The 144,179-nt window shown below is 39.4% G+C and overlaps 2 protein-coding genes and 2 long non-coding RNA genes across 18 annotated transcripts in view; 1 reads left to right on the forward strand and 3 right to left on the reverse strand.

Annotated features, from left to right (window-relative positions):
* Nucleotides 1-3,383: 3,383 nt before the first annotated feature.
* On the reverse strand, nucleotides 3,384-43,989 carry LOC144313593 (uncharacterized). Its single transcript, XR_013379192.1, has 3 exons — nucleotides 43,853-43,989; nucleotides 43,143-43,357; nucleotides 3,384-4,074 (listed from the first exon to the last, which is right to left on the reverse strand). It is a non-coding gene; the product is annotated as an uncharacterized LOC144313593 (long non-coding RNA).
* LOC144314977 (MAM and LDL-receptor class A domain-containing protein 1-like) lies at nucleotides 13,368-63,106 on the forward strand. The gene is made up of 4 exons (XM_077899682.1): nucleotides 13,368-13,494; nucleotides 22,033-22,446; nucleotides 26,095-26,506; nucleotides 62,982-63,106. Exons 1-3 carry the CDS (start codon nucleotides 13,368-13,370, stop codon nucleotides 26,466-26,468), a joined length of 915 nt encoding a protein of 304 aa, XP_077755808.1. The 3' UTR covers nucleotides 26,469-26,506; nucleotides 62,982-63,106.
* A 254-nt stretch (nucleotides 63,107-63,360) lies between these two features.
* LOC144313592 (uncharacterized) lies at nucleotides 63,361-66,075 on the reverse strand. 3 transcript variants are annotated; one of them, XR_013379191.1, is made up of 4 exons: nucleotides 65,533-65,892; nucleotides 64,968-65,116; nucleotides 64,267-64,481; nucleotides 63,361-63,637 (listed from the first exon to the last, which is right to left on the reverse strand). It is a non-coding gene; the product is annotated as an uncharacterized LOC144313592 (long non-coding RNA). The 3 variants fall into 3 exon arrangements; XR_013379189.1 differs by lacking the exon at nucleotides 63,361-63,637 and having other exon boundaries at nucleotides 65,533-66,075; XR_013379190.1 differs by lacking the exon at nucleotides 63,361-63,637 and having other exon boundaries at nucleotides 65,669-66,073.
* A 21,482-nt stretch (nucleotides 66,076-87,557) lies between these two features.
* Nucleotides 87,558-144,179, reverse strand: part of LOC144313594 (ankyrin repeat domain-containing protein 26-like) — a 149,958-nt gene continuing 93,336 nt past the window's right edge. For 3 of the 13 annotated variants that reach the window (XM_077896530.1, XM_077896519.1, XM_077896518.1), the window contains exons 20-24: nucleotides 143,043-143,175; nucleotides 132,821-133,114; nucleotides 131,336-131,550; nucleotides 129,218-129,446; nucleotides 87,558-88,187 (exon numbers count right to left, since the gene is read on the reverse strand). In XM_077896530.1, the coding sequence (XP_077752656.1) occupies nucleotides 88,005-88,187; nucleotides 129,218-129,446; nucleotides 131,336-131,550; nucleotides 132,821-133,114; nucleotides 143,043-143,175 (1,054 nt within the window). In that variant the 3' untranslated portion in view covers nucleotides 87,558-88,004. Of the gene's footprint in view, nucleotides 88,188-101,561; nucleotides 101,679-112,174; nucleotides 112,419-113,596; nucleotides 113,643-123,426; nucleotides 124,918-129,217; nucleotides 129,447-131,335; nucleotides 131,551-132,820; nucleotides 133,115-143,042; nucleotides 143,176-144,179 lie in introns of those variants that run through there. The other 10 variants (XM_077896525.1, XM_077896524.1, XM_077896527.1 and 7 more) reach the window with 8 other exon arrangements.

Below are 144,179 nucleotides of genomic sequence, written 5' to 3' on the forward strand. Positions count from 1 at the left end.
GAGCATGAGTAGGGGTAGAGGGAGAGGGAGAAGCAAATTCCCTGCTGTGGACCCTGGGGATCATGACCTGAGCCCAAAGCATACACTTAATTAACCGAGCCACCCAGGTGCCTCTCTTTTTTATGATTTTAAAGCCTCTTGGTTTGATATAAATGCAGCTATTCCTGCTTTTTTTTCTCATTACCATTTTCTTGAAATATCTCTTCCTTTCCCTTTAGTTGCAGTCTATGTGTGTCTTTGAGGCTAAAATATTAGGTCTTTCTTTCTTTCTCTTTTAAATTCATTTAGCTATTCTGTCTGTCTTGGTTGGAGAAGTATTTACATTTAAAGTAGCTATTGATAGATCAGGACTTATTTTTGCCCTTTAAAAACTTGCTTTTGGGATGCTGGGTGGTCTGTGGTTGAGCATATGTCTTTGGCTCAGGGCGTGACCCTAGGGTCCTGTGATCGAGTCTTGCATCTGGCTCCCCATGGGGAGCCTCCTTTTCCCTCTGCCCATGTCTCTCCTTCTCTCTCCATGTCTAAATGTTTTCTAGTTGCTTTGGAGATGTATTGTTCCATGTTTTCTTTTTTGTTTTAATGTATTTTGGTACTAGTATCCTTTGCCTTCTTTGTCCTGTTCTTTTGTGTGATTGCTACAGTTTTTTCCTTTGTGGTTTTCATGGGCTTACATAAAACATCTTAAAATCACAAACCCTATTTTAAGCTGATAACAACTTTACTTCCTGAAATTCCTAAAGTTGATACTTCTACTTCTTCTCCCCCTCATATTTTAGGTAATTTCTTATAAAATTTACATATTTTTGTATTTGTAACTAATAACAATTACTGTAGTTATTGTATTTTTACTACATTTATTTTAACTTTTAAACTAGAGTTGTAAGTGAATGATGTACCACCATAACCATATTACAGAATCTAACCTTAACTGTTTACTATTACCAGTGAGTTTTATACTTTCTTTTTTTAAACTTTATTTATTTATTCATGAGAGACACACACAGATAGAGGCAGAAACATAGACAGAGAGGTAGGCTCCATGCAGGGAGCCTGATGTGGGACTTGATCCCTGGACTCCAGGATCATGCCCTGAACCACAAAGGCAGACGCTCAACCACTGAGCCACCCAGGCATCCCTATACTTTCTTTTTATATTTTTATAAGGCTTATGTTTTACTTTTACTCAGAATTCCCTTAATTCCCTTAGTGTTTCTTAGAAGGCAGGTGTAGTGGTAATGAACTCCCTCATCTTTTGTTTGGGAAAAGTCTTTATTTCTCCATTGCTAAAGGACAGCTCTGCTGGGTATAGAATTCTTAATTATTCTTCAATATTTTGAATATGTCATCCCATTTTGTCCTGCCCTAAAAAGTCTTTGTTGAGAAATCTGCTTATAGTCATAGAAGTTCCCGTGTATGTACTTTTCTCTTTTTTCCTTAATGCTTTTAAAATGGTTTCTTTGGCTTTGACAATTTAATTGATCCTTTTTGGTACAGCTTTTCTCAAAGTCAGCCTATTTCAGGTACAGCCTTTTTCAAAGTCAGCCTATTTCAAGTCTTTTGAGCCTTATGGTTCTGTATGTTCATTTCTCTTCCCAGGTTTGGGAAATGTTTAACCACTATTGCTTTCAGTTTGCTTCTGCCCTTTCTCATTCTCTTTTCCTGGAATTCCCATTGTATTTATGAGTCCCTTAGGATTTTTTCACTCTTTCTCATTTTATCTTTTTGTTTCTCTGACTGGATAATTTTTCTATGTCTTATATTTTTAGGTCACTAATTCTTTCCTTCTGCATGGCTAAGTGTACTTTTGAAATTCTACTAACTAATTCAGCTCAATTACTATTTTTTTTTACTCTAGGATTTCTCTTTATTTCTGGGTTTGTTGTTTTTTTTTCTGGTTGCTATTTCTTTGTCAAACTTCTTGTTGTTTTCATGGATTATTTTCCTAATTTCATTTAATTGTCTGTATGTTATTGTAGTTACCTAAAGTTAAGAAAATTATTATAAATCTGATAGTTCCTAGATCTTCATTTTTTTAGGGTCAGTTTTTAGAACTTTATTAGATTCCTTTTTTTTAAGATTTTATTTATTTATTCATGAGAGAGAGAGAGAGAGAGAGAAAGATGCAGAGACACAAGCAGACTGCATGCAAGGAGCCTGATGCGGGACTTGAACCTGGGAATCCAGGATCACACCCTGAGCCAAAGGCAGGTGCCCAACCACTGAGCCACACAGGCGTCCCTATTAGTTTCCTTTGATGGTCTCATATTTACTTGGATTTTGTTATCTTTGATTTCTTACATTGGTATCTGCACACTTGAATAATTTGGCTCCTCTTCTAGACTCTATAGATTTGCTTTGGCAGAGATAGATCTTCAATAGTCACCTCAGTTTAAGTCACTGGGCAGGTGGTACCTGCTATTATGGTCTAGTTTTTGGCAAGGCAACTTTCCAAGCTCTAAGTTTGGGTATAGGGAAAGAGGTGGAAATCTGTAGGATGCCCCCCCCCCCCCAGTTGCATGAATTTTCCATCTGGCTTACTAGATGGTCTGAACTGGGTACTATATTTAGTAGACAGGGCTGTAAATTCATTTCCCTTCACTAGCAGGGGAGGACCCAGTGTCCGCATGGCTCATTTGAGGGTACCTGAATCAACACAAGAGTGTGCACTGAATTTCTTGGTCATCTGCTCTGCAGATGTAGAAAGCCATGGGCTGTTCTCTCTTTTCAAGTGCAGCTAGAAGCAGAGCTTTTGGATGGCCTGTACAGCAGCTCCCCATGTGGTCTTGTTAAGTTCCCAGGTCACAAAAGCTGAAGGCTATATTAATATAATTGGGGCCATGAATTAGTTTCTCTGCCCAGGAGCAGTGGGAGGGGCACCTTTAAAGGCAATAAAGCTCTTTGTGTGTTATCTTATCCTGACCTGTGTCCCAAGTTCCCTGGCCAAATATGAGCCACTGGCTTTGTTCTGCTCACTGTTGTATATGCCTGTCTGTCTCTTGGCTACAGTATTGCTGGCTTTTTGTAGCTCCCTTTTTTCACCAGCCCTTCTGGTCAGGTGGGGCTGGGAGATGCTATCCTCAGTGGTGGGGCTGTTTTAGTTCCCTTTTCTGAATGGGATGGAGAGGTGCTGCTCCAGGCTTCTCTGCTTTTCTGTCTTTTGACTCAGTAAGAGCCAGAAGCTACTCTCTACCTTGGCTATGAGTTAATTCCTCTGCCTAGGTACAGCAGGCCACCCCTCGACACCTGGTACTGGCTTTGCTCTAGACAGTTAGCTCTGCCTTTCTGCTTATTGGCTTACACATTGTTGGTTACAGAGCTTCCAGATATCCTTGCCAGCCCTTCTGGTCAGATGGGGCCTGGGAGCCACAGTGGGTGTGGCTGTGTTTCAGGTTACTTGCTTGGGTGGGGTTGGGAGGGGTGCCTCCTGGCCTTGCTCACATGTTCCCCAAACGAGTTTTTCTTATGGGTGAGGCCATGATGCACCCTCAGCCTTCACTGTGAATTAATTCCCCTGCCTGGGTGCAGCAGGGGAATTTTTCATACCCTGTACTGGCTTTGCCTCGGGGACTGTCCGAACCACCCACACACCTCTTGGTTGGAGTATTGCTGAGCTATACAGCTTTTAGGTTTTCTTGTCAGTGCCCTCTGGCAAGATGGACCAGAAGACAGTTTCCCCAGCAAATGGAGCTACAACTTCTTGCTTGGATATAGTTTCTAGAGTCAGCAAAACTTGTATGAGAACCCAAATCAAGCAGATATGTACTCCAGTGAGTTCTCTGATCACAGTTTGTCCCACACTTGGTTCTGGTGATGAGCAAAGCTGCTGGTTGGGGCCACTACTTGGATTACTAATCACTTAGGGAGTTGTAGTCATGAATTGCATCTGCCAAGATCTGTGTGTTGGTTATTGCAAGCCTCACAGTTTCCCCTGCAATTCTCATGGCACGAGACCAGAGTAGGGGCTCTCATGAAGTAATCTGCAGTGGTGGTGGTGCTGATTGTCCCCTTGAGTTCGCTTCTTTTGGGGGGAACTGGAGGTTCAGGGAAGACCTTTCCATGTGGTGTTGCTCCTGTCTGGGAGAAAGACAAAGTAGTCAGAAAGGAGTTGCTTCTCTTACGCTTCTAATACAGTCTATCTTGGTCTCTGTGATGCAGGGGATGTTTCAGTATCATCTCTATTCTAGGATTTTCTCAGCTGTGTCTTGTTCATCAGTAGTTGTTTTTCTGAAGGGGAATAAAGCAGAAATGACCTATGTCAGCATCTTGGTGATGCCACTGTCTCTTAAATTTTCAGAGTTAGCAAGAATCTAAATTTATCTTCTTTGGGATACACACATACATACACTATATATTTTGGGCTATATATACACATACATAAATTGTGATATATGTATACACATATTTCCATATATGTATATATGGAAATATAAATTAACTCAGGCTCATCAGGATCTCATAATTATATTTGGATTGTGAAATTTCATTAATGAGTACATGTTAATAATGGTAGTCATGACTATATTTGATTAGGTTAGTTTAAACAGATAGCTTCATATCTTAAGATCAACTGATTAGTAGCCTTAGTTACATTGGCAAAACTCCTTTGCCATGTAACATAACTTAATAATGTTATAACAGCAGGGGTTGGAGAGCATGAGGGCTATGTTACAAATCTGCTTACTGTAATTTAATCGCTGGTCCCTGTGATTCCTCTCATATACAAAATGCATTCAACTTTTCCCATGATTTCCAAGGACCTCACTCCATTATAGCCACAATAAAAAGCCCAAATCTTCAATTAAATCTAGTCTCTCTGTAAGTCTAGAAATCATCACGCAAATTATCAGGTAAATGTAGTATATCTCCTAGACACAATTCCTTCCATCTGTTGACCTGTGAAATTAACTATAGAAGTTATCTGCTTCCAAAATTCTTAACATATAATCATAAGATTGACATCAGGATAACACCTGACATTTTAGTTAAAAAGGAGAGGGAGAATGGAAGGTAGAAAAAGAAGTCATTGGTTCAAAGCAGTTTTGAAATGTAGCTGGGAAAACTTGAGCTGGAGTTCTTTAATTTGGTTGTTAGATATGGGTTCTTACTTCTGTTGTCTGGACTCTTGGTTCCACCTTCTGAGTCATTCTCCCTTTTGCATGAAAAGTAGTATGTGTTTTCTTAGCAGTAACTAGAACCCCTAATCTGCAACCATCTTCCTTTTTTAGCTACTTCCTACCATTTTTAGCTCTCTTCCTGTGTTTCTACCATTCCATCAATATACCAGTGTTACCAGTACCTACAATCTGCTGATCATACCAACACTTCAGTGTCTCTCATCCTTTCATATCTGACTTCCTTTCTTAGGCAGTTTAAATTCCATTGCTTCATATTGGAATGACTGCCTTACGTCGACCTTCAACTTCCTTGTTGTCCTTTGATAGTCACTAAAGCACTAACAGATTTTCATAAAAAGGTTTATTTATTCATTCATGAGAGACACAAAGGGACAGAGAGAGAGGGAGAGACAGGCTCCCTGCAGGGAGCCTGATGTGGGACTCGATCCTGGGTCTCCAGGATCACACTCTGGGCTGAAGGCAGTGCTAAACTGCTGAGCCACCTGAGCTGCCCAGCACTAACAGATTAACTGTGCCTCTCAGCCCCCTCAGCTGCCCAGCTGAATGTGGCTGGGGAAGAAAACAAAGCAGTGTTGTCTGTCCTCACTGTATATGGATGATCACTGCCTTAATTTTGTCCTTGTACTTCCGAGGAATCATTGTATTTCTCTACTCCATTCACTCACCCATTTACCTCAGGGTATAGCACATTTTTCTCCTGTCTTTAATATCCATCTTCAGCGTTCATGTCCCTAGCCTCAGCTGATGATCTTATATCTTATTTCACTGAGAAAATAGGAACAATCAGAAAGATTTTAGTAAGCTCCAACAAGCCTTCAACCTATCTACAAACTCTCTTTTCTCCTTTATCCTGGATAAACTGTCCATGCTCCCAGCAATTGTCACCCCTTTCTCCTGTAAGTAGAACCCATGCCTGCCTGACATGACTCCAGAGACTTTTCTATTGGCCTAAAGACAGTTTTTGTATCTCACATCTTTAAAAAAATGTTTTTCTCTCCATCCTAATTCTTCCTCAGCTATCACATCATTTTCCCCTTTTCTTTACAAAATATATACCTAAAAATAATTATATATATTGCCTTTAGCTTTTATCTTTAGAATTTCTTTTTAATTCACTTTAGTGAGGGCTTTGCTGTTACCATCAAGCAGACACTGTTCTCATCAAAGTCACCAGTGATTTAGATCCAGGGGTCTCTTCTCAACCTTCATCAAACCTATCACCAGCTTTTGACATTGATAGTTTAATAGCTACTTGACTTGATGTCCTTGACATTAGGAATCACTCTTAATCTTTCTCTTATTTTTGTGCCTTATTCTTGCCACTTTGATTATTTTCTGATTTATATCTCCAGCCTGAAATTTTCACCTGAGGTACAGACTGATTAATATATCTACGTCTCTGCTAGACATGATTACTTGAATACCTAACAGGATCTTAAATATAGCATGTCCAAAACATAGGTCCTGTTTCCAACTCACCGAAAACCTACTTCTTCACAGTCTTCTCCATTTCATAAATGGTGTTTCCATTGTTTCATTTTTTAAAAATATTTTTAATTGAAGTTTGATTTGCTAACATATAACTCCCAGTGCTCATCCTGTCAAGTGCTCCCCTCAGTGTCCATCACCCAGTCACCCCATCCCCCGACCTGTCTCCCCTTCCACTACCCCTCATTCATTTCCAATACTTGAGTCTCTCATGTTCTGTCTCCCTCTCTGATATTTCCCACTCATTTTCCCTCCTTTCCCCTATAATCCCTTTCACTATTTCTTATATTCCCTGAATGAATGAAACCATATAATGTTTGTCCTCCTCTGATTGACTTTCCTCACTCAGCATAACACCATCCCATTCCATCCACGTTGAAGCAAATGATATTCATCCTTTCTAATGGCTGAGTAATATTCCATCGTATACATAGACCACATCTTCTTTATCCATTCATCTTTTGATGGACACCAAAGTTCCTTCCACAGTCTGGCTATTGTGGACATTGCTGCTAGAAACATCGGGGTGCAAGTGTCTCGGTTTTTCACTGCATCTGTGTCTTTGGGGTAAATCTCCAGCAGTGCAATTGCTGGGTCATAGGACAGTTCTATTTTTAACTCTTTGAGGAACCCACACACAGTTTTCCAGAGTGGCTGCACCAGTTCACATTCCACCAACAATGCAAGAGGGTTCCCCTTTCTCCACATCCTCTCGAACATTTGTTGTTTCCTGCCTTGTTAATTTTCACCATTCTCACTGCTTTGAGGTGGTATCTCATTGTGGTTTTGAATTGTATTTCCCTGATGGCAAGTGATGCAGAGCATTTTCTCATGTGCTTGTGGGCCATGTCTTTGTCTTCTTTGGTGAGATTTCTGTTCATGTCTTTTGCCCATTTCATGATTGGATTGTTTGGTTTTTTGCTGTTGAGCTTAATAAGTTCTTTATATATTTTGGATACTAGCCCTTTATCTGATATGTCATTTGCAAATACCTTCTCCCATTCTGTAGGTTGTCATTTAGTTTTGTTGACTGTTTCTTTTGCTGTGCAAATGCTTTTTATCTTGATGAAGTCCCAGTAATTCATTTTTGCTTTTGTTTCCCTTCCCTTCATAGATGTATCTTGCAAGAAGTTGCTGTGGCCAAGTTCAAAAAGGGTGTTGCCTGTGTTCTCCTCTAGGATTTTGATGGAATCTTGTCTCACATTTAGATCTTTCATCCATTTTGAGTTTATCTTTGTGTCTGGTGCAAGAGAGTGGTCTAGTTTCATTCTTCTGCATGTGGTTGTCCAATTTTCCCAGCACCATTTATTGAAGAGAATTTAATGAAGACCTTCATTTTTCCAGTGGATAATCTTTCCTGCTTTGGTAATTATTAGTTGACCATAGAGTTGAGGGCCCATTTCTGGGTTCTCTGTTCTGTTCCATTGATCTATGTGTCTGTTTTTGTGCCAGTACCACACTGTCTTGATGACCACAGGTTTGTAGTACAAGCTGAAATCTGGCATTGTGTTGCCCCTGGCTTTGGTTTTCTTTTTCAATATTCCCCTGGCTATTCAGAATCTTTTCTGATTCCACACAAGCCTTAAGATGAATTGTTCCAACACAGTGAAGAAAGTCCATGGCATTTTTTTTATTCATAGAGATGCAGAGAGAGAGAGAGAGAGGCAGAGACACAGGCAGAGGGAGAAGCAGGCTCCATGCAGAGAGCCTGGGGTGGGACTCGATCCAGGGTCTCCAGATCAGGCCCCGGGCCACAGGCGGCACTAAACTCCTGTGCCAGTGGGGCTGCCCAGTCCATGGTATTTTGATAGGGATTGCATTGAACATGTAAATTGCCCTGGGTAGCATAGACATTTTCACAATATTAATTCTTCCAATCCATGAGCACGGAGTATTTTTCCATCTCTTTGTGTCTTCCTCAATATCTTTCAGAAATACTTTGTAGTTTTTAGGGTATAGATCCTTTACTTCTTTAGTTAGGTTTATTCCTAGTATCTTATGCTTTTGGGTGCAATTGTAAGGGTTTGATTCCTTAATTTCACTTTTTTCAGTCTCATTGTTAGTGTATAGAAATGCCACTGACTTCTGGGCATTGATTTTGATCCTGCCACACTGCCAAATTGCTGTATGAGTTCTAGAAATCTTGGGGTGGAGGCTTTTGGGTTTTCTATGTACAGTATCATGTCATCTGCAAAGACGGAGAGTTTGGCTTCTTTTTGCCAATTTGAAAGCCTTTTATTTCTTTCTGTCATCTGATTGCTAAGGCTAGGACTTCTAACAATATGTTGAGTAGCAGTGGTGAGAGTGGACATCCCTGTCTTGTTCCTGATCTTACGGGAAAGGCTCTCAGTGTTTCCCCATTGAGAATAATATTTGCTGTGGGCTTTTGTAGAGGACTTTTAAGATGCTGAGGAATGTTCCCCCTATCCCTGCACTCTGAAGGGTTTTGTTCAGGAATGGATGCTGTATTTTGTCAAATGATTTCTCTGCATCTATTGAGAGGATCATATTGTTCTTGTTTTTTCTCTTGTTGATATGATCTATCACATTGATTGCTTTACGAGTGTTGAACGTCCTACATCCGGGGGATAAATCCCACTTGGTCATAGCGAATAATCTTCTTAATGTATTGTTGGATCCTATTGGCTAGTATCTTGTCGAGAATTTTTGCATCTGAGTTCATCAGTGATATTGGTGTATAATTCTCCTTTTTGGTGGGCTCTTTTGTTTTGGAATTAAGGTGATGCTGGCCTCATAGAATGATTTTGGAAGTATTCCATCCCTTTCTATCTTTTGGAACAGCTTTAGTAGAATAGGTATTGTTTCTTCTTAAACATTTGATAGAATTCCCATGGGAAGCCATCTGGCCCTGGACTTTTGTGTCTTGGGAGGTTTTTGATGACTGCTTCAATTTCCTCTCTGGTTATTGGCCTGTTCAGGTTTTCTATTTCTTCCTGTTCCAGTTTTGGTAACTTGTGGTGTTCTAGAAATGCGTCCATTTCTTCTAGATTGCCTAATTTATTGGCATATAGCTGCTCATAATACGTTTTTAAAATTGTATGTATTTCATTGGTATTGATTGTGATTTCTCCCCTTTCATTCATGATTTTATAATTGGAATATTTTCTAATTTCTTTTGAATGAGGCTGACTAATGGTTTATCTATCTTATGAATTCTTTCAAAGAACCGACTCCTGGTTTTTTTGATCTGTTCTACAGCTCTTCTGGTCTCTATTTCGTTGAGTTCTACTCAGATCTTTATTAACTCTCTTCTTCTGCTGGGTGTAGGTTTTATTTGCTGTTCTTTCTCCAGTTCCTTTAGGTGCAAGATTAGCATGTGTATTTGAATTTTTTCCAATTTCTTGAGGGAGGCTTGTATTGTGATGTAGTTCCCTCTTAGGACTGCTTTTGCTGTATCCCAAAGATTTTGAAAGGTTGTGTCTTCGTTTTCATTAGTTTCATGAATCTTTTAATTCTTCTCTAATTTCCTGGTTGACCCTTTCATCTTTTGGCACGGTACTCTTTAACCTCCATGTGTTTGAGTTTCTTCCAAATATCTCCTTGTGATTGAGTTCTAGTTTCAAAGCATTGTGGTCTGAAAGTATGCAGGGGACAATCTCAATCTTTTGGTATTGGCTGAGACCCGATTTGTGACCCCGTATGTGGTTTATTCTGGAGAAAGTTTCACATGCACTTAAGGAGAATGTGTATTCAGTTGCATTTGGATGCAAAATTCTGTATATATAGGTGAAATTTGGTCCAGTGTATCATTTAAGGCCCTTGTTTCTTTGGTGATGTTGTGCTTAGAAGATCTGTCATTTGCAGAAAGTGCCATGTTAAAGCCTCCCACTATTAGTGTATTATCTAAGTGTGTCTTTATTTCGGTTATTAATTGACTGATATACTTGGCAGCTCCCACATTAGGGGCATAAATATTCATGATTGATAGGTATTCTTGTTTGATAGACACTTTAAGTATGATACAGTGTCCCTCTTCATCTCTTGTTACAGTCTTTCGGATAAACTTTAATTTATCTGATGTGAGGATTGCTACCCCTGCTTTCTTTTGAGGACCATTTGAATGGTAACTTGTTCTCCACCCTTTCATTTTCAGACTGGATGTGTCCTTAGCTCTCAAATGAGTCTCCTGTAGACAGCAAATAGATGGGTTTTTTAATTTTATTTTTTTTCCAGGCCGAAGCCCTGTGTCTTTTGATGGAATCATTTAGCCCATTCATGTTCAGAGAAACTATTGAAAGATATGAATATAGTGTCATCGTAATACCTATTCAGTCTCTGTTTTTAGGGATTATTTATTTGGGTGTCCTCTTCTTTTTACAGTGTTCCCCTTAATATTTCTTGCAGAGCTGGTTTTGTGGTCACATACTCTTTCAGTTTTTGCCTATCTTGGAAGCTCTTTATCTCTCCTCCTGTTTGGAATGGCAGCCTTGCTGAATAAATATTTTTGGCTGCATGTTCCTCTCATTTAGTACCATGAATATATTCTGTCAGCCCTTTCTGGCCTGCCAGGTCTCTGTGGAGAGGTCTGCTGTTAATCTGATATTTCTCCCCATATAAGTTAAGAATCTCTTGTCTCTGGCTGCTTTAAGGATTTTCTGTTTATTTTTGGAATTTGCAAGTTTCGCTATTAAATGTCAAGGTGTTGAACAGTTTTTATTGATTTTGGGGGGTGACCTCTCTATTTCCTGGCTCTAAATGCCTGTTTCCCTCCCCAAATTAGGGAAGTTCTCAGCTATTATTTGTTTAAATATACTTTCTGGTTCTCTCTCCCTCTTGGCGTCTTCTGGAACCCCAGTTGTTTCCTGAGGCTGTCATTTATTTCCCTTAACCTTTCCCCATGGTTTTTAAATTGTTTTTCTCTTTTTTCCTCAGCTTTCTTCCTTGCTATCACCTTGTCTTCTATGTTACTCACTCTCCCCCCCTCATTAACCCTAGCTGTTAGGACATCAGTTTGGCTAGCATCTCATTTAATTTATTTTTAATTCCAACCTGATTAGAGCTAAATTCTGTAGTAACAAAGTCTCTAGAGTCCTTTATGCTTTTTTTCCCCAGAGCCACCAGGAGCTTTATAATTGGGCTTCTGAATTGGCTTTCTGATATCAAATTGTAACCCATTTTCTGTAACTCTGTTACAGAGAGTACTGTTTCGCTTCTTTCTTTTGTGGTTAATTCTTCTAGTCATTTTGTTCAGTGCACAGTGGCTGTGTGAACGGGCTGAGTCAGGAATATCAGTCACGACCTAAGTAAATTTCACCGTAGATGATTCTGATGAGGTCAGAGACCAGAAAATGAAAACGAAGATGAGAACAAAATTAAAGGAAAGGGCCACTAAAGTGAAAAATAAATTTTTAAACAAAGCAATAAAAGATAAAAGGCCAAAAATACCATAGAAGAAGGAAAAAGTAAAAAAATAAAATAAAATAAAACAAAACAAAAAACAAAAGAGGAAAAAGAGAAAAAAGAAAAGAAAAAAGGGAGATGGTGGTGGTGACGAAGTTGTAGTGGAGGGAGAACGTAGTCTACCTGAGGGGTCCTCTTGGTTGATCCTCTTGGTTGAGGATGATCCTCTTGGTTCTGAGTATATTAAGTTCTGTATGTTGATTGGTTGATCCTCTTGGTTCTGAGTATATTAAGTTCTGTATGTTAGAAGATGCTCAGTTCTAAATTTATATAAACCAGAAATACATGTAGAGAGCCCCACCAATGACCACCAAAACATAAATGAAATAAAAGAGGGGGGCAGAATGGGAATGCAGAGAGAGTATAATCTCACAGAATGAACCAGCACGGTATACCACTTGGTTCTGGGTGCATGCTGGCATGGTTTAGAAGGTATGAACTTGTGCCATTGTAGAACAAAATGAGGCAGAGAGAAAACACAAAACAAAACAAAAACCATATCTTGTATATATCCCAAAATTGAGTATGTTGTAGGGAATCTAGAAGTGGAAAGTATATCTAGGACGTGTCATTGTAGAAATTTGAAAGTCAAAAAGGAAGCATCTTAAAAATGAAGAGTTGGTAAAATATTGTAGTAAGGTGGGAAAGAGGAAAAAAAAGAAAATTTACAGTCTGATATAAAAACAAGTTGTAGTGGAATAGGCAGGAAAAAAATAGGAGGGGTACCCTCTGGTTCTATATCGTGTAAATCCCTGGACTTGCCCTGGAGCTTTCCAGTGCTGCTCGGTGAACTTGCTCTTGCCCTGACCTTCCAGCTGGTCTTCGGGGGAGGGGCTGCTGTGCTGACTCGCAGGTGTGTGCACCTGGGCGCTGCCCCGCCCCCCTGCCGGGTGTAGGGCTCAGGGGGAGCTGTTGCCCCGGTGAGGCCCCTGTCCCCTGGCAGCCCCGCCTCTCCCAGGCACAGGGTGACACCAGGAGGGACAACCCCACAGGCGGCGGCCAGGTCTCCCCAGCCCTGGAGTCCGCTCCCGCCGTGACCACCGCGGCTCCCAGTCCGCAGGGGCCTGGGTGCTCCCGGGGCGGGGGCGCCGATCTGCACAGGTCGGGGCGCCGGAGCAGGAGCCTCCTCGCTGTCCTGGGCCCTCCCCGCCTCGGCCCGTCCCGGGGCAGCGCAGGATCCCGGCTGTGTCCCCCGGAGGCCTGGGGTCCGGGGCCTGCGCCGCTGGAGTCGCGCTCCCGGGGAGCCCCCTCCGCCCGGAGCCCCGCCCGACCCTCCGGCTGCGCCCCCAGGCCCCGCGGGGCGCGCTCCGGCCCTTTACGGAGATGGGCGGCTGTGGGGCGCGCTCTCCCCGGCGCCCCGGGATCCCGCCCGGGTCCCTGCTGAGCGCCTTTCCGTCCGGGAAGAGTCGTGGGGATTGTCAACGTGCCCGCTTCCCGGGCGGGGCGCCCTGTCCCGAGGCTCTCCCCGGCCTCGGCGGCTCCTCGCGGCCCTCCCCCACCGGATTCTTTTTTATTTTATTGTTTTCCGCCTTCCTGCCTTGTCAGAAGCGAAAAGCCTTCTCTCTGTAGCGTTCTTTACATCTCAGTTCGAATTTGAGGTGTTCAGGATGGTTTGAAAGTTATCTAGGGGTGTTGGTGGGGCCGGTGTGTGGAGGACCCCACTCCTTTGCATCCTGGCCCGCCCCCGTTGCCATTGTTTCAGATGCTCAGGTCAAAGACTTCAAAATCATATGGATTCATCTTTTTTTTACATTTTGTAACTGATGCCAGTTATTTCTATCATGTCTGCCTTTAAAATATAACCAGAATGCCTCGTTTTTATCTCCTCATTACCTCCCTGGTCCAGACCATTATCATTCCTTATCGGAATTTTTGAAATCTCCTTTTCTTGCTGATGTCACCTTATTTTTATCTTTTCTCAGTACAGTAGCCATGGGGATGGGATTAAGTCAGAATTTGTTAAAGCATCCCTAATTGTTTCCAATACCTCAAAATTAAGGCCAAAAAATTAAAGTGATTGCTCTGAGTTTACCTAGTTGTCAGGTTTTCTAGGACACCTCCCTTGATCACCATCTGTGAATTTTCAACCCTACTCTGTCATGCTCTATTCCTTTCTCTTTTTTTTTTTTGCCTTATTATCATTAAATGAATTATATATGTCTTACCTATTTCTTTTGTTTTTCAATATCTCACCTAGTATCCCTACCTTTCTCACTCACATTATTTAAATGCCATGAAGACAGAGATTTTTTTCTGTTTTCTTTTCCCCATTTTACTTTTCTGTCTTCTTAGAAGACTCTATACCTGTGCCAAACATATAGTGTGTACGCAGTACATCTTTGTCAAGTGAATGAAGAGTGAATGAATGAGTACTTGTTATTCTGTTGTCATAATTTCCTGTTTATAAATTTCCCATGCTAGATTTTAGGCTCCCTATTGGTGAGCACTATATATATATATATATATATATATATATATATATATATATATATATGTATTTTATATGTATATACATAATATTTAATGTAGGATGTGTTGAGAAATGTGAAGAGTCTGAAACTTTACTTATAAGCTAGCAAGTTAGCCTGTGTAGTTCTATGGATGCTGCCAAAATAGGTGAGACTTCTGGTTCAGAGACTAAAGGATTTATTATTAATGGTGTAACACCCAGCATAAATGTCCTGTTTGCCTTAGTTCCTCTTGCTCCCTGAGTCCCAGGAGCAGCTCAGAGGGGCCCAGGCTGATATGCATGAGAAATAGGTTATGCATCACAGCTAAGAAAGCCTGTGTTTATGGAACCCAAATCTTATAGTGGGATTCAAGCAAATGTGTCTGACCTATGTTTAAGAGGAGTACATTTTCCTTATTATATTATACAAGACAATAATTTGCCCTCTCTTATAGATGGAGTCACTACCTCTATTTTTCATGAGCATTTACTATTTTAATATCCTTAAAAGGATGGTCTGGAACAAAGGGGCAGTTAATGGCTCAGCTTATAGGACATGCAGAAACATGAGAGACCCTGGAGAATTATGTCCCAATAGTACCTCTGCTGGTCAGATTACAGGAGATCCTTAAAACCATGTGTAGAATAATGTAATTAATAATTGCTACTTCAAATGCAATAATTTTGAATGTAAAGTGTTACTGTTTGTGCATTGGTGTTCCTTTAAAAGATTTCATCTATTTATTCATATAGCAGTCTTTTTGATTTCATGGTACTTTTACAAATATTTGACTATTTTATGCTTTAAATAACTAATGAATATTAACTTTTGATGAAGACTACAGTTATTTTAACATTACAACTCCAAAATTATTATAACTCCTTTTGAATGCGTGAAAAAGCCTGAAGCTCAAAGAAATACGATGAGTAGAGAACATATTCTAAAATAGTATGCATAGTTTTAATGTATTTAAAGCTTATAATAACCTCTGCTTAATCAAATCAAATAAAGTAGAACCTCAATGTACTAGAACACTCAAATAACTTTTGTCCTCCTTCATGTAACTTTCAAGGAGGGTCATGAAATCTAGCAAGAAAGAGAGATAAACAGGGAGAGTTAACCTAGTGGACTTACAGTTATCATAGCTACGCCTCAGAGATATTGTGGTTTTTGTTCCAGACCACTGCAGCTAAGCAAGTAGTTATCATAGCTACGCCTCAGAGATATTGTGGTTTTTGTTCCAGACCACTGCAGCTAAGCAAGTATCACAATAAAATGAATTCTTTGCTTTTCCAGTGCATATAAAAATTATGTTTGCACTATACCTTAGCCTGTTAAGTGTGCAGTAGTATTATGTCTAAAGAAACAATGTACATACCTTAATTAAAAAGTACTTTATTGTTAGAAAATTCTATCATACAAATTTTCAAGGAGTCATAATTGTTTGTTGGTGGAAGGTCCTGCTTCTACGTTGATTGCTGCTGCCTGGTCTGGGTGGTAGTCACTGAAGGTTGGAGTAGCTGTGCCAATTTGCTAAAATCAGACAGCAATGAAATTTGCTACATCAATTGGCTCTTCCTTTCATGAACAGTTCTCTGTAGGATATGGTGCTATTTGATAGCATCTTACCCGCAGTACAACCTCTTTCAAAATTGGAGTCAGTCTTCTCAAACCTTGCTGCTGCTTTATCAACTAAGTTTATGTAATATTCTGAATCCCTTATTGCCATTTCAACAATCTTTACAGATTCTTTCCCAGGAGTAGGAATAGGTTACGTCTCAAGAAATTATATTCTTTTTTCATCCATAAGAAGCAACTCCTAATCTGTTCAAGTTTTTCCCCCCACTTTTAAAGCCTTCATTTTTGGCATTAGTACTTTTTTAAAAATTTTAAGTTTTTGCTTAGATTCTAGTTGGTTAGCATGTGGTTCAATATTGGTTTCAGAAGTAGAGTACAGTGATTCATTACTAATGTATAAAATCATGTGCTCATCACAAGTGCAACCAATAATACTCATCACCCAATTCACCCATCTCCCCTCCAGCAGCCCTCAGTTTGTTCTCTGTAGCTAAGAGTCTCCTGTGGTTTGCTTCTTTTTTTGTTTTCCCTTCCCCTATGTTCATCTGTCTTATTTCTTAAATTCCACATATAAGAGAGATGATATGGTATTGATCTTTTTCTAACTGACTTATTTCATCCAAGTTTTATTATGAGATTGCAGCAGTTCAGTCACAACTTCAGGTTCTACCTCTAATTCTAGTTCTCCTGCTGTTTCCACCCCATTTGCAGTTATTTCCTCCACTGAAGTCTTGAGCCCCTCAAAGTCATCCCTGGGGTTTAGAGTCAACTTCTTCCAAATTCCTATTTCTGTTGATATTTTGAATGCTTCTCACGAATCACAAATGTTCTTAATAGCATTTAGCGTGGTCAGTCCTTTCCAGAAGGCTTTCAATGGACTTTTCCCACATCCATCAGAGAAATCAGTATCTATGGCATCTATAGCTGTATGAAATGTGTTTCTTAAATATTAAGCCTTGAAAGTTGAAAATGACCACTTGATCCATGGGCTGCAGAATGGATGTTGTATTAGAGGTAGAAAAACAGCATTAATCTCACTGTACCTCTCTGTCAAAGCCCTTGGGTGCCCAGGTGCGTTGTTAGTGAGCAGTCATATTTTGAAACGAATCTTTTTTTTTTTCTGAGCAGTCAGTTCAACAGTGGACTTAAAACATTCAAGAAATCATGTCATAAATAGATGTACGGTCATCTAGGCTTTGCAGTTCCATTTATAGAGCACAGATAGAAGGGATTTAGCATAATTCTGAAGGGCCCTAGGAATTTCATAACAGTAAATGAGCATTGGCTTTGGCTTAAAGTCATCAGCTACATTAGCCCCTAACTTAGAGAGTCAGCCTGTCTTTTGATGCTTTAAGGCCAGACATTGACTTCTCTCTAGCTATGAAAGTCCTAACGTCCACTATGAGGCTGTTTAATCTACATTGAAAATCTGCGGTTCAGTGTGGCTGCCTTCATTAATTCTCTTTGCTACAACTTCTGGATACCTTGCTGCAGCTTCTGCATCAGCATTTGTTGCTTCACCTTGCACTTTTATGTCATAGAGATGGCTTCTTTCCTTAAACTTCATGAAATAACCTCTGCTAGCTCAGACTTTTCTTCAGCAGCTCAACTAATTAATTATTAGGACTTTTTTTTTTCAGAACAGTTTTCAAGTCACAGAAAAGTTGAGGAAAAAGTAGAGATTTCCCACATACCTCTCCTGCCCTAACACACACACACACACACACACACACACACGAGAGAGAGAGAGAGAGAGAGAGAGAGCATCTCCTACATCAGATTTCCCAGCGGGCAGGGGAGGGGGGCATTTGTCACAACTGATGATTCGACACTGATACATCATAATTATTCAAAGCCCAGTATGGTCCACTCTTGGTGTGATACATTCTGTGGGTTTGGAAGAATGTGTGGTAAAATCTATTTGTCAATATGGTATCATACAAAGTATTTTCATGACATTGCTCTTGTATTGAAAATACTCTTGTGAATCACCTCATCAGCCTTCCCCCCACCTCTAAATTCTGGCAACCACTCCTCCTTTTACTCATTTCATATTTTTGCCTTTTCCAGATGTTAAATAGTTGAAAGCCTACAGTATGGAGCCTTTTCAGCCTGGTTTCTTTCACTTAGTAACATGCATTTAAGTTTCCTCCATGGCTTTTCATGGATTGATAGCTCATTTATTTTTAGTGCTGAACAACACTCCACTGTCTGGGTATAGTACAGTTTGTCCATTCACCTATTGAGGGACTTTTTTTTTTTTTTTTTTTTTTTTGCTTCCATGTTTTGGCAGTTAGGAATTGCCATGTACAGGTTTCTGTGTGGATGTGTTTTGGGCTCCTTTGGGTATATATCAAAGAGTACCCTTCTTTAAATTTTTAAGTCTTTGCATGAGACCCAAATTATCAGCTCCAGTGCTTTGCTCATTTCATGTTTATTTCTTATACATGATTCTCTGTAGGAATCATCTCAAACCATCAAAGAAGTTCTAACAGTGAGTCTGATATAAAACCATCTGATTCTGTATCCATCACCCTGCCAAGGTTCCTTGGCTCCTACATAAATTTAATTTCTTCTCTCCTAGTGAAAAGCTCTCAACGTGACAGTGATAGTGTAGGAGCCTGTGTGTCTTTCTACCAAATATCCCCTAACATCCTTTCTTTGGGGGTAGCTACTATAATTATATTTATATAACTAATAGTGGCAACAAGAGTAATTTTACTGAAAATAATTAAAAGCTGCTATAGAGTCACTAGGTTTTTTACTCATATCCATAGAAATAGAAATAGACAAATAAGTTTTAGAAACTTTATGTCAGGGACACCTGGGTGGGTCAGTGGTTGAGCGTCCACCTCTGGCTCAGGGCATGATCCTGGGGTCTGGGATCGAGTCCTGCATCAGGCTCCTGTGGGAATCTTGCTTCTCCCTCTGCCTATGTCTCTGCCTCTCTCTGTCTCTCTCATGAATAAATAAATAATATCTTAAAAAATTAAAAAAGAAACTATGTCAACAGATATCCTATGATGAGCATAACAGCTTCTAGCACAAAGCTTGGTATACAATAAACCCTGAAGTAGTGATAACTATGGTTCTTGCAAATTATGCTGTTTCTGATAATGATGATAATTAAGAAAGTCAATAGTGAGGCTCCAGAAAAGTGAACAATCTTTGAACCTCAATTGTTAAAATTTACCCAGAATATTATATCTCTAAGTCAGAAAAGACTGTTTTTTTAAGATTATTTATTCATTTATTTATGAACAACACTGAGAGAGAGACAGAGACTTAGGCAGAGGAAGAAGCAGGCTCCTTGCAGGGAACCCAATGTGGGACTCAATCCTGGACCCTGGGATCACGACCTGAACTGATGGCAGTTGCTCAACTGATGAGCCACCCAGGCGTCCCGACATACAGAATTTTTAATAGCTGTTCTTATGAAGTGTATATTTGGTTAACAGCTAGCTAAATTAATTTCAGCTGGTTTATTACATCTCTGAACAGCTGAGGTGAGTTTTTAAAATGTGTATAGAAATCTAAATATTTGGGAACACAGTATATTAGATAGGCATATTTAAATTTTAGCAGCAAAGCATCTGTTAAAAATTGCTGTCTTTGATGGATCTTATCTAATAAAACTAGAAAATTGCCACAGTGGTTTCTGAAATTTTACCACCATTAGTATATTCATTTATTTCTACATTGGTATCTCCTTGGATAGCAGACAATAGACAATAAGGCTCCCTTTCCAGGGAACTATGTGTGATAGCTATTCCATAGTAGCAATAACTTGTTTTCTTTCTGTATTTTCGTAAAAGAACTCCTGGATCCTTTTTTTTTAAGATTTTATTTATTCATGAGAGACAGAGAGGCAGAGACATAGGCAGAGGGAGAAGCAGGCTCCCCGCAGGAACCTGATGTGGGACTTGATCCCTGGACCTGAGATCATGCCCTGCACCGAAGGCAGATGCTCAACCACTGAGCCACTCAGGTGTCCCCCTTTGTTTTTTTTTAATTGTCTGAAAAAGGAATCAAAAGCATTACTTTCTCAGGGATTGAAATGGCAACTACATACTTTGAAACCACTGAAATCTAGGTATATTTATGAGTTATTTATATATTATGTATTTATAAACAGAGATGGCCTATAAAAATGTAGTTTTAAATATTCTTAGTATTTTTCCCCTAACCTGTCATAATTATCATTGAAGTGAAAAATCTTTGGATTTCAATCCATTTACATAGTTTCCTAACTCTATGACCTTAGTTAGATTAATAACTTCCCTGAACTTTCCTTTCTTCCTTGGGCTATTGTGAAAGTTGGATCTATATAAAGTGTTTAGTACAGGGTCTATGACATAGGTATCTATTAAATATTAGCTATAATTCATACTATTATTATAACTTCTCAGTCCTGTCTTTCTCTTCCTCTTTTCTAATGGCTTTGTGGAAATTAACTATTTCTTACCTATTTCCTGAAAAGTGGGTCAAATTATTCTGCCCTATAAATATTATGCAATGCATATAATACTTTGGGAAATATTAAGCTCTACAAAATTGGTGGTGAACGTAATATTAATTATAATAATCTTGGTTTTTCAAATTTTAATCTTTTTGAAGTAGCTACTTTTCATATTTTAGTATAAAATAATCTGTAGGAACAATGAAGTCTTCCAAATAATGTCATAGTGGCAGAGAAATAACATGAGTATCGAATAAATTAGGTAGACCTTGGCAATTCTATACTCAATATAGCTGAATAATGCTGTTTCTTTGAAAAATTATTTGGTAAAAATGTAATTTCTTAAATTGATAATTCTGCTTTATTAATTTTTCAGTATGGAAAGCACAACTCTGGTTTTTATTTCTTTCAGATCAGATAGGATCCATTTTTTCCTCAAATGTATCCTTTAATGTACTTAGAGAAGTATAACAAGGTATTTCAGTTGAGCTTTACGATTCTAAAGTATATGAATACTCCGGAGAGCCATCCTAGGAGTCACATCCTAGGGATCATACTCCCAACACAACTGAAGGTAATAAGCAAGGAGAGGCTTTTGTTCACCCTTGGTCAGGCCTCTTAAGAGAAAGATAAGCATTTAAAGCTCTATGTTACTGCAACAAATAGTGTGACAAATAGCTAAATAGTGTCAATTACGTTTATGTTGTTAGTGTGAAATGACTCCTTTAAGGGTGGTGGGGAGGGAGTATAGATATGCTTTTGGCTGAATTCACTTAAATTATTAACTTTTTGCATGATTTTCAACCTGGAGGTAGATACTAGTTTAGTTTTCATAAGAGCAAATTTGACTCATCATATTTATTGATTTTTGATTGTATAGTCTTAATTTTAGTCAGACACAGAGCTTAGTACAAGGTTAAGAGGCAGGTGCCTCAACTCAGTCGGCTAACTTACAATTTGTATTTGTATCTCAATAGGGCATTTTATGTTCATTCTGAAGAAAGCAGAAGCTTGTCACAAGTTGCCAAACTCCAGAGCCCAACGTTTAGCCAGGCAGGACCTGGATGCATACTTTCCTTCTGGTAAATACTAGAAACTGTGGTCAGCTACCCCAGCAACCCGGTGGTTGCAGGCGTACTTCTGCACTTGTTAGACTTTATGATTTGCCCTTGGTTTGCCTTTAAAAATAGGTACTGTTATATTTATACAATTAGCATTTTACTTAGAAGCACATTATCAGTATTTGTTGTGTTCTTTCTTTAGATGAAAGAGACTCTTTCCCTCCAACAGTGGATTATAATTTAATTAACTCTGCCTCCTCTGTTCTAGATGGGACTCCTTGAGAAAGGCTCCCAGGGTCCTGGAGCCAGAGTATGCACCTCAGCAGATAAGCTCTCGCATATGAGCAGCAATGATTACTGCAAGAAATAAAGGCGTCCATTGTAGCTAATTATTAATCAACGGTTGACTGAGTGGAAGAGCCTATAAGTTAAATATTTAGTCTATGCAATAAATCATTTCCATTCCTTGTGTTTGTTCTTTTTCAGGTTTTATGACCATGGTCTGTCAGTGGGAGCAGCTGAGCTACAGCTACATGTGGAAGATTCCAACGACTCTACAGTACTCTGGAGAGTATTGTGTAACCAGGGCAACCAGTGGTCACAGGCCACTATTCAGCTTGGACGCCTTACTCAGCCCTTCCATTTGTCACTAGATAAAGTCAGTCTTGGCATTTATGATGGAGTCTCAGCTATTGATGACATCAGATTTGAAAATTGTACCCTTTCTCTTCCTGCAGAGAGCTGTGAAGAGCCGGACTTTTTCTGCTGTCGACGCAGCAAGGCTTGCATAGAAAAACTTCTGTTATGTGATTTGGTAGATGATTGTGGTGATCATACTGATGAGGTTGACTGTGGTAAGTGCTTTGTTGTTGTTGTTGTTATTATTATTAATTATTATTATTATTTTGGTCCATCGTATTTTTACAGTGGAGATCTTGATTTGTTCACTGTTTTCTAGCCAATCAAGGCAAAGACAGGAAACATTGTTCCAGAGTTGACGACCGTGATGAGTGGTTGATTAATCAGGTTACCGATATTTGTTATGTGGACTTATTAACTAGATACTATAGATAAAGTGCTAACCACAATGACTGAGTTTCAGATCTCATGGAATTTACAGTCTAATTGAGAAGTAGATATTATTCAAATATTGTTTTAAAAATACAAACTGGAAGCTTTGATGGGAGATACGGAGAGGAGTGCGGTGACTTTATAATAATGGTATTAAACTTTCTAAAGGAGATGACTTAGCTGAGATCTGAAAATAAAAAAGTCAAAGCATATATATGCAAAAGCCCTGATATGTGACCGTGTAGCAGATGGAGGCCAGCCAGTGCGGTAGGAGCGAGGAGGTGAAGGAGAGATAGGGTGCAGTATAAGGACAGAAATGTGAAGGAGGCCAGATTTGCAGATATTTATAGTCTATATTAGGAAAGTTTTTCTTCATTTGAGGGTTTTTAAGAAGGAAAGTGGTATAATAAAATTGGCATATTAAAACATGTCAGTGTAGATACAGAGTGATAAGTGGATTGGAGGAGAGTGGATTTGGGAGACCCATCAGGAGGCCATTGCGATAATCCACTGAGGAGGGGTGGGCAGCCTGTATCACAGCGGCAGTGATGGAGATGGAGGGACTGATGTTTGGGGAAATAGTTAGGAGGGACATTTGATGATGTTTTGGCTATAGGGAGCAGGGAGTGCTGTGTCAAAGGTAAGTCTTGAGTTTCTGGTTTAAATTACCAGAAAGTTTATGGTATCTGATGATTGTATACATTTTATAATTTAATAAACCTAGCACCAGGTAGTGCCCATTGCACTTGCTCCTGAAAATGAATCAGAAGCTTATAGCTGTTTTTTACTTCAATTACAAAATCAATCAGAAAAAGAATTTGCATCTTTCTTTGTCCAGAAATAGCAACAATTCTTAAAATTCAAGCTATATGCCTATTACATTGAGAGGCTAATTATAAACCAAAGTGAAGCCATAAAATGCTTGGTGCATCATAGGAAACACTGCATTAAGAAACTTCCATATAAATTATTGTACAGCATGCTGCATATATGTGATCTTTGATACAGTCAGGTGGATTGAAGTCAGAATTACCATGCATCTCATTACACAACTAATTCTTTGAGTGGATATAAATAAAGTTGATAATTTAGACAATGGCTAACATAAGAAGTGTAACTTGTCCCCAAGGTAATTTATTTTTGTGGCTTTAGAAAGCTTTTTCATCTTTCTGAAGCTCTCCGAAGCCCACTCCTCAAAAAAAAAAAAAAAGCAAATTATCCTTAAAACTACTATTAACTTAGATGGAGTTATGTCAGTACAACTATAATAATCAAAATACTACTTGTGACTAAATATTAGTGAAAGAGAACAGTAGTGGTATCAGAGTGTCAGTTTCTCTCGCAGCTTTCCATATAAATGTGTTCCTGGATTCCATAGAAAGCATTAGGCATCCAGAAATCTATGTTTTATTTCCTAAATCTTCCTACGTTTAGAGATAGGGTTTTTTATTTGAAGGTGGAGCTACGTGCATTCCCTTTCAAAATAGAGATTGAACATACAGTCAATATGAAGACAGGCAATATCAAAATCTGTTGGCTTTAGTGCCAGTTTTATGTCAAAAAACTTAGCAGCTTGATATTCTCCTTCTGCTCCACAGCCAAAGATTGACACCCGGAGAGTATGCTGTGGGTCCCCAGTTCACGTCACAGCTGGGCTTGATTAGTCACAAGTGAGGAAATATCAAACAAAAGCTCATCTCCCATTTGACATTTACTCACTGGGCTCCCATCATTAGTTCTAAGCTCCTGTTCCGTAGTTTTCAAAGACAGATGATTTGTTCTAGCCCGGCTGCATTTATCCACATTTGCTTATATTTATTGTTTCAGAATATTTATTCCCCTTTGGCACCAAGTGCATTTACTAAGATGAATAGTGAAAGGACAGCTGACATTTATATGTTTAAAAAATATTAACTTCGGTGAATGAAGCTAAAATGTAAAACTATGCATTAATTCTAACTCCTGTTCCTTCTACCCAAATAATGCTAAATGTTTTTATTCTAAAAACAAATCCTTGTTGTCAACAAAATGTTCACATCCTGAAAATGACTACATTACTATATTCTGGAAATTGTGGTAGATAAGCTAGGTGACGAGGGGCTAGTCAATCCTTTATAAGTGCTTTGAATTCTTCTAGTGCCTGGAAGGAGTTTTAAGCTTAAAAGCTCCAGCTCAAAGGAGCTGCAATCCAGTGAGAAGAAAAGACTGCCTCTCAGGAGATGCTGCCAAGAGCCCGCAGCACAACAGGAGGCATAAATAGAGAAGGAGAGAGGAGTGAGGTGTTTAAGGCAAGTGGGGAAGGTGGTGTATGCTAAGAAAAGGCTGGCCAGGGACAAACAGGAAGTTAATTTAACTTGGGAAAGGTAAAGCTTGAAAGAAGAGCTTAGATTTCAGTTTGGATTAAATGAGCATGTATGTACAGGAAGAAAATGATAAATTGCCATGGAAGGCAGAAGAATGGTCTTTCTGGCACTGATGGAGGGAAATGTGGAATTGGGGCAAGATGAAACCAAAGGGAGGAGTTTTTCAGCCTGAGGTCTGGAAAATGCTGGCATCAGGATCATGTTGAATACTTGTTAAAAATATGGATTGCTCGGTCCCCCATATCTAACCAGGTAGTGCTGGTATGGAGCTTCGCCATGGAGCAAGCAATTATGCTGTACACATCAGGTGATTCTGAAAGATTGGACTCTATTAAAGTATGACTCTTCAGTTCTGCATGTTAGAATCGCCAAGGGAGATAATGAATTATCTTGATGTTCAACCGCACTATTTGTGGCAGTTCAGTCAACATCTCCGGGGGGGCTGGGGGGGCTCAGTTGGTTCAGCATCCAACTCTTGATTTCGGCTCAGGTCATAATCTCAGGGTTGTGAGACTGAGCCCCTGTAGGGCTCTGTGCTCAGTGGAGAGCCTGCTTGAGATTATCTCTCCCTCTGTCCCCTGACCCCCCTTTTCTCTCTCTAAAATAAATAAATCTTTTTTTTTTAATAAATAAATCTTTAAAAAAATAAATCAACATCCCTTAAGATAAGTTCTGGAACTTCATGTTTTTTGTTTTGTTTTGATTTTTAACATTCACTGGTGATTGGGACATTTGGCTAAGGCTGAAATCGACTGAGCCAGAAGTTTATAGTATTGAGTCGGTCATGGTGCCCTCATCATTTGCATAAAGTTATAGTGCTGGAAATGGTGAAGGATGGGTATAAAAGGCATTTGGAAAATAATGGCTGAAGTAATGCCCCCCCCCAGTCTATAAAATATTATTACTTGATATAAATCTAGGATTTATTCACTTTTTAAAAACTTTTAGTGTCGCATTTAAAAAACATTAAAATCATTAACCTTGGCAGGAGCCAAATATCAACAAGTATTCTTAATCATGTTTTTTGTCCTTAATTATTTTTTTGTTGTTATTTCATGCCAATTTCAGTACCTGAGTTCCAATGTAACTTTGAAAATGGAATCTGTAACTGGGAACAAGATACAGAAGACGACGTTGATTGGACCAGGAAGCACGGTCCAACTTCAACACTTAATACAGGGCCAATGAAGGCTCATACCTTGGGCACAGCTAAAGGACACTATCTCTACATAGAATCTTCGGAGCCACAGGTTTTCCAAAACAGAGCTACTTTCCTCAGCCCTGTCCTCAATGCCACCGATGCAGGGGGCTGCACCTTCCGCTTATATTACCACATGTTTGGAAAGCATATTTATAGGCTGGCCATCTACCAGAGAGTTTGGAGTAACACAAGAGACAGCTGCTGTGGCAGATATTTGGGAATCAAGGCAACAGATGGATGAGGAAACGCCTCAATCTTTCCAGCAGGAAGCCTTTTCAGGTATAGATAATGGCTTTCGTAATGTGTATTTAAGATGCATTCAGAATGTCTAAGGAATATGAAAGATCACTATATCCTTGAATTAAAAGCCAGTGGAATTTGGTCAGAGTTATTTGGAAGTACATTTATCATGCAATTAAGGTTGTGCCAAAGCATGTTAAGTTGCTTTCCTCTTTGACTACCTCCAATAATCTGTGATTAAAATTTCTAAAGGTGGACACATGGCATTGGCAGCAGCTACAGGTCCCTCTGACTTTAAGTCATTTTTCTCTTGAAATAAAAAATCTGGAGGGAAAAAGAGTTTTGCGCAATATATGGTACTCTGCCAAATGTTCAGGTTCTAAAATCTGTGATTTTTAAATATTCCATCAGACTTTTCCACCTTTTATAGGTAAGCAGCAGAAATTCGAGAAGGGTGCATGCTGTGTTGGAGAATCACACAGCTACTCTGGGGCAGAGCCAGAGGTCTAGCTAGGTCTCCTCACTCCTGCTGAAATATTCTTTACTGTGATTCTCACCTACCTTCTCCTAAAAGGAAAACTTGGGGGCAGCCCGGATAGCTCAGCGGTTTAGCGCTGCCTTCAGCCCAGGGGCTGATCTGGAGTCCCGAGATCCAGTCCCACCTCAGGCTCCCCGTGAGGAGCCTACTTCTCCCTCTGCCTGTGTCTCTGCCTCTCTCTCTCTCTCTCTCCTCTCTGTGTTTCTCATGAATAAATGAATAAAATCTTAAAAAAATAAATAAAAGGAAAACTTGGAATGGTGGGTTTAAATGCTTACGTGGCTTTTAAGATTTTATGAAGGCAATTTCTATTATCTCTTGGATTCCCTTAGCAATTCCCTGAAGTGGGTAAGTCAGGATCTTTTTTATCAGTTTTACAAATATGAATAAAACATTTGGAGAGGTTGTTATTTATATCTGGCCAAATAGATGGTGCACAGCAGGATGGGGGCTTGGAATGGAATCTGCAGTTTCCAATTAATTCACATTCATTCCCTTTCTAATATATCATACAGCCTGTCATGTGTAGGAGGGTCGAATATTCTTTTTCTCTTTGCTCCAATAGATCTAGATGTAATATACAGGGAGGAACTCCTTACCACTCCTGGCTAAACTTTTTTTTTTACATGTACTGAATTTCTCTGTTCCCTTATTTAAAGCGCTGTTTCAACCTAAATATCTTGAGAGCCATGATAGAGGGGCGTCTGGGTGGCTGCATCAGTTAAGCATCTGCCTTGGGCTCGAGCCATGATCTCAGGTCCTGGGATCCAGCCCTGCATTGGGCTCCCGCTCACTAAGAAGCCTGCTTCTGCCTCTGCCTGCCACTCCTCTTGCTTATGCTCTCTTTCTCTGTGTCAGATAAATAAATAAAAGCTTTTTAAAAAGCCATCATAGATATACGTTGTATATGACTCACTAAAGAATACATTGAAAAGGGTGATTTGTCCAGATAGACACAGGCGGAAATTATGAGAACTAGTCTGCTATATGTAGAGTGTTATTTTGCTGTTCAGCCATGTGGCAGGTGCATGTAATCACAAGAAATGAAATGGAAGGAAGGTTCTTCGACTTTTATTTAATAATGGATCACCCACTTCAAATTTAATCAGATGAATTGTAAGTTGGGTCAAACTAGTATCCTTCTGATATTTACTCAAGAGTTGGTTGCCAGGAGAAAATCACCTTGGCAAGGGAGCTGTTTCGCATTCAGATGAACAGAGAACTAACCAAGGAATCCTTTAGTTATGAATCAAAAATATAGAAATTGGTGTGTGGAACCAATTTTGGGTTATACATGCAGTACTCTGTTTTTATCCAATGGTTCTTCTAGGCTTTATTTTTTTCCAATGACATTCAGGCTTGAGAAGGTAAAATCAGATTGTGCTTGTGGTGTAGTTAAGATAATAAAAATTGGGTCCAATTTCAGCGACCAGAGATATTCCTTCATTGAATAATAAGTATACAGAGTTGTGGTGAGAGCAGAAATAACCAAGATTTTACTTAGCTGTGATATTGTAGGTGAAATTAGCTAGTGTCAGTCCAGCAGGTAATGTGCTCATTAAATGTTTGTTTAAAAGAAAAATCCAAGGATTTTTCAGGAGCTATGTATGTATATATAGTTGACACACAAGGTTACATTAGCTTCAGGTGTACAACATAGTGATTCAACAAGACTATATATATATATATATATATGTTTTTTATAAATATAAATATATATATATATATTTTTTAAGACCATATATTATACTATGTTCACCACAAGTGTAGCTACGGCCTGTCCTGACACACTGCTCTTACACCATCTTTTTTTTTTTTTTTTTTTTTCTTACACCATCTTTAACTGTATTCTTCACGCTGGGCATTCATTCTTATGGCCTACTCATTCAATAACTAGAAGTCTATATCTCACACTTCCCTTCACCATTTTGCCCAACACCCCACACTCCTCTCCTGTGACAACCACCAGTTAGTGGTCCGGATTTATGCATATCATTTTGCTTTTTGTTTGTTTACTCATTTTTAAAAACTTCCACTTAAGTATTTGTCTGAGGTATTTCACTTCACACGATACCCTCTAGGTTAATCCATGTTTTCTCAAATGGCACACCTCCTCCTTTTTATGGCTATATGATATTCCGTGTGTGTGTGTATGTATATACATAATACTTTCTAATCCATTTGTCTATTGATGGGCATTTAGTTTGCTTCCATATCTTGACTATCACAAATAATGCTGTGGTAAACATATGGGTGCATTCATCTTTTCAAATTAGTGTTTTTGTGTTTTGGGGGTAAATAATAGTGCATTATTGGATCATAAGATATTTCTACTTTTAAGCTTTTGAGCAACCTCCATACTCTTTCCACAGTGGCTGCTCCTCTTGCATTCCCACCAACAGTGCAAGAGGGTTCCTTTTTCTATATGTCCTGCTAAAACTTTTTGTATCTTGTATTTTTGGTTTTAGCCATTCTGACAGGTTTATAGTGATATCTCATTGTGGTTCTAATTTGCGTTTCCCTGATAATTAGTGATGTTGAACATATTTTCATGTGTCTGTTGGCCATCTATATGTATTTGGAGAAATGTATGTATGTCATTTGCCCATTTTTTAATTGGATTGTTTGGCTTTTTTTGGTATTAAGTTGTATAAATTCCTTATATATTTTGGATATTAATACTTTATTACATATATCATTTGTACATATCTTCTCCCATTCAGTAGGTTGTCATTTTGTTTTGTTGATAATTATATTTGCTGTGTAAAAGCTTTTTATTTTGACGTAGTCCCAATAGTTTATTTTTGATGTTGTTTCCTTGCCTCAGCAGACATATCTAGAAAAATAGTGCTATGGCTGATGCCAGGGACATTACTGCCTGTGCTCTCTTCTAGGGTTTTTATGGTTTCAGGTCTTATGTTGAGTTCTTTAATCCATTTTGAGTTTGTGTGTGGTGTTAAAAAGTGGTCTAATTTCCTTCTTTTTCATGTAGCTATCCAATTTTCACAGCACCATTTATCGAAGGACTATCTTTTCTCCATTGCATATTCTTGCCTCTTTATTCATAGATTAATTGACCATTTAATCCTATGTTTGTTTCTGAACTCTCTCTTTTGTTCTTTTGATTTATGTGTTGATTTTTTGTACCAGTACCATAGTTTTTTTATTAGTACAGTTTTGCAATATATCTTGAAATCTGGAACCATGACACTTTTAGCTTTTGTTATTCGCTCTCAAGATTGTGTTGGCTATTCAGTCTTTTGTGGTTTCCTACAAATTTCAGTATTATTTATTGTAGTTCTTTGAAAAATACTTGGGATTTTTCTAGTTCCGTAGACATGTTAAATTGTTTATTGGAGCTTTATTTTGATTCTTGAGGTAGGCTGATATCCCTATATATTTCTCTCTTAGAACTGCTTTTGCTGCCTTCCCAAAATTTTGGACCATTGTGTTGTCATTTATATTTGTGTCTATGCATTTTGTTATTTCTCCTTTAATTACCCTGTTGACTGTTTGGTAGTATGTTGTTGAGTCTCCATATATTTGTGACATTTTCACTTATTTCTTGTGATTTATTTCTAGTTTTATAGCATATGATCAAGATATTTATAATTGCCATATCCTCTTATGGATTAATCCCTTTATTATTTTGTAATGACCATCTTTGTCTCTTGCTACTCTCTTTGTTTTAAAGTCTGTCCTGTCTGATATAAGTATTGCCATCCTGGACTGTTTTGTTGTTGTTGTTGTTGTTGTTGTTGTTGTTTTGCTTTTCCTTGTATGGTGAATTTTTTTTTAATCCTTCATTTTCAATCTTTATGAGTCTTTAGGTCTGAAGTGAGACTCCTGTTGGCATCTTTAGATGGATATTGTTTTTCTTTTCTTTAATATTTTACTTATTCATGAGAGATAAACAGATAGAGGCAGAGACATAGATGGAGAAGCAGGCTTGCTGTGGGGAGCCTGATCCAGGACTCGAACCCAAAACCCAGAGATCATGACCTGAGCCAAAGGCAGATGCTCAGCCACTGAGCCACCAACGTGACCCCAATGGATATTGTTTTTCTTATCCATTCTGCCACCCTTTTATCTTTTGATTAGAGCTGTTAGACCATTTACATTTTTTTTATTTTTTTAACCCTTTATTTTTTATTTTTTAATAATAAATTTATTTTTTATTGGTGTTCAATTTACCAACATACAGAATAACACACAGTGCTCATCCCGTCAAGTACACCCCTCAGTGCCCATCACCCATTCACCCCCCACCCCCGACCCTCCTCCCCTTCCATCACCCCCAGTTCGTTTCCCAGAGTTAGGAGTCTTTATGTTCTGTCTCCCTTTCTGATATTTCCCACACATTTCTTCTCCCTTCCTTTATATTCCCTTTCACTATTATTTATATTCCCCAAATGAATGAGAACATACAATGTTTGTCCTTCTCCGATTGACTTACTTCACTTAGCATAATACCCTCCAGTTCCATCCACGTTGAAGCAAATGGTGGGTATTTGTCGTTTCTAATGGCTGAGTAATATTCCATTGTATACATAGACCACAGCTTCTTTATCCATTCATCTTTCAATGGACACCGAGGCTCCTTCCACAGTTTGGCTATTGTGGACATTGCTGCTAGAAACATCGGGGTGCAGGTGTCCTGGCCTTTCATTGCATCTGTACCCTTGGGGTAAATCCCCAGCAGTGCAATTGCTGGGTCGTAGGGCAGGTCTATTTTTAACTCTTTGAGGAACCTCCACACAGTTTCCCAGAGTGGCTGCACCAGTTCACATTCCCACCAACAGTATAAGAGGGTTCCCTTTTCTCCACATCCTCTCCAACATTTGTGGTTTCCTGCCTTGTTAATTTTCCTCATCGTCACTGGTGTGAGGTGGTATCTCATTGTGGTTTTGATTTGTATTTCCCTAATGGCAAGTGATGCCGAGCATTTTCTCATGTGCATGTTGGCCATGTCTTTGGTAGCATGGCAGGATACAAAATCAATGCCCAGAAATCAATGGCATTTCTATACACTAACAATGAGACTGAAGAAAGAGAAATTAAGGAGTCAATCCCATTTACAATTGCACCCAAAAGCATAAGATACCTAGGAATAAACCTAACCAAAGAGATAAAGGATCTATACCCTAAAAACTATAGAACACTTCTGAAAGAAATTGAGGAAGACACAAAGAGATGGAACAATATTCAATTCTCATGGATTGGTAGAAATAATATTATGAAAATGTCAATGTTACCGAGGGCAATTTACACATTTAACACAATCCCTAACAAAATACCATAGACTTTCTTCAGAGAGTTAGAACAAATTATTTTAAGATGTGTGTGGAATCAGAAAAGACCCCGAATAGCCAGGGGAATTTTAAAAAAGAAAACCAGGGATCCCTGGGTGGCGCAGTGGTTTGGCTCCTGCCTTTGGCCCAGTGCACGATCCTGGAGACCCGGGATTGAATCCCACGTCAGGCTCCCGGTGCATGGAGCCTACTTCTCTCTCTGCCTCCCTCCCTCCCTCTCTCTCTCTCTCTCTCTCTCTCTCTGTGACTATCATAAATAAATAAAAATTTAAAAAAAGCTTGTTTAAAAAAAAATAAAAAAGAAAACCATAGCTGGGGGCATCACAATGCCAGATTTCAGGTTGTACTACAAAGCCGTGGTCATCAAGACAGTGTGGTACTGGCACAAAAACAGACACATAGATCAGGGGAACAGAATAGAGAACCCAGAAGTGGACACTCAACTTTATGGTCAACTAATATTCGACAAAGGAGGAAAGACTATCCACTGGAAGAAAGACAGTCTCTTCAATAAATGGTGCTGGGAAAATTGGACATCCACATGCAGAAGAATGAAACTAGACCACTCTCTTGCACCAGACACAAAGATAAACTCAAAATGGATGAAAAATCTAGATGTGAGACAAGATTCCATCAAAATCCTAGAGGAGAACACAGGCAACACCCCTTTTGAAGTCGGCAACAGTAACATCTTGCAAGATACATCCATGAAGGCAAAAGAAACGAAAGCAAAAATGAACTATTGGGACTTCATCAAGATAAGAAGCTTTTGCACAGCAAAGGATACAGTCAACAAAACTAAAAGACAACCTACAGAATGGGAGAAGATATTTGCAAATGACGTATCAGATGAAGGGCTAATTTCCAAGATTTATAAAGAACTTATTAAGCTCAACACCAAAGAAACAAACAATCCAATCATGAAATGGGCAAAAGACATGAACAGAAATCTCACAGAGGAAGACATAGACATGGCCAACAAGCACATGAGCAAATGCCCTGCATCACTGGCCATCAGGGAAATACAAATCAGAACCACAATGAGATACCACCTCACACCAGTGAGAATGGGGAAAATTAACAAGGCTGGAAACCACCAATGTTGGAGAGGATGCGGAGAAAAGGGAACCCTCTTGCACTGTTGGTCGGAATGTGAACTGGTGCAGGCCACTCTGGGAAACTGTGTGGAGGTTCCTCAAAGAGTTAAAAATAGACCTGCCCTACGACCCAGCAATTGCACTGCTGGGATTTACCCCAAAGATACAGATGCAGTGAAACGACGGGACACCTGCACCCTGATGTTTCTGGCAGCAATGTCCACAATAGCCAAACTGTGGGAGGAGCCTCGGTGTCCATCGAAAGATGAATGGATAAAGAAGATGTGAAAGGGAATAGAGGGGAAGGGAGAAGAAATGGGTAGGAAATATCAGAAAGGGAGGCAGAACATGGAAGACTCTTAACTCTGGGAAACGAACTAGGGGTGGTGGACGGGGAGGAGGGCGGGGAGTGGGGGTGACTGAGTTGTGGGCACTGAGGGGGGCACTTGATGGGATGAACACTGGGTGTTATTCTGTATGTTGGCATATTGAACAGCAATAAAAAATAAATTTTCATTAGAAAAAATGAAAGAAAGAAAGAGAAAGAAAGAAAGAAAGAAAGAAAGAAAGAAAGAAAGAAAGAAAAGGAAGAAATAAAGAAAGAAAAGAAAGAAAGAAAGAAGAAAGAAAGAAAGAAAGAAAGAAAGAAAGAAAGAGAAAGAAAGAAAGAAGAAAGAAAGAGAAAGAAAGAAAGAAAGAAAGAAAGAAAGAAAGAGAAAGAAAGAAAGAAAGAAAGAAAGAAAGAAAGAAAGAAAGAAAGAAAGGGAAGAAATAAAGAAAGAAAAGAAAGAAAGAAAGAAAGAAGAAAGAAAGAAAGAAAGAAAGAAGAAAGAAAGAGAAAGAAAGAGAAAGAAAGAAAGAGAAAGAAAGAAAGAAAGAAAGAAAGAAAGAAAGAAAGAAAGAAGAAAGAAAGAAAGAAAGAAAAAGGGATCCCTGGGTGGCGCAGCAGTTTGGCGCCTGCCTTTGGCCCAGGACGTGATCCTGGAGACCCGGGATCAAATCCCACATCGGGCTCCCGGTGCATGGAGCCTGCTTCTCCCTCTGCCTCTGTCTCTCTCTCTCTCTGTGTGACTATCATAAAAAAAAAAAGCAGTGGTTAATTTTTCGGAATAACTTTAAAAAGGACATCAGAATTTTATGCTTTTCCAGAATTTCCTGCCTTATACTGAAATACAACATCCTTATTTCTAATGGTTCAGTTTGAATTGCTATGCACAGCAAGGGACAAGAGGCCTAGGGGCCGAAAGCAAGACCGAGGGTAATTCAGGAGTGTCACAACCCTTCCAGGGACAAGTACCAAGTCAAAAAAAGTGTTTTTCTTATCTCTTGAGAAGAGATGAAGAAATGAAACATCGTAAGTATGTCAGATGGGTTTTTTGTATGATACACTAGAAAACAATCTCTGAGATTTTATTCCAAGCTTTGTACACACTCCTTCAAATACTTCATCCACTCGAAACTAGCTAGGAGCTCAAAAGTATATTTGCTTGAATGCTAAGTGACCTCAACAGGAGCTATAGTCAGGGTGCCACCACCCAATTTATGTGACTGATAAGTTTTAAAAGGGGCAATATGAGAGTTTACAGACATCGATAATAGCTTCAAATATGACTCGCATATGTAAGGAAACCTTTTAAGGTATCTTAACCGGTCCAGAAACCCAGACAGTTAGTATTCTGTTTTCCATTTTCGTTTTCATTAAATCGTCCTCAATCAGCAATGTGACTAAGATAAATAGACAGCAGTACACGAGATAAAAATAGGAAGGCTCCTCAAAAACTCTCCTTAAATTCTATGCATGATTCATATTCAGCTTGAAAACCATTAGTTAAGAATGAAATAGCCAAAGATTCTAGCATATGAAGTGTGATGTATACCAACTTCTTAACCCTACAATATAATGGTAGGAAAGCTAACTCTGAAACCAAAACTCCATACCTAAAATAATTAGTACCAATACTTAGAATATAGCAAGATTTATTTTTCTTCCATTGTCTCTTACTTTCCACACAATAAGACAGGACATTATCAGGGTTGCCTGAACTATGTATGAAGTCAAGTCTATTTTTTTCTATCTGGCTATCATTCATAAAAACAAAATTCAAGGTTCTATTTACTTTATTTTAAAAAATATATTTTATTTATTTATTCATGAGAGACACTGAGACAGAGAGGCAGAGACGTAGGCAGAGAGAGAAGCAGACTTTGTGCAGGGAGCCTGACGTGGGACTGGATCCTAGGACTCCAGGATAATGCCCTGAGCTGAAGGCAGACGCTCAACCGCTGAGCCACCCAGGCGTCCCTCTATTTACTTTCATTAATTCAGCTAATAGGAGCTTTTGGGGGAATGAGAAGGGTACTTAGTGAGAAAAAGAGAGAAAGATAACGGTTGTGCTTATGTGTCCCGGAGAAGTAATTCTCTTCCTCCTACTACTCCATATACTAGAGTTACTATAGTATTCTTTTCTCATGTTTTAAAGACTACTATTCAGCAATTTAGGGGTTTTAAGGATTTATAACCTCCAGTCAAAATAGTATTTCATCTATCAATTGTCATTTCCATATTGGCACTAGCTCCTAGTTTCATTCACAAAACTAGGGTTGTCAGGGCCTTAATGAGGCAATCCTTCTGCCTCCATCACCCCACTGGTTAGGCCTAACATATGCCTACCCATTCAGTTCTGAAACCACCTGCAGAGAGGAAGTTAAATGAAGAAAAGTAAAGCATCACACTGTCACCATCTTTAGATAAGCTCTAATTTTACCCAAAGGAGAAAACTTTAACCACGATAACAAAGCTGGCAATGACCATGATTAAATGATGCCTGTCATTCTGTCCTACCCCTGGGAGCTGCTCTCCACCCACTCCCAGGTGATGGATGTGTTTCTCTTGGTACACTGGGTTTAGATTGGCAAAGGAAGCAGATAGTTAAATTCATCAATCACCAGAGTGGGCAAAGCAGTATTTGATCTGCTCTGGAGAAAGGATGGGGACCTGAACAAAACTCATTGACAGCACAAAACCAAGGTCATCTCCCAGTACCACGAATACATCAAAGCAGGCTCATTTAGTCTCAAAGTGTGAGTCACAAATACTAAGCCTGGAAGAGATCTTAGAGAACCTGAAACCAATCCATTGACACACAAATCAGAGAATTCCCTCCCTCCACAGCAATAAAACAAAACCAGACTCCATGACTCAGCATTTGTTATCCATACTCTTGAAATTTGTTATCTATTAGATGTCAATGTTCTGAATTCCAAAGCTATACCCAGTTACTGATTCCACATGGTATATACTTCCTGACCAGTAAATCTACATGAAAAAAAAAAGTTTAAATGTGAACAAATTTGCTGCTTATATCAACATGAAAAACAAAACAAACAGAATCCAACTTATCTGTCAACCCCCTCTTTTTTTTCCTTTTCCAAATTGCTTTTTAATGCCTGAAATTTGAAAACCAACAGCTACTTCTACAGGCTTTTTCAAGGCCCTGAAAACAATGACGTACTAGTAAATCTCTTATTAGTATCCTATAGATTCACAAGCTCAAGAAAACTCAAGATGACAGGTTTCATGAATATTTTCTTTCAAGAACTTTATAGTTTAACCATCCCATGAAAAATAAATCTCCTTATTATGATATCCTGCTAAAGAGATAGACCCAAAAGTGTGTCCCTTTGTACAAGTATGTACTTCTTAACAGTGGCCACAAAGGAACAATAGGCATACAAAACCAAATACTATATTTCCAAATATCTGAAAAGAAAAAAAAAAGAATCATACCACCGCCTATTTTGTTCTCCTCATTACCTGTCACTCTTTTTTAGGGATAAATGGCCTGATGATTTTCTTACAATAGTTCCACAGCTTAAAGCAGCAAAAAACATTTAAAATTTTTTTAAAAAAGCAAAAAAGTTATGATTTCAAAACAGAAATGAGAAATTCACTTTTGTTATTTGAATGTGTGCTGCATGGAAAATCATTATGATCCTTCCACTTGCAAATGTTTCGGACCCTTCGGTAAATATGTGTTTTCTAATTAAACAGTAACTCTCTGTTTAAAATAAAAATTGGTATGATAGGTCCATGTCCATTTTCAAAAAGTGTATTTTTCAATGACATCCAAGATAGGTCAGCATTTTCCCACTACTGCAAAAAACAGCAATGTGTATCCTCGACGCAGGTATTACAACACATAAATACACTGTTGCCCTGGCTCTCCCTCTGGTTCCATCTACTCTCTTGCTGTGCAACAGCTATAGCATAAAAAAGCCTATTCTCACACGCTTTTGATATTACACTATTTAATCACATACAGCTGTGGCTTACAAGACTGCTACAAAACACAATTTTAATGTAGTACTCGAAGCCAATTGTGGATAAACATCAACCATTTACTCCAAATAAGAAGTCCAACACTACAAAGATTTTCTTTTAAAGAAAGACTGGTTTTCTTAGAATTTGGCATGGACGTAATTGTGACTGAGCCCTCTCTCTGCCAAAAAGACTGATAATGTCAAAAAGGATTGTGTAAAATCATATTAGTGCAATAATGACGCTTTCCAGAATTCCTGGAGCCAGAAAGACCTGAAATGAACTTACATCCTACTTCTCTTCTTTTGTCTCCCTCCCTGCAAATCACCCCTACCTCCAACCCTCTAATAGATTTAATTACTTCAGAGAAATAATTTTGATTTATAATTCTATTGTTCTTTTCCCAAACTGAGAGAAAGCGAAAGGAAGCTGTTAGGAAGATACTGTTAGAACAAATTGACATGAGGTTTCTTTTGAATTAAGAATGATTCTGGAGAGAAAGACAACAACAACATGAACTTTTTACATAGCTCCTCCTTTTAGCTAGGCACTAAACTTAGTACTGTGAGAACAATGGCTGCATTATAGAAAAGACAATTCCAAAGATAATTTAATATGGGGGAGGAGGTAAAGAAAACAGGACAACTAGAAAGGGAGAGTGGCCCCTTGTTACTATTTTTCTCTTATTCAAAACCAATTAAAATTGTGTACATTCTCAAATGAGACAAACAAGATTTATCATAGTTTCATGCTCTCATATTACCCCCTGAAGCGAAAGACATATTTGGAGTTGTACCTCAAGGTTCTATTGCTGGACAATTTTTAGAAAACCAGTTTTGTATGTTTCAGCCTTTCAAAGGAAAACAGAACTTGGGAGTTTTCAAGGCTGTTTTAAAACTGGCAAGTTACCAACTCTGGCTATCAATGCAAATCTGAGGCAGGAAGTACTAAGGAAATCCTAAACTCTTTCCCTCCCTCTGAAGGATTTTCTACATTTTCATGTGCAAGAAGCATGTTAAGGGGTTGTCCTGTTTTGCTTTTGAAGGATCTGTACATTCACATCTTTGAGAATATCCCTTGCCCCATAGGAGCCTCTCTCTTCCTTTCCCTACTCCTTAGTCCTTCGTGTTTCAAGTGTTTGCTCTCTCTATGGCACAATCAATCGGGCTCTAGCTAGACTTTGAGAGATGAGCAGCTGTCCAGGCTGCAGATGGTTGGAAACTCAGCCTGAAGTCAGTGTGTAGTTGATGAGTTACTCCCTATACCTGACCCCAACTCCAACTTCACACCAGGTTCTGAATACGATCTGAGTACCAGCAGCCAGAAAAACTCTGTTGGGTCCCACAGATCTTTCTGCAAGATCTTCAGGGGAAGCAGATGGTCCAAGGTGGGAAAGCAGTAGGCTGATGGAAAAGCAGCATGAGTAGAAACCATGCCCTGGATCGGTAGAAACATCGTGACCCGGTCAGGGTAAGGAAATGGAAGGAAGGACTAGCTTGCTGTGTGCGTTTGGATGCATTTTAAAGTTTTGGGGAGGTGATAAAGTTTTCCAGATACCACACATGAGGGAAATATCTTTCTCAGCAACAAAGTATCAATTCACCAGGCTGTGACCATGTTTTACTCTTTTTTAGCCTTCCTAGTTATGATTAAGTTGCCTTTCCAAGAAACCCTCCACAAAATAACTCAGATTGCGATTCACCCTGGGTCTCACAATGCAATAGCAACAGGTTGCTTGCTTTGAATGGGCTATAACAAAATTGCTGAGAAATATTAGGTTGTGACTCAATCAAACGTGATTATGGATATTATCATTAAGCTAATGAGCTATTTTTTGGTCCCCTTTCTCTAAAGTTTGCTGATTATCCTGGTGGCCTTCAAAGAGCAAATTCGTTTTGATGAAGATTTTTTTTTTTTTTAAATCTGGCTATGGCTCTTATGTAAGTATTAAAACATGTCATCAAGATTGCTTCTTTTCTGCTCAATCACAATGTTTCTTTTTTAAATTGCTTCTTTTAATAGGGGGAAAAATGGCCAAAAGAAAATTGACAAATGACAGCTTTTAATGCAAGGTCTTGGAAAACATGCATCCTAGAACAATACCGCTACAAGATAGCTATCAGCTAGTCATTGGGTTTTCATTTTACTTCTATGTACATTTATCTAATATAATAATTTAAGCATTTGGAAAATTATTCAAAGGGAGAGAAGCATAAGTAACTTATTTCTAATTTCTTTTTCTTTTTAAGCAACAAAGGTAGTGAATTAGTTCTAATGTGATGGGAAAATAAGAGGATCAGAGAAAGCAGGGAAGTGCCCCAAGTTTTTCTAAAACTTTAATTGCATTGGAGGAAAGGGAAACCTTTCCATTTATTTAGACACCCTACTCTCATTTTGTTTTATCATAAGAAAAGAGCAGCTGTATCTAACACACACATTTAAGTAGAAAGAAAACGTTCAGTATTTTGTACTGTCTGAATAAATGCAATGATACACCTTGAGTTCTTTAAGAACCCCATAAAGATTCTTCACCCCAAACTAATGTCAGTAAATGGCTTTTGTTGATTAGTTAAGAACACCTGGTTTTACAGGACAGCTTAAATTATTATGATGTCACCAGAATATGACTTTTATAGTCAACCACAGAACTCTATTTTTATCAACCATAAGTATTCTTTATGTATCAGTATCATTTTAAATAGCTCTGATTTTTAAAATAGATTATAACTATAAGCCAAGGCTAGGACTGTAGATTTTGTGAATTCCACCAAGGCTTGCTTACCAAATAAACATGAGCAGCATGTATTCCCCTCAGAATTATTATAGGTAATATTTTAAGATAAAAATATAAAAGGAGCAAAAAGACAACACTGAAATAACCCAGTTGTTTTCATGCTATACTGGGTCATGATAGTACTTTCTTACATAGTATTCATGCTGCCAGAAAGTCCCCACATTTTAAAGTATGATTGATCCTTATTCTCATTCCCTGTGTGCCCAAGTTTCAAAGCAGGGCACGTTTTCACATCTTCAGCTTCCAGGAATGTTATTAATGTCTATCATTTCAGAGCCACCGAAACAGTATTCGACAACTTCACAGCTCTGTCGAAAGTTTGCAACATAATAATCAATATGAACTACCATGATAGCCAAAGTAGCTGATCCTATATTATACCCCACCACCCTGATCTGATTGCCCGAATATCAGTTTAGGTCACCTAATGGATCTACCTTCTTTAAAAATGTTCCAGAAGTTGATGGCTTTGACTAGCTTGAAAGTAACAAGATCCAGATGCTGCCTGTCTACACACTAAACTACACAGGACCCCAAAACAGATTTTTTTTAAATTCCCTCTATGTTTTTCAGGCTCTCCTCTTTTCCCTCACCACTGCACTTTCTTTACCTCAATCCCTCTCTCTCTCCCTCTCCCAGTCTCTCTCTTCACACACACACACACACACACACACACACACACACACTTCCCATCAGTGTAGCTCATCCAACATCCTGTCCTTAATATAATGTGCAAGACATTATTTCCTGCTAGCAATAAGTTAAAAGAAATCTCAGTCAGGAAAGCAATTATTCCATTCATTTTTATCTAAAGTTTCCTTTCTGAATATGCTTCACAGTCAAAAAAAGAACCAAAAAGAAAGCATGAATTTTGAAACATTTGGAAAAATTTAGCCAAATGAGTAAAAGGGATGGAATGTCCGATATTTTTCATGGAACCCTTGGGTTTGTTGTTTTTATTTCTTGGGGGGGATGAGGAATGACTATAAATTTCCTCTTTTAGACTAGCCCTTGCTTTGCCATTTCCTTGAGGAAGGCAGACAGCATTCTCCACCCAATCCCCCAAAGAGTTAAAACACATTGCACTGCACGGGAGCAGGAGGGCTGGTCTACTAAAGCAGCAGCCCCACAAACTAAATGCTCACAAGGGCAAAAAGCAATGTGAGTAGACCTTGCAGGGGCAGGGCGAGTCATGGAGCGATTGAAAAAGAAAGAAAAAAAAGCAACAATTTTTAATAGAATTCGGAAAGTCTGCTGCCTCGTCTGGTTTACAAATAGGCATTGTTGGAGGAGACAGAATAAATAAGAGCTAACTACAGCATGAATTACCAAACACTAATCCCATCAACGAGTCCCGGTGGCAGCACAGATCACTCAGGCACGCCTTGGTCACTCTCCGCATATTTATTTATTAAGAAGACAGTGGAGTCTGGCTAATGCGATACAAAATTAATATCATCTGTAAAGAAACATAACCCATACATTCAAAGCGATAACTCTACCGACACCCTCCCCCCCAACTCAATCAAGTCCAATTTAACTGACAAATTGGAGCAGTGATTTCACACCTGAGAGCCTTTCAGGTCTGAACTGCAGGATCAAGTTCATGGTTGGCACTGCCCACTGCTTAGTTACGTGGGCTTTCCACTGGCCCCGTAATGGTCATTTACGCACACACATAAAGACTAAAGTATTAAAATTTTTTTAATTTTTTTTATTTATTTATGATAGTCACACACAGAGAGAGAGGCAGAGACATAGGCAGAGGGAGAAGCAGGCTCCATGCACCGGGAGCCCGACGTGGGATTCGATCCCAGGTCTCCAGGATCATGCCCTGGGCCAAAGGCAGGCGCCAAACCACTGCGCCACCCAGGGATCCCAAGACTGAAGTATTTAACCAATTCGTGTCCAATTATCATCAGTTATATTTCATCCCGTTTCAAGATCCACAGGCCTCCTGATGGCAGCCAGCACAGAAAAACAGAGCTTCGAAAAGTAAAGAACATCTATTGTAAAGCTCCAAACTTCAGTCTCTAGAGTCTTGATCACCCTCCATATAAAATAAAATATGTAAGGCAAATACACAAAAACAAAAGCACACCCAAACAAACTCTACGGGACGTCAGTTAGTCGTACTATACCTTCCCACACCCTTCTTTCATTCTATACTCTGTGATTGAAAGTCTGAATTGCCCCCACCCTGGTGCATCCTATCCAGTGAGAAAAACCCTTTCAGAGCCACAAAGAACAGCTCACCAGAAAAGCCTCTGAAATCGTTGTTGTTCCTGATAATCACTGTCACAATCTCCTTTCTATCAACCCTGTCCATCTGCAAAGCACTTTACTACGGATATCAGGAACATTTTTATGTTGCCAAATAACAACAAAGGAACATGAGCGAAACTATTATCTCTGCTAGAAGAGAAAAACCACAGTCCCAGGGCTTGCTTTCTTTTCATATTCTCCTCTGCCTCATTAACTCCATTGCTATGTTACTAATTTCAAAGAAGCAGGAAAAGGTGATGGGAAAGGGGAGGTAAATAATAATCCACATGCCTGTTTCCCATCCCAAGTGCAGGATACACACTGCTTGCCAGACTGTGGGTCGAGCCATACCTTGGTTTAGAGACAGTGAGGATAGTAGTAAGTGTACTGGGGGTACATTTGTGGCTGATCCAGGCGTTTACCCATGTAGCTGGAATCTTTATCTCCGAGGCAGGGAACTCGATGACAGGGTATGGTGCCCCAGGCCGAGCGTCCTCTTAAACCACTATTCCTGATGGTCCCGATGACTGATGAGGCTTCAGAGATCCTTCGTCTTCCACCACTCACTAGTTCCAACACGGCAGGAATTTAAAAAAGAAACACACCAAAAAAATAAGAAAGAAAGAAAGAAAGAAAGAAAGAAAGAAAGAAAGAAAGAAAGAAAGAAAGAAAGAAAAAAGGAAAGGTATTGGTAGAACAACACACGCACACACACACGCGCACACACACACACACACACACACACACAGCCTTCCCAGATCCTGCCTTCCTTCCCCCAGCTGCCAGGGTCCACTTGGGATGAGGCACTTTGTTCTCTACCCAGGCTGTCTGTAGTGATGTCAATTGCCAGCGTTTGTAAAGAGGGAGAGAAGAAAAAAATCAAAGTCTTTTTAGCACAACTCCGAATCCTTGCAGATCAGCTTCCTGTCTCCTGTTTGTCTCTTTCCCCACCTTAAAGAAAAAGGGAAAAAAAGAAAGAAGAAAGAAAGAAAGAAAACAAAAAAATGAAAAAGAAAAAAAAAAAGAAAGAGAAAGGGGAAAAGAAAACAAAACAAAACAACCTTGCACAGCCTGGTTGCTGCTGTCTCCCTTCCAGAGTGACATGGTGTTCGGGCTCCTCCTGTCCTTTCATTCACTTCCTCTCCTTCCAGCTGGTGGGTGGAACCTCTCCAGGGAGCAGGGTATGCAGTCCAGAAAGCTGCAGAAGCCTGCTTCAACCCCTGCTGCAAGCAAAGTCCTGATTCCCTCTGCTGGCTATCTCGAACAGCAAAGCAATTTTTGCAGCAAAGCTGCTGCCGCTGGAACTGAACCCAGGGAACTCAAATTCGGGCGGTGGATTATTTCTTATCCTTCCCTCCATCTACCCCACACAAGAGCTGCCTTTTTTTTCTTGCCAAGTGGCAAGGTAAGCCACACTGCTAAAGCAAACACAGAAGACCACGGGAGGGAAGAGAGGACGAAGGGAGGAAGGAAGAGAAAGACAAAAATAAAAGCAGACGGACGACCCGTGCTGGTTAAAATGGAACAAGTGTGTCCCAGATGCTTTCAGAACCTGTTAACATACGAAAGCCAGATGAATCCAAGACCCGGTCCAGAAACTAACCTTTTACTTCTCGGACGACACGGAGGATGCTAAGCATTGAAGAAATTTGAGAGTCTATGCCAGGACTACTATTAGCAAGCCCTGCATCGTCAGATCACAAGGACCCACTTGCCATAGCCGAAATGATCATTCTTACCCTTACATCCGTTTTGTAAGCATCAAAGGAGGTATCCCATTAGGTTTACAGGCGTCTTCATAAATAAAAGCTCTGGTTCTCTCACTGTCTATCTATGATGATTTTGATTCAGGGATGCTTTAATCACTTTCCCGATGTCATCACAAAAAAAAGCACAATTACCTGACAGAGTTTTTCCCCACCAATAATAAGTAATATTCTGACATGTCTGTCGGCTGTTACATTATAATACAAATGGTTTCAGCGAAAATATATTTCCTTTAAGGGTCCCTTTTCAAGGCAGTCAAGGCTAAAATTAGACATGCCAGCTGTGTTTTGCTGTGAGCGCTCACGCATGCCCAAAGCGTGGCCAGACCAACATTGAGCGCCTCTCCACTTCGTCAAACCAGCTCTGTTCTCCCCAGCCTAGAGCTGCCTTTTCAGATAAGAGGTTCCTGGTACAAATCCAGCTTCCTAGTGAGGAAGAACAGAGAATTCCAGCCCGGTGCACAATATGGTATCCAGCCACAAACAAGCCCTGCCGCCCGTGAGGTCACTGGCTTTCACTCAGGGGTCTGGTTATTAGAAGCTGTGTGAGTGCATGGATATTCCTTGGAAAAAGTTAAGGATGGTGGATAAATAGCTTTATGTTTGACAAGAATAACAACCAGAAAGAAGGAAGGAGAGAGGGTGGGAAGGTAGGAGTTAGAAGCCCTGATATCACTGTCATTAAGAGAATTAAATCAATTCCACCAACATTGAAATGTGTTCTTCTGGGCCTTATTCGTCCCATCCAGAAAGTGGAAATGCTGCCAACTTATGTGGCTGAAGGTGGTAAACGGAATCAGATACTAAATCAAAACTACATTGATTTAAAAATCATTCAGTGGCATCTCAATGCTCAGACAATAAAGTCTTGGCTTCTTGGAATAGTTTTCAAGACCCTTGAAAACCCAACTTTATTCTCCAGCCTCAGACAGTAAACTCTGGCCCTCGTAGTCTATATCTGAGTCACAGTGAACTGCTTTTAAAGTGGAATGTGCGGAGGATCCCTGGGTGGCTCAGCGGTTTGGCACCTGCCTTCAGCCCAGGGCCTGAATCTGGAGTTCCGGGATCGAGTCTCACGCCGGGCTCCCTGCATGGAGCCTGCTTCTCCCTCTGCCTGTGTCTCTCTGCCCCTCTCTCTCTGTCTCTATAAATAAAATCTTTAAAAAAATAATAAACTGGAATGTGCCCTCTCAGGGACTTCTGTCATCTGCTCTGCCCCAAATGGTCTTGCATCCCCATTCAGCCCATCCTTCAGCTCTCAACACGGATATCACCCCTCGGAATAGCTTTCCCTAAAGCCTCCTTTCCCTGCTGCACCTTATATTTGCCCTAAAAGGATGCTTATCCTGGGCAACTGTCTGTTAATTGCATGTTTGTTTCTTCTAGGATGCCGGAAAAGCATCAGGAAAAGCAGAAAAGTAGGAGTCCCCATCATTCTCATTCACGTTCCTATTTCCACAAACTGTCATGGAATCTGACACAAAATGGTGCTCTGCAAGTGTTTGAAGAGTAAGATACCTTAAACCCGATAAAAATTCTAACTCAATTCGTATCCTCTCTCAGTACATTTCAGTACACTTCTGGATGCAGGGGATAGAGTGGTAACACGGATCAGAACAATGTCCATCCCTCATAGAATATATATTCTAGTGAGGGAGATAAGCAAAGAAGTAAGCAAGTAAACAGGCATTATCAATCAGGTAATATGTAGTACTGTTCATAAATATAAAGCTAAGTAAACAGAAAGAGTCACGGGAATTCCACTTTAAATAAGATAGTCAGGAAATGCTCACCAAGAAAGAGCTCTGAGGTTAAAGGAAGAGTGGGAACCACACCCTGGGTGTTGTGTACTATGAGAGCACTTCTTGTGAGAGCCAAGGCCTTCGTTCCAATCCTGCCTTTGCCAGATCACTCTGCCTCCTTTCTCATCCATCCAGTGTCACTACACACTTCATACGGTTATCATGAAAATTCACCACAACAAACATGCAAAGCATTTATAACCCCTTGGAACATACTGGATCTGCCCAATAAATGTCAGCTTGTCTCTGGGGGAAGATCATCCCAGGCAGAAAGAACAGGAAGAACAGAAGGCCTGGCAGCAAGAACACTTCTTTTGAAATGTGTGAGAAATGGCATAGGGACTGAAATGGAGCAAGTAAGAAGTAAAGACTATCAAACAAGACTAGAGAGGTTCCCTAGACCAGATCATATAAGCCTTGATGAGGAAAGCTAAATTGCTGACAGGTAATAGTATAGCCTGGACTCTACCCAAATATTTTGATTATAGATCTAGCCATCTTCAACTATGGAATGCTGTTCTCCTAAATGACTTATTAAGGCTCCTCCAAATACTAAGACTTTTAAGGTCAGGATCCTCAATTTTGCCATGATGAGCAAAGGCTATCAATATTCTTTTACTAATAACTGGCCTAGCTACTCCTTGGAAGGAAAAGATTAGTGTCTTATTTACAAATGAAAGACCAAATAAATAACTCCTTCACCCACGCTATAGCTCACTTATATGTAAAGTTCCCAGCATGTGTTGATGCTTTCTGCAATTTCTACACAAATTGCCACTTTACAAAATGGTATTGGATTATTGCTATATTCTTGGCATCAACTGTCATTAGTCTAAGCACATTCATCGAACACTTAAAGCTTTTCTTAAATAATGCAAAGACAGTTTACCACTTGTGAGAATCGCAGAACCTGTGTTTTATTTATTTATTTATTTATTTATTTATTTATTTATTTATTATTTATTTGTTTGTTTGTTTGTTTGTTTATTATTTATTTTCCTTCAGAGATACCAGTAGCCATCACAACTGAGGAGGCAAGATACTCGTGTCGGAAATGGTTTTTATATCATGTCTACTCTGTTGGAGCCATAGTGCTTTCCATTTAAATGATCAAGTTAAGGTAGGAGGTAACTAATTTAAAACACTCTCTAAATCAGAAGCCAGCTGTGTCCCATTTGCCAAGTAACAAACAAATTTTGTACAAATCCAAGAGCAGCAAACTCATCAAAGGGCATGGACTCTTACAGATTCACGGGATTCATGGCACAGACTGGAGAGGCACTGATTTAAGACAAGTTCTTGGTTTCTAGGATAGAGACAACATCTCAGACATACCATCCATAAATAGAGAAGTGACGGTACCGAAACGAGGTTCAGTTGGGTAGAGACAGAGATTCTCTTCTGGTTTGCTCTTGATCTATCCAGTCAAAGAATAACTGGGTCCTCTCTTTGGCTGATTTATTTTTTAAATGACAAAGACTTAGTCAAAAGCAAAAGGAAAGAACAATAGAGAGAGAGGCATCATCATCATCATCATCATCACCATCATCATCACCATCATCATCATATGCTATCTTTGAAAGCAAGTATACTATTCTTACATTCATGATCATGAATAAATTAAAACAAACAAAACTGCCACTCGGTATTTGTTGCCCTCTTTATTCAAATTTGTGAAATCTCTTCAACACAGCAGTTGCCAAACAGATATTAAAGGTAAATGTTGTTGTTGTTGTTGTTGTTGTTGTTGTTGTTGTTTTTAGAAGACAAGATGGTAGATCACAAACTCCAACAGTAAAGTAGTAGTCTTTTGTCCTACTGGACATACCCATGGTTTAGGAACATACCCGAGACAAACTAGGAGAAAGAGACCACTAGTGATTCAAGCATTTGTGGTCCAAATTTAAACTATAATTAAATGTAAAATTTTAATGTAGATAAAAACAATGAAAATTGGCCTTGCTTCTGAGCAAAATTATAATGGACTATATTTTAAGACAGTCAACCAAATGGAGAAGAATAATTTAAAACAATGAACATTATTAACTTCAACGAAGTTTTACTGAGCATCTTGTATGTGCCTAAATAACCAAGAATAGCAATATAAAAACCATCACCCTTGTCCTCAAGTAGACTTAACATCTCCATATCTATTAAACATCAGTCATTCATAAATGACCTAAATGCCTTTCCTCTTATCTAAATACTAAATTTTAATAATTGTTATTAAATAACTTTAAGTTGACCCAATTTTTTAAATACATATTTTATTATAAATTTAAACAATGATATACTTGAAAACTTATGTTTATTTTGTTTTATTATCTTTTTAAAAATACTTATTTATTCTCTTGTTTTTTATATACTTAATACTGTGGTAGTCACATATGTTTCTCCTTTACCACTAGGATTACCAAGAGTCACATTTCTCCTCTTCATTGAAATTAGGCATGACAATGTGACTTGCTATGGCCAATAAAAATATGAAGCAAAAGTGATGCATGTAGAATCTTTTAACTGTTGCTGTTTGATTCACTGGTCCACTCTTCCCTGATGGAAGCATGTGCTTAGATGGAGGAAGCATATTGGAAGGCTTAGAATAGCTGCTTCAAATAGTCACCTGAACCAGCCACTGACTTGTCACGAGCAAGAAATAAACTTTTGTTGTAATTATGCTAATGAGATTTAGTGACTTACCACAGCATCACTTAGCCTACCCTGACTAATATGATATTACTTGTAGTGTGATTTTATGCTTATTGATTTCTTTCTTTGAGAGTCTCTCCCACTAATATCCAAGCTAAAAGGGCAAGGAATTTATCTATCGTCTTCACTGTTAAATCTCCAGCACCCAGAACAATCCTTGGGATTTAATAGACATTTAATAAATATTTGTTAGATAAATGAGTAAAATATTAATTTAAAATCATCTAATTTATCTATCAGTGGTTAAAATGCAATACTTCATGAAATAGAAGGGAAATGAGGCTTATACTTAAAATGGAAAAAATGTTTAAGTCTTCTAGGAGGAAAATTGCTACGAGTGGAACTACTAAATGTTCAGAGACAGGGAAGGTTTTTTTGTACTGATCATATAGATGGCCTTTCATATACTAGATGCTGTACTAGAATTTCAGAAATGTTTCCCCAGTTAGAACTTAACAAGTTACTGGAAAATGGGTATGATTCTCCCTACTTTTTAGTTGAGCAAATTAAGAAGGAAAGGGTTTAGCTATCCAAACCAAATTAATACAGTTGTAACGTGGTAGGGGAATATTCCTAAGTCACATCTGCATAAAGCCCAAACCCAGATTTTTTTCTCAGCATCACTTGATGGAGATCTTAAATGTTTTATTCCAAAACTAGATTAAGATAATCTTTGTGTTTACAACAGAAAACTCACAGTATACATAAAAGTCCTAAATAAGTCAGTGTGTTTTCATAGAAACAGATGGTACTGAACAGAGAAAAAACTGGAAAGAAAGAACATGGCCTTCTATCAAATAGTATAAACTCTATTTGGACCACAGATGTGATGGTTAATTGTATGTGTCAACTTGGCTAGGCTATAGTGCCCAGTCATTTGGTCAAATACCAGTCTAGATGTTGCTGTGAGGTATTTTTCGATGTGGTTTACATTTACATGAGTAGACTCTGAGTAAAGCACCTTATTCTTCACAATGGGACTGAACTTCATCCAAAAACGTAAAGGCTTTAAGAATGAAGACTGAGATCCTTTTAGAAGGAAGAAATTCTGTCTCCAGACTGCCTTTGGCTTCTAGATTCGACGTCAGCTCTTCCTGAGTCTTCAGCCTGACAACCTGACCTGAAGTTTGGGGATCCACTCCCACCCCCCAGAATCACATGAGCCAATTCCTTTAAGATTCTCTTTGCATACAAACACATCTTACAGGTTATGTTTTTCTGGAAAACCCAGACAAATACACTAGGTTAATAAAATGAAATAAATGACAGCAATGAAGGTCAGTGATATAGGCACTCTTACACATTCCTAGTAAATATCTATAATGGTTCTAATAGAGCTTAACAAAATGTATAGCCTTAAAACTTTTCATCCTTGTCAGTCCCAGTAATTTCGGTTCTAGGAATCCAAACAGATCATCACTAGACATTTAGGAATAGGTAATTGGAGAACTCTGAGTATCCAACTCTAGTTTGGTTAAGTAAATCACAGTACAGAGTATGATTCAACCATTAAAATGATACTTAAGAAATACTTTAACATATGGGAAATGCTTAAGTCAAATAGTTAATGAAAAAATCAGAATACAGGGACACCTGAGTGGCTCAGCAGTTGAGCGCCTGTCTTTGACTCAGGGGGTGATCCTGTGGTCCTGGGATCAAGTCCCACATAGGGCTTCCTGCATGGAGCCTGCTTCTCCCTCTGCCTATGTCTCTCTCTCTATCTCTCATGAATAAATACATAAAATATTTTTTAAAAAAGAAAAAATCAGAATACAACCTTGTATATACAGTAGGTTTCCAACTATGAACTAAAAACACATAGACAAGACAATAGAACAACTACATCGAAGTAACAATAGTGGAAATGTTTCCTCTATGATAGTGTTATTGGTGATTTTACTTTTTTTCCTTATCCTTCCAGAAATCCCAGCATTTTTCAAATTTGTCTTAAAATGAGCATATATTTCATTATTTAAAATAAATATTATTTTTAAAGAATTCTCTTAGGTAAGTATATTCTTAAGATTTTTGTTGTTGGGGGATCCCTGGGTGGCGTAGCGGTTTGGCGCCTGCCTTTGGCCCAGGGCGCGATCCTGGAGACCCGGGATCGAATCCCACGTCGGGCTCCCGGTGCATGGAGCCTGTGTCTCTGCCTCTCTCTCTCTCTCTCTGTGAATATCGTAAATAAATAAATAAAAAATTAAAAAAAAAAAGATTTTTGTTGTTGTTGTTGTTGTTGTTAGCTGACAGGACATTTTAAAACACCCAGATATGACATTAAAATAAATTGTGTGTGCACTTGAAATAGCCATTTCCTTCTTACCTGAATCAAACATCACTTTAAGAAAAGTTTACCTTTCTTTAAAGACTGGGAGCATAAATTCTATAATTTAACAATGACAAAACTCTGATTTAAGGCCTATAACCAAATATCCTCATTTAAAGAAAGAAAAACAGCTACCAACGGCAAAGGACATATCTTTGCAGACACTACAGTAAACCTACATAAGTATCTAAAACATTAATTTTTTTTTTTTTAAAGATTTTATTTATTTATTCATGACAGTCACAGAGAGAGAGAGAGAGAGAGGCAGAGACATAGGCAGAGGGAGAAGCAGGCTCCATGCAGGGAACCCGACGTGGGATTCGATCCCGGGTCTCCAGGATCGCGCCCTGGGCCAAAGGCAGGCGCCAAACCGCTGCGCCACCCAGGGATCCCTAAAACATTAATTTTTTTAATATCCACTAATTCTGCCTTTGCATTTCTTTCTCTTTTTTTTTTTTTTTGCATTTCTTTCTCATAAGTTTATTTGTAAACATCAGTTTGCTTACTATATGCTGTAGAAACAGGGAATTTCTTTCTTTCTTTCTTTCTTTCTTTCTTTCTTTCTTTCTTTCTTTCTTTCTTTCTTTCTTTCTTTTTGGGGGGGTGGCTATCACTGTCTCCTTGTATATTTCCGTGCAAAGAATTCCACTATTTGCAGACCACTGAGCCAACTTTGTCTTCATGTAGCTGGCAGATTCTTGTGGCCTTCTTACAAACACACCTTCCGCCATGACTTTTTCCAGCAGTGAACCAGAGCTTTAGAAAACACCAACTAACAGCCTCAAAGTCAGGACAGATGAGTAGCTGCTTTGTCACATGAGAAACACATTTTCCTAAAAGGAATATCATTACTTTGTATTCACTATTCAGCTTCCAGCTGCCAAAAGCTAAGCAAGGTAGGTCAATATGACCACATTTGATTGGCTGGGCTGAGCCTTCTCTCTAGAAACATCTGCAGAAGTCCAGGCTAAAAGTTCACTACTAATTAGAATCACTATGCTGTACACCTAAAACTAACATAATATTGTATGTCAACTATATTTCAATTAAAAAATTTTAAAAAAGAAATTAAAAAAGAAGAATTACTGGATAAAATACAAGATATCCAGTTAAACTTGAATTTCAGACAAACGATGAATACATTTTTTAAAAAGATTTTTATTTATTTATTTATTTATTTATTTATTTATTTATTTATTCATGAGAGACACAGACAGAGAGAGAGAGGCAGAGACACAGGCAGAGGGAGAAGCAGGCTCCATGCAGGGAGCCCGATGTGAGACTTGATCCCGGGTCTCCAGGATCACACCCTGGGCCGAAGGCAGGTGCCAAACCGCTGAGCCACCCAGGGATCCCGATTAATACATTTTTAATACAAATTATGTCCCGCCCAAATATTGCACATGGCACTTCTCATGAAATATCTGGGCCATACTTTTAAAAAGCACTCAATGCTTATCTGAGACTTAAATGTACCTGGGTGTTACATACTTTTTATTTCCTAAAGCTAACAAACTTAATCCTAATTGATGCACTTAGAAGGTCTACAGGTCTTTTAGAGGATATAAGAATTGGTAGAAAGTTCAAACTTAATGACAACGGAAATGCTTAATATATTCAATCCTCTTTACACTCAAACCACGTAAACCAAAAATGTCCCCATTTTAAGTCTCTTAAGAAGAATCCATACACTGATCTCTGGGTTTTTTGTTTTTTTTTTTATGATTGTAAACTTGTTTTTTTTTTTCCTTTTACACGAGGAAACATTTAAATTTTTTCTTAAGTTGTTATTCAACGCAATAAAGTACCTATCAAAAATGACAGATGCCTAGATCCTATCCCTGATATCAGAAAGTTGCAACCTAGAGAACCAGACAAAAGCACAAAATAATAGAGAAAAAGAGACCAAGGCAGTTCTCCTGTGTCCATGATCAGTGTGTACTGCGATCAAGAATAAGTGTCTAGCAACTATATAGTAATTTGTCAGCAGAAGTTTATGTCTCTTGTCTCCAAGAAATAAAAGTTTGGACTTGTATTTTGAAAGTCTACACTTCATTTTTTTCTAGTAATTTCTATCGCACATTACAGAGATATCAGCTGAGGTCAATTAGAAATAAACAAAAACCTGTCTTTCATGACAGTTTGAAAAGTGCTGATCTAGAAAATATTCAATTGTCTTATTTCCTTTCATTTCCACTTGCACATTTCTAGTGGTGGAGAAGTTGCATCGATGTGTTTTCTGATTGAGATACAAGGAATAATGAAACTCATATGAACTACAAAGGAAAAATGCAATTCTCTCAGATTTACTTTTCTTGTCTTCCTTTTTTTTTTTTTTTTTTTTATTATTATTTTTTTTATTGGTGTTCAATTTACTAACATACAGAATAACACCCAGTGCCCGTCACCCATTCACTCCCACCCCCCGCCCTCCTCCCCTTCTACCACCCCTAGTTCGTTTCCCAGAGTTAGCAGTCTTTACGTTCTGTCTCCCTTTCTGATATTTCCCACACATTTCTTCTCCCTTCCCTTATTTTCCCTTTCACTATTATTTATATTCCCCAAATGAATGAGAACATATAATGTTTGTCCTTCTCCGACTGACTTACTTCACTTGTCTTCCTAACTCACTTTTTAAAAATCTATTCCTTACCCTCTAACCTATGTCACCTTCCTGACCCCAAGGACAATATTTAAGAGTACCAAACCCAAAGCCAGGAGATGTGAGACTTGTTGCTTGGGACCCTGGATAGAATGATTCCCCAGCCAAAGCCTCTTGTGTAAAATGTAGGTTGTAATGAGGTCATCTAAGGTCGTTTCCTAACTCCAATAGTCCATGATGCCGGGATGTGCTTGTTAAACTCCGATGACACCGCATCATTTTAGCTCCAGGGATACACTGGCTGGCCCCTGGGGTGGATGGCGAGCTTCAGGCCAATAGCACAAGCTTGACATGCTTCAGCCAGGGGCTTTATGTGACGCCCAGCCATTCCCAACAGCTGTAGGCTGGGAGGCCCCAAGTCCAAAAATAGCCACACAAATTATGATTTCCCTTCTAGAGATGACATCTCTGTGAATGGCACTAAATCAAGGCCAAGCAGTTAGCCTGACACTCTAGCCAATGCCTCGAAAACAGCTCAATCCCTGGAAGTCTAGGTGTACCATCCATCCCACCCAGGGCTTTCAGTATTTGAATGTTGATGCTCATTCTGCAGTCAGGAAACATAATTATTCGTTTTTCTTTAAGGAAGTTTATGACCGAAGGTAATGGGGGGAACATAAATGTACTGACTGTTTACTGACACTCATAAATGCTATGAACACAGACATATAATTGTCTCCTGAAGATCTGCTCTTGTAGTGTAGAATCTTCATTTTTAGCAATTTAACTACTGAAAGTTTACCCACCTTGAGGAGAATTATTTAGTGGAAAATAAAACTTAGCACCTATTTCATTCCGTGCTCCAACAACTTTCATCCTTTCAGAAAACTGGCTTTCCCATAAAATTTGCAGAAGGTAGCTTGTTATATAGGGCTAGTAAAACTAAGAGGTAATTAGTACAAACCAAACCTCTAAATAATAATGTCAAGTTTTAACATTTGCAGAGTTCTGGATCAACATTAACTAATAACTCCTCTCTCTGTTTTCCTCTGTGAGAAAAAAACTTTGTTATTCACAAATTATCAAGATAGAAAACAAAACAAAGAAATTGGTTCTGGCGAATTAGAAAAAAAAAGAAGAAAGAGGAAGAAGAAGAAGAAGAAGAAGAAGAAGAAGAAGAAGAAGACGAAGAAGAAGGAGGAGGAGAAGGAGAAGAAGAAGAAAGAAGAAGAAGAAGAAGAAGAAGAAGAAGAAGAAGAAGAAGAAGGAGGAGGAGGAGGAGAAGGAGAAGAAGAAGAAAGAAGAAGAAAGAAGAAGAAGAAGAAGAAGAAGGAGGAGGAGGAGAAGGAGAAGAAGAAGAAAGAAGAAGAAGAAGAAGAAGAAGAAGAAGAAGAAGAAGAAGGAGGAGGAGGAGGAGGAGAAGGAGAAGAAGAAGAAAGAAGAAGAAGAAGAAGAAGAAGAAGAAGAAGAAGAAGAAGAAGAAGAAGAAGAAGAAGAAGGAGGAGGAGGAGGAGGAGGAGAAGGAGAAGAAGAAGAAAGAAGAAGAAAGAAGAAGAAGAAGAAGAAGAAGGAGGAGGAGGAGAAGGAGAAGAAGAAGAAAGAAGAAGAAGAAGAAGAAGAAGAAGAAGAAGAAGAAGAAGAAGAAGAAGAAGAAGGAGGAGGAGGAGGTGAAGGAGAAGAAGAAGAAAGAAGAAGAAGAAGAAGAAGAAGAAGAAGAAGAAGAAGGAGGAGGAGGAGGAGGAGGAGGGGGAGGGGGAGGAGGAGGAGGAGAAGGAGGAGAAGAAGAAGAAGAAGAAGAAGAAGAAGAAGAAGAAGAAGAAGAAGAAGAAGAAGAAGAAAGAAGAAGAAAGAAGAAGAAGAAGAAAGAAAGAAAGAAAGAAAAGGTAAGCAGCTCAGGTCAGAATTCAGCAAGTGCAAGCAAATGTTTACACCTGTTCAGAGTTAAGAACAATGGTCACTTATGACTAGGATGGACCATTAGGTCACACTGAGCTCATTTTTAGGAGACCGTCCAGGAAGGCTTGGCATTGCAGAATGGGAGAAACCAGTGTGAAATCCCTAGACTTTTGGATTACTGCTCTCCTACCTTAACTGCTGCAATGACAGGTACATGTGTGTGTGCAGGGGAGGAGGGACAGAGACGCTGCAAGTAACTCAGTGTGTACATGGCCTGCCTGTAGCTCTCCCCCAACCCCCCAATGGGCAGCTTTGCTAAATTTGTCAGTTAACCTTGCCTTACCCCTTCCAGGAGTGGCCGTACTGTCAGGGTCCCCAGGATGTCACCTCTTGGCTAGCAAAGAGAGTTAAAAGTGAACCACTCCAACAAAGGAAAAAAATAACAATGCTGAATAAGACCCCTTACCAGCTCATCTCTTTTCCTTCCTCTCCAAATTCAGTAGGAAAGAGAATTGAGAGCTTGTCAGGATTAGCTGCATGGCATTAAACAGTCCCTCCCAGGGAAGGCACAGAGAAGAGACTCCCTGGTACCTTGCTTTGGGGAGTGGCCCATAGGAACCCAGTGTCAGCAAGTCTCCAAAAAAGCAGCATCTGGAAAAGGAGACATCTCGCCCAGAGATGCCTCTTTCTTCCTCCCCTCCCAGACCTTAGGCTGAAAACATTGAGTTCTCTTGGTCTATAAAGGAGGACATATTATTAAAAGGGCCATAGGGAAGCCTGTCTATTTCTCAATGTCCTAGAATGCCATCCAACCATCTGGGGTCAGATGCCCATTCTTCATCTCTCTCTGACTAGGGGGTGGGAGGCTCATGCCAATGCTTGAGTTCATTCTGATTTTAAGATTAAGACAGAGTTTTCTCTCCCCTCCTGAGAGAAAGGTACACAGGTGTCCAGAGAGAGGGAAACAGTCAGGGACCACTGTGCTAATGTGGACCTGTGGATCTGGTGGTTTTGACAATGGGAAACCAAAGGTGGTTCTGAAATGGGATCTGGTGTCCAGATCCAGCTTACTTATTTTTGCTGAAAACTTTAAAAATTAGTTTCCTGGTAAAGAAACAATGTTGTGTCAAGGTCCCTGGAAAAATTAAACAGTGTTATTCTGTAAGGTCTTAATGGGAGGATCTATCCATTTTGACCAGGGATAAATGTATTCGATTCAATATGTTTGGTTTGGGAAATCTCTTTTTGTCAAACCCAGGATAACCAATTGTCCATTATACCATGTCCTTGCTAAGAGAAGCTGATGTAGAAATATTTAACCACCCCATCCATAAACATTTCTTTCCTCCCAGAGCAGAAAAAGGCTGATCTTCTCAAGGCCTAATGTTATTTATTTTCCAGTGAAGGGATATGATTTTTATGCCAGGTACAGTTTTCCTTTAGCATTTTTAAGTGCCTGCTTTTTAAGTGACTCCTAGAACTGAGATCCTGACCACTTGCCCTTGTTAAATATCTGGTGATCCTTTTACCCAACAGATGGGAAGGGCCTCCTGATATGCCCCTGGCCTAATTTCAATTTGGGTAATTGCATTCTGTCGACTTGAAATTTCCCCACCAGTTTAACCTGCCTGGGATATGGTGCCTCCTTCTCGGTCCTGAACTGCCTGGCGTGCCGATGGAGGCTGGGGAACACCTGGTGCATTCCACCCCAGAAGTGGATACATTTTAGTGGCAGGTGCAAAGGTTTTCTTCAGCTGAATACAAATTCTAACATAGGAATGAGCCTCTTGGATGCTTTTTATTTTTATTTTTCTCAATGAACATAACTTTCGCAGAACCAAAAATATAAAAGCATCCAAAGCATCAATATGAATGGAAAAGAAAATACATGCTCACTAAAACCAATCTATTGTGTGATCATTTTGCATTCCGTGAATCTTACAATGCTTCTAGATTTGAATGTTGACAATAAGGATAAATAATTCACATAAAGCAATCATTCCTTTTCTCAAAGAATTTTACACACAAATACATGTACACACGGGGGCACATGGGTATGTGCACACATCCTTCCATGCACGTATAGGGGTGTGTGTGTTTGGGTATACCAACTCTTACCTCCCTCTGGAGGGTCCTTTTTAGTTGGGAATAAAAACAGCTTTCCCCACAAAAATACCATGTTAGGCATTCTATGCATATCTTATTTGAGTAGGTAATACATTTAACTGTAAAGAGCTTATCTCCTGTAACAAACTGGAATCTTAGAAGGTATCCTATCCGTTTCTGTTTCCCTGGCACCTAGAACATAGTAGGTACTTAACTAATGGATTAAAATATAGACTACGTAGACAAACCTATTTAATCTTTAGCTCTAAGACCCAAAATGCAATTTAAGGACTGCAGGTCAAGGTATAGTTTTTTAAGGTACACCTTAAAACTCCGGGAACATTGGTGGCCCCAAAGTCACATCCCTTGGCTACCTGAGCTCTAGGAACAGTTACGTGCAAGCATAGGCTCACCTTGCAAACGACCAATACCATCTCTCAGAGGTGACTGCCAGAGATGCTGGTCTGCAGATTCAAGGCGAGTGCACCAAACCAACAGTAAGCCAGTGGAAGATAGGGGCTAGTAGAGAAATGCTCCTGCCTTCCAGACTTCAGGCAGACAATCCTGGAAGTCCTTCCATACCTTCTCTGCATATCTCCATAAAACTGAATCCCACTGACCAACCTCAGTTTTTTTTTTCTTTTTCTGTAATCTTTTTCTCTGTGACCTTGATAACACACCATTGTATTGGACATTTCTCCTTCCCATCTTCCCACTCCCTTGCTCCTGCTTCAGGGAATCACCTCTCAAATGGACTATCTGCCCCCTTGCCTCAGGCTCCGAATTTGGGGGAACCCAGACTCTAATGACTTAGGACATCACCATGCTGACAGTCACACCAGCAGACTATCCACGTATGAACACATAGAGTACCTATTCCCCCACCATTCATTTTCTTTCCCTATCATAGGACAGATAAGCCATACACCAAGACCACTCTGATATATATATAGGCTGACAGATTATATGCTATATTTATGCCAGGAAAAAGGAGGAGAACTAAGATTGTGCCTTGATGTATTCTAACCATATTAGTTTAGCTCTAAATATCTTACCTTACCAATGGCTCAAGAGGCATTCCCAGAGTCTCATAATTAGTAGGACAGTCCAGATTCTGCCTCATTTTAGCCTCTGCAGGTCATCATAAATTAGCTTAGAGGCCCCAAGCCTCTGTATGACTCAAGCTGACTTGAATCCTAATTTGTACTATGCAGCAACCTTAGCAATGCCACTTGCATGCTTAAGTCTTTTGCTCTCTTGGCCCTTGGAAAAAACATATTTGCAGTAGCACCTGTCTCTGCCATCCCTGTTTAGTGTAGATCATCAATGGGTAGTGTCCTAACCTAAGAATACAGCCTGATGAAGACTTGGGTCCACCATGTAATGACTATGCACGTCATGAAGCCAAGGGCGGGCTGCCACAGAAGAGGGCCAAGCCATCTTTGAGTTGACTGCCTCATACTCACTGGAGGGCTACCCTGTTGGCCACACTAGATAGAGAAATGCAGGGAATTCTCAGCAGTTTTGAAGACACCGGTGTTTAGACCTCTGGCTTCTTTAAGGGCAAATTGAGGCCAGTGCCTAATATAGTAGCCAGAGTGGGCCTAAGGTGAGCTGAGGGACCAGTCTTTCAGTTCATGGAAAGGACTGTAGTACCTTAAAAGTAGTATTAGAGAAGACCCATGAGGGATATGGATCATCCTTTGATTCTCATAAAATTGATGATTTTTTATAAGACTGTAAAAGCTCTACTTTCTCACTATAAAATGCAAAATTGCATTAAAACAATTGTATAAAAATTACATTAAACATACATCTCTTGGGATCCCTGGGTGGCGCAGCAGTTTAGCGCCTGCCTTTGGCCCAGGGCGCGATCCTGGAGACCCGGGATCGAATCCCACATCGGGCTCCCAGTTCATGGAGCCTGCTTCTCCCTCTGTCTGTGTCTCTGCCTCTCTCTCTGTGTGTGTGTGACTATCATAAATAAATAAAAATGAAAAAAATTAAAAATAAATAAATAAAAGCTGCACTTAAAAAAATACATCTCTGATCCTATCTGATCCTATCACACAGAGGTAACAGCTATTAATATTTGCTCTATTTGTTTCTAGTTTTTCCTATGAATAATGAATATATATTTCTCTCTTTCTCTGTGTTGTCCCTCTGTCCATATATGTGAGATCTAGAAAAAAATATTGTATTTCTGTGCACTTCCTTCTTCTGACAACATACCATGAACATTTTCTTTGAACACAGCACTTAATGGGGGCATAATATATAATCATAATATTTTGTAATTCTCTGTTAGGGATGTATAAGGTTTTTTAATGTTTGTTATGTATAACCTTATATTTATATATATTTCATATATACATGTTTTGAAATCCGCCCCCCCCCCCTCAGTGTGGATTCTGGGATTCCTTTCTGCAACAAGGGCCAGATATCCATCAGTGGGCAGTGTCTGGGTCATCCACATGACCATGACAAGCCACCTTCTGTGTGTTGATATCTAGCCTCATGGTCACAAGATGACCACAGCAGTGTTGGCCACGTTATAATCGCCCACCTCAAGTGGTTTCTTCTTCCTCTGGTATCTTTTAAAAATGTAAGAAATCTTACTAAAGGCTCCTGCCCCCAACAGTCTGCTCCTCACAGTTCATTGGACAAAACGGGTCACGTGCAATTTCCCAACTCATTCACTGATGCAGATGGAAGGGTAATGATTGGTTTAGACTACGTAAGACACACCTCCCTCTGAGCCTAGGCAAAAGATCATTGGCTCCAAGCAAACAGCGGCATATGGCTGGAGAATGGAACATGTGCTGTGGACAAGAAGTGGAGTCCTCCTGAAAAGAAAGGGGGACTTAAAGAGGAACTATATTCAGGGAGGCAAGAAGCAATTGTCTCCAATATAAATTAAACTTGTTTCGTTATCTTCTCACCTACATTATCACGCTCTCTTCCCCGATAACATTGTCCTTCCTTAATTTACCAGCTAGACACTCCTTTTTAATCAAATGTGTGCTGGTTATCCATGAATCTCTAAAAAGTTAACTGAAAAATTAACATCATAATGATAATGAGTTTAAGGTCTTGCTCTCCTTGGGGGCATTTCTGTTCTAAAAGGCAGTTCTGAAAGATATAATCATCTTCACGATCTATAAGACCAAAGTAGTAATGGTAGTATGGCAGGCAAGAAAGGATTCAAGACCCACTGTGACCCTCCTACCTTGCTCACCTTCCTCACTCTGTTACACTCACACTGGCCTCCCTGCTGTCTCTCCAGGAAGCCAGGATACTTACACTTGGGAGCCTTTGCACTTGACTTCCCGCTGCCTGAAACAAGCTTTCTCTAGATAGCCTCAGGGCTTAATTCCTTGCTTCTTATAGTTTTCTTACCCATATGCCACCTTATTAAAGAGGCTTTCCTTGATCCTCTTACATAACATAGTACCTTCACTTCACTCTGTAGCCTATTACCCTACTTTCCACATATTTGGCACTTATAACCACCTGACATGGTATGTAGGTGTTTACTATCTTTCTCCTAAATAGAGAGTAAATCCTATGAGACTAGAGTTTATGTTTTTTTAGATTGATTTCTTTTTTTTAATTTATTTATGATAGTCACACAAGAGAGAGAGAGAGAGAGAGAGAGAGAGATGCAGAGACACAGGCAGAGGGAGAAGCAGGCTCCATGCAGAGAGCCCGACGTGGGACTCGATCCCGGGTCTCCGGGATCGCGCCCTGGGCCAAAGGCAGGCGCTAAACCGCTGCGCCACCCAGGGATCCCCGAGTTTATGTATATTCATTGTTCGTTCCTCTGAGCCTAGACACAGTGCCTAAAAAGCAGGCATTCCATTGCTAAACATTGATTGAGCTGCATCAGAATAGAAGCCTGATGGCAAGTGATGCAGAGCATTTTCTCATGTGCATGTTGGCCATGTCTATGTCTTCCTCTGTGAGATTTCTGTTCATGTCTTTTGCCCATTTCATGATTGGATTGTTTCTTTCTTTGGTGTTGAGTTTAATAAGTTCTTTATAGATCTTGGAAACTAGCCCTTTATCTGATATGTCATTTGCAAATATCTTCTCCCATTCTGTAGGTTGTCTCTGAGTTTTGTTGACTGTATCCTTTGCTGTGCAAAAGCTTCTTATCTTGAGAGACCACCTCACACCAGTGAGATTGGGGAAAATTAACAAGGCAGGAAACAACAAATGTTGGAGAGGATGTGGAGAAAAGGGAACCCTCTTACACTGTTGGTGGGAATGTGAACTGGTGCAGCCACTCTGGAAACCTGTGTGGAGGTTCCTCAAACAGTTAAAAATATACCTGCCCTACGACCCAGCAATTGCACTGTTGGGGATTTACCCCAAAGATACAAATGCAATGAAACGCCGGGACACCTGCACCCCGATGTTTCTAGCAGCAATGGCCACGATAGCCAAACTGTGGAAGGAGCCTCGGTGTCCAACGAAAGATGAATGGATAAAGAAGATGTGGTCTATGTATACAATGGAATATTCCTCAGCTATTAGAGATGACAAATACCCACCATTTGCTTCAACGTGGATGGAACTGGAGGGTATTATGCTGAGTGAAGTAAGTCAATCAGAGAAGGACAAACATTATATGGTCTCGTTCATTTGGGGAATATAAATAATAGTGAAAGGGAATATAAGGGAAGGGAGAAGAAATGTGTGGGAAATATCAGAAAGGGAGACAGAACGTAAAGACTGCTAACTCTGGGAAACGAACTAGGGGTGGTAGAAGGGGAGGAGGGCGGGGGGTGGGAGTGAATGGGTGACGGGCACTGGGGGTTATTCTGTATGTTAGTAAATTGAACACCAATAAAAAATAAATTAAAAAAAAAAGAATAGAAGCCAATGGGACCTAATCCTGTGTAGTCATCTTTCTGTCATAACTCTGATGCCCACAGTAAGTCTAAGGAGGTCATATTTTCTTTTTCACCTATTTCCCTGTAGGCAAGACCTTCATTTTCCAGGATGCACTGTGTAGCTGTGTATGTCTTGAAATCTGAACAGTATCTATCTCTCTACTATGAAATAAAAGGCAAGTCCCAACTTAAGACACATCCTATAACTTGTAATACTATCTAATTAATAAAATGTGTTTCAATTCTGATTAAAATTTATCTTGAGTGCCAGAAATACTCATAAAAGCATATCTAAAAGCTACAAGGAAATAAGGTAATGTAATTATTCAACAATAACTTAAGAAGTACATTACCATGTGACTTGGAGCTCCCATCTAATGCTCTGGTTGAGACAGATACACACACACACACACACACACACACACAGAGAGAGTTTTATTTTTTATTTATTTTTAATTTTTTAAAAATTTATTTATGATAGTCACACAGAGAGAGAGAGAGAGAGAGGCAGAGACATAGGCAGAGGGAGAAGCAGGCTCCATGCACCGGGAGCCCAACGTGGGATTTGATCCCAGGTCTCCAGGATTGCGCCCTGGGCCAAAGGCAGGCGCCAAACCACTGCGCCACCCAGGGATCCCAAGACTAAAGTATTTAACCAATTCGTGTCCAATTATCATCAGTTATATTTCATCCCGTTTCAAGACCCACAGGCCTCCTGATGGCAGCCAGCACAGAAAAACAGAGCTTCGAAAAGTAAAGAACATCTATTGTAAGGCTCCAAACTTCAGTCTCTAGAGTCTTGATCACCCTCCATATAAAATAAAATATGTAAGGCAAATACACAAAAACAAAAGCACACCCAAACAAACTCTACGGGACGTCAGTTAGTCGTACTATACCTTCCCACACCTTCTTTCATTCTATACTCTGTGATTGAAAGTCTGAGTTGCCCCCACCCTGGTGCATCCTATCCAGTGAGAAAAACCCTTTCAGAGCCACAAAGAACAGCTCACCAGAAAAGCCTCTGAAATCGTTGTTGTTCCTGATAATCACTGTCACAATCTCCTTTCTAACAACCCTGTCCATCTGCAAAGCACTTTACTACGGATATCAGGAACATCTTTATGTTGCCAAATAACAACAAAGGAACACGAGCGAAACTATTATCTCTGCTAGAAGAGAAAAACCACAGTCCCAGGGCTTGCTTTCTTCTCATATTCTCCTCTGCCTCATTAACTCCATTGCTATGTTACTAATTTCAAAGAAGCAGGAAGAGGTGATGGGAAAGGGGAGGTAAATAATAATCCACATGCCTGTTTCCCATCCCAAGTGCAGGATACACACTGCTTGCCAGACTGTGGGTCGAGCCATACCTTGGTTTAGAGACAGTGAGGATAGTAGTAAGTGTACTGGGGGTACATTTGTGGCTGATCCAGGCGTTTACCCATGTAGCTGGAATCTTTATCTCCGAGGCAGGGAACTCGATGACACGGTATGGTGCCCCAGGCCGAGCGTCCTCTTAAACCACTATTCCTGATGGTCCCGATGACTGATGAGGCTTCAGAGATCCTTCGTCTTCCACCACTCACTAGTTCCAACACGGCAGGAATTTAAAAAAGAAACACACCAAAAAAATAAGAAAGAAAGAAAGAAAGAAAGAAAGAAAGAAAGAAAGAAAGAAAGAAAGAAAAAAGGAAAGGTATTGGTAGAACAACACACGCACACACACACGCGCACACACACACACACACACACACACAGCCTTCCCAGATCCTGCCTTCCTTCCCCCAGCTGCCAGGGTCCACTTGGGATGAGGCACTTTGTTCTCTACCCAGGCTGTCTGTAGTGATGTCAATTGCCAGCGTTTGTAAAGAGGGAGAGAAGAAAAAAATCAAAGTCTTTTTAGCACAACTCCGAATCCTTGCAGATCAGCTTCCTGTCTCCTGTTTGTCTCTTTCCCCACCTTAAAGAAAAAGGGAAAAAAAGAAAGAAGAAAGAAAGAAAGAAAACAAAAAAATGAAAAAGAAAAAAAAAAAAGAAAGAGAAAGGGGAAAAGAAAACAAAACAAAACAACCTTGCACAGCCTGGTTGCTGCTGTCTCCCTTCCAGAGTGACATGGTGTTCGGGCTCCTCCTGTCCTTTCATTCACTTCCTCTCCTTCCAGCTGGTGGGTGGAACCTCTCCAGGGAGCAGGGTATGCAGTCCAGAAAGCTGCAGTATTTCCTCCAAGAAAAAAAAAAAAGCCTGCTTCAACCCCTGCTGCAAGCAAAGTCCTGATTCCCTCTGCTGGCTATCTCGAACAGCAAAGCAATTTTTGCAGCAAAGCTGCTGCCGCTGGAACTGAACCCAGGGAACTCAAATTCGGGCGGTGGATTATTTCTTATCCTTCCCTCCATCTACCCCACACAAGAGCTGCCTTTTTTTTCTTGCCAAGTGGCAAGGTAAGCCACACTGCTAAAGCAAACACAGAAGACCACGGGAGGGAAGAGAGGACGAAGGGAGGAAGGAAGAGAAAGACAAAAATAAAAGCAGACGGACGACCCGTGCTGGTTAAAATGGAACAAGTGTGTCCCAGATGCTTTCAGAACCTGTTAACATACGAAAGCCAGATGAATCCAAGACCCGGTCCAGAAACTAACCTTTTACTTCTCGGACGACACGGAGGATGCTAAGCATTGAAGAAATTTGAGAGTCTATGCCAGGACTACTATTAGCAAGCCCTGCATCGTCAGATCACAAGGACCCACTTGCCATAGCCGAAATGATCATTCTTACCCTTACATCCGTTTTGTAAGCATCAAAGGAGGTATCCCATTAGGTTTACAGGCGTCTTCATAAATAAAAGCTCTGGTTCTCTCACTGTCTATCTATGATGATTTTGATTCAGGGATGCTTTAATCACTTTCCCGATGTCATCACAAAAAAAAGCACAATTACCTGACAGAGTTTTTCCCCACCAATAATAAGTAATATTCTGACATGTCTGTCGGCTGTTACATTATAATACAAATGGTTTCAGCGAAAATATATTTCCTTTAAGGGTCCCTTTTCAAGGCAGTCAAGGCTAAAATTAGACATGCCAGCTGTGTTTTGCTGTGAGCGCTCACGCATGCCCAAAGCGTGGCCAGACCAACATTGAGCGCCTCTCCACTTCGTCAAACCAGCTCTGTTCTCCCCAGCCTAGAGCTGCCTTTTCAGATAAGAGGTTCCTGGTACAAATCCAGCTTCCTAGTGAGGAAGAACAGAGAATTCCAGCCCGGTGCACAATATGGTATCCAGCCACAAACAAGCCCTGCCGCCCGTGAGGTCACTGGCTTTCACTCAGGGGTCTGGTTATTAGAAGCTGTGTGAGTGCATGGATATTCCTTGGAAAAAGTTAAGGATGGTGGATAAATAGCTTTATGTTTGACAAGAATAACAACCAGAAAGAAGGAAGGAGAGAGGGTGGGAAGGTAGGAGTTAGAAGCCCTGATATCACTGTCATTAAGAGAATTAAATCAATTCCACCAACATTGAAATGTGTTCTTCTGGGCCTTATTCGTCCCATCCAGAAAGTGGAAATGCTGCCAACTTATGTGGCTGAAGGTGGTAAACGGAATCAGATACTAAATCAAAACTACATTGATTTAAAAATCATTCAGTGGCATCTCAATGCTCAGACAATAAAGTCTTGGCTTCTTGGAATAGTTTTCAAGACCCTTGAAAACCCAACTTTATTCTCCAGCCTCAGACAGTAAACTCTGGCCCTCGTAGTCTATATCTGAGTCACAGTGAACTGCTTTTAAAGTGGAATGTGCGGAGGATCCCTGGGTGGCTCAGCGGTTTGGCACCTGCCTTCAGCCCAGGGCCTGAATCTGGAGTTCCGGGATCGAGTCTCACGCCGGGCTCCCTGCATGGAGCCTGCTTCTCCCTCTGCCTGTGTCTCTCTGCCCCTCTCTCTCTGTCTCTATAAATAAAATCTTTAAAAAAATAATAAACTGGAATGTGCCCTCTCAGGGACTTCTGTCATCTGCTCTGCCCCAAATGGTCTTGCATCCCCATTCAGCCCATCCTTCAGCTCTCAACACGGATATCACCCCTCGGAATAGCTTTCCCTAAAGCCTCCTTTCCCTGCTGCACCTTATATTTGCCCTAAAAGGATGCTTATCCTGGGCAACTGTCTGTTAATTGCATGTTTGTTTCTTCTAGGATGCCGGAAAAGCATCAGGAAAAGCAGAAAAGTAGGAGTCCCCATCATTCTCATTCACGTTCCTATTTCCACAAACTGTCATGGAATCTGACACAAAATGGTGCTCTGCAAGTGTTTGAAGAGTAAGATACCTTAAACCCGATAAAAATTCTAACTCAATTCGTATCCTCTCTCAGTACATTTCAGTACACTTCTGGATGCAGGGGATAGAGTGGTAACACGGATCAGAACAATGTCCATCCCTCATAGAATATATATTCTAGTGAGGGAGATAAGCAAAGAAGTAAGCAAGTAAACAGGCATTATCAATCAGGTAATATGTAGTACTGTTCATAAATATAAAGCTAAGTAAACAGAAAGAGTCACGGGAATTCCACTTTAAATAAGATAGTCAGGAAATGCTCACCAAGAAAGAGCTCTGAGGTTAAAGGAAGAGTGGGAACCACACCCTGGGTGTTGTGTACTATGAGAGCACTTCTTGTGAGAGCCAAGGCCTTCGTTCCAATCCTGCCTTTGCCAGATCACTCTGCCTCCTTTCTCATCCATCCAGTGTCACTACACACTTCATACGGTTATCATGAAAATTCACCACAACAAACATGCAAAGCATTTATAACCCCTTGGAACATACTGGATCTGCCCAATAAATGTCAGCTTGTCTCTGGGGGAAGATCATCCCAGGCAGAAAGAACAGGAAGAACAGAAGGCCTGGCAGCAAGAACACTTCTTTTGAAATGTGTGAGAAATGGCATAGGGACTGAAATGGAGCAAGTAAGAAGTAAAGACTATCAAACAAGACTAGAGAGGTTCCCTAGACCAGATCATATAAGCCTTGATGAGGAAAGCTAAATTGCTGACAGGTAATAGTATAGCCTGGACTCTACCCAAATATTTTGATTATAGATCTAGCCATCTTCAACTATGGAATGCTGTTCTCCTAAATGACTTATTAAGGCTCCTCCAAATACTAAGACTTTTAAGGTCAGGATCCTCAATTTTGCCATGATGAGCAAAGGCTATCAATATTCTTTTACTAATAACTGGCCTAGCTACTCCTTGGAAGGAAAAGATTAGTGTCTTATTTACAAATGAAAGACCAAATAAATAACTCCTTCACCCACGCTATAGCTCACTTATATGTAAAGTTCCCAGCATGTGTTGATGCTTTCTGCAATTTCTACACAAATTGCCACTTTACAAAATGGTATTGGATTATTGCTATATTCTTGGCATCAACTGTCATTAGTCTAAGCACATTCATCGAACACTTAAAGCTTTTCTTAAATAATGCAAAGACAGTTTACCACTTGTGAGAATCGCAGAACCTGTGTTTTATTTATTTATTTATTTATTTATTTATTTATTTATTTATTATTTATTTGTTTGTTTGTTTGTTTGTTTATTATTTATTTTCCTTCAGAGATACCAGTAGCCATCACAACTGAGGAGGCAAGATACTCGTGTCGGAAATGGTTTTTATATCATGTCTACTCTGTTGGAGCCATAGTGCTTTCCATTTAAATGATCAAGTTAAGGTAGGAGGTAACTAATTTAAAACACTCTCTAAATCAGAAGCCAGCTGTGTCCCATTTGCCAAGTAACAAACAAATTTTGTACAAATCCAAGAGCAGCAAACTCATCAAAGGGCATGGACTCTTACAGATTCACGGGATTCATGGCACAGACTGGAGAGGCACTGATTTAAGACAAGTTCTTGGTTTCTAGGATAGAGACAACATCTCAGACATACCATCCATAAATAGAGAAGTGACAGTACCGAAACGAGGTTCAGTTGGGTAGAGACAGAGATTCTCTTCTGGTTTGCTCTTGATCTATCCAGTCAAAGAATAACTGGGTCCTCTCTTTGGCTGATTTATTTTTTAAATGACAAAGACTTAGTCAAAAGCAAAAGGAAAGAACAATAGAGAGAGAGGCATCATCATCATCATCATCATCACCATCATCATCACCATCATCATCATATGCTATCTTTGAAAGCAAGTATACTATTCTTACATTCATGATCATGAATAAATTAAAACAAACAAAACTGCCACTCGGTATTTGTTGCCCTCTTTATTCAAATTTGTGAAATCTCTTCAACACAGCAGTTGCCAAACAGATATTAAAGGTAAATGTTGTTGTTGTTGTTGTTGTTGTTGTTGTTGTTGTTGTTTTTAGAAGACAAGATGGTAGATCACAAACTCCAACAGTAAAGTAGTAGTCTTTTGTCCTACTGGACATACCCATGGTTTAGGAACATACCCGAGACAAACTAGGAGAAAGAGACCACTAGTGATTCAAGCATTTGTGGTCCAAATTTAAACTATAATTAAATGTAAAATTTTAATGTAGATAAAAACAATGAAAATTGGCCTTGCTTCTGAGCAAAATTATAATGGACTATATTTTAAGACAGTCAACCAAATGGAGAAGAATAATTTAAAACAATGAACATTATTAACTTCAACGAAGTTTTACTGAGCATCTTGTATGTGCCTAAATAACCAAGAATAGCAATATAAAAACCATCACCCTTGTCCTCAAGTAGACTTAACATCTCCATATCTATTAAACATCAGTCATTCATAAATGACCTAAATGCCTTTCCTCTTATCTAAATACTAAATTTTAATAATTGTTATTAAATAACTTTAAGTTGACCCAATTTTTTAAATACATATTTTATTATAAATTTAAACAATGATATACTTGAAAACTTATGTTTATTTTGTTTTATTATCTTTTTAAAAATACTTATTTATTCTCTTGTTTTTTATATACTTAATACTGTGGTAGTCACATATGTTTCTCCTTTACCACTAGGATTACCAAGAGTCACATTTCTCCTCTTCATTGAAATTAGGCATGACAATGTGACTTGCTATGGCCAATAAAAATATGAAGCAAAAGTGATGCATGTAGAATCTTTTAACTGTTGCTGTTTGATTCACTGGTCCACTCTTCCCTGATGGAAGCATGTGCTTAGATGGAGGAAGCATATTGGAAGGCTTAGAATAGCTGCTTCAAATAGTCACCTGAACCAGCCACTGACTTGTCACGAGCAAGAAATAAACTTTTGTTGTAATTATGCTAATGAGATTTAGTGACTTACCACAGCATCACTTAGCCTACCCTGACTAATATGATATTACTTGTAGTGTGATTTTATGCTTATTGATTTCTTTCTTTGAGAGTCTCTCCCACTAATATCCAAGCTAAAAGGGCAAGGAATTTATCTATCGTCTTCACTGTTAAATCTCCAGCACCCAGAACAATCCTTGGGATTTAATAGACATTTAATAAATATTTGTTAGATAAATGAGTAAAATATTAATTTAAAATCATCTAATTTATCTATCAGTGGTTAAAATGCAATACTTCATGAAATAGAAGGGAAATGAGGCTTATACTTAAAATGGAAAAAATGTTTAAGTCTTCTAGGAGGAAAATTGCTACGAGTGGAACTACTAAATGTTCAGAGACAGGGAAGGTTTTTTTGTACTGATCATATAGATGGCCTTTCATATACTAGATGCTGTACTAGAATTTCAGAAATGTTTCCCCAGTTAGAACTTAACAAGTTACTGGAAAATGGGTATGATTCTCCCTACTTTTTAGTTGAGCAAATTAAGAAGGAAAGGGTTTAGCTATCCAAACCAAATTAATACAGTTGTAACGTGGTAGGGGAATATTCCTAAGTCACATCTGCATAAAGCCCAAACCCAGATTTTTTTCTCAGCATCACTTGATGGAGATCTTAAATGTTTTATTCCAAAACTAGATTAAGATAATCTTTGTGTTTACAACAGAAAACTCACAGTATACATAAAAGTCCTAAATAAGTCAGTGTGTTTTCATAGAAACAGATGGTACTGAACAGAGAAAAAACTGGAAAGAAAGAACATGGCCTTCTATCAAATAGTATAAACTCTATTTGGACCACAGATGTGATGGTTAATTGTATGTGTCAACTTGGCTAGGCTATAGTGCCCAGTCATTTGGTCAAATACCAGTCTAGATGTTGCTGTGAGGTATTTTTCGATGTGGTTTACATTTACATGAGTAGACTCTGAGTAAAGCACCTTATTCTTCACAATGGGACTGAACTTCATCCAAAAACGTAAAGGCTTTAAGAATGAAGACTGAGATCCTTTTAGAAGGAAGAAATTCTGTCTCCAGACTGCCTTTGGCTTCTAGATTCGACGTCAGCTCTTCCTGAGTCTTCAGCCTGACAACCTGACCTGAAGTTTGGGGATCCACTCCCACCCCCCAGAATCACATGAGCCAATTCCTTTAAGATTCTCTTTGCATACAAACACATCTTACAGGTTATGTTTTTCTGGAAAACCCAGACAAATACACTAGGTTAATAAAATGAAATAAATGACAGCAATGAAGGTCAGTGATATAGGCACTCTTACACATTCCTAGTAAATATCTATAATGGTTCTAATAGAGCTTAACAAAATGTATAGCCTTAAAACTTTTCATCCTTGTCAGTCCCAGTAATTTCGGTTCTAGGAATCCAAACAGATCATCACTAGACATTTAGGAATAGGTAATTGGAGAACTCTGAGTATCCAACTCTAGTTTGGTTAAGTAAATCACAGTACAGAGTATGATTCAACCATTAAAATGATACTTAAGAAATACTTTAACATATGGGAAATGCTTAAGTCAAATAGTTAATGAAAAAATCAGAATACAGGGACACCTGAGTGGCTCAGCAGTTGAGCGCCTGTCTTTGACTCAGGGGGTGATCCTGTGGTCCTGGGATCAAGTCCCACATAGGGCTTCCTGCATGGAGCCTGCTTCTCCCTCTGCCTATGTCTCTCTCTCTATCTCTCATGAATAAATACATAAAATATTTTTTAAAAAAGAAAAAATCAGAATACAACCTTGTATATACAGTAGGTTTCCAACTATGAACTAAAAACACATAGACAAGACAATAGAACAACTACATCGAAGTAACAATAGTGGAAATGTTTCCTCTATGATAGTGTTATTGGTGATTTTACTTTTTTTCCTTATCCTTCCAGAAATCCCAGCATTTTTCAAATTTGTCTTAAAATGAGCATATATTTCATTATTTAAAATAAATATTATTTTTAAAGAATTCTCTTAGGTAAGTATATTCTTAAGATTTTTGTTGTTGGGGGATCCCTGGGTGGCGTAGCGGTTTGGCGCCTGCCTTTGGCCCAGGGCGCGATCCTGGAGACCCGGGATCGAATCCCACGTCGGGCTCCCGGTGCATGGAGCCTGTGTCTCTGCCTCTCTCTCTCTCTCTCTGTGAATATCGTAAATAAATAAATAAAAAATTAAAAAAAAAAGATTTTTGTTGTTGTTGTTGTTGTTGTTAGCTGACAGGACATTTTAAAACACCCAGATATGACATTAAAATAAATTGTGTGTGCACTTGAAATAGCCATTTCCTTCTTACCTGAATCAAACATCACTTTAAGAAAAGTTTACCTTTCTTTAAAGACTGGGAGCATAAATTCTATAATTTAACAATGACAAAACTCTGATTTAAGGCCTATAACCAAATATCCTCATTTAAAGAAAGAAAAACAGCTACCAACGGCAAAGGACATATCTTTGCAGACACTACAGTAAACCTACATAAGTATCTAAAACATTAATTTTTTTTTTTTTAAAGATTTTATTTATTTATTCATGACAGCCACAGAGAGAGAGAGAGAGAGAGAGGCAGAGACATAGGCAGAGGGAGAAGCAGGCTCCATGCAGGGAACCCGACGTGGGATTCGATCCCGGGTCTCCAGGATCGCGCCCTGGGCCAAAGGCAGGCGCCAAACCGCTGCGCCACCCAGGGATCCCTAAAACATTAATTTTTTTAATATCCACTAATTCTGCCTTTGCATTTCTTTCTCTTTTTTTTTTTTGCATTTCTTTCTCATAAGTTTATTTGTAAACATCAGTTTGCTTACAATATGCTGTAGAAACAGGGAATTTCTTTCTTTCTTTCTTTCTTTCTTTCTTTCTTTCTTTCTTTCTTTCTTTCTTTCTTTCTTTCTTTCTTTTTGGGGGGGTGGCTATCACTGTCTCCTTGTATATTTCCGTGCAAAGAATTCCACTATTTGCAGACCACTGAGCCAACTTTGTCTTCATGTAGCTGGCAGATTCTTGTGGCCTTCTTACAAACACACCTTCCGCCATGACTTTTTCCAGCAGTGAACCAGAGCTTTAGAAAACACCAACTAACAGCCTCAAAGTCAGGACAGATGAGTAGCTGCTTTGTCACATGAGAAACACATTTTCCTAAAAGGAATATCATTACTTTGTATTCACTATTCAGCTTCCAGCTGCCAAAAGCTAAGCAAGGTAGGTCAATATGACCACATTTGATTGGCTGGGCTGAGCCTTCTCTCTAGAAACATCTGCAGAAGTCCAGGCTAAAAGTTCACTACTAATTAGAATCACTATGCTGTACACCTAAAACTAACATAATATTGTATGTCAACTATATTTCAATTAAAAAATTTTAAAAAAGAAATTAAAAAAGAAGAATTACTGGATAAAATACAAGATATCCAGTTAAACTTGAATTTCAGACAAACGATGAATACATTTTTTAAAAAGATTTTTATTTATTTATTTATTTATTTATTTATTTATTTATTTATTTATTCATGAGAGACACAGACAGAGAGAGAGAGGCAGAGACACAGGCAGAGGGAGAAGCAGGCTCCATGCAGGGAGCCCGATGTGAGACTTGATCCCGGGTCTCCAGGATCACACCCTGGGCCGAAGGCAGGTGCCAAACCGCTGAGCCACCCAGGGATCCCGATTAATACATTTTTAATACAAATTATGTCCCGCCCAAATATTGCACATGGCACTTCTCATGAAATATCTGGGCCATACTTTTAAAAAGCACTCAATGCTTATCTGAGACTTAAATGTACCTGGGTGTTACATACTTTTTATTTCCTAAAGCTAACAAACTTAATCCTAATTGATGCACTTAGAAGGTCTACAGGTCTTTTAGAGGATATAAGAATTGGTAGAAAGTTCAAACTTAATGACAACGGAAATGCTTAATATATTCAATCCTCTTTACACTCAAACCACGTAAACCAAAAATGTCCCCATTTTAAGTCTCTTAAGAAGAATCCATACACTGATCTCTGGGTTTTTTGTTTTTTTTTTTATGATTGTAAACTTGTTTTTTTTTTTCCTTTTACACGAGGAAACATTTAAATTTTTTCTTAAGTTGTTATTCAACGCAATAAAGTACCTATCAAAAATGACAGATGCCTAGATCCTATCCCTGATATCAGAAAGTTGCAACCTAGAGAACCAGACAAAAGCACAAAATAATAGAGAAAAAGAGACCAAGGCAGTTCTCCTGTGTCCATGATCAGTGTGTACTGCGATCAAGAATAAGTGTCTAGCAACTATATAGTAATTTGTCAGCAGAAGTTTATGTCTCTTGTCTCCAAGAAATAAAAGTTTGGACTTGTATTTTGAAAGTCTACACTTCATTTTTTTCTAGTAATTTCTATCGCACATTACAGAGATATCAGCTGAGGTCAATTAGAAATAAACAAAAACCTGTCTTTCATGACAGTTTGAAAAGTGCTGATCTAGAAAATATTCAATTGTCTTATTTCCTTTCATTTCCACTTGCACATTTCTAGTGGTGGAGAAGTTGCATCGATGTGTTTTCTGATTGAGATACAAGGAATAATGAAACTCATATGAACTACAAAGGAAAAATGCAATTCTCTCAGATTTACTTTTCTTGTCTTCCTAACTCACTTTTTAAAAATCTATTCCTTACCCTCTAACCTATGTCACCTTCCTGACCCCAAGGACAATATTTAAGAGTACCAAACCCAAAGCCAGGAGATGTGAGACTTGTTGCTTGGGACCCTGGATAGAATGATTCCCCAGCCAAAGCCTCTTGTGTAAAATGTAGGTTGTAATGAGGTCATCTAAGGTCGTTTCCTAACTCCAATAGTCCATGATGCCGGGATGTGCTTGTTAAACTCCGATGACACCGCATCATTTTAGCTCCAGGGATACACTGGCTGGCCCCTGGGGTGGATGGCGAGCTTCAGGCCAATAGCACAAGCTTGACATGCTTCAGCCAGGGGCTTTATGTGACGCCCAGCCATTCCCAACAGCTGTAGGCTGGGAGGCCCCAAGTCCAAAAATAGCCACACAAATTATGATTTCCCTTCTAGAGATGACATCTCTGTGAATGGCACTAAATCAAGGCCAAGCAGTTAGCCTGACACTCTAGCCAATGCCTCGAAAACAGCTCAATCCCTGGAAGTCTAGGTGTACCATCCATCCCACCCAGGGCTTTCAGTATTTGAATGTTGATGCTCATTCTGCAGTCAGGAAACATAATTATTCGTTTTTCTTTAAGGAAGTTTATGACCGAAGGTAATGGGGGGAACATAAATGTACTGACTGTTTACTGACACTCATAAATGCTATGAACACAGACATATAATTGTCTCCTGAAGATCTGCTCTTGTAGTGTAGAATCTTCATTTTTAGCAATTTAACTACTGAAAGTTTACCCACCTTGAGGAGAATTATTTAGTGGAAAATAAAACTTAGCACCTATTTCATTCCATGCTCCAACAACTTTCATCCTTTCAGAAAACTGGCTTTCCCATAAAATTTGCAGAAGGTAGCTTGTTATATAGGGCTAGTAAAACTAAGAGGTAATTAGTACAAACCAAACCTCTAAATAATAATGTCAAGTTTTAACATTTGCAGAGTTCTGGATCAACATTAACTAATAACTCCTCTCTCTGTTTTCCTCTGTGAGAAAAAAACTTTGTTATTCACAAATTATCAAGATAGAAAACAAAACAAAGAAATTGGTTCTGGCTAATTAGAAAAAAAAAAGAAGAAAGAGGAAGAAGAAGAAGAAGAAGAAGAAGAAGAAGAAGAAGAAGAAGAAAAGAAGAAGAAGAAGGAGGAGGAGGAGGAGAAGTAGAAGAAAGAAGAAGAAGAAGAAGAAGAAGAAGAAGAAGAAGAAGAAGAAGAAGAAGAAGAAGAAGGAGGAGGAGAAGGAGAAGAAGAAGAAAGAAGAAGAAGAAGAAGAAGAAGAAGAAGAAGAAGGAGGAGGAGGAGAAGGAGAAGAAGAAGAAAGAAGAAGAAAGAAGAAGAAGAAGAAGAAGAAGAAGAAGAAGAAGAAGAAGGAGGAGGAGAAGGAGAAGAAGAAGAAAGAAGAAGAAGAAGAAGAAGAAGAAGAAGAAGAAGAAGAAGAAGAAGAAGAAGGAGGAGAAGGAGAAGAAGAAGAAAGAAGAAGAAGAAGAAGAAGAAGAAGAAGAAGAAGAAGAAGAAGAAGAAGGAGGAGGAGAAGGAGGAGAAGGAGAAGAAGAAGAAAGAAGAAGAAAGAAGAAGAAGAAGAAGAAGAAGAAGAAGGAGGAGGAGGAGAAGGAGAAGAAGAAGAAAGAAGAAGAAGAAGAAGAAGAAGAAGAAGAAGAAGAAGAAGAAGAAGAAGAAGAAGAAGAAGAAGGAGGAGGAGGAGAAGGAGAAGAAGAAGAAAGAAGAAGAAGAAGAAGAAGAAGAAGAAGAAGAAGAAGAAGAAGAAGGAGGAGGAGGAGGAGGAGGAGGAGGAGGAGGGGGAGGGGGAGGAGGAGGAGGAGAAGGAGGAGAAGAAGAAGAAGAAGAAGAAGAAGAAGAAGAAGAAGAAGAAGAAGAAGAAGAAAGAAGAAGAAAGAAGAAGAAGAAGAAGAAAGAAAGAAAGAAAGAAAGAAAAGGTAAGCAGCTCAGGTCAGAATTCAGCAAGTGCAAGCAAATGTTTACACCTGTTCAGAGTTAAGAACAATGGTCACTTATGACTAGGATGGACCATTAGGTCACACTGAGCTCATTTTTAGGAGACCGTCCAGGAAGGCTTGGCATTGCAGAATGGGAGAAACCAGTGTGAAATCCCTAGACTTTTGGATTACTGCTCTCCTACCTTAACTGCTGCAATGACAGGTACATGTGTGTGTGCAGGGGAGGAGGGACAGAGACGCTGCAAGTAACTCAGTGTGTACATGGCCTGCCTGTAGCTCTCCCCCAACCCCCCAATGGGCAGCTTTGCTAAATTTGTCAGTTAACCTTGCCTTACCCCTTCCAGGAGTGGCCGTACTGTCAGGGTCCCCAGGATGTCACCTCTTGGCTAGCAAAGAGAGTTAAAAGTGAACCACTCCAACAAAGGAAAAAAATAACAATGCTGAATAAGACCCCTTACCAGCTCATCTCTTTTCCTTCCTCTCCAAATTCAGTAGGAAAGAGAATTGAGAGCTTGTCAGGATTAGCTGCATGGCATTAAACAGTCCCTCCCAGGGAAGGCACAGAGAAGAGACTCCCTGGTACCTTGCTTTGGGGAGTGGCCCATAGGAACCCAGTGTCAGCAAGTCTCCAAAAAAGCAGCATCTGGAAAAGGAGACATCTCGCCCAGAGATGCCTCTTTCTTCCTCCCCTCCCAGACCTTAGGCTGAAAACATTGAGTTCTCTTGGTCTATAAAGGAGGACATATTATTAAAAGGGCCATAGGGAAGCCCATCTATTTCTCAATGTCCTAGAATGCCATCCAACCATCTGGGGTCAGATGCCCATTCTTCATCTCTCTCTGACTAGGGGGTGGGAGGCTCATGCCAATGCTTGAGTTCATTCTGATTTTAAGATTAAGACAGAGTTTTCTCTCCCCTCCTGAGAGAAAGGTACACAGGTGTCCAGAGAGAGGGAAACAGTCAGGGACCACTGTGCTAATGTGGACCTGTGGATCTGGTGGTTTTGACAATGGGAAACCAAAGGTGGTTCTGAAATGGGATCTGGTGTCCAGATCCAGCTTACTTATTTTTGCTGAAAACTTTAAAAATTAGTTTCCTGGTAAAGAAACAATGTTGTGTCAAGGTCCCTGGAAAAATTAAACAGTGTTATTCTGTAAGGTCTTAATGGGAGGATCTATCCATTTTGACCAGGGATAAATGTATTCGATTCAATATGTTTGGTTTGGGAAATCTCTTTTTGTCAAACCCAGGATAACCAATTGTCCATTATACCATGTCCTTGCTAAGAGAAGCTGATGTAGAAATATTTAACCACCCCATCCATAAACATTTCTTTCCTCCCAGAGCAGAAAAAGGCTGATCTTCTCAAGGCCTAATGTTATTTATTTTCCAGTGAAGGGATATGATTTTTATGCCAGGTACAGTTTTCCTTTAGCATTTTTAAGTGCCTGCTTTTTAAGTGACTCCTAGAACTGAGATCCTGACCACTTGCCCTTGTTAAATATCTGGTGATCCTTTTACCCAACAGATGGGAAGGGCCTCCTGATATGCCCCTGGCCTAATTTCAATTTGGGTAATTGCATTCTGTCGACTTGAAATTTCCCCACCAGTTTAACCTGCCTGGGATATGGTGCCTCCTTCTCGGTCCTGAACTGCCTGGCGTGCCGATGGAGGCTGGGGAACACCTGGTGCATTCCACCCCAGAAGTGGATACATTTTAGTGGCAGGTGCAAAGGTTTTCTTCAGCTGAATACAAATTCTAACATAGGAATGAGCCTCTTGGATGCTTTTTATTTTTATTTTTCTCAATGAACATAACTTTCGCAGAACCAAAAATATAAAAGCATCCAAAGCATCAATATGAATGGAAAAGAAAATACATGCTCACTAAAACCAATCTATTGTGTGATCATTTTGCATTCCGTGAATCTTACAATGCTTCTAGATTTGAATGTTGACAATAAGGATAAATAATTCACATAAAGCAATCATTCCTTTTCTCAAAGAATTTTACACACAAATACATGTACACACGGGGGCACATGGGTATGTGCACACATCCTTCCATGCACGTATAGGGGTGTGTGTGTTTGGGTATACCAACTCTTACCTCCCTCTGGAGGGTCCTTTTTAGTTGGGAATAAAAACAGCTTTCCCCACAAAAATACCATGTTAGGCATTCTATGCATATCTTATTTGAGTAGGTAATACATTTAACTGTAAAGAGCTTATCTCCTGTAACAAACTGGAATCTTAGAAGGTATCCTATCCGTTTCTGTTTCCCTGGCACCTAGAACATAGTAGGTACTTAACTAATGGATTAAAATATAGACTACGTAGACAAACCTATTTAATCTTTAGCTCTAAGACCCAAAATGCAATTTAAGGACTGCAGGTCAAGGTATAGTTTTTTAAGGTACACCTTAAAACTCCGGGAACATTGGTGGCCCCAAAGTCACATCCCTTGGCTACCTGAGCTCTAGGAACAGTTACGTGCAAGCATAGGCTCACCTTGCAAACGACCAATACCATCTCTCAGAGGTGACTGCCAGAGATGCTGGTCTGCAGATTCAAGGCGAGTGCACCAAACCAACAGTAAGCCAGTGGAAGATAGGGGCTAGTAGAGAAATGCTCCTGCCTTCCAGACTTCAGGCAGACAATCCTGGAAGTCCTTCCATACCTTCTCTGCATATCTCCATAAAACTGAATCCCACTGACCAACCTCAGTTTTTTTTTTCTTTTTCTGTAATCTTTTTCTCTGTGACCTTGATAACACACCATTGTATTGGACATTTCTCCTTCCCATCTTCCCACTCCCTTGCTCCTGCTTCAGGGAATCACCTCTCAAATGGACTATCTGCCCCCTTGCCTCAGGCTCCGAATTTGGGGGAACCCAGACTCTAATGACTTAGGACATCACCATGCTGACAGTCACACCAGCAGACTATCCACGTATGAACACATAGAGTACCTATTCCCCCACCATTCATTTTCTTTCCCTATCATAGGACAGATAAGCCATACACCAAGACCACTCTGATATATATATAGGCTGACAGATTATATGCTATATTTATGCCAGGAAAAAGGAGGAGAACTAAGATTGTGCCTTGATGTATTCTAACCATATTAGTTTAGCTCTAAATATCTTACCTTACCAATGGCTCAAGAGGCATTCCCAGAGTCTCATAATTAGTAGGACAGTCCAGATTCTGCCTCATTTTAGCCTCTGCAGGTCATCATAAATTAGCTTAGAGGCCCCAAGCCTCTGTATGACTCAAGCTGACTTGAATCCTAATTTGTACTATGCAGCAACCTTAGCAATGCCACTTGCATGCTTAAGTCTTTTGCTCTCTTGGCCCTTGGAAAAAACATATTTGCAGTAGCACCTGTCTCTGCCATCCCTGTTTAGTGTAGATCATCAATGGGTAGTGTCCTAACCTAAGAATACAGCCTGATGAAGACTTGGGTCCACCATGTAATGACTATGCACGTCATGAAGCCAAGGGCGGGCTGCCACAGAAGAGGGCCAAGCCATCTTTGAGTTGACTGCCTCATACTCACTGGAGGGCTACCCTGTTGGCCACACTAGATAGAGAAATGCAGGGAATTCTCAGCAGTTTTGAAGACACCGGTGTTTAGACCTCTGGCTTCTTTAAGGGCAAATTGAGGCCAGTGCCTAATATAGTAGCCAGAGTGGGCCTAAGGTGAGCTGAGGGACCAGTCTTTCAGTTCATGGAAAGGACTGTAGTACCTTAAAAGTAGTATTAGAGAAGACCCATGAGGGATATGGATCATCCTTTGATTCTCATAAAATTGATGATTTTTTATAAGACTGTAAAAGCTCTACTTTCTCACTATAAAATGCAAAATTGCATTAAAACAATTGTATAAAAATTACATTAAACATACATCTCTTGGGATCCCTGGGTGGCGCAGCAGTTTAGCGCCTGCCTTTGGCCCAGGGCGCGATCCTGGAGACCCGGGATCGAATCCCACATCGGGCTCCCAGTTCATGGAGCCTGCTTCTCCCTCTGTCTGTGTCTCTGCCTCTCTCTCTGTGTGTGTGTGACTATCATAAATAAATAAAAATGAAAAAAATTAAAAATAAATAAATAAAAGCTGCACTTAAAAAAATACATCTCTGATCCTATCTGATCCTATCACACAGAGGTAACAGCTATTAATATTTGCTCTATTTGTTTCTAGTTTTTCCTATGAATAATGAATATATATTTCTCTCTTTCTCTGTGTTGTCCCTCTGTCCATATATGTGAGATCTAGAAAAAAATATTGTATTTCTGTGCACTTCCTTCTTCTGACAACATACCATGAACATTTTCTTTGAACACAGCACTTAATGGGGGCATAATATATAATCATAATATTTTGTAATTCTCTGTTAGGGATGTATAAGGTTTTTTAATGTTTGTTATGTATAACCTTATATTTATATATATTTCATATATACATGTTTTGAAATCCGCCCCCCCCCCCTCAGTGTGGATTCTGGGATTCCTTTCTGCAACAAGGGCCAGATATCCATCAGTGGGCAGTGTCTGGGTCATCCACATGACCATGACAAGCCACCTTCTGTGTGTTGATATCTAGCCTCATGGTCACAAGATGACCACAGCAGTGTTGGCCACGTTATAATCGCCCACCTCAAGTGGTTTCTTCTTCCTCTGGTATCTTTTAAAAATGTAAGAAATCTTACTAAAGGCTCCTGCCCCCAACAGTCTGCTCCTCACAGTTCATTGGACAAAACGGGTCACGTGCAATTTCCCAACTCATTCACTGATGCAGATGGAAGGGTAATGATTGGTTTAGACTACGTAAGACACACCTCCCTCTGAGCCTAGGCAAAAGATCATTGGCTCCAAGCAAACAGCGGCATATGGCTGGAGAATGGAACATGTGCTGTGGACAAGAAGTGGAGTCCTCCTGAAAAGAAAGGGGGACTTAAAGAGGAACTATATTCAGGGAGGCAAGAAGCAATTGTCTCCAATATAAATTAAACTTGTTTCGTTATCTTCTCACCTACATTATCACGCTCTCTTCCCCGATAACATTGTCCTTCCTTAATTTACCAGCTAGACACTCCTTTTTAATCAAATGTGTGCTGGTTATCCATGAATCTCTAAAAAGTTAACTGAAAAATTAACATCATAATGATAATGAGTTTAAGGTCTTGCTCTCCTTGGGGGCATTTCTGTTCTAAAAGGCAGTTCTGAAAGATATAATCATCTTCACGATCTATAAGACCAAAGTAGTAATGGTAGTATGGCAGGCAAGAAAGGATTCAAGACCCACTGTGACCCTCCTACCTTGCTCACCTTCCTCACTCTGTTACACTCACACTGGCCTCCCTGCTGTCTCTCCAGGAAGCCAGGATACTTACACTTGGGAGCCTTTGCACTTGACTTCCCGCTGCCTGAAACAAGCTTTCTCTAGATAGCCTCAGGGCTTAATTCCTTGCTTCTTATAGTTTTCTTACCCATATGCCACCTTATTAAAGAGGCTTTCCTTGATCCTCTTACATAACATAGTACCTTCACTTCACTCTGTAGCCTATTACCCTACTTTCCACATATTTGGCACTTATAACCACCTGACATGGTATGTAGGTGTTTACTATCTTTCTCCTAAATAGAGAGTAAATCCTATGAGACTAGAGTTTATGTTTTTTTAGATTGATTTCTTTTTTTTAATTTATTTATGATAGTCACACAAGAGAGAGAGAGAGAGAGAGAGAGAGAGATGCAGAGACACAGGCAGAGGGAGAAGCAGGCTCCATGCAGAGAGCCCGACGTGGGACTCGATCCCGGGTCTCCGGGATCGCGCCCTGGGCCAAAGGCAGGCGCTAAACCGCTGCGCCACCCAGGGATCCCCGAGTTTATGTATATTCATTGTTCGTTCCTCTGAGCCTAGACACAGTGCCTAAAAAGCAGGCATTCCATTGCTAAACATTGATTGAGCTGCATCAGAATAGAAGCCTGATGGCAAGTGATGCAGAGCATTTTCTCATGTGCATGTTGGCCATGTCTATGTCTTCCTCTGTGAGATTTCTGTTCATGTCTTTTGCCCATTTCATGATTGGATTGTTTCTTTCTTTGGTGTTGAGTTTAATAAGTTCTTTATAGATCTTGGAAACTAGCCCTTTATCTGATATGTCATTTGCAAATATCTTCTCCCATTCTGTAGGTTGTCTCTGAGTTTTGTTGACTGTATCCTTTGCTGTGCAAAAGCTTCTTATCTTGAGAGACCACCTCACACCAGTGAGATTGGGGAAAATTAACAAGGCAGGAAACAACAAATGTTGGAGAGGATGTGGAGAAAAGGGAACCCTCTTACACTGTTGGTGGGAATGTGAACTGGTGCAGCCACTCTGGAAACCTGTGTGGAGGTTCCTCAAACAGTTAAAAATATACCTGCCCTACGACCCAGCAATTGCACTGTTGGGGATTTACCCCAAAGATACAAATGCAATGAAACGCCGGGACACCTGCACCCCGATGTTTCTAGCAGCAATGGCCACGATAGCCAAACTGTGGAAGGAGCCTCGGTGTCCAACGAAAGATGAATGGATAAAGAAGATGTGGTCTATGTATACAATGGAATATTCCTCAGCTATTAGAGATGACAAATACCCACCATTTGCTTCAACGTGGATGGAACTGGAGGGTATTATGCTGAGTGAAGTAAGTCAATCAGAGAAGGACAAACATTATATGGTCTCGTTCATTTGGGGAATATAAATAATAGTGAAAGGGAATATAAGGGAAGGGAGAAGAAATGTGTGGGAAATATCAGAAAGGGAGACAGAACGTAAAGACTGCTAACTCTGGGAAACGAACTAGGGGTGGTAGAAGGGGAGGAGGGCGGGGGGTGGGAGTGAATGGGTGACGGGCACTGGGGGTTATTCTGTATGTTAGTAAATTGAACACCAATAAAAAATAAATTAAAAAAAAAAGAATAGAAGCCAATGGGACCTAATCCTGTGTAGTCATCTTTCTGTCATAACTCTGATGCCCACAGTAAGTCTAAGGAGGTCATATTTTCTTTTTCACCTATTTCCCTGTAGGCAAGACCTTCATTTTCCAGGATGCACTGTGTAGCTGTGTATGTCTTGAAATCTGAACAGTATCTATCTCTCTACTATGAAATAAAAGGCAAGTCCCAACTTAAGACACATCCTATAACTTGTAATACTATCTAATTAATAAAATGTGTTTCAATTCTGATTAAAATTTATCTTGAGTGCCAGAAATACTCATAAAAGCATATCTAAAAGCTACAAGGAAATAAGGTAATGTAATTATTCAACAATAACTTAAGAAGTACATTACCATGTGACTTGGAGCTCCCATCTAATGCTCTGGTTGAGACAGATACACACACACACACACACACACACACACACACAGAGAGTTTTATTTTTTATTTATTTTTAATTTTTTAAAAATTTATTTATGATAGTCACACAGAGAGAGAGAGAGAGAGAGGCAGAGACATAGGCAGAGGGAGAAGCAGGCTCCATGCACCGGGAGCCCAACGTGGGATTTGATCCCGGGTCTCCAGGATTGCGCCCTGGGCCAAAGGCAGGCACCAAACTGCTGCACCACCCAGGGATCCCCTCCCCACACTGTTTTAGAGACTTTCAGGCAAAATGGTGATTTGAATATGTGGACATAATCACCCACATGAAACTATGAAAAAGCCTATATTTGACTTGGGAAAAGGACACGCTAGGAACCATATAGATGTACCAGAGAGCAGGCATGATTTCTGGTCATTTTGGTGTAAATATGCCAGATTAAAAGAAAGGCAACCACACCACCGTGACAGGGAAGTGAGAGGGAAAAAAACTAAGATAAATAAGAATGAGGTTCCAGCAGAACCTACATCACACTCACTGCCTGTGTGGAGACAGTGATGGTAGTGTATGTCTGGACTCTAGCAGCATCTCTGGGAAGACTAAGGTAGCAGACACCTTCGTGAGCAGCCTTCCTAGGCTTGTGTTATGCTAGCATAGCCCAGTCAGTGCTGAAGGGAGATCGGGGTACCCTGACCTCAGACTTTGACCTCAGAACAAGGGTATCCTTGCCTGTCAAAGAACAGAGCTCTGATCAGCTAACTCTTGGCTTCCTCACAAACTTGAGGAGTACACTGCTCAGCAAATCTCCAGGCAAAGGGGCTCTAGAGTGGCAAGATAGGAGCATAGCATGCATAAGCTGGTCCCTTCTCTGAAAGACTTCTGTAGGTCACCCCTCAATCTCTGATGGCACCCAACCCAGTTCTCAGTTCCATGTATTGGGTAATATATTCTATTTGTGGAATGCTATAGAACTTTCATTTTAAATACCATATTCTCAACTAAATATTCAAGGATGCAGAATATGATACAGAATATCCTCATGTCATGATATATGTTGTATTAAGTGAATGAAAAAGTGCATACATGAGTCAGGGGTATTGGATTACAACTTCACAATATTTTATACATACAGCACACACATAAATCCATACAAAAGTAGTAGAAAGATATACTCCATTATGGTAATAATAACCAAAAAAAATTCTGAAGTTATCTTTATTTTTCTTTCTATTTTACATGTTATGAGAAAAGAAATTTAATTGGCCCTTCATTCCAAATATTTCCAGAACCTATACTCTATTCACCACTGCAAATACCCCAGTCAGAAGCACCATCATTTTTCACCTGGATTAGTGCATTAGCCTCCTAATAGGCCTCCTGGCTTCCATTCTCATAGTCTATCCACTACACAGCAGCTAGAGTAAGTTTTTAAAAATGTGAGTCAGATTCCTCTGCTCAAAACTCTCCGGTGGCTGCATATCATACTCATTTCATAAACCTCTTTATTACTTTACATATTTCTCCTGCTATCATCCTTGTACAGAATCTAGTAAGATAAGATGGGTCTTCTTTCCAGTCTTCAGACTTGCCAAACATCCCCTTCTATTTGCACAGGCTGTTCCTGCTGCCTAGAACACCCTTCCTTTCAATAGCACCATCTTCAAGTCTTTAATGCCTCCTTTCCTAGCAGCCTAGCCATCGCCCCAAACACCCTCTTCCTCCCTCCTGTAAGCAAGATTCCACAACTTACTTTCTTGGGGCCATGTTGCAAAGTTACAGGGAGTGAGATTCTCATAAAGTAGAATGTGAACCATGCCCTCTGACATTGTGAGCAATGTAAAGACCCCACTTTATTTTACTCTCTCCCTCCCCCTGTGAGACTGTCAGCTGCATGAGGGCAGAAATGTCTTTAGCAGTTATGGCTTTCACCACAGTTTCTAGAATAATGCTGGCATGTAGCACCTGCTACTGGATGAATGAATCACAGGATAGTAGGAATAAAAGTGATTTTTATTTTCTTCTGTAAATGATCTCTGTTTCCCCTATTATTTATAAAAACTAGAAAATAATTAGTAAAAAGAAAAATGTATACTACTACTCATTTCATTTCTCTTGCTCTTAGCCTGGAAAGTAAATTTCTTCTGGACTCACACTAAAGAACAACTAAAGAAGATTATCTGTTTAAACTATCATTGAATCAAATACCCAGTAAAGCATCTCTAAGCTCTTCAGTTATTTCCATGGGTTTTCCTCACTCCCACTGATTTTGGTGTAGTTTCTGATCAGTCATGATGGTAGGAGATGACCCAATTTCATAACATCTGAAGCTATTCAATTTTTCTATGATATGATTCCATCATGGGCCAAGTCGAATGGTCCAGCAGAGAGATGCTCTCACATTCTCTTAAAAGGTTATCCTTTGGGTTTTCTTTTAAGATAGTGTTTCTTAGGAGAAAAATTGAAGCTTATATCTAAGGACATACTATACGATGAAACTTTTTCTCTGTTACGAGTCCTCCTACCCTCACACGTGGCAGAAAACATTCTGAAGACTCAGACTTTCAGCTCTAAAAATGTTAATGACCAAGTGCATTTGAACCCATCTTTAAATCTGCTTTTAAGTATTTTTAAAGTCAGTTAAGGTATTAACCCACTGAAAATTTTGATAATTTGCAAAATATCTCTGACCTGACTCTCTGACAATGGTAAATAAAACCAAGCCAACAAACAAAAACCATATATGAGATTCATCCTTTGCCACTCTTTGCTTTATTTAATATTGCAGCAATTTCCTCTGTAATAAACAACTCAAAATCGAGCAAAGACATACCAACCATGGAGGAGAAAATGAGTCTGGTCAGCAGAAATATGGGACCTACCTTTAATCCTTTAATAATGGTCCAGAAAATAATTTATCTCGTGCTGTTATTTTGTATCTGGCAGTTCAACCAAAGACATCATTCCGTCCTTAGGAGGGAGAATCACTTTTACTCTAGCCTCGGTGGATAGCTTTATATAATTTATATAGTTTTTAATTTTGGTAATAGCAACTAGCTGGCTAAGGCAATAAGCCCTTTTTAACAAAGACTAAATAAAGAAATCTCTCATATTTCAATTAACTAACTGAACCAAATCATAAAGAGCACGACTGTTTCATTTCATTTGGCTGTTGCTCAAAGAATGTTCACTCAAAAAAGTTTCATTGTTAATATTTATAATGTTCACACTAACATAAACATTATAACTAATACTATAATGTTCATACTAATATTGGAAAATTAGAAAAACACAAATCTGAGATAGAAGGGCCATCACACCAACTAAAACTCTTGTTTTTATTGAATTAATGGTGTTGTCCTTGGCTTTTTACCTCTAGAAATGTGGCAGGTGCCAGGCAAGCAATGGGTAGGAATGAAAGATGGTGTGTCATACAAAAGTACACATGAGTGGTCCCATTTATTTAAAAATCTTGAAATTATCAATAGTCTCACTGGTTGTATGTTATGGCTGCAGATTTTTTAAGTATACAGGTGATAACACTATTTTCAATACCATATATATCATTCTTGCAAATCATAGTAGTCATTGAGTAACAATTGATAAATATAATTAATCTTTTCTTAGGACACATAATGATTGTGTATGAGAACATCATATAATTGCCCTCAATTAGATATAAGTTTCAAAAATTATTTGTAAATTCTATCAAAAGTCCATCCCTCTGATCAACTCACAAGTACATATAATTCTTACAAACACTTGCATGTACTATATTATTTTAAAATTAGTAATAATTGGGATCCCTGGGTGGCTCAGCAGTTGAGCACCTGCCTTTGACCCCAGGAGTGATCCTGGAGTTCCAGGATCGAGTCCCACGTCGGGCTCCTCGTGTGGAGTCTGCTTCTCTCTCTGCCTATGTCTCTGCATCTCTAATGAATAAATAAATAAAATCTTAAAATAAAATAAAATAAAGTTAGTAATAATTATTTTAAATAACCCATTATAGAAATTATTTCTAAGAGATTAAACTTATTAATAATCTAATATTGTGAAATTCTAAATAAAAACATCTTTCTACTTGTCATTTGGTCATCCATATTCATAAATTTCCAAATTTCATGCGCACTTTTTTTAAATTTTCTTTTTTTTTTAAATTTATTTATGATAGGCACACAGTGAGAGAGAGAGAGAGGCAGAGACACAGGCAGAGGGAGAAGCAGGCTCCATGCACCGGGAGCCCGACGTGGGATTCGATCCCGGGTCTCCCGGATCGCGCCCTGGGCCAAAGGCAGGCGCCAAACCGCTGCGCCACCCAGGGATCCCTAATTTTCATTTCCGCATCTCTGAGAGCAGGTTGTGTCACATAATGGATGATATGAAAGTACCGCACACTAGCTTAATAGGATGCCTTTTGTTCTCCTTCCCAGTTGGAGCGATAAAACATAAAATGATGATGTTTCTTGTAATCGTTGCTTCTTGAATTCAATGAACTATAGGAACAGACACTGTTTCCCTGGCTCACTAACTAGGTTTGTCGTATGATATTATACCTGGCCGAAAGTTGGTTAACTATATTCCAGGACAGATGGGTCCCCGGTCCCACACGCGAGGGTACTTAGCACTTCGCCTGGCAAAAAGCAAGCTTTCAACCAATGAGAACAACTGCCTTCTTTGGCATGAAATATCTGAGTATGTGGCGCAGATGCCGATCCTGACTCTGCTAATCTCCTTTATTAAATTCCTGTCCCCAGGCCCTTCTCTTTTCTGGAGGCGTGCTTTGGTCTAAAAAACCCCCTTTACCCAGAGTAGCCTGGGAGGTTGCAACTATCTGCCCCCCTGGGTGGGGGGTGGGCGCGCGCACGTGACCAGAGTAGACAATCCCAGCTCTTTTGCCTACAGGCAGGCGATGCAACTGCTTCAGAGCTTCTTCCCCAGGGAGAAAGCTAAACTGGACTTCTGAAAGCAGGCCCTTGCCTAACGCCTCCCCGTCCTACTCAGCTTCCCTGACTCAAAGCTTTTCCGTGAGAGCACACCTTCAGTGAGTCACTTCTACACGAATCACAAGAGCTTCTAGACAGCCCTGCCTAAGAGCATGTTTGCGCAGGTTTCGGCTGGGTGAGGTTTTCTACTGGTGTCTACAAGAGGTTTGGCCAGCATCATCGTCTGAAAACAACCAGTTGAGCCTTAGGGAACCAGACCTAGGGATTTACACGGCTGCCCTCACGGCCTCAGGGGGAAACAGATACGTAAATGAACAATCACAAATTAGTAAAATGCACATAGATGAAGGGTGCTAAGAAATACCGGAGAGAAGAGTGAATAATGATGCTGGGAAGTCACTGAAAGCTCTGTTGAGAGAGTTAAATTTGGGTTCAATCATGAAGACATGAAAGTGGCTGAGATTTGCTCAGGTAGACAAGGGGTAAGGCTGAACCAGAGAGAAAATGTCATGTTTAGTTAAAAGAGGTTTGAGAAACATGTTGTGTTCACAAATCTGCACGTAATGTGCTAAGAGGGAATAAGTTGCAAATTGGTACAAGATGAATGTGTGTCTGTGCATATGCACATACATAGAATTACATAGAATTTTCGATCAATTACGTGATGGAGAACCGGAGAAAGATAAGTAGGAAAATGACATAGATTTCTTTAAAAAATTTTTAAATTAATTATTTTAGTTTAGGTGAAATATGGATGAGAAAAAAAACTCAAAATGTATAACATGATATAAACATTTAGTTAAAGAAGATTCTAGCAACAATATAGAGAATGTAAGGGAATGGAGTGGATCTGCAGGAGGAAAAACCATTTGAACGATGGGAGTAAAGGTGCCAGAAACTCTGCAGGCTGGGAGGATGCAGGCTCTAGAGGAACTGGTCTGTAATTAAATCTACTTATACACTCAGATGTGTTGGGGTCATTCTATTTCTTGCACTTAGTAGGTAAGTAGGCGGAAAGCCAGACCCCCTACATCTTTCAGGATAGGTCAGAGAGTATGGGACTCCACGTGAGAAGGGCAAAGAAAAATTCTCAGTCATCCGTCAGGTCCTATTATCAGCAACAGGATCCCTCTGTGAAAAAAAAGACATTTGTCTCTCCAATGGGGTGAATGTTTCTGAATCTCCAGCTCTGTGAAACCATTCCCACGCAGTTGATATCTTCCATCTTTTCTTTATATTAAAGGGACTTGTATTCTTTGATTTCTCTGTAAATCACCATTATGCTTTTGACAGGCACACAGCAACCCATTACAATATCCCAGGGAAGAAGTGATAAGGGTTAAACTAAGACAATGATCTAGGGAAGGAGAAAGGGATGGGAGGATCACGATGGGGCACTGAAAGATTTATGTGGTAAAAATAAAATAAATGCAAACTGGCTATCCTTTGGAAGTAAGATAGGCTAAAGTAGAAAATACCTATTTATGCCACCTTAAAAATCTTCATGCTCAGAAATGTCACAGTGTTAGCACACTAAAATAATATTAAATAGCTTCTTGTTTGTTAAACCACAAAAGTGTATCAGTTTGCAAAACTCAATTCGAGAGAGGCAGATAAGGAAAAGGGAAATAGAGAGAGACATAAACAAAAGCTATCTTCCTAAATCATAAAAGTAAGATATGAACATTTAGCTAGGTCTGAAAGCTAGGAAAACAACAAAAAAGGTGTCATTTTTCTCTTGTAAAATTTCATCATTAAACTCTGGGTTTGCTAACTATGGCCATGAATCATAGCTACATGGCACTGATGCTACGCTACTCTAGTCTCCTCTGGGAGAGGCCACTATGCCATTGTGTTATGACAGCAGGTCTGAGCCCAGCCAACATTGTCTAAACATTGTCTTAGGCATCCAATGACCCATGCCCTCCTGCCAAAAATTCACAGGCTCAGCTGTGAGTTGTATCCTCCTGTAAGCAAGTTGTTAGTGACTTATCTTACTAGGAGGGAGGGAAAAGGAAGCAAAGATACTCCCCCTTTGACCAAGGGAAGTGCCTGGCAATGCTTCTTCTCCTGAATGCACATGAGTGTAGACAGATCCCCTTTATATGGGACGTCTGGGTGGCTCAGTGGTTGAGTGCCCGCCTTTGGCTCAGGGCATGACCCCAGTATTCTTGGATCCAGTTCCAAGTCGGGCTCCCTGCATGGAGCCTGCTTCTCCCTCTGCCCGTGTCTCTGCCTCTCTCTCTAGGTCTCTCATGAATAAATACATAAAATCTTAAAAAACAAAACAAAACAACAAAACAAAACAAAACAACCCAGATCCCCTTTATAGAGCCGGTACACCCATCCCCCAGCTCCTGTGCATAAGAGCTCACAGCTGCCCTGCCTCCGGATAATTACCCAGAGTCCCCACTTTCCAGAGAGAAATACTTTCTAATATGACTTAGGTTCCAGGACCCCCAAAGATCAGGACAGAGCTGATTGTTTTCCCCTGAGAGCACATCCTTGCTTGACTCTTTTCTCTTTCCTATTCTGCTTCCCTCACTTCCCTGATTTATTTATTTTTTTCCCATTTGCTTCCTGAAAAGCACTCTTACAGTAAATCACTGAGACCCAAATGTCTCCCCCAAGGCCTGCTTTTAGGAAACGTGACCTAAAATAAAAGGCTTAACAATAATATGGCTGACCTAAAATAAAAAATTGGCAACTGAGATTTTCAGCAAAATAAGACAGGGAGAACACTATTTGGTGGTAATATTCATAATCCTAACAATACTGGCAAAAGAGAAGAGATGCTTATATTTCATTAGGTCTCAAGATAACATGATGGTCCAACAAAGAGGAATTATGTAGTAATTATCCGTGACAACAGCAACATCACATCAGCAAGGCAGACTAACAATTACATGTTGTTTTCCTTTGGAATTGTATTGACAGTAATACAACACTTGTACCACATCGTTCTATTTGTATGCCATTAAGTATGTGACCTTGAAAAGAAGTTGCTTAATCTTTCTGATCCTCAGTTTCCCTATCAGCAAGATAAATTTAAAATGCCTTCTTCCTGTAATCATCATGAATATTAAATGAGAGGCTCCAGCAAAGCAATTAGCATAACACTTGGCTCTCTCCAAATATTAATTTCCTTCCACTTTCCTACCATGTCACCATCAATTAATATTTCTTTTTAACGCACTGGCTGTATTGTACCGTAATCAACACTAAGATTTAATCTAAGTTTATTCTTTTATCATTGTTCAAGGTGATGTGATCAGTATGAGAGATTATTTCCCATGCTTCTGAGAACAAATTATGGGAAACTGACAGGATTAGCTCATTTACTATAGTGGATATTTGTGTTTTTGCTTGCCCAGCATATCTCTCTCTCTCTCTCTCTCTCTCTCTCTCTCATGTTTATTTAGTGCTGGCAGCATGCTAATTTTTCCCTGGGGAAGTCCCTCTGTATTTCTAAATTTTTATTAAAGATGGTCTCCCACCCATAGGAGGGCTGGGCATCTGACTCAGCTGAACCAATCAGATGTATTTCCCAAAACTGTTTGTCTTGAGTGACCACAGGATGCAAAATGGTTGACATTTCTTCCTCATCACAGTGATGCTCTGAACAGAATTCTCATTAGTTCCTGCTCCTTGATCTCTCAAATTCAGCTCTTCTTTGAGAGGCCTTTGATTTCACAATCTACTTATCATTTCAATAAATGGCTTCTACTGCTGTTAGCCAAAGATAGTCTCTGTTGCCTGCCACCAAATGAGCCCTATAAACAGTGATGCTTAAATTTAAAAAAAAATTCAAGAATTTCAAATAAATCTTTAAAGATGGACTTAGGACTTTACATTCTAAAGTGGAATGCTTTAAAGCAAAGAAGAAGAAGAAGAAGAAGAAGAAGAAGAAGAAGAAGAAGAAGAAGGAGGAGGAGGAGGAGGAGGAGGAGGAGGAGGAGGAGGAGGAGGAGGAGAAAAGAACATTCTCAATTTTATTTGAAGGGATCAATATCGCGGTTATTCATAAATATATATGTTTTATATATAGGATCATTTGCCAGTTCTGACACCAATGGATGATATATCTTAATTAAATATGTTTTACATTAGAAATATATTACACATGATGATAAATTTCAGATAACCCGATGCCACTTTCATGTTTCACTTGTGTTTTAAAACATATGCCCCTTCTCAAACTAAAAATTAATACAATAGCAGATTATAATATCCCTACTAATATATTAGCAGATTCAGTATTCCGTAAGTACTAATGATATTATCAAATCATAACTAAATTATGGTAGAATAGGAGAGTATCCCAGAACTTCTGATTACAGATGAATCACTATAAAATTAACAATGTACTATCCCATAGAGTATGTTCTGGTATCTATTATTTATCTGTCAAAGGGGAATTAATAGGGTATCCCAGATCCTGAGTCACACCAGGATGATTCTCACAGCTCAGGGGAGTATCCCTTCTAGACATACCTTCTATCCATCCCACACATATTATTACCATATTGCTGTCCCACTGCTAACCTACATGCAAGTATGCTTAGACTCGGTAGGCAAAGAGACCAGAGTCTCTATGGAACTCTCAGCAGGGCAGCTCCTGGTCCAGGGAAATGTAAGCCCATGGTATTCTGGAGATCAAGTGCAGGTTCCCGAGGTGCCGCGACATTCTCAGGACAGCGCACTTTGCTGTTTAGCCACTTAGAGCTCCAAGTTCTCCTCCCCAGTCCCTATGTTACTCTATCTCCCTCAGAGAAAATACTTCAGGTCAAGTCTGTGCCATTGCAAACTCATGCATCTATTGAACAGACATTTATTGCTTGGTGGTAATGTGTCAGGCTCCCAGCTGGACTCAGAAAAACAGTGGTGAACAGAACCGATGAAATCCCCACTTTCACATTTGGATGTGAGTGGCTGGGATGGGCAAGAAGCAGGTAAATAAGTAGACTAACTAGACAATTCCAGATAGCCATAAGCACTAGGCAGAAAATAAGGAAGGTGAGTTGATTGAGAGGGAACCATTTGGTAGTGACAGGATGGTTAAATTTAGTTTTGGTGATTAGGAAGGGTCTTTCAGGGGAGGTAGCCTTCTTGTCCTATGACTGTGCCAAAGAACTATATAAACAGATTTAAATTTTGTGAGAAGAGCAGAGGACATCAAAACACACCCGCAATGTACTGGTTATTATAGGGCATGTGTCCCATCGGCCTGTACCCATCTGAAACACACAACTACTGCTATTTGAAATGTCAGTATCTAGGATATGATATCCTCCTCCGTGCCCACTCCTCATTTTTTTTGTTGTTGCAATTATATTAGCTTAAAGGAACTGTGTATCGAGATTTAGCCTCCAGATTCTTACCCAAATTCCTACAAAGTAGTAATATTTGAATGAGTAGAAAAAAAAAAAAAACCCTTAAGAGTTGTCTTGGTCTCCTGTGAGCTTATCTTTATTGCTGGATATTCTAAGACAACGATTTCATTTTCTGTTTCTCTTTTTGATGAGGAATGATCAATGGTTTTTCAAGTAAGGATTTTAAAATAAATGAAAAACAGCTCCTTTCTCTAAAAATTAAAAAACAAAATCTTGAGCAGCCCAGGTGGCTCAGCGGTTTAGTGCCGCCTTTAGCCCAGGGCATGATCCTGGAGACCCGGAATCAAGTCCCATGTCAGGCTCCCTGCCTGGAGCCTGCTTCTCCCTCCCCCCTCTTTCTCTCTCTCTGTCTCTCATGAATAAAAAAATAAAATATTTTTAAAAAGTAAAAAAAAATCTTATTCAATATTTATTTCTTTAATGGCGTTTCAACATAGTATACTATAGTGTCAAGAGGAAAATATCTATTGCCAAGGTAAAGTACATGGCGTGTACTAATACCTTATGGTTGAAAGAGTGAATATATGTGGTTTCTCATTCAGACTGCCCCCACCCCACTAGTTTGACTTAGACAAATTCTTCATTCCCTAGAGACCACCAGCCTGATCACCTGGAGAAAGAGAGGTTACATCAGATGGTCTATAAGGTCATGTCCAACCCTACAATTGTATGACTCAATAACTCAGCTGGCTATTCCCGATGACATAGTTAAAATGACATTGACTTTAGAGCCTACATTTCGAGACTGGGTACCTATGGCAAGATAAAGCATTCAAGGAGCCAAGCTGGCAATGGGACTTGAGAAAGGCAAGTGGAAGCAATGCTGTTGCTGGCAAAGACCCAGGTTTGGTTCTCCATGCCACCTCAAATCATTCCAGACCAAGCTCATAGTCACAGAGACCCAGAGACCAATACTCACTTGGGAGAATTCTTTAAAAAGAAGAAAAGCACTTCACTAAAATACTACCCTACCTGCAGCTTTGTTCTCAGATGGACCTGAGGTCAGAACCTGTGCTAAAGGCTAACCCAGATCTCAGGAAGACATCTAAAAGCCTCAATCTCCACATCTATAAAACAGAAAATAAAAACCGTATTTCCCTCTTTGAGTTTTTGTGAAGATTAAATAAAATAGTGATTGCAAAGCACTTAGTATAGTATCTCTTATTATTCTTTTTCTTAAAGATTTATTTATTTATTTATTTATTTATTTATTTATTTATTCATGATAGACATGGAAGGAGGGAGGGAGAGAGAGAGAGGCAGAAACACAGGAGGAGGGAGAAGCAGGCTCCATGCTGGGAGCCCGATGCAGGACTTGATCCCAGGACTCCAGGATCACGCCCTGGGCCAAAGGCAGGCACCAAACCGCTGAGCCACCCAGGGATCCCCATCTCTGATTATTCTTAGGAATTTTTATAAACCTCTCTGACCTTTGGACATAAAAGAATCTGCACTCAGGCTCACCTACACCATGCTTTGGAAACATTAAATCATTCCAACAGCAAGTCAAAAGAATTTCTCAGCAGGTAGCAATTTACTTCCTTGAAGTTAAATTCAAATGTTTTATTTTATTAAAACAAGCAAAACAAAGGTAACAAGGTTCTATTTCTGCTTTGTAGCTGAACATGTGTATGAATGTAATTGTAGTTGTGCTCCATAAATCTGACAGCCATTTTCAAACTTGATTGGTAGAGTTTATGCAAGTGTATGCAATGCACATTATGCTGTACTCTTTCAGTTACAAATGATATATAAATACAGGAGGATGAAAATTTAGAGAACCACTCGGAGACCCACAAAACACCAAAAACAACTTCAATATATAGACTACAAGCCTGGAATACCCACAACCTTGATGTTTATCATTGGTCATGCTGAGCAGGCAAGCCTTTGCTTTCTGATCTAATCAACTTCAGAATGATTGTGAAGCCAACAGCTGTGTCAGAGCAATTGGAAAAATAGATTCAGAACAAAGGGGAAGACCCATCTCTCTAGGACATCTCCCTCTGGAACACATGCTAAGCTTCAATGGAATGTATAAATATTTCATTCACTATTTTGTACAACATTACTCCTATGATTTATATGTCCAACCCATTACTTTTAAAAGAACATTGACATACCCTTTGAACAGTGCCTCCTCTAACCTCCCTCTTCCCTTACTTAATGAGCTTAGGGGGATTAGAACCCTAAGTAGAATCTTTGCCTGTTCCATATAACATCACAGGTATATTTATATACCAAAATATAAAGTCATTTACTTTCATTTTGTAGAAGTGTAGCTTCCCTTAGGACAGCTGTTATCTGGGATATTTTCTGTTTTGTGTTTTCTTTCATGATATTTTGAGAAGGACAGAGGCATGAGGAGGTACTGAGATATTGTACTTCCTATCCCTATTGCATCTGAAGGGAACAGGAAGATAAATAAAACGACAGGCATGTAGAGGAAGAGTGGGAAGAGGAGAACTGGTTGACCCTGCTAGAAGGAGCTGCAGGTCCACAAGCTGGCTTGCTTTCACAACCTCACAGTTGGGCCAGTGGCTTCAAGGACACAATTGACCAGATAGACATGGCCTCCTTCAATTGCTGATTCCTATCTTTGCAAATTTTAAGGAATTCTAGAGTTTAAGTGGATTGGGATCAATGCAATTTATGATTAAGCATGTTTTGGTGATTTTTACTTTCTAATAATGTGTATACTTAAAAATCCAGAAAGATGTGGGCCAGAACACTACTCAGTATCTTTCAAGTCAGGAAACACAGGATTTAAAATATATTATTTATGTTTTAATAGTAAGGTAACACAATTTTTGCTAACCTCCAGACAGTTGAAATAGCTAAAAAATTAAAACAAGGGGTCAACAGTTCACCCAGAAAAAGACCACAATAAATAGTCTATTTTTTTTTCTGTTACCAGATGTTTTGGATATTCTCAAGCAATCCCGATCCCCTAAATAGAACTCGTCCTTCACTGATAAGGAATAAATGCTTTAGGGGATCCCTGGGTTGCACAGTGGTTCAGCGCCTGCCTTTGGCCCAGGGCGTGATCCTGGAAACCGGGGATCAAGTCCCGCGTTGGGCTCCCGGCATGGTGCCTGCTTCTCCCTCTGCCTGTGTGTCTGCCTCTCTCCCTCTCTCTCTGTATCATGAATAAATAAATAAAATCTTTAAAAAAAAGGCGAAAAAAAAAAGAATAAATGCTTTGGGATGGGTTTTTATTTTTCTCATTCAATGACAGGTTCCTTTTTTTTTTAAAGATTTTATTTATCTATTCATGAGAGACACAGAGAGAGGCAGAGACACAGGCACAGAGAGAAGCAGGCTCCCTGAAGGGAGCCTGATGCAGGACTCGATCCTGGGACCCCAGGATCACGACCTGAGCCAAAGGCTGACACTCAACCGCTGGGCCACCCAGGCATCCCAATGAGAGGTTCCTGCTCCAGGAGGGATCTGCTCAGTCTGCCCTCATTCCAACCTTGCCCCCCATCCTGCCGCCTGTTAGGGAGGGGACCTGGTACACAGATTATGCTTCCCAAGTTCTTGGGTCTGCTAGCTTCTGCCTGGGTTCCAACTGAGCAGAGACTAGACAGCAAAGAAAAGGAATATATAGGTTATCCCCTCCTTCTTCCCTGCCTTCGGAGGCTTCTCTATCAGTAATATGCTTCTCTGTAGTTTCAGTTTCAGTCGACACCTTTCTGGAGCTTCAGCTGCATAACTTCTTCCATTTGCCCCCAGTCTAGGGGTGATGGTGGCTAATAATCTCACGGAGCTTGCTTGGCTTCTCAGTTCGTCACCCCTGGACACGATCCCCTGAAACACATTCCTTTTTGTTTTAATAACTAGCATGGATTCTGTGTTTCTGGCTAGCCTCTTCCTGATATACCTCCACAGTAATTTATAGACTGTTACCTTTTCTTTAGTTCATTCAACAATTCTAGAGCATCTAAATGTAGCAGGTACTGCTTGAGTGGCTAAAAGTACAGCAGCAAACAAGGCCAACAGTATGCCTGTTCTTGTGAAGCTCCATAAGTTTCATGAAGACGGACAATAAACAAAAATATAAAATGACAGATAATAATATGTAAAATTCAGAGGAAGAAGGCTAGGCAATGTGCGGATGAGAGACTGAGCACTACTTTAGTTTGGAGAGTTACAGGAAGCCTCACAGAGGAGGTGCCATTTGAACTGAGCTATGAAGGACAAGAAGGGACCAGCTATGTCACAAAGAAGAGACGGAGCACTCCAGGTAGAGACAGGGAAACTTGGGCAGGAAGAAGTTTAGAATAGTGGAGGGACAGCGAGGCCAGAAAGGAAAAGCTCCTCCTGAGCAGAGGTCAGGGATGGAGGTAGAAGACTGGTCATGGAGATAGGAATTTGAACTTTATTTTTCTAAGTGGGATTAGAAGCCATCAGAGAGTTATAAGCAGAGGTAGGGAGCATGATTTAATTTATAATTTTAAAAATTTACTCTAACTGCTTTTGGGAGAGTGGATCGAGGGAGGGCAGGAGGGGAAGCTTCCAGGTGAGTCACCTCTATTACCAGGGTACCTATGATGGTGGAGGTTGGGCTAAGGTGGTAGCAGTAGAGAGGGAGGCGATGTAACTGCTGTCAAGGGAGAGTGGATGGGATTGCTGATAAATAGAATGTCAGAGTAAGATCAGGAAAGAATAATGAAGGATAATTGTGATTTTTTTGGTTGACCAAATAGATGGATACGTAAACCAAAAATCATTCTCGATCATATTTCTTTCATCTTACTAGAGTTAACATTCTTCTCTTGAGAAGTATTCATACATAAATGTAAACCTGGTATTTGTTTCATTACCCAGCATTTTATTTTGAAAACTTTCAAGTCTTTGAAAATATTACAAGGACATTACTGTAAACACCACAGGTTCCTTTTCCTATATTCACCAGTGTCAATATTTTGCTACATCTGCTTATATCATTTTCCCTCTATATATCACCCACACACACACACACAGTTTCACTAAAACACTTAAAAGGAAGTGGCAGACATGACACTTCCCCTCTTGATTATTCAGCACATATCTTCAAAGAACAGGACATTCTCCCATAAAGCTGTTCTATTTTCACTCCCAAGAATTTTTACCTTAATGTGAAATTATTATCTATCATATAAGCCCTCTTCATATTTCTGTTTCCCACAAAATTGTTTCTTACAGCCCTTATAGAACCTCCTTTCCCCTCAAAATCTGCTATCCAATAAAGAATCATTCATTTTTCATATCACTATTGTCTCCTTAATCTAAAATAGACCAGTCTTTTTTTTTTTTTTTTGAAGAGTCTAAGCCAGCTACGATGTTCCTCAATGGAATTTTTTCTGCTTGTTTCTTCAAGATTGAATTAAAGACAAACTTTATTTGGTGGATTACTACAGAGATGATATTGTGCCCTTCTTAGTGATCAGCCAGGAGGTGCATGCTATTACTTGGATCCAATTATGGGTCAGATAAGTTTGATCACTTGGTTAAGATGGTGGCTTTTTAGTTTTAATCAATAGAATCTTAATAGCCTTCAACCAACTCATGAAATTAGAGAAATATCTCTTTGCTATTTCAAAACATAACAACAGTCACTGCACAGAATGTTCATAAAAATGTCCACTCCCTTGAAGGTGGATAGCTCTCTCTGGAAATATAGGGAAACCGGTAACAACAATAGTGAAAGAAGACTGTATGTGTGTCACCTGTCTTAAACAAGCAGCCATAGGTAGTTTCTATTATAAATAACTCTTTGGAGAAGAGTTAGAACATAGCATGACATGAATGGAAAGTGATGTGCAGATCTAAATTTAAATGATCACAGAGGGACACCTTGGCAGCTCAGTAGTTGAGCTTCTGCCTTTGGCTCAGAGCATGATCCCGGAATTTTGGGATCAAGTCCCACATCCGTGGGGAGCCCGCTTCTCTCTCTCTCTGCCTGTGTCTCTGCCTCTCTGTGTGTCTCTCATGAATAAATGAATAAAATCTTTAAAAATAAATAAATAATAAATGATCACAGAAAGTGGGTTCCTCCATGCATAATGCCAATCCTTTGCTTGAAATAAGTGCCACGGGCTAATTCCATAAAAGAAAAGTCATATGCAAATATTTACACAAAACGGTACACTGGATATTCTCGCACCTGTTCTCACAATTAATCCTCAGGTTGTTTCTTCATACATGTAATTAAGATTCAGAAAGGCTCCCTAAATTTCAATAGTTCAAATTCTCAAATTCAAGTCTCAAAATTAATTCTCAATTCTCAACGTTAATATGTTCCAATTTACCATTGGAATCTATAATAAAGTTACTCTAAAATACATGTACTATCCAGAGTGGGGGTGAATGGGTGATGGGCACTGAGGGGGGCACTCGATGGGATGAGCATTGGGTGTTATTCTGTATGTTGGCAAATTGAACACCAATAAAAAATAAATTTATTATTAAAAAAAGAAAATGAGTAAAGAAAAGTGAAATAAAACAATTTTTGAATTCCTAATTGACCCAACAGACAATGGTTTGCTCAAAAACCAGCAACCAAGTACTCAGCGATCACAGCTTATGAGTAAGTGAGATGAGGGCCCTACGGCATGAGAAGGAGGAATTGAGAATACTCTGTTCTGAGGAATGTGTATTGTGTGTGAAGCCTGTGAGGGCACTCGGATTCTTTATAAATGCATCCTGCAAACTCTTTAAAAAATAAGAAAAGAAGCATAATCTAGATACTAAGGAGGGAGAGAAAATGCAATCACAAAATGTTGAATTAAAACCAAAGGAAGCAGGAAAACACTGGAAGACATAAAAATAAACAAAGAACAAGGGCAATAACAGACAACAGTAACCAATATGGTAGATATTGATCTAACTATACTCAGGATCATGTTAAATATCAGTGGTGTAAATATGCTAATTAACAGCCATGTTAAGACACTCAACATCACCCAGCATCAAGGAAACGCAAATCAAAACCACAATGAGCTACTTACCTCATACCTGTCAAAATGGCTAAAATGAACAAATCAGGAAATGGCAGATGTTGGTGAGGATGTGGAGAAAGGGGAGTCTTTTTCCACTGTAGGTGGTAACGCAGGCTTGTGCAGCCACTGTGGAAAACAATGCAGAGGGTCCTCAAGAAGTTAAAAATAGAGCTACCCTATGACCCAGAAACTGCACTACTGAGTTTTTGCCCCAAAGATACAGATGCAGTGATCACAAAGGGCACATGCTCCCCAATGTTTGTTGCAGTATTATCAACAAAAGCCAAACTATGGACAAAGCCCGAACGTCCATCAACGGATTAATGGATAAAGAAGGTGTTGGGGGTGTGTGTGTGTGTGTATGTGTGCGTGCGCGTGCACACACACACACACACACACACAGAGCGAGAAATATTACTCAGCCATGAAAAAGAATGAAATGTTGCCATCTGTCATGCTATGGACAGAGTTGGAGAATATAATGCTAAGGGAAATAAGTCAGTCTGAGAAAGACAAATACTGTATGATCTCACTTATGTGGAATTTAAGAAACAAAAGAGATGAATATATTTGAAGAGAAAATAAAAAGAGAGAAGTAAGAAAAGAGACTTTTTTTTAATAGAATTCATTTATTTATTCATGAGAAACACAGAGGGAGAGAGAGGCAGAGACACAGGCAGAGGTAGAAGCAGGCTCCCCGCAGGGAGCCCGATGTGGGACTTGATCCCAGGTCTCCAGGATCACACCCCAGGCTGCAGGCGGCACCAAACCGCTGCATCACCGGGGCTGCCCAATCACAGTTATTTTAAAGTCCGCATCTGGTAGTCACTGAAGGTTGGAGTAGCTGTGCCAATTTGCTAAAATCAGACAGCAATGAAATTTGCTACATCAATTGGCTCTTCCTTTCATGAACAGTTCTCTGTAGGATATGGTGCTATTTGATAGCATCTTACCCGCAGTACAACCTCTTTCAAAATTGGAGTCAGTCTTCTCAAACCTTGCTGCTGCTTTATCAACTAAGTTTATGTAATATTCTGAATCCCTTATTGCCATTTCAACAGTCTTTACAGATTCTTTCCCAGGAGTAGGAATAGGTTGCGTCTCAAGAAATCATATTCTTTTTTCATCCATAAGAAGCAACTCACTATCGGTTGAGGTTTTTTTCCCCCCACTTTTAAAGCCATCATTTTTGGCATTAGTACTTTTAAAAATTTTTAAGTTTTTGCTTAAATTCTAGTTGGTTAGTATGTGGTGCAATATTGGTTTCAGGAGTAGAGTACAGTGATTCCTTACTAATGTATAACATCATGTGCTCATCACAAATGCACCCCTTAATGCTCATCACCCTGTTCGCCCATCTCCCCTCCAGAAACCATTAGTTTGTTCTCTGTAGATAAGAGTCTCCTGTGGTTTGCTTCTCTTTTTTGTCTTCCCTTCCCCTATGTTCATCTGTCTTATTTCTTAAATTCCACATATAAGTGAAATGATATGGTATTGATCTTTATCTAACTGACTTATTTCATCCAAGTTCTATTATGAGATTGCAGCAGTTCAGTCACATCTTCAGGTTCTACCTCTAATTCTAGTTCTCCTGCTGTTTCCACCCCATTTGCAGTTATTTCCTCCACTGAAGTCTTGAGCCCCTCAAAGTCATCCCTGGGGTTTAGAGTCAACTTCTTCCAAATTCCTATTTCTGTTGATATTTTGAATGCTTCTCACGAATCACAAATGTTCTTAATAGCATTTAGCGTGGTCAGTCCTTTCCAGAAGGCTTTCAATGGACTTTTCCCACATCCATCAGAGAAATCAGTATCTATGGCATCTATAGCTGTATGAAATGTGTTTCTTAAATATTAAGCCTTGAAAGTTGAAAATGACCACTTGATCCATGGGCTGCAGAATGGATGTTGTATTAGAGGTAGAAAAACAGCATTAATCTCACTGTACCTCTCTGTCAAAGCCCTTGGGTGCCCAGGTGCGTTGTTAGTGGGCAGTCATATTTTGAAACGAATCTTTTTTTTTCTGAGCAGTCAGTTCAACAGTGGACTTAAAACATTCAAGAAACCATGTCATAAATATATGTACGGTCATCTAGGCTTTGCAGTTCCATTTATAGAGCACAGATAGAAGGGATTTAGCATAATTCTGAAGGGCCCTAGGAATTTCATAACAGTAAATGAGCATTGGCTTTGGCTTAAAGTCATCAGCTACATTAGCCCCTAACTTAGAGAGTCAGCCTGTCCTTTGATGCTTTAAGGCCAGACATTGACTTCTCTCTAGCTATGAAAGTCCTAACGTCCACTATGAGGCTGTTTAATCTACATTGAAAATCTGCGGTTCAGTGTGGCTGCCTTCATTAATTCTCTTTGCTACAACTTCTGGATACCTTGCTGCAGCTTCTGCATCAGCACTTGCTGCTTCACCTTGCACTTTTATGTCATAGAGATAGTTTCTTTCCTTAAACCTCATGAACTAACCTCTGCTAGCTCAGACTTTTCTTCTGCAGCTCAACTAATTAATTATTAGGGCTTTTTTTTTTTTCCAGAGCAGTTTTTGAGTCACAGAAAAGTTGAGGAAAAAGTAGAGATTTCCCACATACCTGTCTCACCCAAAACACACACACACACACACACACACACAGAGAGACAGAGAGACAGAGAGAGAGCCTCTCTTACGTCAAGATTTTCCAGCGGGCAGGGGAGGGGGGCACTTGTCAGAACTGATGAATCGACACTGATACATCATTATTACTCAAGGTCCATAGTTTATATTATGATCCACTCTTGGTGTTATACATTCTGTGGGTTTGGAAGAATGTGTGGTAAAATCTATTTGTCAATATAGTATCATACAAAGTATTTTCATGACATTATTCTTGTATCCCGGGGATAAATCCCACTGGGTCATGGTGAATAATCTTTTTAATGTATTGTTGGAGCCTATTGGTTACTGTCTTGTTGAGAATTTTTGCATCTGTGTTCATCAGGGATATTGATCTATAATTTTCCTTTTTGTGGGGTCTTTGTCTGGTTTTGGAATTAAGGTGATGCAGGCCTCATAAAATGAGTTTGGAAGTACTCCATCTCTTTCTATCTTTCCGAACAGCTTTGGTAGGATAGGTATGGTTTCTTCTTAAAGTATTGATAGAATTCCCCTGGGAGGCCATCTGGCCCTGGACTTTTGTGTCTTGGGAGGGTTTTGATGACTGCTTCAGTTTCCTCCCTGGTTATTGGCCTGTTCAGGTTGTCTATTTCTTCCAGTTCTAGTTTTGGTAGTTTGTGGTTTTCCAGAAATGCGTCCATTTCTTCTAGATTGCCTAATTCATTGGCGTAAGTTTTTAACATCGTTTGTATTTCCTTGGTATTGATGGTGATCTCTCCTTTCTCGTTCATTATTTTATTAATTTGAGTCTTCTCTCTCTTCTTTTTAATAAGGCTGGCTAATGGTTTATCTATCTTATTAATTCTTTCAAAGAACCAACTTCTGGTTTTGTTGATCTGCTCCACAGTTCTTCTGGTCTCTATTTCATTGAGTTCTGCTCGAATCTTTGTTGTCATCTTCTGCTGGGTGAAGGTTTCATTTGCTGTTTCTCTCCAGCTCCTTTAGGTGCAAGGTTAGCTTTTGTATTTGAGTTTTTTCCAGTTTTGAGACGGATGCTTGTATTGTGATGTATTTCCCCCTCATGACTCCTTTTGCTCTATCCCAAAGATTTTGAATGGTTGTATCTTCATTCTCACTAGTTTCCACAAATCTTTTTAATTCTTCTCTAATTTCCTGGTTGACCCTTTCATATTTTAGTAGATGGTCCTTAACCTCCACCTGTTTGAAATCCATCCAAACTACTTCTTGTGATTTCGTTCTAATTTCAAAGTATTATGGTCTGAAAATATGCAGGGGACAATCCCAATGTTTTGGTATCGGTTAAGACTTGATTGGTGACCCAGTATGTGGCCTATTCTGGAGAAAGTTCCATGTGCATTTGGGAAGAATGTGTATTCAGTTGTGTTTGGATGTAGGATTCTATAAATATCTGTGAAATCCATCTGGTCCAGTGTATCATTTAACACTCGTTTCTTTGGAGATGTTGTGCTTCGAAGATCTGTTGATTATAGAAAGCGCTGTGTTCAACTCACCAAGTATAAGTGTATTATTATCTAAGTATGTCTTAACATTGGTTACTACCTGATTGATATACTTGGCAGCACCCACATTAGGTGCATATATATTTATGATTGTTAGGTCCTTTCTAGTATAGATCCTTTAAGTATGATATAGTGTCACTGTTCATCTCTTACTACAGTCTTTGGGATAAACTAATTCATCTCATATAAGGATGGCTACCCCTGCTGTCGTTTGAGGACCATTTGAATGGCAAATTGTTCCACAACCTTTTATTTTCAGGTTGTAGGTGACCTTACGTCTAAAATGAGTCTCTTGTAGACAGCAAGTAGATGGGGCCTGCTTTTTTATCCAGTCAGAAACCCTGCACCTTTTGATGGGGTCATTAAGCCCATTCACGTTCAGAATTACTATTGAAAGATATGAATTTAGTGTCATCATGATACCTATTCAGTTCCTGTTTTTGTGGATTGTTTCCTTGGACTACCTCTTTCTTTTACTGAGTCCCCCTTAATATTTCTTGCAGAGCTGGTTTGGTGCTCATCATATTCTTTCAGTTTCTGCCTATCTTGGAAGCTCTTTCTCTCTCCTATTCTGAATGAGCTCCTGCTCGATAGAGTATTCTTGGCTGCAGGTTCTTCTCATTTAGGACCCTGACTATATCCTGCCAGCACTTTCTGGCCTGCCAGGCCTCTGTGGCGAGCTCTGCTGTTATTCTAATACTTCTGCTCATAAGCGTTAGGGATTTCTTGTCTCTTGCTGCTTTAAGGATCTTCTCTTTATCTTTGGAATTTGTAAGTTTTACTATTAAAGGTCGAGGTGTTGAGTGGTTTTTATTCATTTCCCCAGGGCAGGGGTGGGGGGGAATCTATCTCCTGTATCTGAATGCCTGTTTCCCTTCCCAAGTAAGGGAAGTTCTCAGCTATGATTTGTCCAAATACACCTTCTGGTCCTCTGTCTCTGTCGGTGCCCTCTGGAACCCCAATTAAACGTAGATTTTTTCCTGCTGAGGCTGTCATTTATTTCCCTTAACCTTTCCTCGTGATCTTTTTTTTTTTTCTTTTTTCCTCAGCTTCCTTCCTTGCCATCAACTTGTCTTGTATGTCACTCACTGGTTCTTCTACCTCGTTAACCCTCATTGTTAGGACCTCCAGTTTGGATTGCATCTCATTTAATTGATTTTTAATTTCAGGCTGATGAGATCTCAATTCTGCAGTCATGAAGTATCTTAAATCCCTTATCCTTATTTCTAGAGCCACCAGTAGGTTTAGAATTGTGTTTCTGAATTGGCTTTCTGAATTTGAATTGTATTCCAAACTTTGTAACTCTATGGGAGAGAGGATGTTTCTGATTCTTTCCTTTGTGGTGAATTTTTCCTTCTAGTCATTTTTCTCAGTGCAGAGTGGCCAGAAACAAGTTGTACTGGAAAAAGGAGAAAGATAGAGAGAGAAAAAAAAGGGGGGGGGGGAGGCGGAAACAGAAAACAAAAAACAAGAGGGAGTATCCTCTGATTCTATATATTGTAAATCCCTCGACTTCCCCTGTTAGTTTCCAGCACTGCTTTGGTCAAGAACTTGCTTTCCCTGTCCTTCCAGCTGGTCTTCTGGGGCATGGGCCTGCTTCTACAAGCAATGCTGATTCTCAGAGGTGTGTGCACCTGGGGGAGCTGCCCAGCCCCCTGCCAGGTGCAGGGCTCAGTGGGAGCTGTTTATCCTATGAGGCCCCTCCTGAGTCCCTGGTAAAAAGTGACAGTAGGAGGAACAACAGTGGCGGCGGCCAGGTCTCCAGCCCTGGAGTCAGCTCCCGCAGTAATTACCACAGCTCCCAGTCCGAAGGGGCCTGGGTGCTCCACAGGCGGGCTGCACCCAGAGCAGGAGCCTCCTTACTGCCGTGTGTTCTCTCGGCTTCCGCCTGTCCCGGGGGGAGTGCCAGATCCTGGGCTGCTTCCCCTGGTGCCCTGGGATCTGGGGCCTGTGCCGGTGGAATCACGCTCCTGGGCCATGCAGCCCCCTCGAAGCGGAGCCGCCGCCTGAGCCGCTCCTGGCCCCTCCGGGCGCATGCTGCAGCCCTTTAGGGAGCTCGGCCCATAGTATGTGGCGCCCTCTCCCTTGGGGCGCAGTTCCTCTGTTAGTGCCCCTGGGAGCCTGAGGGCATCCCTGCCCATCCTGGGATCCTGCCCGAACTCCCTGCAAGTGCCTTTCCTTCCGGGAAGATTGGTAAACCTGCATCTCTGGGACTGGCCTTTCCTGTACTGGGGTCACTTGCCGCCAGGTCTGAGCCAGGCTCTTTGCGGGGCCTCCTCCCCCTTGGATGCTTTTCATTTTTTCCGTCTTCCTACTTTGATAGAAGTGAAAACTCTTTTCACTGTAGCATTCCAGCTGTTTTCTCTTTAAATCTCAGGCCGAATTCCTTGTGCTCTCTTAAGTAAAATCCTTTTTATTTTAAAAGTGGCTTAAAAAAATCCATGGATGCTACATTTGTGGTGAGCATAGTATAATGCATACAGAAACCGAATGCCTATGCTGTACACCTGAAACTACTGTAACGGGTTAACTATACTCAAGTAGAAAAAACTTTTAACTCCATAAAATAAAATAAAATAAAATAAAATAAAATAAAATAAAATAGGAGATAAAAGAACTGATGCCACAGATATACAAGTATCACAAGAGATTATTGTGAACCATATTGCAAGCACCCATATTGTGAAGTCTATATGGCCAAGAACAAGGAACAGCCTTGCTCTACACTGAATATTTCTATACCCACTCCTCCAAACTCAGGTTTTAAGTCTTAGTGTTCAATGTGATGATATTTGGAGGTGATGCCTTTGGTAAGTGATTAAGTCATGAAGGTGTAGTCCTCCTGATTTGAGATTAGTGCCCTTCTAAAGGAGGCTGGAGTGAGCTCCCTTGACCCTGTCCCTTATGAAGACATAGGAGGAAGACAGGCACTCATGAACCAGGAAGCAGACCCTCACTGGACACTAATCTGTCAGTGCCTTGATTTTGGACTTCCTAGACTCCAGAACTATGAGAAATAGTAAGATAGTTTATCAAGATAGCTGATCCTGGGGATCCCTGGGTGGCTCAGCGGTTTGGCACCAGCCTTTGTCCCAGGGCATGATCCTGGAGTCCCAGCATCTTGCAAGCCCAAGTCTTGCATTGGGCTCCCGGCATGGAGCCTGCTTCTCCCTCCTCTTGTGTCTCTGCCTCTCTCTTTCTCTCTCTCTCTACATCTATCATAAATAAATAAATCTTAAAAAAAGATAGCTGAGCTGATAGAAGCTCAATATGCAAAGTATTTTTATTTCTATAAGCTATAAACAGGAAATGAAGTTGATTTTTAAAAATAATTTAAAATAGGATCAAAAGTATCAAATAACTGAAAATAAATCTAAAATATATCTTGCAGGATCTTTATAAGAAATTTTTTTAAACACTGAGAGTAGAGCAATTAAAATATTGTTTGGAAAACTCAGTATTATAAATGTCTCTTCCCTTCAAAATATTTATAGATTCAATGCAATCCCAATCCAAATCTTTGCATTGTAAAGCTTCATAAATTGATTATAAAAGACCTATGGAGCCCTTTCCCCCTTTATCCTTTCCGTTCCCAAAGATTTCAGTCCAAAAGCACAGGAACAGAAACAAGGAGCGGTGGTGTCCCAGAGGGAGGTATTGGAGCCTGGCACAGAATTGGGAAGGCATAAATGTAGGAGTGCCACCTGAACAGTCTTAGAGTTCAAGACATAGCATCTCTGAAAGGTGAGTAACTTAGGATGAGGTATCACAGACTTCAAAGGTTCAGGAGGCATCCACACAGGGAAAGAACAGCCCAGCATGGGTTTTCAGAGCCTGTAAGTGAGGCACATCATCTGCAGAAGTGGCCTGGTACAGGGTATCTCAGAAAGGAGGTTTTTATATATCTCAAAGTACTTCTCCATAAAATACTAATTGTAAAGTGCAAAGTTAACATTCTGGGGAAGAAAACTGAAGATACTACTCCAGCGATCAACGTCACCAACCATGGGACAAATCAAAACTGTAGGTCACGTGATATGATGCAATGAGAAGAGTAGAGGACCAGTTCAGTTGTGCTCTTGCTAAAATACATATATGTATATGTATATAAATATAATCTTAATTTTATCATAAGGAAACATAAGATACGTAAGAAAAACCCACACTGAAAAGACATTCTACATTACTGGAATGAACTCTTCAAAGGATTAAAAGTCACAAAAATCAATGGAAAGACTAAGGAACTGTTCTAAACTGAAAGAGACTAAGAAACACAACATCTTAGTTCAGTACATGGTTTTGAATAGGACCTTCCTTGCTATAAAGGATACTACAGACAAATGTCAGAGCTTTAAAAGAATATGAGGTTTATTTTATTTTTTTAGAAGATTTTATTTATTCATGAGACACACACACACAGAGAGAGAGAGAGAGAGAGAGAGAGAGATGCAGAGACACAGACAGAGGGAGAAGCAGGCTCCATGCTATGAAAGGAGCCTGATGTGGGACTCGATCCCCGGTCTCCAGGATCACACCTTGAGCTGCAGGCGGTGCTAAACCACTGCGCCACCGGGGCTGCCCAGAATATGAGGTTTAGATGATAGAGGGGATAGTTGACGTAGCAATTGCACAACTGGGTATTTACCCCATAGATACAAATGTAGTGAAATGAAGGGGCACCTGCACCTCAATGTTTATGGTAGCAATATCCACAATACCCAAACTGTGGAAGGAGCCAAGATGTCCTTCAACAGAGGAATGGATAAAGAAGATGTGGTATGGGACCCCTGGGTGGCTCAGCGGTTGAGTGTCTGCCTTTGGCTCAGGGCATGATCCTGGGATCCGGGAAGAGTCCCATGTCCGGCTCCCTGAATGGAGTTTGCTTCTCCCCCTGCCTGTGTCTCTGCCTCTCTCTCTCTCTCATGAGTAAATAGATGAATTCTTTTAAAAAAAAAGATGTGATATACATACAAAATGGAATATTACTCAGACGTCAGAAAGGATGAAAACCTACCACTTACATCAATGGGCATGGAACTAGAGGGTATCAGGCTGAGTGAAACAAGTCAACTGGAGAAAGACAATGATCATATGGTCTCCCTCATAGGTGGAATATAAGAAATAGTGCAAGGAGGGGAAACTGAATGGGGAAAAATCAGAGAGGAAGACAAACCATGAGAGACTCAACTCCAGAAAACATACTGAAGGTTGCTGAAAGGGAAGTGAATGGGGGGATGGGGTAAATCAGTGATGGTCATGAAGGAGGGCATGTGACGTGATGAGCACTTGGTGTTACATGCAACTGATGAATTATCGAAAACTTTATCTGAAAACGATGACCCTTCTAAATGTTGGGAAATTGAATTTAAATTTAAAAACATAATGTATACCTAACATAGTTTGAATGGGTGTACTTATATGCCAATTTTTAAAAAACACAGTACTGTAAATGTATTTTCTCTTCCTTCTTATCTTTTTTTAAAAGATTTTATTTATTCATAAGAGGCAGAGAGAGAGAGAGAGAGAGAGAGGCAGAGACACAGGCAGAGGGAGAAGCAGGCTCCATGCAGGGAGCCTGATGTGGGACTTGATCCCGGGTCTCCAGCATCACACCCGGGCTGAAGGCGGCGCTAAACCGCTGAGCCACCCGGGCTACCCTCTTCTGATTTTTCTTAATAACATTTTTCTCTAGCTTACTTTATAAGGAGAATATAGAATGGAATACATATAACACACAAAAAATAGGTTAATTGACTGTTTTGGTACAATATTCTGGTCAACAGTAGATTAGTAGTAGTTAAGTGCCTGGGGAGTCAAAAGTTCACAGATTTTTACACAGAGGATCAGTGCCCCCCTAAGCTCCACATTATTCAAGGGACAATTGTATTAGTGTTGATTTTCTGATTGGCAGGGTTGTACGGTAGCTATGTGGAATGTACTGACTTGCAGGATATAGGGGCCACAGGAATTGAGCACAAATTAACAATTTACTTTCAAACCATTCTGGAGGGAAAAGGTCGTTTTCTCTATTTTTTCTTTTCTCTAATTTTAAGACTCTTCTCAAAAAGTAAATTAAAAAAAAAAAGAAAAGATAAAAAGCCTTAGGCAAATCTTTTTCACCATGAGGAAAGAACTATGAATAATAAGTATTTAAAATTGAAATTATACACAGGGTTTATGGCACTATAAAAATTGAAATACATACAAACATTGGTGATAGCTTTAGCAGCAGTATATCAAAATGATGTGTGTCTAAATCCATATGTCTAGTAATAAAACATAGAAAATACAAAAAAAAAAAAAACAACTACCAATTACCAGCCCCAAAACATTATCAACAACTTGGTCCGATCTACTTGGGCAGATTGGAGCCTGTAAAACTCAATAATGCTGGTTTCCATGTAGAAAATATGCTTAAATTTAATCAGATGCCAAGAAACATAGCTTAAAATAATATATAAACTTTCATTACACACGATATAACAACATTTCCTTTAATAAAGATTTTTTGTACATCAGATATTTACTGGGAAACAATTAAAATGTTATATTAAACATCTAGGTAATAAACTTTTACTATATAGCTTTCAGATCATATACTTTCTATTCAAAATCTCTACATATTCTCGTGATGCTTGCAGTACTAGATCTTGATTTACATTTGATTCGTCAGTAGGTCCTAAAGGAGAAGATCTACAGAATCCTGATTCTCAATCATGAGCAACTGAAAAAGAGAAAGAATAATATTCTTTATCTGAAATACTTTGTAGTTAACTAGAAGTTAGTAAAAAAAAAGTTGGAATCTTCTGAGTGTTAAAAGGATGAAAAATATCTACATATAACTACAATATAAAATACAAGATTACTATTAAATCAAGTTTGCTCACGATTGCCCATTGAATTAATTACTACTGTGGATAAACACTAGAGCTTCTGGTTTTCTCATTACAAGATGAGATTGCAAGCTGATGGCACAGTCCACCCCTGAACAATCATATACTATCAACTGAAAAATCTAACAGGCAATATCTAGAGTCAAATATATCATGGCAGGTTTAAAACAAGACATTATAAGAACACACAGAAGGGACATCCTGGTTTTCTATCAATATTGTCTGCTTTTCTGTGGAGGGAATAGGAAGGCTGATACCTGAAAGATTACTCTCTGCAAAGCAGCAGAGTAGGGTAATGGCGACAGAGAAGGCTCACCAATGTGGCAAGAACCAAATTGATTTGGGTGCTTATATTCCATGCTAAGAAACCTGGAATTTTACCCAATGGCAAAACCAGTGGCTGGAGATTGAAATGTCACCTGTCAAGGGACAGCTATATGAACTATATAATTGCTTAACTAAGTATTACTGAGACAAGTCTGGTCTGTTTGGTCTTCTACCACTAGCAGAAACAAGAATTTGAGAACGCCCACATTTTCAGATTGACAGTTCCATAGCGATGGCACAAGTGAAGGAAGATTACAGCCAAAAGTGCTAACAGGCATACAGGCTGCAGGTTTTTAAAAAAGGTATGAGGGATCCCTGGGTGGCACAGCGGTTTGGCGCCTGTCTTTGGCCCAGGGCACGATCCTGGAGACCCGGGATCGAATCCCACGTCGGGCTCCCTGCATGGAGCCTGCTTCTCCCTCTGCCTGTGTCTCTGCCTCTCTGTCTCTCTCTGTGTGGCTATCATGAATAAATAAATAAAATCTTAAAAAATAAAAATAAAAAAGGTATGAAACACGATGACCAAATGAGGAATAAGTCTCTTATTCACTATGTTTATGTTTTACATTTTTTATTAGATATATCTAGACAAAATTTTAACAAGGGGAAGGGATGCCAGTTACTATTTGTGGTTTATTTCAGAAATTAATGACCATCTAAATTTGTGAATTTGGCAACATACCTTCTTTTAGTTCTCTGATTATACTGTCTTCCAACATCTGCTGCATCTGAAATAAGTTAAACGTTACTTACAATGTTCAAGTTAAACAAGAGACATTATTGTAGGAATTTTATTTTGCTTATGAAACGTGGTCTGGAAATGATACTTTTAGAAAGTAAAAGCTACAATTTGCTTAAATAGAAAGCTAATCACATAAATAAAATAAATCCCTACTTATTTTAATCTGGATAACTGAGAAGAAACCTATAATGCTGTTTAGAGGATTCTAATAAAAAGTACAATTAATATTGATCAATCGAATATACAGAATTTCTGGAAGAAGAGGACGATGGTGGAGGAGTAGGAGACCCTAGTTTTGTCTGGTGTCTGGGATTCAGCTACATAGGTATCAAATCATTCTGAACACCTGTGGACTCAGACAGAGATCCAAGAAAAGAATTGTTGCAATTCTACAAATAGAACAGCGACCGCTTTCTGCAAGGTAGGAGGTGTGGAGAAATGAATCAGAGGCATATATGAGAAGATTAAACCAGGGCGGCAGGGAACCTCTGGAAGCCAGAAGGCAAGTCCTGGAAAGTGATATAGCAGCAGAGTGCACAACCAGAACTTTTAAGAGGTCTGTTCCAGTGAGGACATCCCTGTCTGAAAGATGCTCAGGTGGCAACGGGGGGCAGCATCCTAAGTGGGACGGACAGTGTGGTCTCAGGATCCCTGGGGGGGCGGGGTCACAGAAGGAATGGGGGCGGCGCCTGAGTATGGCAGTTGCCAAGGCGTTTGAGCGGGGAAGCCAGTTGCAATCAGTGAGCCCAGGAGTGGGCATTCAGCTCAGTGTTGCCATAAACCCCAAACCGAGGAACAGTCAGGTGACCACTTTCCAAGCAGGAAAAACTGGGCAAGACCTCCTCCTTCCCCCCAGAGGCACAGTGTGAATGGGAGCTACAGGGGTCTGCAAAGTTTGGAAAATCGAAAGGGGGTCTGTGCTTGAGATAAAAATGCTTGGTCACAGGCTGGGTGAATACAGAGTGCAGACAGAAACCAGGGAGACACAGTAGGGAGTGAGATCTTTCAATTCCAGGGCTGGAAATTAGGAGGCCACCATTTTCATTCTCATCCTCTAAAGCTGCCCAGAAAGCCTTCAGGGAACAAAAGCCACAGAGAGCAATCTGGAGCTGCTTACCTGGCCTGGCCCCCTGGCAAGGGTGGTGCAATCCCACCCTAAGCAAAGACACCTAAGAATCAGTGCAACAGGCCTCTCCCTCAGGAGGTCAGCAACAACTTCCTGCTAAGACCAACTTTACTCATCATACAGAGCTGCAGAACTCCAGTGCTAGGGGCAAACAGTATACAGAACTCATGGCTATTTCTCATGACTCCTTAGTCTTTCTATTTTAATTTTCTTTTTGCTTTCAACCATTTTCTTCATTTATCAACTCTTACAATTTACCTTTTTACACTTGCATTCAATCCTTTCACTGCTCTTAATATTATTCCTGTATATATTGAAGTTTTTCTTTCTGTACCATTTCGGGAAGTAGTTCCTTCTAAGAAATAGACTAAAATACAACCAGAATCTACTATACTGCTCTATTCTCTTCATCTGTCTGATTATAATATTTTTAAAATCTATCTTAATTTTCATATTTACAGTTACATTCTATCCTTTCATTGCATTTAATTTTATTTTTGCATATAATGAAGTTTTTCATTCTTTACAATTTTGGGATGTAGTTTCTTCTAACAAACAGACCAAAATAAACTTATGATATAGTATATTGCTCTGTTCTGTTCAACTGGCTGATAATATCCTTTTTATTTTGACTTTTAATTTCCATTTTTACACTTACATTCTAGACTTTCCTTGTATTTAATTTTATTTTTGTATATATACAAGGTTTCCTCTTAACCATTTGGGGATGCAATTTCCTAACAAAAAGACCAAAATTCACATAGTATCGGTGTACTGCTCTGCTCTCTTGATCTCTCTAATTCTATTATCTCCTTTGTTAACCTTTAAATTGGCTTCGGGTCTCTTCTGATTTGTTTAGCATGTATTTATCTGGGGTCATTCTTGATATTTTTCTATTCTGTTCTCTCACTCATCTCTTCTTCTCTGGACAGAATGACAAGATGGAAAAACTCACCGCCACAAAGAGAACAAGAGGTAGTACTGACTGCCTGGAACCTAATCAGCATGGATAGAAGGAAGAGGCTGGAGCGAGAGTTCAGAATAATGACCATCAAGATAATAGCTGGGCTTAAAAGAAACACAGAGGACATTAGAGAATGCCTTTCTGGAGAAATAAAACAACTGATATCTAATCAAGTTGAGATAAAAAAGGCTAATCTTAGTGAGATGCAATCAAAAATGAAGGTTCTAACTGCTAGGATAAATGAGGCTTCACAGAGAAGTAGTGATATAGAAGACAAAACAATGGAGAATAAAGAAGCTGAGGAAAAGCGAGAGAAACAACCACTGGACTATGACAGGAGAATTTGAGAGATGATTCGTACCACACAGCAAAACAATGTTAGAATAATGGGGATCCCAGAAAAAGAGGGGAAGGAGGGGGCAGAAGGCATATTTGAGCAAATTATAGCAGAGATATTCCCTCATCTGGGGAAAGAAACAGGCACTCAAGTGCCAGGAGGCACAGAGAACCTTCCTCAAAATCAATAAAAAACAGGTCAATATCTCCAATATAATAACAAAGCTTGCAAATTTCAGACCCAAAGAGAAAATCCTGAAAGCAGCTTGGAACACGAGGCCCTGAACCAAGAAGGAGAGAAATATTCAACTGGCAGCGGATCTATCCAAAGAGACCTAGCAGGCCAGAGAGAGCTGGCATGATATACTCAGGGTGCTCAAGGAGAAGAGTCTACAGCCAAGAATCTTATCCAGCAAGGCTCTCATTCAAAATACAAGGGGAGATAAAAAGCTTCCAGCACAAACTGAAACTAAAAGAATTTGTGATCCCTAAAACAGCTTTGCAAGAAGTGGTAAAGGGGAAACTTTAAGCAAACAGAGAGCCCAAAAGTAACACAGACCAGAACACGGACTTTACACATAATACAATGGCACTACATTCATATCTTTCAATCCTTTCTCTGAATGTAAACAAGTCAAATGCCCCAACCAAAACACACAGGGTATCACAGTAGATAAAAAAAAAGCAAGACCCACTGATATGCTATCTGAAAGAGACTCATTTTAGACACAAAGACAACTTCACATTGAAGGTGAGGGAGTGGAAAACCATTTATCATATTAAAGGACATGAAAAAAAACTGGAGTGGCAATATTTATATCAAACAAATTGAATTTTTTTAAGATTTTATTTATTTATTCATGAGAGACACACAGAGAGCGAAAGGCAGAGGCACAGGCAGCGGGAGAAGCAGGCTCCGTGCGGGGAGCCTGATGTGGGACTAGATCATGACCTGAGCCGAAGGCAGATGCTCAACCACTGAGCCACCTGGTCATCCCACAAATTGGATTTTAAACCAAAGACTGCATTAAGAGAAGAAACAACAACAAAAGATGAAGAAACTCACTATGCCATAATTAAAGGGTCTATCCAAAACTAAAATTGGACAATTATAAGTTTTAATGTGTCTAAAGTGGGAGCAGCCAACTATATAAATCAACTTTCTGTTAAGATTTCATTTATTTATTTATTTGACACACACACACACACACAGAGAACACAGGCAGTGGCAGCAAGAAAGAGAGAAGCAGGCTCCCCACTGAGCAGGCAGCCTGATCAGGGCTTGATCCCAGGACCTTGAGAACATGACCTAAGCCAAAGGCAGAGCCTTAACCGACTGAGCCACCCAGGCCACCTTATAAAGCAATTAATAACAAAAATAAAGGAACACATGGATAGTCATATAATAATAGTAGGTACTTTAACACAACACTACTGTAATGGCCAGATCATCTAAGCAGATGATCCACTAGGACGCAAGGGCTCTGAATGACACATTGCACAAAATGGACTTCACAGATAACTTCAGAGCACTCCATCCTATGACAACAGAATACACATTCTTCTCGGGTGCACATGGAACAAACATTCTGCACAACAGATCACATACTCAGTCACAAATCAGCTCTCAACTGGTACCAAAAGACTGGGATCATTCCCTGCATACTTTCAGACCACAATGCTTTGAAACTGGAACTCAATCTTGACAGGAAATTTGGAAAGAATTCAAATACACAGAGGTTAAAGAATCCAACTGGGGCAGTAAGGCACATTTTAAAACCTCATAGAAACAAATGAAAATGGAAACACAACTGCTCAAAACATTTGGGATGCAGCAAAGGTCATGGAAAGAGGATAGTATATAGCAATGCAAGCCTTTCTCAAGAAATGAGAAAGGTCCTAAATACACAACCTAACCCTACACCTAAACGAGCTGGAAAAGAACAGAATATTAAAGCCTAAAACCAGCAGGAGAAGAAAATTCATAAAGATCAGAGCAGAAATCAATGAAATAGAAACCAAAGGAACAGTAGAACACATCAATGAAGTCAGGAGCTGGTTCTTTGACAGAATTAATAAGATCGATAAACCCCTGGCCAGACATATCAAAAAGAGAACGGAGCCAAAAAATTAGGCAATCTAGAAGAAATGGACGCATTCCTGGAAAGCCACAAACTACCAAAACTGGAACAGGAAGAAACAGAAAACCTGAACAGGCCAATAACCAGGGAGGAAATTGAAGCAGTCATCAAAAACCTCCCAAGACACAAAGGTCCAGGGCCAGATGGCTTCCCAGGGGAATCCTATCAAACGTTTAAAGAAGAAACAATGCCTATTCTACTAAAGCTGTTTGGAAAGATAGAAAGGGATGGAGTACTTGCAAATTCGTTCTATGAGGCCAGCATCACCTTAATTCCAAAACCAGACAAAGACCCCACCAAAAAGAATTACAGACCAATATCCCTGATGAACATGGATGCAAAAATTCTCAACAAGATACTAGCCAATCGGATCCAACAGTACATTAAGAAAATTATTCACCATGACCGAGTAGGATTTATCCCCGGGACACAAGGCTGGTTCAACACTCGTAAAACAATCAATGTGATTTATCATATCAGCAAGTGAAAAACCAAGAACCATATGATCCTCTCTTTAGATGCAGAGAAAGGATTTGACAAAATACAGCATCCATTCCTGATCAAAACTCTTCAGAGTGTAGGGATAGAGGGAACATTCCTCAACATCTTAAAAGCCATCTACGAAAAGACCACAGCAAATATCATTCTCAATGGGGAATCACTGGGAGCCTTTCCCCTAAGATCAGGAACAAGACAGGGATGTCTACTCTCACCACTGCTATTCAACATAGTCCTGGAAGTCCTAGCCTCAGCAATCAGACAACAAAAAGACATTAAAGGCATTCAAATTGGCAAAGAAGTCAAACTCTCCCTCTTTGCCGATGACATGATACTCTACATAGAAAACCTAAAAGCCTCCACCCCAAGATTGATAGAACTCATACAGCAATTTGGCAGCATGGCAGGATACAAAATCAATGCCCAGAAATCAATGGCATTTCTATACACTAACAATGAGACTGAAGAAAGAGAAATTAAGGAGTCAATCCCATTTACAATTGCACCCAAAAGCATAAGATACCTAGGAATAAACCTAACCAGAGACGTAAAGGACCTATACCCTAAAAAGTATAGAACACTTCTGAAAGAAATTGAGGAAGACACAAAGAGATGGAAAAATATTCCGTGCTCATGGATTGGCAGAATTAATATTGTGAAAATGTCAATATTACCCAGGGCAATTTACACGTTTAATGCAATCCCTATGAAAATACCATGGACTTTCTTCAGAGAGCTACAACAAATTATTTTAAGATTTGTGTGGAATCAGAAGACCCAGAATAGCCAGGGGAATTTTAAAAAAGAAAACCACATCTGGGGAAATAAGATCATGAATGAAAGAAGACAGATCACGACCAGCACCAGAGAAATACAGACAACTATAAGAACACATTCTGAGCAACTATATGCCAACAAACTAAGCAATCTGGAAGAAATGGATCCCTTCCTACCAAAACTGAAACAGGAAGACACAGGAAACCTGAACAGACCCATAACCAGCAAGGAAATGGGAGCAGTCATCAAATATCTGCCAACAACCAAGAGTCCAGGACCAGGTGGCTTCCCAGGAGAATTCTACCACACATTCCAGGAAGAATTAATCTATTCTTCGGAGCTGTTTATAAAAATTAGAAATGGAAGGGAAACCTTCCAGCGTTCTCTGTGAGGCCAGCATTACTCTGATCGCAAAACCAGAGCAAGACCCCACCCAAAAGGAGAATTACACTCCAATATCCCTGATGAACATGGATGCCAAAATTTTCACCAAGACACTGGCTGGGTGGATTCAACAGTACATTAAAGGATTATTCACCATGTCCAAGTGGGTTTTATGCCTGGGCTGCAAGGGTGATTCGACATCTGCAGATGAATCAATGTGATACACTACAGAAATAAAAGAAAGGATAAGAACCATAGGATCCTCTCAAGAGATGCAGAAAAAGCAGTTGACAAAGTGCAGCACCCTTTCCGGATCAATACTCTTCGCAGTGCAGGGAGGGGGGGGAGCATATCTCAATATCATAAAAGCCATCTACGAAAAGCCCACACCTGATGCCATTCTTAAGGGGAAAAACTGAGAGCTTTGCCACTAAGGTCAGGAACACGACAGGGAAGTCCACTCTCTGGACAACCAGTGTTGTTCGACATAGCCTCAGCATTTAGACAACAAAAAGAAATAAAAAGGCGTCTGAATCAGAAAAGAACTCAAACTCTCACTTTTCTCAGAGGACATGATATCCTATGTGGAAAACCCAAAAGACTCCACCCCAACGTTGCTAGGACCCTTTCCTGAATTCAGCAAAGCAGCAGGATAGGAAATCCATGCACAGAAATCAGTTGCATTTCTATACACTAACAATGAGATGGAAGAAAGAGAAACTGAGGAGTCGATTCCATTGACCATTGCAGCAAACACCATAAGATGCCTAGGAATAAACCTACCCAGAGAGACAAAGGATCTATACTCTGAAGATGACAGGACATTCTGGAAAGAAATTGAGAAAGGTGTAAAGAACTGGAAATACATTCCATGCTCATGGATTGAAAGAATTAAATATTGTTAAAATGTTTATGCTAGCTCCATCAATCTATATATTCAATGCAATCTCTATCAAAATACTACCAACTCCTTTTATACAGCTGGAGTAAATAACGGTAAGATTTGTTTGGAACCTTAGAAGACCCCGAATAGCCAAACATATGTTGATAGAGGTAGCCATAGCTGGTGGCATTACAAGCCGGACTTCAAGCTCTATTTTAAAGCTGTGATCAACAAGACAGTATGGTACTGGCACAAAAGCAGACATGTCGATCAATGGCCCAGAAGAGAAAACCCAGAAGTGGACCCTCAACTCTATGGTCCACTCCTCTTCAACAATACTGGAAAGAAAATCCAATGGAGACAAAGCAGTCTCTTCAACAAATGGTGTGGGAAATCAGACCACCACATGTAGAAGAATAAAACTGGACCATTTTCTTATGCTATACACAAAAATAGAGTCAAAATGGATGAAACACCCAAATGTGAGATAGGAATCCATCAAAATCCTAGAGGAGAACACAGCCAGCAACCTCTGTGACCTCGGCTGCCGCAACTTCTTGCTAGAACATGTCACCAGACGCCAAAATGACCTACTGGGAATTCATCAAGATAAAAAGCTTTTGCACAGCAAGGAAATAGTTGACAAAACCAAAAGACAACTGACAGAATGGGAGAAGGTGTTTGCAAATGCCTTATCAGATAAAAGGCTGGTATGCAAAGTCTATAAAGAGCTGATCAAAGTCAACACCCAAAGAAAGATAACCCAATGAAGAAATGGGCAGAAGAAATGAAAGGACATGTCTCCAAAGAAGACATACATATGGCCAACAGACACATGAAAACATGCTCAACATCAGCTGGCACTAGAGAAATACAAATCAAAACCACGGTGAGTTTCCCCCTCACACCTTTCATAATGGCCAAAATTAGCAAGTCTGGAAATGACAGATGTTGGCGGGAATGCAGAGAAAGGGGGATCCTCTTATGATGTTGGTGAGAATACAACCTGGTGCAGCTCCTCTGGAAATCAGTACCGGAGGTTCCTCAAAGAGTTGAAAAAGGAGCTACCTATGTAAAACCCAGCAATTGCGCTAGAAGGTATGAATCCCGAAGATCACTTTGGTCGGGATCCAAAGGGGCACCTGCACCCATATGTTTATACCAGTAATATCCTCAATAGCCAACCTGAGAGATATGGATGTTCTTTGAAAGAGGTATGCATAAAGAAGATGTGATGTAGATATAAATAAATAAGTATCATATTTATTTATTAGACAGAGAGAGAGAGGGAGGGAGAGAGAGAACAGAATATTACTCAGCCAATAAATAATGAAATCTTGGGACCCCTGGGTGGCTCAGTGGCTGAGAGTAGGCCTTTGGCTCCGGGCATGATATATATATCATAACATTATAAGCTAGTTAATTGAATTTAAATAAAAAATAGTAAAGAAACCAATGGAGCTAGGAATGTGAAATAAAAGAATATACATAACTTCTGAAGGATCTTTGTAACTTCTGTTACAAAATTGTAAACAAGAGTCATTTTACACTTTAATAGTTTGTGATTTTCAGAAAAAGTGCCCTTTATGAGAGATTAATCATTTGTTTAATAAATTATTCCTCCGAATGAACTTTCCACTTTTGCACTTTTGCACTTTTGATTTTGCACTCAACAAAATCTTGAGGTATGTTGTATGCTCTATTTTTCAGCACAGACTCTTAAATACATAAAACAATGGAAGTGGGACTACATAAAGTCATGTGGAATTTCTCCCGGTAATATTGAGTAAAACTATTTTGTTATCTATATGATGACTGATGTACTTCTTTTCATGTGAACACAGAGATTTCAGAAAATCTGCTTCAGGAAAGGAAAAAATATAAGCTAGCACTAGTTTTCCAACTTAGTTTCGCATTGATACGTTTCTAGAATTAGAAACAAGGAAAAGAAATTTTAACTGTAACTTTGTTTCCTTTCTATGAATTAGGACCAATTTTTGAAGCACCTGACTTACTATAGTTATCATTATCTACTTAATTATGAAATATTTAGGAATATTTCAGACTACAGTTGACCTTTGAGCAACACAGTGGTTAGGTGCACTTACCCCCGTGCAGTCAAAACTCTGTATAATTTCTGATTCTCCCAAAATTTAATTACTAATAGCCTACTGTTGATGGGAAGCCTTACCAATAACACAGTCCATTAATACATGGTTTGTACATTACATGTGTTATATAATATATTCTTAAAATAAAGTAAGCTAGAGAAAAAAAGGTTATTGAGAAAAACATAAGAGAAAATACAGTACAACACAACAGCCAAGAAAGTCCATGTGTAGGCTAACTAGACCTGCAGCTTCAATTCCATGTTGGTCAAGGATCAAATGTGCATTACAAATATTCCCATCTAGAATGCTCTTATTTCTTATAAAAGGCATCCTCTCATTGAATTCCCAAAATAGGGTCTAAGTACGGTACTAAGTGGTGCCTAGGTGGCCCAGTCACTTAAGTGCCTGCCTTCATTTCCTTAAGGAATGATCAAAGGAATATAATGATCTTTTCGCCAAAAGTCTTTTCCTAAATACTTGCTTCTGTGACCCTGGTTTATTTCCAGGTGAGAATTGAGTTAGATGGTAGAAATAGCTTGCAATCCATTAATAAAGAGAACATATTTGCAATTTTATTTATACTTTTCCATTTATCAAAAACATAAGAGGGTAAGAAAATTATACACATAAAAACAACGTATCAGCAAATTTTAATTCGAAGACTCATTAATTAGAAGGATTTTCTCATAACAGTTTGTTTCCAAACTACCAATCATAGAAATCTAAGGTTCCATTGGGGATACTGTAGGATTGAGGGACAAAAGTCTCCAGCTGTAGTCTCATCTCTCTTTTAGCTACACAGCTCCACTGGTCTCGGTTTTGTATAATACAGTTTAATGCAAAAACAGAAACAAACAAAAAAACAAAACAAAACAAAAACAAATTAAGTTCCATTCTTTGAAAAAAATATTGTTTTCCAAAAGGTAGTCACTAATTTAGTCAAAGTCCCTAATTTTTTTATTTTAATTTTTATTTATTTATGATAGTCACAGAGAGAGAGAGACAGAGACACAGGCAGAGGGAGAAGCAGGCTCCATGCACTGGGAGCCTGATGTGGGATTCGATCCCGGGTCTCCAGGATCACGCCATGGGTCAAAGGCAGACGCCAAACTGCTGCGCCACCCAGGGATCCCAAAGTCCCTAATTTTACATAAGAGACAAGAAGGCCTCAGAAAGATTGCAGTTTGCCTCAGGTCAAAAGACCAAAGAGTTGCAGGCCAGGAATGTGCTTTAGGTCCTCCTGAGCTGAGAGTTTTTATGCCAGTTACTTCATCATCTTCAGGAAAAATACCTACATTTTTAACTATAACTGACTGAAAATGAACACATAAAAGTTTGTCATGTGGCTCAATAACGACTAGGCATGAGGCACAAAACAGCTTTCTAATTAAATTATAAATTTTAAAGTCTAAAGTGTAATTTAAATTATAAATTTTAATGTTTTATGAATAAAAATACAGCAATGGAAATGATCTTTACTCCTATTGGGAACAGTTAATAGACTGCATTTATAAGCACAAATTTTTTAAACCACAAGACACGGAACTTGAAGGAGAAAATCTTTAGTTGAACCAAAGAGGCTGAAATGGAGGAAACTCTTCCTGGAAAGAATTATTCTTTTCCTCCAGATAAAACTTGGTTTACCAAAATCAATCAACAAATGAGTTATCTATGTTGTGGATTATTAAACACAAAACAGACTTCTCTTTACCACCTAGTATGCTCTGTCCAACCTCTCATCATTATGAGAGTTGGTATGTACAAAAGACAGGACTAACTTTAATTTAAATCCAGTCAGAAATTAGAGGTAAACCATCATTACCCACAAGTGGATTTATCTCTACCTTCCTCACAGCAGGAAGGGAGATTTGCCTAATGAGTGAATTGGGGAGAAGGCACTAGGCAGTGCTTAGGAGATTCCAAATCTCTTTTTTGAAAAGATGTGCTCACCCATGGTAACATGAATTCAGGTCTGCTCTCATCTTCGTGGGATGGGCATCAAACATTTGTTTCCTCCATTTACAACTGTGTGGGGAAGTGCCTAATTTGGGATAAAGAATTGGGAAGCCCACTGTGGCTACATACCCACCCAAACCACATCCTCCAATCTGTTAGCATGTATTAGTAACAAAGGCTACTAAGTTTAACTCCATCTGCCTGACTCCTGTGCTCTGAACTCAGAAAAAGAAGAGCACTGTCCTCTGCCACCTACCCCACCACAGCTCCAATGAGAGAAATGACCAGACAATACTTTGAAAAATGTTTCTTCTTGCTTGACTTTATAACTAACATTCATTGTTCAAAGCAACATATTTTGAAGAGGGAAAAGTTGGAAAGAACAATTTTAGAAACAAGCAGAGAAAGTCAGACAAAACGAGGAGACAGAGGAGTATGTTCTAAATGAAAGAACAAGGCCACGAGATAGAACCTCAGAAAAATAACGAAATGAAACAGAGATAAGGAGTCAGCCTGATAAAGAGTTCAAAGTAATGGTCACAGAGATGCTCAGCAAACTTGGAAGAATGGACGGATTCAGTGAGAACTTCAACAAAGAGAAAATATACAAAAGAACCAATTAGGGCTGAAGAATACAATAACTGAAATGAAAAATACACCAGACACAATCGACAGCAGATTAAAAGATGTGAAGAACAGATCAGCAATCTGCAAGAAAGGGTAGTAAAAATCATCCAAGCTGAAAAGCAAAAAGAAGAAATAATTTGAAAAATTAAGATACAGGGACCTCTGGAATAGCATCAAGTATAATAAAACTCACATTAGAGAGGTCCCAGAAAAAGAAGAGAGAAAAGGGTGAAGAACTTATTTGAAGAAAGAATACCTAAAAACTTCCCTAACCTGGGGAAGAAAACAGGCCTCCAGGCCCAGGAAGCATTGCCAGTCCCAAATAAAAGGAACCCAAAGAGTTTCACACCAAGACACATAATAACAAGTCAAAAATGAAAGAGAAAAGGAGAATCTTAAAAGCAGAAAAAAAGAAAAGAAAAGAAAAGAAAGGAAAGGAAAAGCAATTAGTTATATCAAAGCGAACCACTACAGGGATATCAGTGGATTTTTCAGCCAAAACTGTGGCATGCACTCTGGAAAACTGTGTGGAGGTTCCTCAAAGAGTTAAAAATAGACCTGCCCTACGACCCAGCAATTGCACTGCTGGGGATTTACCTCAAAGATACAGATGCAGTGAAACGGCAGGACACCTGCACCCCGATGTTTCTAGCGGCAATGTCCCCAATAGCCAAACTGTGGAAGGAGCCTCGGTGCCCATCGAAAGATGAATGGATAAAGAAGATGTGGTCTATGTATACAATGGAATATTACTCAGCCATTAGAAACGACAAATACCCACCGTTTGCTTCAACGTGGAGGGACCTCAAGGGTATTGTGCTGAGTGAAATAAGTCCATCGGAGAAGGACAGACATTATAATGGTCTCATTCATTTGGGGAATATAAAATTTAGTGAAAGGGAATAAAGGGAGAGAAAATGAGTGAAAATATCGCTGAGGGTGACAAAACATGAGAGACACCTAACTCTGGCAAATGAACAAGGTGTAGTGTAAGGGGAGGTGGGCGGGGGGTTGGGGTGACTGGGTGATAGGCACTGAGCGGGGCACTTGGGATGAGCACTGGGTGTTATGCTAAATGTTGGCAAATTGAACTCCAATAAAAATCGGAGAAGGACAAACATTATATGGTCTCATTCATTTAGGGAATATAAATAATAGTGAAAGGGAATGGAAGGGAAGGGAGAAGAAATGGGTAGGAAATATCAGAAAGGGAGACAGAACGTGAAGACTCCTAACTCTGGGAAATGAACTAGGGGTGGTGGAAGGGGAGGAGGGCAGGGGATGGGGGTGAATGGGTGATGGGCACTGAGGGGGGCACTTGACGGGATGAGCACTGGGTGTTATTCTGTATGTTGGCAAATTGAACACCAATAAAAAATAAATTTATCATATAAAAAGAAAGTTAAAAGAAAAGAAATTGTCGCATGATATTTTCCAAGTGCTAAGAGGAAAAAACCTAGGATATTTTTGGCAGGTTTATAATTCAGAACTGAAAGAAAGATAAAGAGTTTCCCACACAAAACTTAAAGAAGTTCATCACCACTAAATAGGTCTTATAAGAGATGTTAAAAGGACTTCTTTAATCAGAAAAGGCCAGGGTACCTGGACGGCTGTCAGTGAAGAGTCTTCCAGGACCCTGGGATCAAGCTCTGCAAGGGACTCCCTGTTCCCTGCTCAGAGAGGAGCCTGCTTCTCCCTCTCCCTCTGCCCCTCCCTCCCCTTCACTTGTGTTCTCACTCACTCTGCTCTCAAAGAAAGAAAGAAAGAAAGAAAGACCATAACTAGAAATAAGAAAATAATGAGACAGTTTTATCATAAAAACAAACATACAGTAAAGGTAATAGACCAATCATTTTTATAAAGCCAGTATGAGGGTTACAAGACAAAAGGAATAATATCAATTATATCTACAGTAACTAGTTAAGGGATACACAAAATACAAAGGTGTAAACTATGACATCAAATTTATAAAACAAGGCAGAGTGTAAAAATGCAGTGTTTTTAAAATCTGTTTGAACTGAAGTAACCATCAACTTAAAAGAGATTGCTATACATACACAGGATGTTATATATGAACTTCATGGTAATCACAAACCAAATATTTATAACGGATACACAAAAGGAAGAAAAGCATCCAAACATAATACTAAAAGTCATTGAATCAGAAGAGAATAGAGCAAGAAAACAAGGAAGTCGAATGAAAGAACAAGACTAAGGCTTCATTTAACATGAGTCTATGCTACATTTTTCTACATTAATAAAACCACGAATATACTATCAAAATCATAAGCCTATGTGCATTGATTGAAATGGGTATTTTAACAACAATGATACATAATGGAAATGGGTTGTTATTAAAGGCTCCCTATCACTGCCATCTTAGTCATCAATCATTCAAGTGATGGCATCAAGGTAAATATATGTGAATTTCATTTGAAATATCCAATTATTTGTGGGGTGCCTGGGTGGCACAGTCAGTTAAGTGTCAGAATCTTGATTTTGGCCCAGGTCATGATCTTAGGGTCATGAGATCCGGCTCCACTCTGAGCATGGAGCCTGCCTAAGAGTCTCTCTTCTCTCTTTCCCATTGCCCTTTACCACCTGCTTGCTTTCCTTCATTTTCTCTCTCTCTCTCTCTCTCAAAACAAAAAAAAAAAAAGAAAAGAAAGAATCAAATATTTCTTTGACTTACTTATTTAGAAAATCTCTACAGTTGCTCAGCAAGCCATTTTATAAAAATTGAAATAGAAGTAATATAAGTTAAAAAAAAGGTGTTATAAGAAAGCAATTAGGGATGTGCTCTCATGTAAGAAAATGCCAAAACTTACAACATTTTTTAAACTGTTTTATTTATTTATTCATAAAAAGTACAGAGAGAGAAGCACAGACATAGGCAGAGGGAGAAGCAGGCTCCCTATGGGGATCCTGTTGCGTGACTCAATCCCAGGACCCCTGGATCATGACCTGAGCCAAAGGCAGATACATGCTAAACCACTCAGTCATACGGGTGCCCCCAAAACATAGAACTATCAATTTAGTGTTACAAGTTTATTTAATTCATAAAAAGGACTTACCGTGGAATCGTTAAAATCATAAATATCCCTACATGGTTAAGCGTTTGGATTCTAATCATTCACTTATGCATAGGGGTGGAAAATTGGGTTACAGCAAACTTTAAACATATTATAAACTATTGCTAATCAGAGAATAAGTCAAAGCATCTAAGTGTACTTTGGGTTAGTAGGTAATAATATTTACTTTCCAAAATCCAATTTAACATAGCTTTTCAAGGAAATGGGTCTGTTTGGGGGTGCCTTGGGAACTCAGTTGGTTAAGCATCCAACTCTTGATTCCAGCTCAGATTATCATCTCGGAGTCATGGGATCAAGCCCTGAGTCAGGCTCCACACTCAGTGGGGAGCCTGCTTGAGATTCTCCCCCTCCCTCTACCTCTCTCCCCACTCATGGGCACACTCTCTTCTCTCTCAGATACATAAAATCTTTAAAAAATAAGAAGATAAAATGTGTCAGTTTAGTGGTATTTATTGAATAAAGTTAATAATAGGTATCTCTTGACAATAAGAGCTCCAGGAGCTTAAAAAAATACCATAAAATTTCTGTCCCATTTCCTTATTAGCACAAACCAGTATAACTTTTACTTAATGAGTATTATTCAGTTAACTCAGAATTTCACCAAATTAAAAACAAAAATTTTATTGGAAATCTGAAACTCAAGAAAAGAAAGATAATATAACTAACCTTGAACAAGTGAGTTTCAATGCTGCTAACTGAAGTCTGCGGCCTTGAGGTAGGAATCATTACATTTTCTCTTGGAGTAACATTTCTATCCAGTAGTAAACTACTAGTCAAATTTCCAACAGAAGGCCCTTCCAAGACTGGTCCCATAGTAAGAGTGCTGTGGAAAGGTCTGTTCTGCTGTCTCTCCACCAGATATTTGGTAGTGATATCTGCCAGCCTCTCATTAGTCCTGTGAAGATTACACAACACAAGTGCTTAGTATTTTATTTCTACCCAAATCATTCCTGCATGACCTGCATTTTTTTAAGTTTCCATAATAGCAAACAGAATGTGCCAGTAAACAGTGTTTTAACACTGAAAATGTGACAGAGCAGAGCTACTACATATATTTATAGGTTTAAAATTATTCCAAAGGAGTATATATGATTCCAGGGATAACTAACTAACAAGAAATTCAAATTAGGGGAGGGAAAGAAATGGCTGACAGTGATGTACATGGATTGACAGGTAATACTTGCTACCTTCTGGAATGGCTGTAATTACAAGATTCTGGAGAATGCCGTTACACATATTTGTATTTAGTAAACCAGTTTGAACATAAAAATAAACCATCCCTCAAAGACATTTTCAAGGATGTGCTTTCACCACTCTTGTACATTTTACTCATTGCCTCAGAGAAATTGAGGGTTTCGCACCGAGGAATACCTCAGACCAACAACCTCTAGGGGCCAGGTAGATGGCAGAGCAGTGATCAGAAGGACCGAAACAGCTCCAGAGGCAATTAGCTGATAACACACTTACCAAGGCCCTGGAAGTAGAATCTGCCCTTTTTGTCTTCCACACACCCCCTCATGCCCACCATGATGCTATTTTTAGCCACGTTGGGATTTATACTGCCTTTCACCCCAGTGTGAATCTTTCTCTGTTTCACATGTATACTTTTATATAAAGTAGAAAACATACAAAGGTTTCCCCCACCCTCAGGCTCTCTAGTAATAATACCAAAGACACAATCAAGAAAGTTAATTTACCAACCTGTATACTATTGGCACTTGATCTTTTGGGTTAAAGGTGTAATCTTCCAAAAATGAACTCATTAATATTTCTATTTAGGGTAATTCTGACAAAAAATTTTATAGTAATATGCTGTCTATATACCCACTATTTGCTTCGATGTGGATGGAACTGGAGGGGAGGGTATTATGCTGAGTGAAATAAATCAATCGGAAAAGGACAAATATTATATGGTCTCATTCATTTAGGGAATATAAAAATTAGTGAAAGGGAATAAAGGGAAAGGAGAGAAAATGAGTGAAAATATCAGTGACGGTGACAAAACACGAGACACACCTAACTCTGGGAAACAAACAAGGGATGGTGGAAAGGGAGGTGAGCAGGGGGTTGGGGTGACTGGGTGATGGGTACTGAGGGGGACACTTGGGCGGGATGAGCACTGGTTGTTATGTAATATGTTGGCAAATTGTTATGCAACATGTTGGCAAATTGAACTCCAAAAAAAACAAAACAAAACAAAAAACCTTTTAAGTAGGGTTGTAAAGATGCAGGTATGTGAATCTGCTCTTTCCACTATAAATTTTATGAAGTTTAAATATAGACACGTATTCCCAATGAAAATTTAGTGTTCTAATTGAAATATACCATAATTGTAAAATACATGCTGGATTTTTAAGACTTCGAATGAAAAAAATATGAAATATCTCAGTAATAATTTTATATTGATCACAAGTTGAAAGGATATTTTTTGACATATTGTGTTAAATAAAATATATCAACTTTAAAAAAATAATATGCTGTCTAAATTATAAAGTTTTAAACAATTAGTTTGTAAAGACAACAAGATAGAGTAACTGAAAATATTAACGGGAAAAAGTAAAATCATATACCCCCCACACACACACACACAAAAAGAGGAGAGAGGCAAACTATCCTGGATGAACATAAAATGGTAAGTTTACTTACAAACGTTATTTTCCAAAATTATACTATCCAGTTGGCTTTCACTTCCTACTAATCTCATGAACCCATCTCCATAAAAATTATGCTTTAGAGGCAAATCAATAAGCTAAATCTATTTTCATTGATTCTGTTTTAACTTACTTGCTCAGTTTTTTTGTCAATGACATTCGCATTTCTGATTCTTCTAGGTAGAGTTGCCTGTACTTTTCCAATTCTATTTTAAGTTCCTGAGAATTTCTTATTTGGGATTGAAGTTCAGATTCCAGCTCTTTAATTCTGAGTGCCACTTGACTTCTTATTGAAGCATCATGACTTGCTCTTAACTGCTCTAAGTTTTCTTGAGATGCTGCTTGTCTCTAAAGCAAATTAAAAGCACAGTTTTAAAACAGCTAAAACTTGAGTAATTATAGTATATTTCTTTCCTTCAGTTGGGACTCAATGATTCAGAGAGCAATTTTAAATGTGTAAAAAAAAGCTGAAGTGTAAAATATTTATCACCAATGTCACCTGAATTGAATCTGAATGATAAAAATAAAGTTTAATCATTCTTATATTAGTACTCATGCAATCTGATACTTCAAAGAACAAGAGAATCAATTAAAAATTTTAAAAAGTGCATAATACAACTTGAGAATAACCTGTTTCTTGATTTCTGCTCAGAGCATGTTCTCAGTCAGAGGTCCTGAGGCCAAGCCCTGTGTCGCACCCAGTATGGAGTCTACCCAGGATTCATTCTGTCTCTCTGTCTCTCCCCCTCTGCCAATCCCCCTGCTCATGTTCAATAAATAAATAAGGAAATAAATAAATAAATGAAATCTTCAAAAAGGAAGAATAACCTAGGAATGGAACATGGAGCCCAATGCAGGGCTTGATTTCACAAACCTGAGACCAAGACCTGAGCTGAGATCAAGAGTCTGCTGCTTAACCAACTGAGCCACCTAGATACTCCATGGTAAAAGTTTTATTTTTTTAAATTTATTTATTTTTAAAGATTTTATTTTATTTATTCATGAAAGCCAGAGAGAGAGAGAGAGGGGCAGAGACACGGGCTGAGAAGGAGGCTCCACCCTGGGAGCCCGATGTGGGACTCGATCCTGGGACTCTAGGATCACGCCCTGGGTCAAATGCAGGTGCTAAAACCACTGGGCCACCCAGGAATCTCCATGGTAAAAGTTTTATTTTATTTTATTTTTTTCCCCATGGTAAAAGTTTTAAATCACAATTTTTTCTTTTCCTCTTAATAGTCTTGTTTCAGGGGATCCCTGGGTGGCTCAGCGGTTTACCACCTGCCTGCGGCCCAGGGTGTGATCCTGGCATGGAACCTGCTTCTTCCTCTGCCTGTGTCTCTGCTTCTCTCTTCCTCTCTCTGTGTATCTCCTGAATACATAAATAAAATCTCAAAAAAATAGTCTTGTTTCATACATACTGGTCATAAATCATTCTGAAAGATCAATTTAGTGAGAATAATGATGAAAACTGAAATCTTTACAGGGAGGAACGAATGCCTCCAGAAATATACCAAACAGATTGCTGTAAAGGAAGCAGAGGAAACCTACACAATGCATATAACCAAAGTGTAATTTGTAATGAAATAAATGAAAGCATATCACAGATCAATAAACTAACCTGGAAAAATAGATTGACTTCTTTTAATCTTTCTTCTACAATCAATCTTACTCTCTGGTCAATCTCCCATTTATAATACTTTTCTACTTGAATGCCTTGTACCACATTGACTTCTGCATGACTTCTGAGGTTTACTACTTTTTCTTCCAAGTTCTTTTTAATCTGTTTTAGTTTTTCACATTCCCTCTCTGTTGCTTTCATAGATAATAACTCCTGTTGAAGAACTTGATTTTTTGCATCCAGGTCTATACATCTTGAAGATTCAGTTTCCAATCTTGCTCTAAGATCACCAATCTGCATGAATAGAACAATACAGTTCGGAAATGGAATGAAATTAGTTTAACTCAAAACTATAACCAACATTTTAAAAAACATTTTATGTTTAAGTCTCTGTACTGAACCGTAGGCTCGAATTCATAACGTCAAGATCAAGAGTCATATGCTCTACTGACTGAGTCAGCCAGGTGCTCCCATTTTAAAATAAATTCATTTGCAATAAAATATAATCTATATTGTAGTAGAGTCTTAGAATGTGGAACCCTGAAGCACTTAGAAAATTAAGAACAGTGTTAAAACCACTAGGAGTTATTAAAAAAGATCTCTGCTATCATTGTCTTTGCCACACAACATTTGTACTTCATTTTATGTATTTTTCTATGACTGCTTCAGATCTTTCCTCCATAAAATAACTGTAAGTCACCTCTTAGTATAAAGTCTCTTATATAGTCAAATTGAATTCAAATAAAATTTTAAAAAAGAAAAGAAAGTCTCTGGCCCCTTCCCCTATCCTAACACACCATAATTTTTAAAAATTATTTATTCATGAGACACATAGAGAGAGGCAGAGATATAGGCAGAGGGACAAGCTCCACAGGGAGCCCGATGAAGGACTCGATCCCAAGGCCCTAGGATCATGCCCTGAACCAAAGACAGATACACAAACCACTGAGCCACTCGAGTGTCCCAATGAATACTCCCATTAATTTTTAAAAAGTTTTAGTAATATCATATTGACTTATGTAGGTCTGAACCAATAAATGCTTCCTAAGAGAAGACCTTGAAAATAAGACTCTAATTATTGAATCTATAAATACTGATTCTAAGCCACAAGCCTTTTTCTGAATTACAAATGATTTACATTAATTTGAATTGCATTCCCAGGAGAAATGATTCTCAGGATTAAGAAACCACACCTCTCAGTATAAAAATTTAGTGAGATGAAACTTATACTTTCGGACAAAAAAAAAAAAAACCCGCCTAATTGAATAGTATTATCTTATAATCCTCTGTTACTCCCACAAAACAAGGGAACATACTAAGCACCAAAAACCACCACTGAAAAACCTGACAGGGTTTCAGTGATTCTGAGTTGGGAAGAACTTCTTTCTTCTGGATATGATTGATAAGACAGGGTAAGTGGATGTGGTGGTTTTATAAATTTTTTGACACTTCTCCCATGATAATCCCACCCCTTAAAATGTGCTGACCTTAGTAATTGGTTTCCAGTGAATAGAATTCGGCAGAACTGCTGTGTGATTTTTTTAAGGCTAGGTTAAAAAATGTGATATAGCTTCCATTGACATTCTTCTTCTAGGGAAACTAACCCTTAGAATCTAGCTGCTGTGGGAAGCCCAGGCCACCTGGTGTGTCTTCATGTAGACATTTCAGCTGAGACTGACCCAGCTAACGTCCTTGCCAAAAGCCAGCCTCAACAGCTAAACATTTGCATGAACATGATTTTAGATGATTCTAGTCCCCAGCTTCCAGTCATCTCAGCTGACACCAAATGAAGAAGAAATGAGTTGGCCTTACTCGGCTTTGCCTAAACTAAATACTTGTGAACCAAATAAATGCTGTTTTGAGCAACTAGGTTTTCAGGTGGTTTATGATGCCGCAATAAATAACTGGCACAGAAACTGATATTAAACATGGGGTGCTGACATTAAAATATTTAAACCTGAACCTCCTTTGAACCGAGAGGTAGGTAGAAACTGAAAGGATGTAGGGAAGAGTAAGAATGAAAACCAAAAGGGCTTCCAACAGACTGTTAATGGAAACCTGATGGCCCTTGAAGAGGCTGACAGTAAAGGTTCCAGGCAAGTGAAGAAAATGACACTAGAGGAAAAGGAACTTGCGCCACAAACCACTTGAAAGTAAAACGGGACACAAAAGATAAACTAAACAAGGTCTATGCAGTATGAAAGACCCAGACAAACTGGGTGCAAATATTTTGTCCACATTTATAGCCTTTCCATATGCTGAAATGTCAAATAATGCTAAAATAAAGAATTGCATCCTGGGTCAAGAGCAAATCCAGGAAAACATGGCCTATGGATGAAGCCAAGATTATAAAAACTTTTGTTAAGACCTCAGAAGGATTTCAGGTATGCCTCAAATTTCTTTTAAGGATCTTAAGAGTATGAGCTTCACAGGAGAGCCCAGTTGAAAAGTTTATCTCAAAAAGATCTGCGAGACTGGCTTTTCTACTGACATAAAATCAATCCATTGATTCTCACAGAAAAACTCAAGAAGTTAAGAAAATTATAGCATCAAAACCACTGTTTGCGAGCTTGGACTAAAAGAGACCTAGATAGCACGGACTGAAAATAGGCCTTTGGGTCTTAGAAGTCCCCACAGGGAGGCAGCAGGCTGAAAACACAACTGCAAACACAGGTCATTGGACAGAACCAAGAGCTCAGAGAGGATAGACAGCAAAGAGCCATGGAGAAAAATTTCCATGGTTTCAGACTAAGTCTGACTGAAAAATGGACAGCATGCATCAGGCTGCATTTCAAACCTGCTATGGTCTAGTGTGACTTCCATCTTCTTTCTGAATGGAAGAGTCTTTAGCAAGTAACCAGAATGTTGTGTTTTCAATAGTAGAGAACTGTTCTCTTTAATTCTCAAGTCTTCATTCCTATTAAGAGAACCTGCACTCCAGGGACTAAAATTTAGACAACATAACCCTGGCACCTTATCCCCGCTGCACCTGATTAAGATGGCAAGATCTTGGACTCCATCCTGAACCCGATGCCATGATAACTGAGATTTGTCGGAGGTACTGGGAGGAGGTGAGTGCATTTTTCATGTGAAAGGAATATAGAACACTGTGGCCAGTGGGTAAATTACACTAAAAATTGCGTTCTTCATGTGTTCATAGGTGTTCCAGTATTCCATTAAAACTAAACAAAACAAAAAGACCGTGGGCTAACCTTAGTGACTTGCTACTAACGAACAGAATATGGTCAATGTGATGTTGTGTGTATTCCAAGGCTAGGCTACGAAAGGCAACACAGCTTCTGCCCTGTTCTGTATCTCAGCCTGCTTACTCGGAATTTAGCCCCTCCTCTTGTGAGGAGGCTCAGGCCACAAAGAGAGTCCAGGTGTGCCAGTGTAAGCATTTTGGCTGCCTGCCCTAACTATAAATCTAGGCAACAGCCAGCATCAACAACACCAGACATGAACTTTTTCTCTTGGTTTTTCCCCATTTAGGAGGACATTATCTGTGCATTTTTTCATATATTCCCTTTATTATGTTGAGGTATGTTCCCTCTTAAACCTACTTTGTGGAGGGTTTTTATCATGCATGGATATTGTACTTCATCAAACGCTTTTCCTACATCTATGGAAATGATGATGATTCTTCTTTCTTTTATTAATATGGTGCATCACACTGATTGATTTGCAGATACTGAATCACCCGTGTAACCCAGGAATAAATCCCATTTGATCATGGCGGTGATTTTCTTAATGTATTGTTAGATTCAGTTTGCTACTATTTTGTTAAGGATTTTTGCACTAGAAAATTGGCCTGTAATTCTCTTTGTGGTGTCTTTATCTGGTCTTGGTGTCAGGGTAATGCTGGCCTCATCAAATGAATTTGGAAGTTTTCCTTCCTCTTCTGTTTTATGGGACGGTTTGAGAAGAACGCATACTAACTCTTTCTTTAAATGCTTGGTAGAATTGGACTCTGAAGCCATCTGGTCCTGGACTTGTGTTTGTTCCAAGTTTTTGGATGAGTGATTCAATTTCTTGGCTGGTTAGCATTCTGTTCTACTTTCTTCCTGCTTCAGTTTTGGCAATTTATATGTTTCTCGGAACTTATCCATTTCTTCTAGGTTGTCCAATTTGTTGACATATATTTTTCATAATATTCTCTTATAATTGTTTGGATTTCTGCAGTGTTGGTTATTCTCCTCTGTCATGTGTGATTTTATTTGGGTCCTTTCCCTTTTCTTTTTGAGAACTATGGCTAGAGCCTTATCAATTTTATTAAATTTTTCAAAGAACCAGCTACTGTTGATCTGTTCTATTTTTATTTGTGTTTAGTTTCTTTATCATTTATTTCCACTCTAATGTTTTTTTAAAGATTTATTTATTGGGGCGGGGGGGAGGGGCAAAGGAAAAGGGAGAGAGAGAATCCACCAGTAGACTGAGGTTGGAGGCTGAAGCAGGCTTCAATCCCAGGACCCTGAGAACGTGACCTTAGCCAAAATCAAAGAGTTGGTCAGTTAACCAACTCAGCCACCCAGGACCCCCATTTTTCCTCTAATTTTTATTATCTCCATCCTTCTGCTGGCTTTAGGTTTCATTTGTTGTTCTTTTTCTAGCTTCTTTAGGTGTAAGGTTAGTTTGTGTTGAGATTTTTTTTTTTTTTTTTTTGCTTCTTGAGGTAGGCCTGTATTGCTATATATACTTCCCTCTTAGAATCAGTTTGGCTGCATCTGAAAGGTTTTGGGGGGATCCCTGGGTGGCGCAGCGATTTGGTGCCTGCCTTTGGCCCAGGGCGTGATCCTGGAGACCCGGGATCGAGTCCCGCATCGGGCTCCCGGCATGGAGCCTGCTTCTCCCTCCTCCTCTGTCTCTCTCTCTCTATCATAAATGAATAAATAAATATTAAAAAAAAACATTAAAAAAAGGTTTTGGACAATTGTGTTTTCATTTTCATTTGTTTCCATGTCTTTTGAAATTTCTTCATTTATTTCCCGGTTGGCCCACACATTGATAGTACGATGTTATTTCACCTCCATGTATTTGTGGTCTTTTCAGACGGTTTTTTGTAGTCCACTTCTAGTTTCATAGTATTGTGGTCAGGAAAGGTGCATGGTAGGACTTCAATTTTTTTGTACTTCCTAAGGCCTGTTTTGTGGCCTAATGTATGATCTAGTCTAGAGAATATTCCAGATCTGTATTCTAATTTCATTTATTGCACTCTTCATCTCAGATTCTTTTTAAACTCTTCTATCTCTGTTGTAAGGGTCTCACTGATGTCTTCCATTCTTTACTCAAGTCCACTGAACATCCTTATGGTCACTGCTTTAAATCCTCCATCAGGCACGTTATTTCTCTCTCTCTCACTTAGATCTCTGGCCCTGTGGCATTATCCTGTTCTTTCATTTGAGATAAATTCCTCTGTCTTCTCATTTTGTCTAGGTCTCTGACAGTTTCTCTGGGTTAGAAAAGCCAGTTATGTCACTTGTTCCTGAAAGTAATGGACCACTGAAAATGGTCCCGTAGTGCCCAGGGCCTGGTGCTTGAGGGAGGGTCTCCAGGGTGTGCGGCATGCACTCTGCTACTGGGTTCTGGCTCCTCTATCCCTCAGGCCAGTCATCTGAGAGATAGGCTCTCAGTATCTGCTGTGGGCAGTGTTTGGTACTTGGCCTGAATCTAGCGGGTTTGAACTAGCTTGCGAAATGAGACCTGTCACAGTCCACTGGAACTGAGACCCTGCAAAACTCTGGTCAGGACACATGGTGTCCGCAGGGGTTTGTACTGGTCTTCTGGGGGAAGGGCTTGCTGTGCTGGAACTGAGGCAAGCATGATTCAAAAGGGCAGTTCCCCTGGAGTGCAAACGGGTGGTGGCTGGTGTAAGCAAGTTAGGCAGCTGGTGTCAGAGTGGCACTGATTCCCACAGGTGGCTCTGTGTTTGTGCTCAGGGCCAGGGGAGGGAAATGGCACCAGCCAGCTGCTTCTGTTCTGTGTGCCTCTCTCCAAGTATAGTGCCCTACACATTCTACCATAGCCAAGCCCAATAACCTTTAAAATTCCAGGCTTTAAGCCCTCCATAGTTGCAAGAACTCAGGAAATTCAGCCACTCTCCTTTTCCAAGCCAGTGGCTACGTGCATTCCCAGGTGTTCTCTCCTGCCCTTCGCTGGGACCACTACTCCCTCCCATCTGCTGCAGATAGGATCTCTTTCTCTTCTAAACTATATCTCTGTACTTCCGACTTTCTTTAAAGTGGCCTCTTCTCTCTCTTTAGTTGTGACCTTTGTTCTGTCAGTATTCAGGTAGATTTCTGGGGTATGTAGGATGAGTTGATAGGTATCTAGTTGTATTAGTGGGATGAGGTGAGTCTAGGCTCCTCCTACCCTGCCACCATCTTCCTTTCTCTAAGACATTTTTTCTAAAGAATCCCTTCAATTACAAATTATTAAAACTAGACAAGAACTCCTCTTTTAAATTTCCCCTCATGTTAGGGGAGAAAAACGACTGGCAAGCAGAGAGACATGTGATTTGAAGTATAACAGCTGAACAACTAGTAAAAGTTTAATAAGCAAAACGGAACCTTTTATCTGAATTCAAGTAACTGCAATTCTAAAAGAAAGGCAGCATTGAGTGCTTTTAAATCAATAATCTTCATTCTCCCTTCATCAGTGATGACATAAGGAGAACGTTATGGAATAATTTCTAATCTTTTCATTAGCGAAACAAATGTATTGTCCTTTGGCACACTTAAATTAAATATAATTTCTCCTTTATCTTACTGCAAGCTTATTTTTCAGGGAAGGTAGTAAGACTATCTCATCTTTATATCGTACTAGAATGCTTCTCCATATCATATAGGTTCACTTTGAAATTTTTTTGTGATTCAAATTGCTCGCCTACTATTTGTCTCTGATAATTTGATTGTTTTTAAAAATATTTAATTTATTTATTCATGAGACACACACACAGAGAGACAGAGGCAGAGACACAGGCAGCGAGAGAGGTAGACTCCATGAAAGGAGCCTGACGTGGACTCAATCCTGGGTCTCCAGGATCACGCCCTGGGCTGAAGGCAGTGCTAAACCACTGAGGACCCGGGCTTCCCTGATAATTCAATTAAATGCAACAAGATATTTTACAGGTGTATTCTTGACATAATGTAATGAAATGTTTATTCTATTAATTACGTATTGACCTATCAAAGTACAGCTATGCATATCTTTCTATTTCAGTAAAAGAAGATGGATACAGGCAACTCTGTTTTCCAAGAATGTAGGATCTGTGCCAAGAACAGGATCGGCGCCAGTCTTGTATGCACAAGAACCAGGTCAAAAGAGTATCTAATTGTGAACTTTAAGATGATGGATTAGCAAGACTTCCAAACAGGAAGGCTGATAACCCAGAGTTAATCCTTTATATCCTAGATGGTGAAATCTATGGGTGAGTCTATGCATTATAACAAGTTAATAAAACACAACGAAGTACATAGTAGACAGTGGATCCTACAACCAAGACGATGGAAATGGATGCGGGAGGCACTGAGTGAGAAACTACAGGTATTACTGGAGAAGAGAAACGGGACTCTATCTTTTTGAGCCTGGCTTCTCATTGTGTCAGGTAGTCAGCAAGACATAAGCTGGCAAAAGGCTCCTTCAAAAAGTATAAGTCTCTACAGGAGTAAAGTTAGGTTCTACTACATTGACTTATTACATAATTGTAATATAAATGAGTGGTAATTTGCAAGAGGACTAGGAAAGAATTCTCATAAAATTTGATTTGGTAGTGGCCTAAGGATAGACATATAGGTCAATGTATTAGAATTGAGAATCTAAAAATAAACTCTCAAATTATAAGGGGATCCCTGGGTGGCGCAGCGGTCTGGCGCCTGCCTTTGGCCCAGGGCGCGATCCTGGAGACCCGGGATCGAATCCCACGTCGGGCTCCCGGTGCATGGAGCCTGCTTCTCCTCTGCCTGTGTCTCTGCCTCATTCTCTCTCTCTCTATGACTATCACAAATAAATAAAAAAATTAAAAAAAAAAACTCTCAAATTATGGTGGATTGATTTTCAACAAGGGTGTCGAGACACTAAAATGGATTAAGAATAGTCTTTTTAACAAATGGTACTGAGACAAATGGATATCCACACACAAAGTAATAAAATTAGACCTCTACCTCACAACATATGTACAAACTTAACATGAAATATTAAGAGCTAGGGATCCCTGGGTGGCACAGTGGTTTGGCGCCTGCCTTTGGCCCAGGGCGCGATCCTGGAGACCCGGGATCGAATCCCACATCGGGCTCCCGGTGCATGAAGCCTGCTTCTCCCTCGGCCTGTGTCTCTGCCTCTCTCTCTCTCTCTCTCTGTGACTATCATAAATAAATAAAAATTGAAAAAAAAATATTAAAAAAAAAGAAAAGAAATATTAAGAGCTAAAATTATAAAACTCATAGAAAAAACAGGTGTGTATGTTCGTGATTGCATTTGGCAACAGTTTCTTAAATATGGCATCAAAAGACAGAAACAGATTAAGGATTTCATCAAAATCTAAAAAATAAAAGCTTCTATGCTTCAAATGTAACCATCAAGCAAAAGTGAAAAGGCAAGGTGATGAATAAAATATTTGAAAATCATATCCCTGATAAGGGGTCTGTAGTTAGGATATAGATAGAACTCTTACAATAATGAAAAGACAGTCCAATATAAAAATGGGCAAAATAAATGATTAGTTCTTTAAGCAAGATATAGAAATGAATAATGACCACATATAAAGTGAGATGCTCAACATCACTAGTTCTAAGAAATATGCAAATTAAAACCACAAGACAGATGGAACTCAACAAGTGTATTATGCTAAGTGAAATAAGTCAGAGAAAGACAAATACCATATGATTTCACTCCTATGTGGAATTAAGAAAAAAAAAAAAGCCAACAACAGATGAACATAGGGGAAGGTGGAAAAAAAGGAGAGAAAGAGAGGCAAACCATAAGAGACTCTCAACCATAGAGAATAAACTAAGTGTTGCTGTCGAGGTGGGCAGGGGGGACTAGATGAGTGATGGGTATTAAGGAAGGCACTTGTACTGATGAGCACTGGGTATTTAAGTGAGGAATCACTAAATTCTACTCCTGACACCAAGATTACATGATATGTCAACTAACGAGAATTCAAATAAAAATTTGAAACAAATGAAAATACCCCTACAACGTGTCATTTTACACCCAATAGAATAGCTATAACAAAAACAACAGATAATGACAAACATTGACAAGAATCAGGGAAAATGAGAATCCTCAAACACTGGTGACATAAATGTAAAATGGTGCAGCCAGTTTGGAAAATAGTCTGGCAGTTCCTCAAAAGGTTTAAACCAAAAATGTTAAAGGTCCTTTAACATATGAACTAACAATTCCATTTATAAGTATATACCCAAGAGAAGTGAAATGTTCACGCAAAAGCTTGTACATGCGTATTCACAACAGCATTATTAACAACAGCCAAAAAGTGTAACAGCTCAAACGTCCACCAAATGATAAATACATAAATAAAACGTGGGCTGTCCATATGGTGGGATAGTATTCAGAAATAAAAAAATAATAAAGTTCTGACACATGGCACAAAATAAATCTAAAAACATGCTAAACCAAAGAAGGCAGTCACAAAGGATCAAATATTTGGTGATTCCATTGAGATGACCTGTCCAAAATCAGCAGCAAATCGATAGAGACAGAGACTAGAACGGTGACTACCTATGGCTAAGAAGAATAGGGAGGGGGAAACTAGCATGACGTGCCAGTTAAAGGGCATAGGGTTTATTTTTACGGTGACAAAATGTTCTAAAATGGATTGTGGTAGTCTTTGAATATGCATCTTTTTTTTTTAATTTTTTTTTAATTTTTTATTTATTTATGATAGTCACATAGAGAGAGAGAGAGAGAGAGAGGCAGAGACACAAGCAGAGGGAGAAGCAGGCTCCATGCACCGGGAGCCCGACGTGGGATTCGATCCGGGGTTTCCAGGATCGCGCCCTGGGCCAAAGGCAGGCGCCAAACCACTGCGCCACCCAGGGATCCCTGAATATGCATCTTATGTTCATTATATCTCAATAAAGTTATTACCAAAAATATATATCAAGTATGTAAGATTACTAGGAAAATCTGTATTTTACTGCTCAAAGCACAGAGGGATTTATTTCCCAATGATTTTAGAGTCCCAAAACTAATTAAAAATTACCTTCTGTCTTAGCATATTAATCTGAATTTCCATTTCCGTTTGACTGGTTTTTAAATCTCCATAGAAAGGAAGCTCTCCATTTTCATATTTACTTAATATCCTTCTTAACATGTTTATTAAGTGGTTCTTAAGCCTGCAGAAGGTATAGAATGAGTAAGTCAGGTCCTTTAAGAAGAAATATTTAATACTTATTTAAATAGATAATATGTTCTATCACATAAACAAATCTATACTTATGATATCTCATTTGTTCCAATCTCTCATTGTTTGAGAGAATACCAACTAAATTACATTGCTAAGTAAAAAAATATGGAAAAGATTTTTATGACACATATGGCAGTTGAAGGGTTAACAGGGTAACTATATTAAGAGTTCTTGTAAGTTATTATTAATATCTATTTTCAGTATGTGAATATAAAAATTAATCTATTATTAGGTAGTAGAGGCTAGTAATCCACGGTGAGGAAGAAAAGCATCCTCATCTATTAATGTTTTATAAAGACACAAAAATACATTTTGGTACCCACCTACCCCAGTCTAAAAGAAGGAAAGAAAATACAGACAAAAAACATCAAAGGAGATCATTCAAAACAGAAAGAGAAACAGGAAAGAAAAATATTTATAAAGTTTGAATTCAGAGGAAGAAGGAAGAGGCAGAGCTTTAGAAGAAAGGAAATCAGCAGAGAGAGAATGTATGATGATGGCCTATGAGACTGTTTTAAACAAAAATCTAATACCTTGGCTAGTACATTCTTAGGAAAGTGAAGGATGCCAAACAATGCAGAGAAACAAAGTTGAATGACAGAAAAGTTTTGGCGGATCAGAGCAAAACTTAAATACTCAGCAAATAAGCAGAAAGGAAGCCAGGTGGGAGCTTCAGAGACATCGGAAAGACTTTTTTAAAAATCTGAGTAGTGAAGTTGCTCATTTTATTCTTCATGAAGTCAGACATGTATTTTTGTATGAATGACATATTTTATAACTAGAAAACGCAGGAAGAAAATGTAAGCCACTTGAGTCAGAGATGGCAGAGCAAGAGGAGAACATAGTTTTGTCTGATCCCAGAAATTCAGCCAGAGAGCTTTCAAATCATTCTGAACACCTGTGAAATCAACCAGACATCTAAGGAAAGAATTG

The sequence above is a fragment of the Canis aureus genome, chromosome 5 (genome assembly GCF_053574225.1).
Source record: "Canis aureus isolate CA01 chromosome 5, VMU_Caureus_v.1.0, whole genome shotgun sequence".
Lineage (NCBI taxonomy): Eukaryota > Metazoa > Chordata > Mammalia > Carnivora > Canidae > Canis > Canis aureus.

Excerpts from the sequence above, each read along its gene's own strand:
- LOC144314977 (XM_077899682.1), top strand. The coding sequence starts at position 13,368 with ATGGGCGGCTGTGGGGCGCGCTCTCCCCGGCGCCCCGGGATCCCGCCC. Across the intron at positions 13,495-22,032 it reads CTTCCCGGGCGGGGCGCCCT|TCTATGCAATAAATCATTTC; the intron begins GTCCCGAGGCTC and ends TTAAATATTTAG. Across the intron at positions 22,447-26,094 it reads TACTGATGAGGTTGACTGTG|TACCTGAGTTCCAATGTAAC; the intron begins GTAAGTGCTTTG and ends TGCCAATTTCAG.